General features: G+C 39.0%; 12 protein-coding genes and 1 non-coding gene across 24 annotated transcripts; 10 read left to right on the forward strand and 3 right to left on the reverse strand.

Moving 5' to 3' along the window:
* Positions 1 to 232: 232 nt before the first annotated feature.
* Positions 233 to 9,924, forward strand: gne (glucosamine (UDP-N-acetyl)-2-epimerase/N-acetylmannosamine kinase). Of its 3 annotated transcripts, none has more exons than XM_055230932.1 (14): positions 233 to 251; positions 5,452 to 5,523; positions 5,607 to 5,755; positions 6,464 to 6,710; positions 6,855 to 7,062; positions 7,141 to 7,293; positions 7,369 to 7,581; positions 7,665 to 7,752; positions 7,827 to 8,037; positions 8,110 to 8,239; positions 8,315 to 8,536; positions 8,610 to 8,792; positions 8,903 to 9,013; positions 9,158 to 9,549. In XM_055230932.1, the coding sequence occupies exons 2-14, from the start codon at positions 5,470 to 5,472 to the stop codon at positions 9,391 to 9,393; spliced, it is 2,205 nt and encodes a 734-aa protein (XP_055086907.1). In that variant the 5' UTR covers positions 233 to 251; positions 5,452 to 5,469; the 3' UTR covers positions 9,394 to 9,549. The 3 variants fall into 3 exon arrangements, with proteins under 3 accessions (XP_055086907.1, XP_033823311.1, XP_033823312.1); XM_033967420.2 differs by lacking the exon at positions 233 to 251 and adding an exon at positions 3,771 to 3,948 and having other exon boundaries at positions 9,158 to 9,924; XM_033967421.2 differs by lacking the exon at positions 233 to 251 and adding an exon at positions 5,260 to 5,362.
* Positions 9,925 to 11,209: 1,285 nt separating this feature from the next.
* On the reverse strand, positions 11,210 to 16,878 carry clta (clathrin, light chain A). 2 transcript variants are annotated; one of them, XM_033970172.2, is made up of 7 exons: positions 16,611 to 16,878; positions 15,988 to 16,016; positions 15,348 to 15,465; positions 15,166 to 15,277; positions 14,448 to 14,501; positions 13,323 to 13,358; positions 11,210 to 12,127 (listed from the first exon to the last, which is right to left on the reverse strand). In XM_033970172.2, exons 1-7 carry the CDS (start codon positions 16,786 to 16,788, stop codon positions 11,956 to 11,958), a joined length of 699 nt encoding a protein of 232 aa, XP_033826063.1. In that variant the 5' UTR covers positions 16,789 to 16,878; the 3' UTR covers positions 11,210 to 11,955. The 2 variants fall into 2 exon arrangements, with proteins under 2 accessions (XP_033826063.1, XP_033826071.1); XM_033970180.2 differs by lacking the exons at positions 13,323 to 13,358; positions 14,448 to 14,501.
* A 7,136-nt stretch (positions 16,879 to 24,014) lies between these two features.
* LOC117386926 (sialic acid synthase-like) lies at positions 24,015 to 26,558 on the forward strand. Its single transcript, XM_033984339.2, has 6 exons — positions 24,015 to 24,157; positions 24,268 to 24,483; positions 24,558 to 24,657; positions 25,418 to 25,572; positions 25,924 to 26,190; positions 26,262 to 26,558. The coding sequence occupies exons 1-6, from the start codon at positions 24,026 to 24,028 to the stop codon at positions 26,454 to 26,456; spliced, it is 1,065 nt and encodes a 354-aa protein (XP_033840230.1). The 5' UTR covers positions 24,015 to 24,025; the 3' UTR covers positions 26,457 to 26,558.
* Positions 26,559 to 26,771: 213 nt separating this feature from the next.
* LOC117386709 (sialic acid synthase-like) lies at positions 26,772 to 29,376 on the forward strand. Its single transcript, XM_033984151.2, has 6 exons — positions 26,772 to 26,992; positions 27,247 to 27,462; positions 27,564 to 27,663; positions 28,000 to 28,154; positions 28,254 to 28,520; positions 28,606 to 29,376. Exons 1-6 carry the CDS (start codon positions 26,861 to 26,863, stop codon positions 28,825 to 28,827), a joined length of 1,092 nt encoding a protein of 363 aa, XP_033840042.1. The 5' UTR covers positions 26,772 to 26,860; the 3' UTR covers positions 28,828 to 29,376.
* Positions 29,377 to 32,349: 2,973 nt separating this feature from the next.
* On the forward strand, positions 32,350 to 38,411 carry LOC129457342 (sodium/potassium/calcium exchanger 2-like; the record flags this gene model as incomplete). Its single annotated transcript, XM_055231316.1, has 9 exons — positions 32,350 to 33,195; positions 35,846 to 35,881; positions 35,975 to 36,086; positions 36,161 to 36,259; positions 36,340 to 36,419; positions 36,504 to 36,641; positions 37,001 to 37,090; positions 37,615 to 37,781; positions 37,876 to 38,411. Coding segments are annotated over 9 exons (1,818 nt in total), but the record flags the coding sequence as incomplete, so codon positions are not given.
* A 2,635-nt stretch (positions 38,412 to 41,046) lies between these two features.
* xpa (xeroderma pigmentosum, complementation group A) lies at positions 41,047 to 43,656 on the forward strand. The gene is made up of 5 exons (XM_033984228.2): positions 41,047 to 41,462; positions 41,541 to 41,646; positions 41,903 to 42,068; positions 42,501 to 42,618; positions 42,701 to 43,656. The coding sequence occupies exons 1-5, from the start codon at positions 41,201 to 41,203 to the stop codon at positions 42,853 to 42,855; spliced, it is 807 nt and encodes a 268-aa protein (XP_033840119.1). The 5' UTR covers positions 41,047 to 41,200; the 3' UTR covers positions 42,856 to 43,656.
* A 726-nt stretch (positions 43,657 to 44,382) lies between these two features.
* Positions 44,383 to 47,277, reverse strand: kpna7 (karyopherin alpha 7 (importin alpha 8)). 2 transcript variants are annotated; one of them, XM_055231092.1, is made up of 12 exons: positions 47,181 to 47,277; positions 46,969 to 47,112; positions 46,815 to 46,900; positions 46,575 to 46,743; positions 46,405 to 46,504; positions 46,239 to 46,321; positions 46,090 to 46,176; positions 45,847 to 46,023; positions 45,541 to 45,774; positions 45,298 to 45,480; positions 45,082 to 45,228; positions 44,383 to 45,022 (listed from the first exon to the last, which is right to left on the reverse strand). In XM_055231092.1, exons 1-12 carry the CDS (start codon positions 47,244 to 47,246, stop codon positions 44,936 to 44,938), a joined length of 1,563 nt encoding a protein of 520 aa, XP_055087067.1. In that variant the 5' UTR covers positions 47,247 to 47,277; the 3' UTR covers positions 44,383 to 44,935. The 2 variants fall into 2 exon arrangements, with proteins under 2 accessions (XP_055087067.1, XP_055087095.1); XM_055231120.1 differs by lacking the exon at positions 45,847 to 46,023 and having other exon boundaries at positions 44,921 to 45,022.
* A 12,458-nt stretch (positions 47,278 to 59,735) lies between these two features.
* On the reverse strand, positions 59,736 to 60,952 carry fgf20a (fibroblast growth factor 20a). The gene is made up of 3 exons (XM_033971283.2): positions 60,512 to 60,952; positions 60,069 to 60,172; positions 59,736 to 59,981 (listed from the first exon to the last, which is right to left on the reverse strand). The coding sequence occupies exons 1-3, from the start codon at positions 60,852 to 60,854 to the stop codon at positions 59,736 to 59,738; spliced, it is 693 nt and encodes a 230-aa protein (XP_033827174.1). The 5' UTR covers positions 60,855 to 60,952.
* Positions 60,953 to 64,105: 3,153 nt separating this feature from the next.
* On the forward strand, positions 64,106 to 88,484 carry micu3a (mitochondrial calcium uptake family, member 3a). 7 transcript variants are annotated; one of them, XM_055231155.1, is made up of 16 exons: positions 64,106 to 64,416; positions 68,941 to 69,088; positions 70,198 to 70,229; positions 71,151 to 71,229; positions 75,261 to 75,308; positions 75,895 to 75,977; positions 76,091 to 76,162; positions 77,223 to 77,264; positions 80,644 to 80,739; positions 84,817 to 84,831; positions 85,697 to 85,791; positions 85,982 to 86,153; positions 86,741 to 86,849; positions 87,223 to 87,380; positions 87,466 to 87,530; positions 87,601 to 87,848. In XM_055231155.1, the coding sequence occupies exons 1-16, from the start codon at positions 64,150 to 64,152 to the stop codon at positions 87,602 to 87,604; spliced, it is 1,485 nt and encodes a 494-aa protein (XP_055087130.1). In that variant the 5' UTR covers positions 64,106 to 64,149; the 3' UTR covers positions 87,605 to 87,848. The 7 variants fall into 7 exon arrangements, with proteins under 7 accessions (XP_055087130.1, XP_055087177.1, XP_055087216.1 ...); XM_055231202.1 differs by lacking the exon at positions 84,817 to 84,831 and having other exon boundaries at positions 87,601 to 88,484; XM_055231241.1 differs by lacking the exon at positions 77,223 to 77,264.
* A 1,028-nt stretch (positions 88,485 to 89,512) lies between these two features.
* On the forward strand, positions 89,513 to 89,728 carry LOC117379495 (small nucleolar RNA U3). Its single transcript, XR_004542082.1, has one exon. It is a non-coding gene; the product is annotated as a small nucleolar RNA U3 (small nucleolar RNA).
* Positions 89,729 to 91,228: 1,500 nt separating this feature from the next.
* On the forward strand, positions 91,229 to 96,472 carry vps37a (VPS37A subunit of ESCRT-I). Of its 2 annotated transcripts, none has more exons than XM_033967787.2 (12): positions 91,229 to 91,702; positions 92,200 to 92,274; positions 93,030 to 93,147; positions 93,281 to 93,384; positions 93,481 to 93,703; positions 94,361 to 94,431; positions 94,518 to 94,645; positions 94,715 to 94,773; positions 94,921 to 94,989; positions 95,071 to 95,214; positions 95,284 to 95,371; positions 95,494 to 96,472. In XM_033967787.2, exons 1-11 carry the CDS (start codon positions 91,593 to 91,595, stop codon positions 95,362 to 95,364), a joined length of 1,182 nt encoding a protein of 393 aa, XP_033823678.1. In that variant the 5' UTR covers positions 91,229 to 91,592; the 3' UTR covers positions 95,365 to 95,371; positions 95,494 to 96,472. The 2 variants fall into 2 exon arrangements, with proteins under 2 accessions (XP_033823678.1, XP_033823694.1); XM_033967803.2 differs by having other exon boundaries at positions 91,248 to 91,702; positions 93,484 to 93,703.
* Positions 96,473 to 96,787: 315 nt separating this feature from the next.
* nsmce1 (NSE1 homolog, SMC5-SMC6 complex component) lies at positions 96,788 to 98,989 on the forward strand. Its single transcript, XM_033973895.2, has 8 exons — positions 96,788 to 96,821; positions 97,093 to 97,213; positions 97,314 to 97,435; positions 98,092 to 98,169; positions 98,287 to 98,433; positions 98,531 to 98,647; positions 98,728 to 98,854; positions 98,941 to 98,989. Exons 2-8 carry the CDS (start codon positions 97,096 to 97,098, stop codon positions 98,952 to 98,954), a joined length of 723 nt encoding a protein of 240 aa, XP_033829786.2. The 5' UTR covers positions 96,788 to 96,821; positions 97,093 to 97,095; the 3' UTR covers positions 98,955 to 98,989.
* Positions 98,990 to 99,502: 513 nt separating this feature from the next.
* Positions 99,503 to 103,120, forward strand: caly (calcyon neuron-specific vesicular protein). The gene is made up of 5 exons (XM_033971305.2): positions 99,503 to 99,663; positions 100,675 to 100,826; positions 101,021 to 101,137; positions 101,232 to 101,345; positions 102,443 to 103,120. The coding sequence occupies exons 2-5, from the start codon at positions 100,698 to 100,700 to the stop codon at positions 102,656 to 102,658; spliced, it is 576 nt and encodes a 191-aa protein (XP_033827196.1). The 5' UTR covers positions 99,503 to 99,663; positions 100,675 to 100,697; the 3' UTR covers positions 102,659 to 103,120.
* Positions 103,121 to 123,898: the final 20,778 nt, after the last annotated feature.

Consider the following 123,898-nt stretch of genomic DNA (forward strand, 5'->3'; position numbering starts at 1 on the left):
TGTTAGAGCAGACGATTTTATTTTGAAAGTTGAAACCCTCATTGACGCCCTGTTTGATGCGCACTTTGTTGTTTTATTTTGAAGGTTGAAAGCCTCACTTCCGCCCTGATTGACGCGCGCTTTGCTGTGGGTCAATGGGACAGGAGCCCCACACCGCGCCGAAAACCTGAAGAGGACCTGAAACAAGTTAATTTTAGGCACCAGTACAAGTTGTAAAAGAAGAAGGAGACAGCCTCTTGATACTGTTCAAGGTAATTACTTTTCATCTGCAGACTTCAGTGCGTCAGGAGGCAGTGGATGGGACGCTAGGTTAACTTTATCGCTAGCTATGTTGGCTATAGCCTACATGCGCCCCATTATAAACCTATTCAACGTGTCAGAACAGTGGTGGGCTAGGTTAACTTACTACATTTATGTCCCAAATGACATCTCCTTTCAATTTACATCTTCACCAAGCCGTTTGTATTTACTTGTGTTGTTACTGGGGTTTTGATGCTCACAAAAATCCGAGTCAAACTTTTTCCAGAGGCGCTGAAGCTGAACGTTAAACGGGGATTTCCTGTCAGAACAGTACACGATAAGGATGAAACGCTTTTGTAGCATCGCAGCTGGTTTGTAGTCACGTTTTTACTGCGTTTTAAAGCAGATATTACCGTGCACTAGGGTCAGGTAATGGCATGTTAAGCTTTAAAACTGGCAGTACAGTAGAAAGACTTTGGGTGGCAGAGTGTCATCACCTAATTAACAACTGGATAATAACACACGTGTTCATGTGAGAGAAAGAGAGGAATGCACTCTGGTTTGTTACCTGCCAACATCAGGGCTCTCCTCAGATGACACAGGGACATATTGTGCAGAAATCATTTTGTTTTCAGTAGCTATTACATTGGATAGAAATAACCCCATTGTAACCCCAAGTAGGGCTGGGGAAAAAATAAAAATGAATTAACCATATCAATCGTTCACAATTTTCAATTTTATTTCCTATTAAAATAAAAACAACAAACTTTTACTATTAATTTCCTGAACATAAACAATGCAGAGTGCAGACTTAAAACTATTGTCATTTAAAACAATAATAGCCTTTCTCCATATTATGAACAAATAATAAGACCCATTGCTTCCTGCTAAACAGTTGTTAGTATGTCAGTGGCAACTTTAAAAAGCGAGCTATGGCATGAATCCACCTTAACGTGTGATGCATACAGATGTACACATTTGAAGAAGGTAGTACCTTATGTTTGTTCTGTTACCTCATCATATCAAATCAACCTTGACTACATCCTGAAGCTGTGTTTGAACAATGTTTTGTTTGAGTTCAATAGGACAGTGTAGGTTTTTTTTTAAACTTTCAAAACTTTAGGTCTCTAGATTCCCTTTAACTAACCTACTTTATAAAACTAAAATGTCCCAAGCTGAGACAAAGTGAAATGGCATTGTGTGTAAAATGTGTATCAAATTAACTGCATGGTATGAAGCTGGTGACTGACGGCGGTGAACCCTAAAAGCACAAGAGACAAGATGGCTGTCATGAGCACTACAGCTTTGTTGAAACCTAGTGTAAACAATAGCTACAGGGTGCAAAAATCTACATTTTAACAAGTGGACCGACAACTCAATGGCATCTGACATACAAAGGAGCAAATCACAGGTTTACTTTAAAGCTTTTGTACAGCCTAAAGGCAGCTTTCTGGTTGTAAGCATGAACTGTTAAAATTTTAATTATTTTTCCTTCTTAACATCAGCTATTAAGAAACGAGCTGTATTTCACTAGTGATGCGCCGATCCTATACTGGTACTGGATATCAAAGCCGATACTGAAGAATTTGCTGGATCGGGCATTGGCTTCTAAAGATTGGTTCAGTTGATATTCTGGTTGAACATACACATTGATGTAATAAGACCATTTCCTAGTAGTTGGCCCAGAAAGTCTCATGTTTGAACATTTATTTATACAAATATATTCTGTAGTTGCTTAAGGGATAAATAACAGCTACATAAAACATTTGGACAAGTTTTGTCATATTTTATATTAGTTTAAAGGAAATAAATGCTATTGTCAGTCTGCACTGCTAGCATTTTTTATCGGGTATCGGCAGATACTTAAAGCTATAGTATTGAAATCAGTATTGAAACTGAAAAAAAACTGGATTGGTGCATCGCTAAATGTCACTAGGTTTATTGTAATTAACAGTATATAATAATAGTATTTAATACAATATTGTTTCTACATATAGGGACATGTATATTTCTGGTCCTCTGGTCCCAGAACATCACATCATTTAACATTTAATGTGACAGTTTCTGGCTTGCTTTGAAATGAAAGAATTAAACCGTGAACAGCATTCATGCATAAGTCTTTGTCAGTGCAGTTTGTACATTCCACTTTGGGCGCCGTCAGTTCAATGTTCTTTATTTGGTTTCATTGTTTTTCAAACAGGTTTGACAAGGGTGTGCGTAGACACATGAATTATGCTTTTTTTAACCACATTCATTCACTATTATCCTAATACAGATTGGGAGTTCTTTTTTTCATTTTGTGTCCAAATTTGAAATTCACACTTTAAACCATTAATTACCAAAGCTTAACAAGTATTTTAGTAAACATTTCTTAGAGAAAATTGTAAGTAGATAAATAATTTCTGTTTATAATAGTTACAATTTTTGTTAATTTTGGCAAGAGTATTTTTTATGACACACTTATGCATTTTTAGGCTATCCTTATTCAAATATAAATATTAAAATATTATTCAAATATTTGGATAGGTTAGATGAGTTGATCGCTGTTCTTTATCTTTGAGTGGAGTCTACATATAGGGCTGCTTATCAGTAAACAGGAAAAACGTGTTCCGTTACCTGGTTTTCATTACCAGTACTTGAACAATAGTTTTTAATACCTGTTCTTGTCTTAACATATTTCAATCCACTGGTCACAATTGCAATCACCAAAAATGGTCAACTTTTGACACTCTAAATGTGTTACTGTGTGTGTTTTCAAAGTATTTTCAGTATTTTCTGATATAATAAAGGGTTGTGATGAAATGAGTGCAAAATCACTCATATGACTAGAGATGGTTATGTAAAAGTTACACCTTTAGGAGATGTTGATGCCCAGAATTCTCTGAAAAATAAATTAGTAGTAAAGTAATTTAAATTAAACCCAGAGCAATGATTTGTGGTACACTTCATCTTTAGAGTCCCTAGTAACGATAAATGCATTTGCAATTACTCCACTTTATTTCGGTGTGATTGTAGGATGGAAAATAGAAAGTATGTAAAGTATGAAGAACACCTAAAGTCCTCTGACAGCTATAGAAACAGGTTTGAGGAACATCTAAGGTCCTCTCAGAAATGATTTTACCTCACCTGCCCCTCATATATAATTGAGTCTTTGTCATGTTTAATCTTAATGTTAAAATATAATTAAAAACATTTTCTAGCAAGGGACAAAGGATGAAAATTAGCACTGGCTATAATCCTGCATATTTACAGGTGTGGGATTCGTTCCCCATGCCTCTGTTCTTAATATGCATTGTCCCTTCATTAAATAATAAATTGATAAATGTAAGATTTCAATGTCTGTCTATAAATTCCATATTTACAAATTCATTGGAGAAAGCTGTAGTTATAATTCAAAATAGTGAACCATAATGAACATCCTTTTTTTTTTTTCCCCCTCCTGCAGCCAATCAAAAAGCTTGTGCCATCTGTGAGCTCACCCGGCCCCTCCCCCCTCTCCTACATGGTTCTGTCATCTTTCTCTGCCTCTTACTGTTCCTTTCCTCCTCTGCTTGATGGCTTGATCCGGCCTCTTTTTGTTCCCACGCTTTTAATGGTTCGTTTTAAAAGAAAAATAAGAAAATATACACAGATTGAACTCAAAAGGGTGTGACTCCACTGAAGCGGGCAATGGAAAAGCATGCAAGCATTTTGTCCAAAAACCCTCATGTGAGTCTTTTTTTCTTTTTTTATTTGCTGTTCATGTTTTTCCTCCTCCTTTTTAGCCTTGCCATCAGCCGTTAGCTTTGGTGCCTCTTATTAGTGCCTCTGTTATGTCGATCCACCCTAGCCTTAGTCTTTTTGCATGCATCCCTGCCCCCATACCATAAGGCTGGCTGCTGATGCTGTCTTGTGACGCGGCTGGAGTAGAAGTCATGATGAGGGTATGCTTTGTGTGCTGTGAGCTCACAATAAAACAGACACTTTCCTTTGAATGTTGTGAGAGATTAAAAACACCATGTTTTCTCCAGCATGCGCTCTGCTTTCTGTCGGCAGGCAACATGACAAAAAACAAAGAAATAGCGGTGCACACAATATATTGGAAGCAAGAATTGAAGTTCAGCAGTATTTCTTTAAAAAGGGTTTTTTCTTTCTTTTATTAATGTGTCATTCCAAATAATTAACATTTTGTCACAGTATGTATTTTTGCTAAACTTGTACTACATTCAGTTTTTTAGAAAGACCCTCCAAAGAATCTACAGCTTTCCTTTTTGATCCCGTACTTTGGTGAAGTACACTGGCCTATTGTTGCACTTTGGATCATAGTAGAGCAAACTAATGTGGCCCAAATATTATCATTTTGGTGATACTCTTAAGTATGATGTTTGCCTTAACCTTTAATTAACCACTGAACACTTAACCTTAACAGAGCTTGCAACCGTCTAAACATGTATTCCTTTATCCCCCCCCCCAACCTTGAGCCATGATATCTAGCTGTGACTGTTTGTATTCTCCCAGATAAATGACCCTTCACTCACTTTTTACAAAACTTCCATCGGCCCAAGAATTCTACCTCTGTGAAATATTTGGCATCTTTACAGTTTCATTAAACTGCCACATGTTTAATGAAACATGTCACAATAATTTGAACTAAGAAAGCACAAATGTTAAAACAAGACCAGTTTTGATACCAAATCTAATTTTCACAAAATGAAGAGGCTTAAAATGTTAAAAAAATATTAACAAGGTTATACTTGTACTGATGCCAATGTCAATAGCAAAGTGCACTGGTGACGTGGACTGATCAAACTTGTTCATGACAGTCATGAACTACACATCATTAAATTGGACTTTTATCATTTCATTTGGTAAGTGTCAACTATGGTGAATGGTTTTTTTCTCTGTTCTTTGAGCAAAAATGTGCTCCACCCCTCAACCTCAAATATTTAGATGTTGCCTAATGTACTGCTGCTTGTTTTTTGTGTGACAAGAGAAAATCTTGCCACCCCATTTTTAAATTGATGACCATTTGTTCTGCACAGCATGTACAGAAATTTTACAACCATTTACCAACTTTGTAATCTAAAACTGGTAGAGTAATTGTCCTCATATTCTTAAGCATCTGCCCATTTGGAAAACCCAAGTGAGTAAATCTCGGGAATGTTCTGTATTAAAATTCTAACTGTTAAGAAACTTAGCCGCGTTTTTCTCTTTATTTTTGTATTTCAACAGGAATTATATTATCTGAGAATGCAAAGAAACAGAGAAAAGATGGAGAGAGGAATATTTGAAGATCAACACCCGGTAACAACGCAATTAACATGATATAATTTATGCTTTTATAAATGCCTAAACATACCTCACTGACTTGTGTGTGTTTGTTGTAGTCACAAAGACGGCTAAGAGTGTGCGTGGCTACCTGCAACAGAGCAGATTATTCGAAACTGGCCCCCATCATGTTTGGGATCAAAAATCACCCAGAGGACTTTGATCTGGAAGTGGTGGTTCTTGGCTCACATCTCATTGATGACTATGGGTAAGGAAAATCCAACCAGAAGTACAGCTGCTTGGTCCTAGACAAGATCACAGTGACATTATTTGAGTCTGTAAAAGCAAAAGTTACCCTGTAGAAGAATAGTAGATTTGCAGTAGATAGTGATTTATGTTTTTTTGGCCACTGTACATTTTTGTTGGCTGGAACGATAGTCATGAGAACAAAAGTAATTTATGAAATTTTTCAAGTACACCTTTTTTTTAAATCGATCGGAGCAATAATTGTAATCGGGATCAACATTCAGTTAATTGTAAAGCCCTAAGCAAAAGAGACGTTAACAGACAACAGACAAATGCCATGTGGAATATGTGAATATTTCTGCTTCAATATTATCTATTTTAGTATATACATCATTGGTGCAGCTGACATGAGGAAGTTAGTTTTTAATATTTTTATGTTCATAAGCTAGACTGTCTCAGTAATGGCAGTGCTTAAGGCTTGTATGCAGCATTTCTACTGTAACAGACTCACCAAAATATCACAGAAAAATCACAATATCATTTCCATAAGAATTAGACAGAGCCTTCACACATGTTAATGCCTGGGTCTGACAGGCTGACACAGATCAAATGATTTTAAAAAACACAACATGAATATACTTAAATTTCCATCACAGTCCCATCCCTACTCATTGGACATGAATCATTAGTAAAATTTACCAGGACAAACTTTATTTTGTTTTTTTCTTAGGAACACATTCCGTATGATTGAACAGGATGACTTTGACATCGGCTCCAAGCTTCACACAATAGTGAGAGGGGAAGATGAGGCAGCCATGGTGGAAAGTGTGGGTCTAGCCTTAGTGAAGCTCCCAGATGTCCTACAGCGACTGAATCCAGATATTTTGATAGTCCACGGTGATCGTTTTGATGCACTGGCCCTAGCAACTGCTGCAGCTTTAATGAACATTCGAATACTGCATTTAGAAGGAGGAGAGGTGAGTGTGTGTGTATGCATGTGTATTATCCCAACATCTGTATTCCCATATACCCAAGCACAATGTTCCAATACTCATCCAGTAGTCTTTGTTGGTATGTCTACATTATTTCTCGTTTTAATCACTCTGATGACTTTGTTGTAGGTTAGTGGTACAATCGATGACTCAATCCGTCATGCCATCAGTAAACTGGCCCATTACCATGCTTGTTGCACACGGCGGGCTGAGCAGCACCTCATAGCGATGTGTGAAGACCACTCTCGCATTTTATTGGCTGGGTGCCCTTCCTATGATAAGCTACTAGCAAAACATCACGAAGATGACTATATGGACATCATTAAGAGCTGGCTTGGTATGTATTTGTTCAAGTATATGTGGAAATATAGCTTGAACAGTGTGTATATAAGTGTATACTTGTACTGTTTTCCAGGTGAAAATGTCAAAGATAATGATTATATTGTGGCTTTGCAACATCCAGTCACCACGGATATTCAACACTCTGTCAAAATTTATGGTTTAATGCTGGATGCTCTTCTGTCTTTTAACAAGAAGACACTAATTCTCTTTCCCAATATTGATGCTGGTCAGTAACAAGCTACAATTACCTGTACCAAATGTCAAGATTAATAAAAGAAGTATATGGCATTACATTGAACAGGAAGTAAAGAGATGGTGCGTGTGATGAGGAGGAAGGGCATAGAACAGCACCCCAATTTCCAAGCTGTGAAGCATGTTCCTTTTGAACAGTTCATTCAGCTAGTGTCCCACGCTGGCTGCATGATCGGAAACAGCAGCTGTGGAGTCAGAGAAGCCGGAGCTTTTGGCACTCCTGTCGTGAACCTGGGCACAAGGCAGACTGGCAGAGAGACTGGTACATAGTTTGTTTCTATTGAATGGCCTTAACGTACTTATGGCTTTTGCTATAACAAATATTTCATCCACATTGAAATATAGGTGAAAATGTGCTCCATGTGAGAGATGCTGATACTCAGAGTAAGATCTACCATGCTCTGGAGTTACAGTTCGGGAAACGATACCCCTGGTGAGTCAAACTATCCCCTTCCTTTTATGTGGCATTCGTGATGTAATGTACTACTGAAACTGTGCTGTTCACAGCTCCAAGATTTACGGTGATGGAAATGCAGTGCAACGTATTCTCAAGTTTTTACACTCCATTAACACGAGTGAGCCACTACAGAAGACTTTCTGTTTTCCGATTGTAAAAGACAGTAACTCTCAGGACATTGATCATATTCTGGAGACACAAAGTGCCCTTGCTGTTGATCTGGGAGGAACTAATCTTCGGGTGGCCATTGTCTGCATGAGGGTAAATAAACTATGTTTACATTATATTCATATTTGGGTATTACGTTAAATGTCCAACTTTCTTTCGTATCAGGGAAGGATAGTCAAGAAATACATTCAGCCAAATCCAAAAACCTATGAGGCAAGGATAAACCTCATACTAAAGATGTGTAATGATGCCATGCAGGATGCTGTAGTGATCAATTGTAGGATACTTGGTGTTGGTATGAGAAACTGTTAATTTGTATTTTTTTTATGTGAAATCTATACTGTTTATAAAATAATATTGTATATTACAGGAATCTCATCGGGAGGCCGAGTAAATCCACAGGAGGGCGTTGTTCTGCACTCCACAAAACTGATCCAAGAGTGGTCCGCAGTGGATCTGAGAACACCCATCTCTGACGCCCTGCATCTTCCTGTTTGGGTGGATAACGATGGAAACTGTGCTGCACTGGCTGAGAAGAAGTTTGGTCATGGCAGAGGGGTGGAAAACTTTGCTGCTGTAATCACTGGAACTGGTAAACCATTATCTTAAGTGACTCTCTGTGAGAAAATGCTTCATATTGACTGACAAATGTGTCTGTTCTCTAGGCATTGGTGGAGGCATCATACATAATAATGAATTGATTCATGGGAGCACTTTCTGTGCTGCTGAGCTGGGACATATCATGGTTTCATTAGAAGGACCAGAGTGTTCCTGTGGTAGCCAAGGATGCATAGAGGCATATGCATCTGGCATGGCATTGCAGAGAGAGGCTAAAAAACTTAATGATGGTGAGTTGATTGAGATTATGGTGGCTAAATAGATAAAAAAATTTTGCACACATCATGAACACACCATGACCAAGATTTTGTGGTTTAATGTTAACGGCATCATATTTCAGAGGACATGCTAAAGATGGATGGAATGAAGATAGTGGAGCCGGTTACAGCTGTTCACCTCATCTCTGCAGCAAAAATGGGCAATTTAAAGGCTCAAGCTATTCTCAATAAAGGTATGCCTTCTACTCTAAGGTATCAAATGCTGTCTTAATAATACTCATTACAGATTCAGCTTTTTGTAAATATGTATTGTACAGAAAACTAGTGGTGTTTTTTTTCTTTATTTCATTAATATTTCTGATAATCTTTCTGCCCAGCTTCCACAGCCTTAGGTGTTGGTATTATCAACATCCTCCACACAGTGAACCCATCACTGATCATTCTGTCAGGAGTCTTGGCTTCCTGCTACCAGGCCCCAGTGCAGCACGTCATCTCAGAGAGGGCACTGTCCTCTGCACAGAATATCAAGGTTCTCGTATCAGATCTGGAAGAACCAGCTCTACTTGGAGCTGCTAGTATGGTGTTAGACTATACAACTAGAAGAAAATACTGAAGAACCACCTAGCAGTGAAACAACTTTCTGTGGAGTACATTTGAAGAACTATAGTGAGAAATTGGGGTTAAAAAAAATATGTATTTACATAATTATATTTTACATTTTGAATGGTTGACAATCAAACTGTGGTTATTTTTACATATGCCCTGCAAAATGAATGCATGTTTTTTGTTTTGTTTTTGTTTTTTTGGATTATTGAGCCAAAATGACCCATACAAAACAACCTTTTTCACTTGTTTAGTCTGTTGTGACCAAATTTCAATATTTATTTTTGCGTTTATTGTCTAAAACTATTTTGTTTTTATATACATTTTACATGCCGCGATCATGTTTTTTATTATCAACATAATTATTTAATTTATGACCATGATATGGTCAAAGTCTATTTAACATCAGAGATGACATTTTCAGGAGCTGATACAGAAACTGTATCTAAAATGTGCATTTTGCCTTACGTTCTTTCTAATGCATCATTATCACTTTGAACAAACTGCTTCTACTATAGTGATCATAATAAACTTTTCATTTAAATGTCTTGGCCATTATTGTGTGGGTGTGTGTGTGCGCGCGCGTGTCTGTGTATAGTGTTATCTTCGTGAGCTCTCACATAGCTGCAGGACTCACAGCTCTATCCTTGACTCCGAGCAACACTGTCTCCTATTGTATTTTATTTGTCTGCATTTCACCAGTATTCACGTGTTAACTTTAGCGTTAGATACAAGTTTAAAGTAGTGCGCAAGTGCCTTTGTGATGGGGGTTACGGTGTGGGCTTATAGAAGGAGATGCTGATGTGCACTATGTCTCTTGAGCCACTGTACAGAGCTGACCCCTGAGCACTGCTCCATGAGAGCAGCACAGGAGAGAGCTGTCAGTCAAAGCGCGGGCCTGTCCCGTCTGAGACTCAGCCCACTGCCCGGCTCTGGGCAGAACTGTTCTGCCTACTTACTATCGACAAACTTTATAAACTAACGAAAACGGCGCAATGGGAATAATTTAGTCACGAAAGAAAATAGAGCTGATGACAGAAAGAGCGCGAGGATGTGGGGAAATCCGACACTGCAGCATCAGGACTGCACACAGCGTAAGACACACCTGAGGATAGTGCAACTTTTATAAAGATCAAACCAAACTGTGGAGCAGCGCTCAGCTGGTACAGGGAGGGGGCGAGGGGCTGTGCGGGCAGGGCATCCGGACAGCACACGACCAGGCGAAGTCTTTAGTTTTAAAATAGCCTATACCAATAGTTCAAATACACACAAGTTTTTTATCTGGGATGGCAAGGCAACCCTAAATCCACCCCCTCACGCGACTGTGTCCAGGCCCCTCCCCTGGCACATGGACCAGAGGAGGGCCAAAAACATACGTTGTGCTGTAGTTATTAATATTTTCGTACTTTCAGTCTTGTTATTTAATTTTGTTAGAATGAACTGTACAAACCAACGTGTTGCACTTCATTTTCTTTACCCACAGACACAAATGTTACAAAACGTTAGGCCTATGAAATCACAACCAGAAGTAGCGACAGTTTACACTTGTAAAATATTAGGCACCATACCTGCTTTTAAAATGTTATGCATTTATCATCCTAACACATTTCCAAATAAACGATGACTTTTATGCCTCGAGTATGTTGCACGTTGTTTTTCAGTGCACTAGTTTGACATTTATTTAAACACTGTCCGTCGCAGCTGGACACCCCTCATTTCTTTGGGCACAGGTTTTGTTGCACACAAACTGGCAGCATTAGCAGACTTTGAAGAACTCAACTCGTTTCAACGAAATGGTGAACTTGTACCAATAAAACTGGCAACAATGAGTTTCTGTTTATTTATTGATATTGAAAGTAAAGGACAATGGATGCACATGGTCAAGGAACAGCTAACAAATATCTAGTTTTAACATCACAATCAGTATTCATTGATTTTGTTATATACTTTATTTATATAGACTCTGTATATATGTACATAGGTGTCCACAGAGTACATACACACACGCAGACATAAAAACTATAGTAATAGTAATGACTGGTCTTGTATTACTTCCTGACAGAGAAAATGTCATAATAAATGCATAGATTGGAAAATTGAACATTAGCCAAGAGCTGGCTTCACACACAGTTTAGAGTACACTCAGAACTTTAGTTTTACAGTTTGGTCCTTAAAAAAAACACTTTTAAAAGTTATACATGATGTGAATGGACATGGGGCACATCTCACATGGTTATTAACACTAAGACCTGACAAACAGCATCTATGGAAATGATATAGTTTGAATATTGAACTGCATGTAGTGAGACTTTCAGTGTAAACTCAGACTCAACCCTTCCCTTTTTACGTCACGTGGGATCAGCTAATAAGAGATTTTTAATTTTATCTGGCTATAACTAAAAAAATGTAAAAACCTATATTGGGATTACAGGGAGCTGGTGCTTGGAGGATGGAAAATACATTGAACAGGTATGAACTGAGCTGACCTCCCTTGTGTTTGTTTTGCAGACAGGTAGGCGAGTGGACCAGGGTGCATTGTAGATGATATGGGATGTCCTGAGTGGTATGATGCCTAACGGACCAGAGGAGCCTGCTTGAGGGAGATGAGCACAGAGCGCATGCGGGACACATCTTTGGCCTGTTTGCTGGACTTGGGGTTGAAGTCACAGAGGCGGGCCACACGCTCCCACTCAGTCCCAGGGTTGTTTTCGTCCAGGTCTGAAATCATAGCCTCTTCAGCAGCCCTAAACCAGAGGGGAGGAGAGAGGCACAGGAGAGAGAGAAGGTTTAGCAAAAACAAAGAGGTAAGAGACAGATGTAAAGAGTCCTGAAAACAGGCTTCTGCCCAGCTTTAGGAGCCAAATCTCCTTTTTAGGCCTGTCATGATAATTATTATATCGACTTATCGTTCAGTATATGAATGCTCAAACTATATTTTTTGGGGTCAATATTCGTGTGCACATTTTTTTTGCACTACTGGGAAATGTTGGGTTATTTTTTAGCTATATGATAAGATTTAAACCAACAAAGGTTGAATTACTTACCAAGTACTAAAGTGTTTCATTCTGCCATTTATTTATTGCAGCTCATGATTTAACAATATTGTAGATTTAGAGCAGTTTTTTGTGTTTTTAATCTGCTCTTGGGTTATTGCGTCACTGGCATAAATTAGTTATTATCATTTGTTGTCTATATTTACATCAGCGATATATCAAACTTCATAATTTGTTATCATGACAGGCCTAGTCCTTTTGACAGTGCATCAAGGTGTGACCACGCTTTTGTCAGTTTAATTATTCAGATGAATCAAATTCAGGATGTCACATGAAACGGATGACAACAATGCTTAAACCACTGGTAGGCTCAGTTTATCAATGTGTTACAACTGAAAAGGGAACGGTCAAACAGCCTGAAGCAATTTTAGTTGGTTAAAAATGCACCAATGCATACCTTAAACTTGTCCCTTGGAAATGTAGGAAGATTTGATTTATTCATAAGAAGCAAGTATAAATCAAAGAAAAGGTCTAGTGTAATTGTGTAAATGTAATCCACATACTGGACTTTTAATCTCTGGGACAAGTTTTGTTTTTTTTAACCAACCCCCAAAAAATGAAGCACTATTGGCTCGTTGGCCATGCAAATCAGCTGCAGCTAAAATAGATAGTCTTGGAAGTTTGACGAGCCCCAATACACCCCAACACCCCCTACTGATTTTAAATTCCACTGCCATTTTCAAGTACACCCTCAAACAAAACAAAGAAATACATAACTGTGCATGAAACAACAAGTACAGCAGGGATAGAGAGGACCACAGCACCACGAATGGAATAAAACAAAGACCAAGATCTCAAACGAACTACTCGCTAATGCAGTGGTTTTAACAGCCCCGAAGAAGAATAACATTGATCATACATATTCTGGAGTATGTTTTTACTTAACTGGTCTAGGCGGTAGCAAGGATGGTTAATGTGTGTGCTTTAAAAAAGATGCATAGGAAAAGAAAACAGTTTTACAAGTCAGAATTTAGAAGAAAGAGAGCAGAAAACCAAATCAAAGACAATTCAGCAAGATGTTAAAAGCAGGCATGCAAAGGTTTACAGAGCTTTGTGCAGGCGTTTTAAAGTCCACTGCAATAAAACAACTGCACGCCGTCCCTCATGTCAAATACCAATTATACTAGAACTGTAATAACACTGTACAGAATGGTTCCATCTACAACACATTACATTTGGAGGCACATTGATTTTCACATTCCAAGTATGTAAAAGGGACACAGATAAGTCAGTCAGGGTCAAGGCTGCTAAAGGAGGACAAAAGAGGGAAAGGAAAACCAACGTAGTGAAACAACAGGCCTACTATTCTAAACTCAAGAAATAATTAACTGTAACATCAATATGTATCTGGACAAATAGAAGGAATATGCTCCCAGAAATGACGGCTGCGTATTGTTCTCAAAGGCTACGCAAATAGGAGGTGCTCAGCTTTGAAGTATGAATTTCTTAGAGCTGATATCATCAATGCAGCAGTGGGTAAGTGAGGACACAACAGTTTGAAGCATCATGTGTCAAAACTAGTTGTACAAGTATACATTCTCTGGCAAAATAATGTGCATGACTCACACATTATTTTGTTATATGTGTTATATGTGTGTTGTTATATGTGATCTAACCACCAATTTAACTGATCACACAGCTGCTTCAAAAAGTGGACCAAAGGCTTTATTAAAACATTAAAAATGTTTAAAACTGGGAAAAGCTGATGTAGAAACCAAATTTGATGATATGAAGTGGCTGCTTCGAATGCATGCACAGCCAAGGCAGAGATGTGCAGTCGTATCTGTACATCATGCCGGCATATACTAAAATGCAAATTAACGCAAGCATCAATCAACAAGCAATGACATTCACATGAATAGACAGATCTTAATTACTAATGAACAAATGTGGTCTGGGTCGTATTAAAGACATCACTACACATGGAGACTATTTAGGGATTAGATGCCAGGAGGAGGGATCAGTGAAGGCAAACCAAAATGGAGAGATGGTGTTAGTTGAAGCCACATACACATAACCAATGAGATCAGAGAACGGCTGTTTGTAGAAGTCTTCATCCAGAACCCTGGGCAAACGTCCGCCAAAGACAGCATTGAGAGAGAGAGAGAGTGGTAAAGAGAGGGTTGAGACAGCGAGAGAGCCCAGTAGTAAAAAGAGTTCCAACATACCAACATATTTATATATAGAGAAAGAACAAGAAGTGCAATAGGAGTGGCAAAGTAATGCATGTTAATTGAACTAAAATGAAAGTTTAATTACATTAATTTGCTCCCTCATTGTTGCTTGTAACTGGCTCTTATGATGACAGATGAAAGCTATTCGGGTTGGCCTGGAATTTTCCAATGTTCTGTAGTAGTATGGTAAAATATCTAACTTGTTTTGGAACTTGCACACAACTTTTATTTTTGTCACAGGATGCACAGTGCAACTTCTGGAGCACAAATCAAAGCTGTACTGCTCTCCACTGCTCAACGCTCACAAACATCAGCTACTGAGTGATCTGTTGGTGACCAGTGGATCAGCTCTTTCCCCCTAAGCATCTTGGTTCTTCAGTCAGTAAGTCTCCCATCCTAATTTACGTTAATGTTTGATCAAAATAAACTGTGATTAATACTTAATGATTAATGCAACAATGTGTTCTGAATAATCAGTGTTAATTCATTTGACAGCTCTATCTAAAATACAGTTATTTTGCCTTGTCTCCCTTTTCTTTGGTCCTGCCAAAGTACCTGTTGTTGGTCTTGGTTTTTTCCAGCTGCTCATTCTGCCTGGCGTGCCAATCTTCCAGTTCTGCCTTAGCTTTCTCCTTCCATTCTGACTCCTGCTTGCGAGAATTTGCATCTGCAAAGATAAACAAACTGTATGACTGTGCTTAATACAAAAAAAGCAAAATGACATCGTCTGTCATTACCTAGCACCTCCAGTCTCTCACTTTGCTCCTCTCTCCACTTGCGTAGACTTTCGGGCTCAGCCTGAAGACGATCAGCATTGGAAATAGCTGCATAGGCATCTGAAGGACCATTGCTTTCCTGAAATATCATTTTTTGTATTAACTTCATAAACTGCAAAGAAACTGCTAGGAAGGAAATGTTACTTTACATTGTGCTCAGCTGTACATTTATCAGAAGAGATAGTTAAAAATCCTTGCCATGGCAAAATAAGGATATGTTGCAAGCACAGCAGAGGAAAGGGCTGTTGTGACATTTCTGAGGATGACAGTACAATCACTGCTCCAGTGTTTTCAGGTTTTATCTTTAACACGTTGTTCTTGTTTAAAGATAAAAATACTTAATGAACATTTCAAATGAAAGAAGAATGTGGTTTTGTCAGCATGCATTTCGGGTCATTTACTCCATTGAACTCAAAGTAAGTATGGGTTTTAAAACATGCTGCTTTAGTTATTACTAATATGTTAAAAAAAACATTTTTTTGAGTAGTTTATAAACATCTGCCATAAAGGCAGCCCTCTGTTTTGCCTTGGTAAGATGCAGCCTGGCTCAAATCTCTGCACACATGTGCCTCCAACTATGATTAAAACATCAAAATGTTACCCCATGAAAGTCTCCGTTGATGGCACCATCTAAAATTAAACAGGAAAATTCACAATTACAAGTTGGTAGGAGACAACAATGTAACAAAGTGCAGCATGTAAAAGGGTATATTCTGTCAATCTATTTCGCATATTTGTATGAAAATTGATTTTAATGATGAGCTTCATTAACAGGAAATAAGTGACTCGGTTAAAGGTCGTTCCCCTCCTCCAGGCGTGCTCTTTTAAAGGGCTGGGGTGTTTCTGCGCTGTTACGTGTAGCATTACGATCACCTACGTCCCAGTGTCAGGTTGAATGAACCGATGACTAACGTTACTCCTCCAACACTCCAGTCAGTGCCAATAAAGGCCTATTGAATGTATTATTAAATGTTTAAATAACAGACAAATACCATCCCACATTTCAATATGCTGTGGTGCTTGAAGATCTGATTAAAACAAGTAAACCTCAACGTAATCGATACCAATGAATCGCTTAACAGGCTAAAGCTAGCAAAAAACAGGAGCGCAAGGACTTAACACAAATACAACCAAATATTGCTCGTGCCATTCGTCGCGACATAAAACACAAGATAATGTAATGTTATGTTAGCCAAAGAATGGTACAGATAATATAAGACTGACCATTAGAGTCTCCCATGGACAAGGGTACCTCTCCACTGTCCAGGATGCTGAAGCCCTCGTCGTTTTCAATGCCCGCTATTTCGCTCTCCTGTTGGGCCAGAAAAGCGGCAGCTGGGTCCTCCTCGGAACCCACGCCATTGCCTGCGTTTGGGGCATTTAACATATCAAAATCATCCATTGTAAGTAATTTTTGGTTTGGGGTAAAAACAGGCAGGTGTAGCGGTTGACCAGAAGCGGTTAGCAAGGAGAAGTGTATAAAAAAAACTGCCAGTCTAGCGAAGCGGAAACAGATCATCAACCAATAGGAAAGCAGGTCACATAATTGACAGGAACATCGACCAATCAAAAGGTAGAACTTTTCATCTCGGACCAATAGAATCCACGCATTCCGTCACGTATAGTCCCGTGACAGATCTCAAGGGGGTATTGGGGAGGGGAATATGAGTAGTTCAAGAAAGGAATTGTTTCAGATTCAGAATAATTATAGTTTTCTTAATAAATATATAGTAGAATAATGAGGCAAAACAGCTATTGTGTTGTGCTGTTTATTTAAAGCAGAATATTTTGCGTTGAAAACCCCAAAAGGAAACGCACAGCTGAAGTCTGCAGCCTGCTTTTAAAATGTGAATTATTTACTGGGATTAGTCTCAAGCCTCTACCTGATAGGGTTAGGTCATAGACTGTATAAAGAAAGGCTGGTTATTTGCTGCAATGTATTTCGCTGCGCTTAAAAAACAAAAAAACAAACAAACAAAAAACCAACAACAACAACATTGTAGTCGTTAAGCTGTGTAAATGTGAGTATAGTGTTATGTTGTTGTTGTTGTTGTTTTTTTTGTTTTTTTTTGTTTTTGTTTTTTTTTTCTATCAAGAGTTTTGCGTTTAAATCCGAATCTGTGAATTTGGTGCTAACTTTACCTAACTCCTGACAGGTGTGTGTATAGGTGTGTCTAAAATGGATTGTATTTAAGCAGAGGGCTTAAATCAGCTTGGACACTCCTCGAGGTCCAGAAAAGTCATTCTTCTGTTTCCCCACACACCACAGACTGACATCACATCACCAGAGCAAAAAATCCAGAGCTCACTATAAAGTTCACACGCTTAGGCCCTGCTTGTGGTGATAATGACTTTTAGCTCGTCAAGACTGTATAATAAACATGTTGTCTGTATCGTACAACGCATCCAATCAGCTCCCAGGCCGCTGTCAGACACACGTGACGACAAAACTTCATTTCCCATCGTGCATTTTGGCTTTGTAGTGCATGAGGGCGGGTGAAGGGAGCTGCAGTTGCTTTTTTTCGCCTTTATCTTAAGGATCAGACTTTGCTTATTGTTGATATCTGGCAGAGTATAATTCAGACAGCGATAACTGTGCTGCCCAATGATAAACCCAAATGTTATCTTATGATTGACACCTAATTTGACAATTATCATTGGTTTTGCAGATCACTGAAGCCTCAGATCACAGAATGTTTATGCTCGCTCTCACGGTTGTAGTATCAACCAGTCACTACGCATTACGCATTACTGGTGTTTTCCACAAACAGCTAACGAGCAGCTGAACGAGACGGTGTATATTTTGACATTCTTTACTGCTTTACAGGTAGAGTACAGTGTCCAGACCAGCTCCACTTCGTGCGTAAATCCTGTATCATTGTGCGTTCTTTATTGTTTTTTTTGTTTTTGTTTTTTTTTGTGATGAATATGGATATGTATATGATATAATATTACTTCAACCCTCTCAATTGTACTTTCTTGTTACTAATGTGTTTGTGTTTTTCCTTAGGCACATGGGTGACGGTGACCTCTCAGATGCGCTCATCGGCTATTACCAGGTTTTGCAGAAATGGTACAAGACATTTTTTCATCATTTTGTGGACATTGCATTTGTGAAGGCCTTAATTCTCTATAAAGGACACTGTAGATCAAAGGGTAAAATCCCTATATGCACGAAAAGGCCTTTAGAAAAACTCTTGTCTTGGAGCTGGCAGAGGCAGGAGCCATCAGAAGACAGCAGGAAGAAGGAAGCAGAAATAAGCCATAATCATGTACAGGATGTTTTCAGTTTGCAGTGTGTGTTTGTTTACTGCTTGCACTGTGTGGAGTTTATAAATATATATTTATTTTGACCCATACCACTTGTTTTGACTATATTTTATATACAAATATACAGTTTATATTGTGTTTTGATATGCTATATAAATGTACATCAGTAATAGAGCAGCTGGTGTGTGCAGATGCAGATTCCTCTCAGTGTGAGCTTTCAGTAGAGCCTTCATAGATGTTGAAGTGTTTAAAAGTTATTGCATTTTTTTCCCAAATGTTCTACAAATGTCTTCATGATAGGTTTGGAGACAACAAAAGTCCCTCCATAAAACGCCTGGATTTATTAATGATAAAATTATTGTAAAAAAAAACCTATATATATAGATATTTAATTTAAAATGCGAGAGATCAGCAATATTTTCAGTTGAAATATAGTGTATTTCTGCCCCCAGGTCTCTACTGCAGCTTTCTGCACTTTAATTTTAACCAAAAAAATTAGGCAAGGATGAGGAAAATATTTTTTTTATGTGTGCTCCAAAGTGTATAAATGCTTACCTGACATACTTAAAGTGATTCTGACACATGTGGGTACATCAACTGTTACTCTTTACAAAGATCTCCGTGCATTTAGAAGTTATGGCTTGGGTGGAGTTTTCTGGACGCTCCCTGCCATGTTGGTCCAGTGCTGCTGTGTCTGGAGCTGTTGTTTTCCATGGTGCCGGTCCAGGATGCAGAGCTGTAACATGCTGGTTGCTTTTACACTTGTATTTTATGTTTGTGTTACAGTCTTTTGCCCTGTGGCTGGCAGAGGAACAGCATTTGTAACAAATCATTTGCTTTTCTCTCATCTAGAGTTTTGGCTCTGAAACCACGACACCATGCAAAGGGAGTGTGGTTTGTTGTGGAGTGGGCATTGGTTGTCTGGGTTTTGTTACCAGGGAGGTCACGACTGCTGTCTGGAGCAGTCATGTCAATTTTGCAGACAGACACTGCAGGTTTGAAGTTTGACTTGTTCGGCTTCTCTGGCTCAGAAACATTTTGACCACTGGTAAAGAGTAGGGGGGCAAAGTTTAGGTCATTGAGTGTTTTGGCTCTGTCGCACACAAACTTTACAAAGACTGGGAATGAAGGATAAGTAGCATTGTATTGCTCTTTGTAGTGGGATGCTGCAGTGTTCCACTTTTCCTGGAGGTGATATGGGAGTTTTTGAACAATAGGGGTAATGCCATGGGATGTGTCAAGATAACTGAGACTAGGTAAGAACCCATCTAGGTGGGCTGCGTCAAGTTCAGTGAGGAGGTCACCTCTCTTAGTTTGTGATTCTCTCTGTGATTTTAGGAAAATCTTTGAGCTTTTTCAGCAAAGCATTCTCTATTGCTTCAGGGGACCCATAGCCGTCCTCCAGCCTTTGCCACAATGCTCTGACACCAGCTGTGGCTATTGGCGTGAGACTGACTTCTTCAGTGGCATTATGAAAAGATGCTTTCCAGGCCCAGTAGTTTGAGTAGTAGTCTGAGCTAACTAATTCCCTGCGAATCAGGTATTTAGCTAAGTCTGAGGCAGCAGAAGGGCTGGACTCATTGGCACTGGGGACAGGTGATTTCCTGGGCTGTATTTTCGTGGATGACTGTCTGTTATAGAGTGGATGAAATCTTCTGTCATAAGTAACAGTCTGTATAATATGGCAGTGGCATGAATCTGGCATTTTCGATGACCTTCAGATGTGGGAGTAGTTTACTACATTGTTGGGGTTATATTCACTGATCTCACTGAATAGTGTGTTGTATTCTTTTGCTTCATTCTGAGCAAACTCACCACTGTCTTTTTTTTTTTTTTTTTGCTGGTGGGCTGGTGGAGCTTGCTTAGCTTACCAGGTGTTGCATGGCTTTCTGGCTTAGAAAACAGATGTCACCAGTTTTTGGCCTCTGTTTTTATAAATTTCATTGCAACAACATTGTAGCTCCTTCACTGCTTCACTTCACTCCTCCACTGCAAAATGGACTATGTAAAAACATAACTGAACTACTACTATGACAAAAGAAACATGGACTGATTTACTTTTGTTAGACATAAGAAAGTGACGGTAGAGTTTTTTAAAATGAGTGAGAGAGTTTTTAAAGTGGGTGAGAGAGTTTTGAGAGAGAGAGTTGCAGGTCATAGGTTTGTCAGAGCAAGATATTTCTTATAATTCTACCTAAAACAGTGAACACTGTAACTGTCAGTGCTGCTTGTGACTCCACTAGAGCTGCATTTCAGGAGATTTGTAAATATCTCTGGCAAAAAAACAAAAAAAAAAAGAAAAAAAAGAAATAAATATAGGAGCATAACACATAAACAGTCATGGTTATAAAATATAATCTAAACCCATTTTCAAATTTGCCAAACAGACTTCCTTTACGAAAAATTACATAAATTATTTAAATATTTTTCTCAAACATTTATGAGTATGTGATCAATTTCTGATGAAGGCAACTTACCAAATAATCATCCACTCAGAATAATTCAAGTTTAGCTTACTGTTGAACCAAACCTAAATTATGCAAGATTAAGGTTTATGGTGTTAAGTGTCACAGTCTGATTATGTTTTGTTCAATACAAAGAAAGATCAATATTTTTTAAACTCACCTGACAGTGATGATTTTATTGTAGCATTATTTAAATAAGCTTGTTTAGTTGATTTTATGATTAATTAGATTGTGCTGAAATTCATATAAACAATTCAAACATTATATTTTTAATTATTTAATTTTCCTTACTTTTAATTTAGGATTTACAGATACAGATTTTTTTATGCAAAACTATTTATACATTTTGAGGTGAAAATGAAAAACTTGTCCATGCAAATTTGGAATAGATATTTTAATAGGTTTTAGGTTTGACTGAAGCGGATTTGAGAGAGGTCCATGTCCTGTTGTGTCTGAGGGGGTGTGATCTGAGTGCAGTGGCGCTCCATGTACCTCTCTCTGGACTGAACGGTCACATGACCAGGACTGCCTCTGCTTCTGCTGTTGCCTAAAGACATAAGTCCTACTGGGTCTGAAACTGCTCTGTGGACTGGGCTCTTCCTCCACTGGTCCCATGACATGAATGAATTGTATCAAAACACCTATCCAAAAGTCTGGGTTATTGAATCAATTGTGCACAATCGTCAAAGAGCTGTTGTCCCTAATAGTGTCGTCTCGCCCTCAGCTGACAAATGAAAATACATACAGTGTAAGTCAGAAGGTAAAAGAAGGGCAGTACCGCTCAAGAATGTCAGTACTGTAACAAATGGGTTTTTAGATCTTGTACTGAATAGATCCACATGCTTCAGTTTAATAGTTATGATTTTTGTGCTTGCCTGGCGCGGTTTATAAAGTTTTTAAATTACAACAGATAATTTGTTCATGGTGTGCTTAGTCTACTCATGGATGTGTATTAGCTTTTATCATCTTATTTTGGTTTTATATCATATAGATGGTTTTAGGGCTTATATATATATATATATATATATATATATATATATATATATATATATATATATATATATATATATATATATATATATATATATATATATATATATATATATATATATATATATATATATATATATATATATACGAAACAACCAGTGAAAAGAAACAACGATATCAAACAACCAAAAAAAAATATATATATATATATATATATATATATATATATATATATATATATATATATATATATATTACTATTTTTTGGTTGTTTGATATCGTTGTTTCTTTTCACTGGTTGTTTCACACCATAAAGTATCAAGATTTAGCAGGGTGCACTACTTTAAACTCGTATCTCGAAGTACTAACGTTTAAGTTAATAACACGTGAATATTGATGAAATGCAGACACAATAAGATACAATAGGAGACATGGTTGCTTTGAGTCAAGGACAGAGCTGTGAGTCCTGCGGCCCTGTAGCTGTGTGGGAGCTTATGAAGATAACACTATGCGGACACACACATGTAAACCTGCACATCTCAGAGCTCTCATCCTATCCTTTCGGTTGAGTCTGTTGCTTCACTGTTCACTTTACCTGTGTGAAACTCATTAAACCTTTCTGACTTTGTTCTAGACTCTCGGTCGTCTTTGATGCTTACACCAGAAACAAACATTCTTACAGTAACCACATAGATAGATTAGTGATCAAAATAAGACAACAATAAATAGATGATATCTAAGGCCCCATTGATGTTCACAATCCTTCCTGTCAGTTCCTGTTCAAGAACTGAGAACCTTAGACTTCATCTATCTCCCATGTATAACTCCATTCTCAGACCCAAACCAAAATAAAGAAAACGATAGGGCGAGCCAGGATGCTTAGTGTAGCTCAATAAACCTAGTCTACAAACAGAAACTGTAAATAATAGGTGTTTTTAGTTTTGGTGTAGTTAGCACCTCCCTTCAAATAGATATAAGGCAGTATCTGCCAGTAACCTGACGGAACTGAACTGAAGAAGCCGCTTGGATGAGCAGCGAAATGTCTTCACGCCTACAACTTCTCTTTCACCATTGCTGTCAGTGCATTTGGTGATTTGCAAAACAAATAAGGTTGAGTGCAACTCGTTTTCACCTCTCTTAATGATTCATTTTCAGGAGAAGTAGAGGGTAACTATAACTAATTACTTCTTTGAAGTATCTTGCCCAACACTGGTGCTGCGTACATTTTGTTCATTCAAAATGCATGACACTGCGCACATTTTGCTTATTATGGGAGTACTGGTAAGTACCAGCAAGAAGGGCACATTTTGCACTAATCAAACCAACTACAAGTTGGTTATTAAAGTAATATTAGTAATTGTGTTAATGACTATCCATCTATCCATTTTCTTCCACTTATCCGAAACCGGATCACAGGGGCAGCGGTCTAAGCAGGGAGTCCCAGATGTCCCTCACCCCAGATACATCCTCCAGCTCCTCCAGTGGGACCCCAAGGCGTTCCCAGGCCAGTCGAGAGACATAGTCTCCTCCCTAGGGAGTGTCCAGGAGGCATCTTGAGCAGATGCCCGAGCCACCTCAGCTGGCTACTCTCGACGTGTAGGAGCAGCGGGTCTTTACTGAGTTCCTCCCAAAATTCCTACCAAATGACACGATTTAGAAAAAAAAAAAAGCTTCAAATTTGAAATGATCCCAGACTTCCTTGTCGTTTTTGTAGTGAAACCATAATTTTATTGAGTGAAATGTGAAGTTCTGGCATTGAAAACCTGGTGCCTGTATCTCTACTAGCGTTTGGAGGCGGGACATTGACAGTATAACACTCCACTCAGACCATTTACAGTTATCTTATCCCACAGTCCCATAGCCTGTGCACACCTGAGTTTTTTTAACCTAGCTCATTCTCATCCTTTATGGAAAATGCCTTTGCAGTTTGAGCTGTGTCCTGGTAGAATGATTGGGGGATCCCACCCGTGCTTTATTATTGCTGAAATTGGACAAAACCATCAAGGAGACATTGAGATTGCTAAGAAAATGATCAAGATGGCAAAGGTAAATATGCTCAAATAATGTGTGGTGTGTTAAAAAGGTATTCAGAAATGACAGTGTCTTTGCTCCTTGTTTCATCCTGTTGGTTGGTGGCATTAACCGTTTTATCCCAGGACTGTGGAGCTGATTGTGCCAAATTCCAAAAAAGTGAGTTGGAGGGTAAATTTAACAAGCGTGCTCTGGAGCGTCCCTACAATTCCAAACACTCTTGGGGGAAAACCTATGGGGAGCACAAACGTTATCTGGAGTTCAGCCATGATCAGTACAGGGAACTGAAAAAGTATGCCCAAGAGATAGGCATTTTCCTCACTGCCTCAGGAATGGATGAGGTAACCTGTCAGTTAATTTCTTCCAGAAATGAATGTGTGCCACTCTTTTTCAGTCACTCTCACTCTGTCCTCAGATGGCTATGGACTTCCTTCATGAATTAGGTGTGCCTTTTTTCAAAGTTGCTTCGTGTGATGCTAATAATTTTCCCTGTTTGGAGAAAACTGCCAAAAAAGGTAAAGTTGATGTGTGTGCTGCAGAAATACATTTGTGTAACGGCTACAAACCTCTTGTCAGGCCATATACGAAGGACAGGGTGGAGTCACTCAGCTTTATGCCTGTGATAGGCATGTAAATATTAATATGTCCTCACACGAGGCACACTGTCTCCCCTCTGCAGTCTACAACATGCTACTGAGAGGGGGAGCTTACAGTTACATATTGGCTGTGTTACCACGTTGTTACACAGGATTTACAAATCATGATGACTCACAATTATATAAATTAACAATAAAATAATTTTACATTTACAGTGGTAGATTGCAGTAATTGTTTGGAGACACAAATGCATTATTTAAAACATTTGACATAAATAAAAATAAAATCAAATATACCTGTGACAGACATATAAATACTAATTAATATGTCTTCAGAGAGGCAAACTGGCTCCCTGTAACATGAGAACAGCACCGTGAGATGGCTGCCCATTTTCACGTCTAGATGCTGACTTCCCTCTTTTGTAACTGACAGAGGGAAATAGGCACACTGTGTTTTTTAACCAAACCTTAGTACTGATATAGTCAGGCAGGATTATGAAAATATACTGTGTGCAAGGTCTTGGCACATGATCATTCCATGAAGCATGTGTTCAGACATTTCAAAGAAGCATGTATCCAAACATTTGGTACTGATACAGGACATACAACTCATCATTTCATTAAAATCCCTATGAGATAGAAATGACAGGTGTAATGTCATGTAATATACCCCAATTAGGACGTCCCATGGTAATCTCCAGTGGGATGCAGTCTATGGAGACAATGCGTCGAGTTTATCAGACGGTGAAGCAGCACAACGAGAACTTCACGATCCTGCAGTGTACCTCTGCGTATCCTCTGGATGCCAAAGATGTCCATCTGAGTGTGATCAAGGTAATAGACATGTTAGTAATGGGAACTCACAATGCATTGTGAGCAAGCTGGATGGTTTCCAATTTTATAACATGTGATTATGTCCTTCTGGTGCCAGTATTTTTGTACTCTGGGTAAATTTTTGGGTCTATTTGGTATTCTTCAATTATCAATAATCACCCATCTGTTACACAGCTGTTGTATTCACAACAGAATCTCGACATAGCATATACCAAAATATTAAATATTTAATTTCTACCTGTGTCATAGTCTCAGATTTTTTTATTTTAACATTACAGTCAATAGTTCACAACCTCACATCCTTGGGCATTGTCATTACTGCTTAGTGACTGAGTATTCCCTCTATTGCAGGAATATCATAAAGAATTCCCAAATATTCCTATTGGATATTCGGGACATGAACAGGGAATTTATATTTCAGTGGCTGCCGTGGCGATGGGGGCCAAAGTAGTGGAGCGCCATGTGACACTGGACAAAACCTGGAAAGGCAATGACCATGAGGCCTCACTGGATTGCTCTGAGCTGGCCGAGCTGGTCAGGGCCATTCGGCTGGTCGAGACGGCACTGGGATCTCCCACTAAGATGCTGCTTCCCTGTGAAAAAAACTGTCATGATAAGGTTGGTGCCATTCAAAATCCACAACTACAAAGTTAAATGTAATCAGTATAAAACAACCTTTTTCATTTCAGCTTGGGAAGTCGGTCATTGCCAAGATGGACATTGCCAAGGGCACAGTGCTGAGTGTTGACATGTTTGCAGTGAAAGTGGGTGAACCTAAAGGAATCACTCCAGAGAAAATGCAGCAGCTTGTGGGCAAGAAGCTTAAAGTAGATGTGGCCTTTGACGACAGCATCCTGCCCAGCATGATAGAGGGAGAGATCTAATATATGCACATCCACAACATGAAGTTGCCTTGCATACATACAGACCTCATTTGAAGTTGTTTTGTAATGAAAGAAACAATCATTGAATTGAAGTTGCATGTTTGTTGCCTATTGATATTATTAAACACGTTATGTATAGTAATTACATAAGAATTTCTGAATTATCATAAATAAATACATGCTACTGACTTGCTGTCTGTTCACTCATGTCATTTGAATCCATCCCTGCTTCAAACAAATATTTGTTTTATTTTGTTTTCTACCCGGAAATAGCAATTTGATCGGAAGTACGTAATCACATCCTGGTTCCGGGTTGGTTTTAGACTGGCATTTCATTCAGAGCCATCTCGCTCCTGTCTGTCAGCCTCAGGGTTTTGTCTTTTGGACTCGTTTCATTTAGTAAGATGCCTTTGACATTTGAGATATGTCCGGGGAGAAAGGTCGGAGATTCTGAACCATGCTTTATTATTGCCGAGATAGGACAAAATCACCAAGGAGATATTGAAATAGCCAAGAAGATGATCAAAATGGCAAAGGTAAAACATTCAGATCTGCGAACTTATTTGTGTACACCAACTAAAGATTTACATGTTTCGTCCTTCTGAACTGTTAGTAACTGCCTTTTTCTCTAAACACAAAAAGCTCCATGTTTATTAACAGTAGTGTTGCTTGAGTAGTTGCAGCCCACAATGATATGTAATAACTTGATCTGACCACTACCACGTGAGGGCGCTGTATCACAGACTCATTGACGCCTCTCTTTCTAAATTGCGGTTTAATTTTGTCACAGGATTGCGGAGCTGATTGTGCCAAATTTCAGAAGAGTGAACTGGAGCACAAGTTCAACAAGAAGGCACTGGAGCGGCCTTACACGACCAAAAATTCATGGGGAAAAACTTATGGAGAGCACAAGCGCCATCTAGAGTTCAGTCATGAGCAATACAAGGAATTGCAGAAATATGCCGAGGAGGTGGGGATCTTCTTCACTGCGTCAGGAATGGATGAGGTGAGCAAGAGTTAATATCTAAAGTCATATTGCAAAAAAAAAAAAAATGACAACATGTCATTTAAAAAAAAAATTTAAAAAATGCGTTACTTGTTTTGTAGATGGCTGTAGAGTTTCTTCATGAGCTCAATGTGCCTTTCTTCAAAGTGGGGTCTGGAGATACAAACAACTTCCCTTATCTGACGAAAACCGCAAAAAAAGGTGAGAGAACCTGTTCAGTCTATTTATGAAGTTCCAGGGGGATTTTTTTCTATAATTCTTTCCCCAAATATAAATCAACAAGTTTTAAGCTATATGGTTTTTAATGATCGCATCATCACTACTGATCACTACATAAGTGAATGTTCCTTCTGTAAATGAAATGTGAGTGTGTGCGTTCCATTGTCAATTTGTGAATAAAAGAGATGGTCTTTTCCCCAACAGTTTTTAATGTGCTGCATAAATATTAAATCAGTTTGTTGTCTTATTTTTCTTTAGTAATAAATATGTGTACAGGTACTAGGAACAAAGTGTAATGCTTTGGGTTGTTGATGTCAGGTCGTCCCATGGTGGTGTCCAGTGGGATGCAGTCCATGGAGACTATGCGGCGAGTATATCAGACAGTGAAGAAGCACAACGAGAACTTTGCCATTCTGCAGTGCACCAGTGCCTATCCTCTGGAAGCAGAGGATGTCAACCTCAGAGTCATTACGGTAATAAATCATAAAATTGGGTTTTGTCCTCAGTTAAAGAGTTTAGTTTTTTTTGTCTTCACTACCCCTACTGAAGTACTTCCCTTTTGTTATCTGCAGGAATACCAGAAAGAGTTTCCAGATATACCCATTGGTTACTCCGGCCATGAGTCTGGCATCACTATTTCAGTGGCAGCTGTGGCTTTAGGGGCGAAGATTGTGGAGAGACATGTCACTTTGGACAAGACGTGGAAGGGCAGTGACCATGAAGCGTCTCTGGTGCCCTCTGAGCTGGCGGAGCTCGTCCGTTCTATTCGTTTGGTGGAGAGAGCACTGGGCAGTGGCATAAAGCAGATGTTACCCTGTGAGAAGCCATGTCATGACAAGGTTCGGTGCTTAGCCTCAAAGCTACACAAATATCTGAATGAAACTTTCTTCTTAGATGTGTCCTTATCCACCTTATTTTATACAGCTTGGAAAATCAGTGGTAGCCAAAGTGAAGATCCCCAAAGGCACTGTCCTAACTCTGGACATGTTGACAGTGAAGGTGGCTGAGCCGATGGGCGTCGCTGCAGAGGACATTTTCCATCTGGTCGGGAAGTCTGTGTCAGAGGATGTGGAAGAGGATGAGAGCGTCACATCTGAAGTGGTAGAGTGTTATGGCAAGAGAGTTAAATCCAACAATAGCATTTGAAATTATTTTCAGTACTTATCCAAGTTAGTTTCCAAATCAGAAAATGTGTCTTAATTTCCTCAAAAATTTGAGGGAGGTGCCAACAATTTTTATCAGATTTGATAAAATCTACCCGACCTGTCAAAAGTGTGGACACACTTTTTCATTTATGCTTCTTTCCATGATTATTTCCATTGTAGATTCTCACCAAAGGCATCAAAACAATGAATATGAACGAATTTGGAATGTAGTAAACAAAACAAAAAAAAACCTCAGAATAACGCAATTTGTTTTATATTAACAAAATAAATAAAATTATCCATCCTTTGCTTTGAATCCTGATTTGCACTTTTGGCATTTCTTGATCCTGACGTGGCACAGCTGTGAGGTGAAAACCATTTCAGGAAACCTCATCGAGAAGCTCATTAAGAGAAGACCAAGGGTTTGCAGCGTTGTTGACAAAGCAAAAGGTGGCTACTCAGAGAGATTGTCAGGGTGTGTGCAAACTTTTGACTGGTAGCGTACTTTGTACTTTGTACTATACTTGAATTTAAAAATAAAATTGATCTGAAAAAATAGTTTCAATCTTGGGTTCTTTGTGGTGTATCAATGTAATGACAAATCCATTACATTTCTCAGCAGCAGATTAAAAATATAACCATTGCAATATTCTATACGCCTTTAATATTTAATACAATTGGTAAAATGATGATTTTTGTTGTAATACAGTGAGCTCTTGAGTTCTAGGGACTAGTTTGTGGAAATTACCAGGTTTTTTTCATTTACCATTTGAATATGTCATGGCAAAGCAGAGTGTAATGGTCAGGCTCTGTCTCTTACCCCCTTTATCACAGACTTAATACACCTAATGGCAAAATACATATTTACTATATATGTTACTATATATAACAGTCTAATATTAGGCTCATTGTATTGATTTTATGGATTAGGATGCCTTGCCAAGCAAGCTACCACAATAAACTCAGCTACAGCTTTAGCATGTAAGCTCCTTACATAGCTTCAAAGAAGATTTCACTCACTTCTTGCTGCCCACCTTTGAAATCAATGATTATGATGTTTGGTTTCATGCCTTTAAAACCTGATAACACACGTGTTTATTGTTTTATTTTAATTAATTTAACATAATTTTACGTTTTCCTCACAATCACACTTTTTAGTATAATAATTACGTAAAAATTACCTTTTTGATCGTTTTTAGAGTTTCAGAGGTCTTCTATGAATTTTACACAAAAGTTCTATTTGGGGTAGTGTCGTGTAGGAGATGTACTTACCTAGTGGGCACTTCAGGTGAGCTTACTGTTGCGTAACCTCTTCTCAGGCTTTTTCAGTGCTTAATATAGAAACCAAAAGACACACAGCAACACTTGGCTCAAAGGACTTTTCTCACATTCATAAATGCAGGTTATGAAAGCAAAACCAAAACATTTGCACCATGCAAGATGCAACTACAAAATGTTTCCAATGAGAGAAGTAAGTCCTGCCTGACTTTACATTTTTTGGGGACTTCTACTGTAGAATTGAGCAAATCAGGCAAATTATTCCATAGAAAAGGATGTATAATTTCTATATGCATTGTATTATAGCTAGGTGTTACAAGGATTTAAATCAAATTGTAATTCATTATTCTAGGAGTGTTAAAAGCAGTATAAATAAACGTAATATATGTATACATCCATACCACTGGGAGCAGTAACATGGCCCCTGTCAGTCACACAGGTCACATAGTTTGCACAGTTAGCTAATGGAGCTTAGTTCTCACGTGTAAACCCAAACCTGGATTCAAACATTCACATGCTCCCAGGCAAAGCCATCCTCAGTGCAACCTTCAGAATAACTTTTAATTAAATGTGGTGAAATATTATACTGTGTCCGTTTTGGTATAATAAAGATTTAAAGCGCTATTTTTGAAAGTTGCATAAGTGCTTTGGATCATTTTCAGCAGTGCTTTATGATCGAATGAAGCCTCTCTTGAGACTGAGGGATGAGTATATATAGGTCTAATCATTGTCAGGTGAAGTTTTATGGGGAATAAATGGGCAGCGTCAGATAAATGCACTAATCTGTGCCCTCAGACGATGCTGTGGAGATGAGAGTAAATGACAAGGAGGCGTGGTTATGGAGTAGGCGGAGTCATGAATCCTGGCTCCTGACCTGGTGCATGAGATCTCCAGTTGGGCTCTGCATCTGAAATCTCAAGGGATTTACGGGTGGAGGAGGACTCTCACAAGGACGATATTTCATTTACATTTAAAATTCTGGATTTGGACCTGTATGGAGACACACAACAGCCAATGGGATATTTTCTTGTGAGGTACAAAATATACTAAAGATTGTGTAGTCATTTGAATTGAGTTAATATGTCTAATGTTCTAATGTCTTGTGTAATGTAATGTGCTATTTTGTTTTTTAAGCAATGTCCTGATGCAATGGTGAACAAACTAAGGATATATTTAGGTTATGTCTTTCTTTTGAATGTAATGCTTTTCACCAGTGAAACACATTACATTAGGGTTAGGGTTTGGACAAGTTTGTTCTTTTACGTGAAAAGAGCTAAAAGAAAAGTACTATATAGTTGTGTATTTATTTGGTAATGGTTTGTTAAGTTTAAGTCTACTTTTGACTTTGTGCCGTGGCATCAGTGAACAAGTACTCAGGCTAATCTAAGTATATCTTCTCAGGGATTAAATAGCATCCTAATGAGCTTTGTCCAATGTCAGAGCTCCTTTTCAGGTGCAGGTTCTCAGCACAATGTCAAGCAGGCCATTTAACCAATCAAACACCTACTATTATTGCCCAGTGTTAATTTAAAGATGCACCATGTAACTTTTTCTGGTAGTGGGCACCACCTGCTTATCTTCATGCCGATGCTATTCTGTTTGGCTGAAAAGTTCCACAATACGGCATCAAATGTATAAATCTCTATGGAAATAAACCGGTGATGCCGCCAGGTCAAATTATAGGTCAGATCTGTGGAGAGGTGACCAAGCTCACTATAAGAATGCATGTTTTTTGAAGGTATTTTTGAGCAATAAATAGGTATTTTGAGCAATAAATAATAATGGAATAAATGCTAGATAAACATATTTAACGCTATACTGTGGAACATTCAATAATCTCTATGTCTAACAAACTCTATGTAATAAACAGGTGGCAAACCATCCACTAGAAATGTTGCATAGTGCTCCAATAAAACACTATGCTCTGATGTTGTTTGACAAAATATAAAAAAAATCTAACATTAAGTTGTTTGTGTTTTTGTATAGTTCTATATATTATAATTATACCCATCATTTGAATAATTATGATTTCACTTTGTGTGCCGCAGGAAATATGAGGAAGCCTTTGAATGGGTAGGACAAAGAAATCAGTGCTTCCACTGTGTTTAGACCACGGAGCAGCATGCAGACAAATCGGTGAACCGCTGCGTCCCGTCAAGCCCCCACCCTCATAGTTGACCCTGGGCTGTTTACACTAAACAACATGGAGTTCATGGTGCCCCAACACTGTCAGGACATGTATCCCTTGAACACCCCCAGTGGCGGCTCCCGGCTGCACTGCTATGGAGTCAGGAGGAAGCTGCGGCCCGGGAGGGTCTTCGGATTCATCCTGAGTCTGGCGGTGGTCTGCACAGTCTGTTCATGGAGTGCCTTGTCCCTGACCAACACAGCTGGACTGAGTCTACAATCAGAGGCTGAGGGCTCAGAGGCAGCAGTGCCCCGGAGAACTCTTATGCAGCATCCAAACGTCACAGAGGACACACCAGTGGCCATGAAGTCATCAGAGATTGAGATGAACCACGGGGACTACCCAACGGACTACTTTAGTGTGGAAGAGAGGCGTCAGGGCTTTGTGGCACTTCATATGTTTGGCATGTTGTACATGTTCATAGCCTTAGCAATAGTCTGTGATGAGTTCTTTGTCCCAGCGCTCACTGTTATCACTGAGAAGTTGGAGATCTCAGATGATGTGGCAGGAGCCACCTTCATGGCAGCAGGAGGGTCAGCTCCAGAGCTCTTCACTTCAGTGATAGGAGTCTTTGTATCACACAGTAATGTAGGCATCGGTACCATCGTGGGCTCTGCTGTCTTCAACATCCTGTTTGTGATAGGCATGTGTGCCCTGTTCTCCAAAGAGGTGCTGAACCTCACCTGGTGGCCTCTGTTCAGAGATGTCTCATTCTACATTGTTGGGCTCCTCTTGTTGATCTATTTCTTTTTGGACAATCAAATCACTGTGGGGGAGAGTGTGAGCCTGCTGCTGTGCTACACCAGCTACGTCACATTCATGAAGTACAATGCCAAAGTAGAATTATTCATTAAGACCACCATAGGCAGCAACCAGGTGGATGAACTACAGAGTGCACCCAAGGTGAGCTAAAGTCCTGTACCCGTCTGAGCTCTCTTTAACCTTTTCAGTTACACTTTGTTTTAGGGGTTATTGGTCCAGTTATAACCACTAAATCTAAATCTATTGCATGTATTCTCTGAACACAAACACAGACAGGGTGAATTCCTCTTTACTAATGTCCTGTGGCTTTTTTCCAAGAAGCAGAGGCAGACCTCTGTGCTGACTAACAGCCTAATCCTCCACTACTTATAAAAACAAGGTCCAGACCAGAATACTCTCAAGCTCTTAGAACAGCGTGATGTAACAGGGCAGGAAATGCACCCAGCGCAACTTGATTTAACAGACTATTATAACCAATATTTAGACAAGTATGTCATAATAGATGACTCCTTTATTTCTCTAGTTGGTAGCGTGTTCAGTGGCTGACCTCTATTATACAATCACCACTCTTCTCTTGATTCAAGTGTCTGGGAAGTGTCGTTTTGAAATGAACTGCCCAGAATGGACCTGCTTGAAGAGTCAAGGGCCCTGCTCCTTGGTTGTAATTGTTTGAGTGGCAGGTCTGATCTTCAAACGGTGTCTCTGATTGTGTATTTCTTGTTTGAATGTGCAGTTGGAGTCAGATCTGTTGCTCTCTGATGTTGTAATGTCATACAACACACAGGTGATAAACATTAACAATACATAAGCAGTTTACCCATAGCATAGATTCAATCACCTCCCCAAGTCTTCAGGGGCGTATACAGTACATTCAAATACCTTTGGTGAAACAGACATAGTTTATACTTTACTGTGATCAGTTTGTGCAAGCATATTCTTGGTATTAATTCTTCTCAAAATGTATTTTAAACTTGAAATCTGAAAGACTTGATGTCCATCTGAGAATTCTTGATGTTCCTCTGGGATGATATCCTCCCTGAGCTCACTGTTTTTATTGTCAGGTCTCTCACCTCAGATGAAACTTTCTCTTGTGGCTCTAAACCACATGTCCATCTGCTTTGGCCTCATATTTTGGTGGCTGCTCAATAATCCTCAGGTTAATGCCCTCCAATCCCATTAGAGTGGTTAATAATAGTCTGACACTCACTGGAGAACAGGAATCAGCAAATCTCACACAACAGAAACTTTTTCTTACATTTCCTCCAGTGAAATCATAATCGTTGACTTGAGTTAGAGTTTTATTCCCACTGTCAACTGTGTCCATAGAAGATGTAGAAAATCAGCAGATGCTTTTGCTGAATTCACTAAAGACTTCAATCCTTTCTGATCCCCTAATCAACTGCTTACTGCAGTGACGACAACAAGCACAGTCAAACATATTGTCAGAGCTCCTGTCTAAATCGCTGGTCAACCAAACACATTTTGAAAGCAGTTTTTGAACAGAATTTAAGATAATCATGCATACTAAGACTAAACCCTCATGATTTGTGTTTTAAAATTAGTGTGTGTTGTCCTCGAAACTGATGTTGTTTAAAATTTGCTGTACAAAAGCAACCTCAAGTTATAGAATAAATACATGAGATAGGTGTGATTCTACTCCCGGGGAGGCAGCTTCTTGGAGAGAAGAGAGTAAATTAAGAGCTCTGCAGTGACCTATGAAGGGTGCCGAGCTTTCGCACGGAGGTTCAGAAAAGACCACTTTAAAAGTGTCAGCCAATTAATCCTGCCTAAACCTGCCTGTCACACAACTGAACGCAAAGAGGAACCATTGACCTTAGCCCCCTTCTATACAGCTTAGTCTCAGCTATGAGGGACTCAGGACTGAAGGTGCTGGATGTAATGTACAAAATGTCTTCAATTAAAAATAATCACAATATTATTCATATGAAATCATATTTTGAGACTAAAGTTGGTTCTCAGTTTGATGCACTATTCACTGATAAACAATGTCAGTGCCACTTGGTGGTGGGAGCCACTGGGGTTGGGACTAACTCAGTGATGGCCAATAAGCTCTAACCTCTCTGACCGCCACACATGATCACACTTTCACAACAACCTTTTTGGTTATAGGGTGACTGCTCAGCCACTAGAGCAGCTGCTTGTTAGACTGGCACTGGAAAATGTAAGCAAACAAATTGACAAAATCTAACATCTGACCATTTTGCTGAGTGGACACACATCTAAACATGTTTGTGATGGTGATGAGTAACACAATATATTGTATATTGTACCTTTTTATAAAATGCTGTATAACTACTGTCTTTGCTTGTAACAACAGTGATGTCGCTTTCCACAAACATTTCTCTGAAATGTTTCTAAATCCTAAGTCCCGCCTTTTCCCTTCTGCTGATCGTCTCTTGACAAACAGCCCCTGCACAGAGTGTGTTTGTCTGTGCTGTATATGTCTCTGAACCGTGTTCATGTGAGGCCCCTCCCCTCTCCAAATCTCCAAAGGACCTCAACAGTGACACCCATGTTTCAGTGCAAACTAGACCTTGTGCTAGTTTCTATCTATATTATAAGACATAGACCTTTACTTTGGCTCTATTTGTGTTTATTTGATAATATAGATTAAATCACATCCCAATGTCCCGTCCCTCTCTACAGTTCTTAACCAAATGCTGTTGTTTGGTGACAGTTGTCATTCATTTCACCACAATGAACAACATAACTGATCAATGTTTTGGAGGGATTTTGAAGTGTGGAATTTACTTTTGTTTTGTTTCTAAAGGTCACGGCCCCAAGTGAAAATGAGAACAAGCTCATGGTGAGTGGTACCAGTATATTTGGCTTACTTTATTGTAATCTTTCTATAAAAAAAATTTGCTACTGACTGAAATATCACATTTGTGTCAAACAGGCGAAACCCAGACTGCAAAGAGAAGGAAGCTGCGCCTCTCTACACAACACTCTGATGAGGAACAGTATCTTCCAGCTCATGATCCACACCTTGGACCCTCTCAGTGGTGATGGTACAATTAAGCATTCAAGCATTTAGAATGACTTTACAAATCTGACAGAACACATTTGAACTCCTTTGTTTCAGGACAATTCAAAGAAAAAGCATCAATCCTCCACAAAATGGCCAAGCACCAATGTAAAGAGGAAACCATTAATGCCAATGGTGTGGGTGAGCAGAGGAAAGGTGTGTAAAGACCTCCAAGTCAAAGCTGTTTATTTTGAACTGCTGTTTCATTGTTTGTTATGTGTCATTTTTCTCACCAGCTGATAAAAACATCCCCAATAACACCAACGTTGCAGTTGAAGTCACACCACCAATGAATGGTGTCGCTGGTGGTAGTGAGGTACTAGTCACCATATTATCTCTATACTGTACATACTGTACAACAGTGCACTGCAGATTTATTTTGAATATGGTTCTATCTTAGGGCCCAGAGGAAGAGGAAGATGAAGATCAGCCTCTGAGCCTGGCTTGGCCGGATACTGCCAGGAAACAAATCACCTACCTCATTGTTCTGCCCATTGTCCTTCCTCTTTGGATCACACTGCCTGATGTCAGGAGAGAGGTGAGCCCACTCAACCTGTAGAGAAATAGTTCATATAATACAGGCTTAATGCTCGGACTGCCTGCCCCATAATGTTATATGCTGAGACTCCATCATGTAACATTTGGAGGTGCAGACACATGCAAACTAAACGGGATCTATTGACAAAAATGCATTATTTTTGTGGTATTGCAGTGGATTGACATATAATATCAATATGTACTATATATATATAGTGATATACATCCACTGGAATACCACAAAGTATAGTAAGTAAGAGCACTGACCCAAATAGTTCACCTCTGCCATTTTATAAAAATAGGGCCTTATTTTGGAATTATTTAATTGAAAATATGGTATGTTCTTGGTTTTCTTTTCAGACTTCAACAAGGTTTTTTCCAGTCACTTTTCTTGGTGCTATCTGCTGGATTGCATTCTTCTCATACCTGATGGTGTGGTGGGCTCATCAGGTACATTGCACTCTGACAGCACATTTCTTATGTAACTGGTAGCAAGCCCCACATTAGCCTGTGGTAGAGAGCACCCATCAGGGTGCTGGATGTGTGACTGTGGCAGCTAATACCAGTTAATCTGTCCTGATCCCCTGCCAGGGGACAATTTTAGCCGCACAAGGCCTCTGGAGCTTGTACTGTGAGGCACAAGGTGACTAAAGAGTCCTTAGGACACTTTTAAATCAAATTAAACAAAAGAAAAATAAGATAACCTTCTCCACAAATATACAATATATCTGAACTGCTGCAATGCAAGCAACAAATGCATGACTTCTGTTTATTTCAATATGGACCCGAAAATTGGCCAGTGTGTACTGTGGGTCTTGGGGCCATTTCTTGTGTGTGTTTGAATGGGGTGTGTGACTGTGGGATTGCTGGTCAGAATAGCAGAGATGGCTCCGTCAGTCGTTAATGAATAATGCACAAAAAATTATGAAATATTATGAAAGATTTTTTATTGTTATTGTGGGAATATTGTTTAGGTTGGAGAAACCTTCTGGATCACAGAGGAGATCATGGGACTGACCATCTTAGCAGCCGGCACCTCTATCCCTGACTTGATCACTAGTGTGATTGTGGCGAGAAAAGGCCTCGGGGACATGGCAGTCTCCAGCTCTGTGGGCTCAAACATCTTTGACATCACAGTGGGGTGAGTGCAGCAAATCACTTGCCCACAAAGTGGTCCATGATGTCCATGATGTTATGTCTAAAACCACTGAACTTCCTTGTGTTCCTCCACACAGCCTGCCTTTCCCCTGGCTCCTGTACAATATCATAAACGACTTCAAGCCAGTGGAGGTGAGCAGCAATGGACTGTTCTGTGCCATCGTGCTGCTCTTCATCATGCTGCTCTTCGTCATCATCTCCATCGCGGCATGCAAGTGGAGAATGAGCAAGTTCCTGGGCTTCCTCATGTTTATGTTGTACTTTGTGTTCCTGGTCGTCAGTGTGATGCTGGAGGACAGAATTATCACGTGCCCTGTGACAGTTTGAGAGGACAGCCTATGGAAGGACTGAAGACAAAAGACACTTGAATATATCATCACACCCGGGAGGTGGAAAAACAAGTTCGCACAAAAACTGTATGAATTTTATCAATAGAAAAGACATTAACATGCATCTGATTGAAAATAAACTGCTACCATCAACATTTGTGGCAGAAAATAACCTCACCCATTTGTGACCTGGGACTAAACAAAACTAGAGACAACATCTAGTGATATTTGGCTTTGTGTGGCTGTTTGAAAAGTTTGTTGAAGAAGGACATTAACAAAAATGTCGGTTATGGTCCAAGGTTTGTGTGTAGCATTATGTAAAGATTACGAGCATTATCAACTGTATCAGTGGCAATACAAGTTAGATGCTCCCTTTATTCTAATACTAGTTGCCATACAACTATGGCTCCCCCTTCATTACATGGTTAAAGAACAGTGAAGTTAGATATGCACAGATGACTCCTTTTAAGACCACACTTTGTAAGAATCAAGTCATGACTAGATTTGGCAATGTCAGCATAATTTTGTTGATAATAAAGTAGCCAACTGTCACATAAAGAGGCCAAACAAAGTGCATGTTATGGTAAATACTTCTTCTGCTGTATCTTCTTTCACAAGATGTGTTTCAGACCTCATGAGGTGATGCACACACACTTGGTCGGCCTTCTACATGCACTTAATAGAGATTACAGGTACTGCATTAAGCTCAGGAACAAATTACAGATGGTACTGAATTCATTATTAAGTTTATTGTATTGCAATTTTCTTTTTTGGCAAATTTATGAAAGGTTGAGGTGTGTTTAGGGTCTGTGGGTTTATGATTGAATGTAAATGATGTGTAAGAGACTTTATAGAGCAGACACTGGTCTTGGATTCATGGACTTCCAACAAACACGTTTGTCATCCAATAAAGGTACAACTGTGGAAACAATGGAAATCACAAATGTTGATCATTCTAGAGTGTGGACACACCTCTGTGGCTCATCAGAAATTGTAAAAACATAGATTTTCTATGTATCAAATGATAACCTAACTCTCTGTAACTCAATGCCAAACAACAACATATTAAACATGTCATGCATTGGCAGTTAGAACAAAATATCATATGATAGATTTTGAGAACAATCTTATTTGTGGAGAAATGAGACAATAATTGTGAATGCTAAAATGGCAATGAGGGCAATGCACAAGGTGAAATGTGTATAATTGTCATGTTTCTGTAATTGTGTGCTACTTGAAATATGTCTTATACTGTAAAATACTTGCCTGGCAAATCAGAATGATATCATTGTATGTTTTATACAGATTGATATCAGTCTGGTCTCCACATCCTCAGTTGCATTTCAAGCCCAGTCAAATGTGATCGTCCAACAAGATCTGTTTTTTTTCAGTGACACAGGAAACAAAGAAGCTCATTGGCTACCTATGATTGACCAATGACATCAAATTTATCTCACCTCAGATTAATAATCTACCTGTCAATCACTCCTATCTGAAAAACGACAGATTGACTGGTGACCAGACTCACACCTTCCTAATACTGAAGTGTGTATTCTGGATTGAAGGCAAGTAAATACATTCATATACAATTTATACATCACCCTACCTCTGATCCCTCTCTGTCTACCCGCCTTCTAACCTCTTAACAACATTTGCTCTCCCAAACCCAAAGTCCAAACTCTCTGTTCAATAACAGCTTGTGGTCAGTCACATCATTTTCCAACACGGTCTTGTTTCATTGTTTTTAAACCTGTTTATACTCTGTACTACGTCATTGGGTGTTCTGAAAGGCACCGATAAATAAAGTGTATTATTATAATGCATTTGTTCTGGAGTTTAACACCAAACAATGTAGAACATCTGATAACATGGATACAGTGAGTGTATATCAGATCCATCAAGACACAGGCTGCACTGTCATTTGTCAGTGATCTTCTTAACGTCCACACAAGCCTCTTACAGCAGGCTCCATGCCCTCATTCTGTGATGCAACAGTAAGGACACACTCATCTGTCCTGTCCCTTACCTCAGCCATCACCTGGGCCAATTCTCAGGCCACATTTAACCAAGATCAAATGTGAAACTACTGTTGGATACAGTCAAAAAGAGGCATTAGGCTACTCAGCTAAATATTTGAGTGGAGTGTAACTGTACATTTAGCTTACTTATGCAGATTGCTAACATAACTCGTATCTAATTTATTTTTATCCATGTTACCATATTACTAGTCTATTAGGTCACTACCACCTGAGTGACCATCCTCGAGTAGACTTGTAAACCTTTTGTGTAAAATGCATTGTAGGAAGAAGATGTTTCGCTGCTCACTCAAGCCGCTTATTCAGTTCTGGTCAGATCACTGGTGGACACTGTCTTATATCTATCTGAAGGGAGGAGCTAACTACACTGAAAATGGAAACAGCTATTGTTTACAATTTCTGTATGTAGGCCATACATATTCATTCAGTTCTTACTGCTTCCACACCTACTGGCATCCTGGCTAGCTTTATTGTTCTCTTTGTTTCCAGTGTTTGCTTTGGGTCATAGGATGGAGTTATAGATGGGAGAAAGATGATGTCTAAGGCCCCATTCCTGTTCAAGAAAGGATTGTCTTTCCTAACAAAAACTGCTTCTTTAACTCCCCTTTCAAAACATTTATTTTCTCTGCCTAAGATCTGTACCTCACTGTCTTCAAAGGAGTGATTAGTGGCTTTGAGATGATGTACGACCAGAACTGAAGAAGCGACTTGGATGAGCAGCGAAACGTCTTCACTCCTCCAACTTTTTGTCCAGTTGACAGATTTTACTTTTGCCTTTTACTATGAATCACACCTGGACGACTGAGAGATTACACAGATTTTCTTTTTCTTCAGTCTGAGCGAACTGCATTTTACACTTCAAAGCAGCAGGGGGCGGTAGAACAAAAAAAAGCTTCACAAGAAATAGCAGAAAGAGACAAGGCGGAAGTAGGAAAAACGTCAACATGTTTTTTTATCAGTCTCTGCGGTGACTTACAGAGATGCCTTGCACAAAGTAGGTTCCTTTTTATGAGTTAACCTTTGTGTGTAGTAAAAACATGGAGCTGCCGGTGGATCCAGACCCAGAGCCGGCTCCTAAAGTCGAGTTATCTGCAGCGATGCGGGCCAAGATTGAACGGAACAGACAGCGGGCTTTGATGCTCAGACAAGCCCGACTGGCGAACCGTCCTTTGTCCGCAGTAGAAGGTGCAACATCCGCGAAAGTGTCTAAAACTATTGACTCAGGGGCTGGGTTTTTCATTGAGGAAGAGGAGGACGCAGAGGAACAGCAGAGGAGCCGAAAGGTGGTCCAGCAGCCAGGTGTGTATCACGTGACCTGCTGTTTACATCATCACAGTGTGGGTTTTGTCTAAACTTTTAAAACTGTGCTTTTTGCAGCTCCTGTGATTGAGCCAGACTATTTAGTGTGTGATGACTGTGAAAAACCTTTTATGGATTCCTACCTCAGCAATAGCTTTGACTTGTCTGTCTGCGATAAGTGCAGGTAGATACTGAGACACCTTGAAGTTCACTTATTTTTCAAGCGTTAAAACCTGAACTTCCTATCTTACATCATACATCTGTGCATCTAATTTAAAAGCTATTATATGTAGGCTGTATTTCTCCTCATACAGATGTTTACTATTACTTATTTACTGATAACAATTATGGTTTATTGATTTTGTATTGCAGCTTCTAAACTAGTTTGAGTGCATTTTAGCTCTATTGCCTTTAAAGATGTGTTCTCTCTTTTGTTGCAGGGACAATGAAGAAAAGCACAAACTCATTTCTAGAACAGAGGCCAAACAGCGTTACTTGTTGAAAGACTGCGACCTGGATAAGAGAGAACCTCCTCTTCGATTTATATTGAAGAAAAATCCACATAACTCTCGCTGGGGAGATATGAAACTGTATCTGAAAATGCAGGTAACAATGACAGGTGTGAGTGAGCCACCCTTTGTACGATATACACAATATTAAAGCAGACAAAATTTACTTTTATGAGCTCATAAACATGTTATCGTTTAGTATATAACAAAATGACAAAATATACAGTAAAAATTCTAAGCACAGTTAAGAAAATACTTTTTGTTACCAGGACACCCCTGATGCAATTCTTAGTTCATGAATGAGACCCATGTAGCATTTGTAAATACAGATAATACATGTTAATGTTACCTACCTCTCCAATTCATTTTTAAAACACCTGGCCTATTACTACAAGAGAAATCAAATGTTTACATCTTCAGCAATGGACTGGAAGTTAATGGACCACTTTCTGTTTTTAAATTGTTTAAATCAATATTGCACTGTCTTCTTTACATCGGTATAAATGCTTTGTTTGGTTATAAATATCAGGTTGAGAAGAGGTGCATGGAGGTCTGGGGGTCAGAGGAGGCTCTTGAAGAGGCCAGGGAGACAAGGGAGGAGAACAAAGAAGTACAGAAACAAAAACGATTCAACAAGAAAGTAAAAGGTTGGTTACATATACATGGACTTCATTTTTAAAAGTTTTGAATGTAAAAGAAGTGATGTATTTGTGTATGTTCCCATTGTAGAGCTGCGTAGGGCAGTGAGGAGCAGTATGTGGACCAAAGACACTAGTGCTCACCAACACGATTACGGCTCGGAGGAGGTGGTAGATCCAGACGAAGACCTGTACAAGAAAACCTGCACCACCTGTGGACATGAACTTACATACGAGAAGATGTAGGGAACAGCGCACCGAACATTAAGGTTACTTCTATGACTTCCTCAAGCTGGACTAGACTCTTAATGCACAGGAGAGTTTAATACTGTCAACAAATATTGCACCTACAGTCCCTTTCTCTCCATGGCAGAATTTCCTGTTTTTGAGGTTTTGCAGGTGCAGTAAAAGTCGCAAAATATGACCCATTCTTACAAATGGTTTTGTACATCGGTTATTTTTGGACTTAAACTTTAAGGTTTTTATCTTAAGACCTTAAAATACCATTTTAATTATCAGGTATAAAAGTAGAGGAACCATTGATACATTGAGGCGGCAATCTTGTAACTGCAAGAAGTGCAAAATTTAAATAGAAAATATAAAAAAACTGCGTCAGAAATGTCATTGATTAAAGACACGTTTTTACTCAATTATGAAACTGAATAGTCACCCCAATAACACTGCCGCTGTACATTTAATAGAGTTAGAGTATGTTTGCATTTCAATGTATGGGCACAACTGGTGTTTTTTGTATTTACCGTTACATTTTTCAAGACGTTTTCACATTCGACTGAATATGGACTCTGGATAAAGCTCAAGAACAAAAAATAACAAAAAAAAAAAAAAAAAAGAACGTGTAAGAACAAAAAAAGCTATAAGAAGAGCTTTCCCTGTTAGACTGCATGAGCTGGAACTAGATTTCTGTTACTATGTGTTACCAGGATGATATGGACACAAATGAAATGACTCAAATACTAAAGCTAAACATTTTCAGTTGTACATTTTCATTCCAGTGATACATGAATAAAATGTTTTTAAAGTGTTATGTAAAAGATTCTCATATCTGCCAATGGCATAGCATGAGTCTACGTTCTATAACAGCTGGGCTGAAAAGCAAGTTTCACCGTTGCCACTAATGCAGCTACACATCTCATCAGTGCCTTGATTCCCAAAGTGAGTTTACTTTTACATGGACCCAACACACCTGAAAGTACCACTGTTAGAGGTGAATTGTGCCTCAGTGATGCAGTACTTTGGAGGTTTACTTTTAATAGTTCTATCACATGACTACGGTCAAGTGGTTCACACTACGTGGGCTCTCAGGTCAGTAAGACTTCCTCATTGCATGTAGCATTTAACTTCACTCCCAAGTGAAGTTACAGGGAGGAGGAAAAAAAGGAAAAAAAAAACACACTCTGGTGCAGAGCTTAATTCACTGCAGAAATCATAAGTATTACTTTTTTCATCTATTAAAAATAAAACTACACAGAAAAATGTCAAAGATCAACTACTGAAATTAAGAGTCACTCTGATCTTAGAACAGCTATAAATATCCTTTAAAGCACAGATCTCACTAATTTTTGAAGCCAATATTTTACAACCAATGTATATTTTATAGATTTTTATTAGATAACTTAAAAGGTAAATTCTTAATGTTATTTGATCAAAACTTTGAATATATAAAAAGTTTTCTTTGACTATAGCCAGTATGGTGTAGAGATTAAACTGTACATTCAGGTAAACATCCATTAAGATGGCTTAAGAGACAATAAGCGTACAAATGTACTGGAACTTTATTTGGTCTCGGTTCTGCTTTACAATATTTCAACACAAGTGACACGTTCAAGTGTAAATTGAGAAAGGGCTGTAGTAACGGTCGCATCACATTTTAATGCAAATTTAGATAATTCAGTTAACATTCGTAAAACACTGGAGGCAGCTCAAATGTGTTGTCCAATAGCATTGCCCTATTAAATAGTATTTATATAATCCTGCACCATTTAAAGTATTATGGAAATTTGAAGGCCTTTAAGACCCAGAGCCAAGAAAATCAAACGAGATCTGACCAGTGCTTGACCACTGTATATTGGATCTTTATTGCGGCTCCCATAGTTTCACATCATTTTTCTATTCCCCCTTATCCACTCTTTGCAAATTTGGTTAAAATGAGCCAAGCATTAAGCGCCACAAAACTTAAGGTGTAGAATAAAAGGGAACACATATTAGCAATACCCATTTTGAAGCACCACGTCATGTTAATTGGAATTTTGTAAAAATGCAGATGGGATGATATAAAGCGTTACATTTTATTTATTTTGACACAATGTTAAAAATCAAAAGCTTTCTGAACATTAGGACTCTGAAATACAAATGTTTCCTTTGTAGTTTCTACTGCAAGAGTCTCAAGGTCCTCCTGTTCATGAAGACGAATATTAGCACAAGGCCATTACATTTGCAAAGTACACAACTTACATCTGAAAAGTGCTTCTCTATGAGGCTATGAGCAGCCTGGTACACCATCTCATTGTCATGATTCTGTAGAGCTTCTACACGATCCAATCCTCCCAACTCCTCAAAGAGCAAGCACAACTTTTCTGTCTCACCAAGCTTCTCTGCTGCCTGAAGTATTACAAGAGCAGAGGTTAGACTGAAGGTAAGGCCTGCGTGCATTTAATTTATAAAACTTACAACGAAGATGTTGTTTATGGCGTCCAGAATGACCAGGATAATTTTGGCATCTTTGACCTGCAGCAAGTTGATGATCGCTTCTAGGGCGCCACTTTGCACCAGCTGCACCACCTGCTCCACAGTCCCTCCACTGGTGAAGTTTGTCACTGTCCACACAGCCTCCCGCTGAGTCTTAAAGTCTCCCTGAAAGATAAAAAGCCTCACCAAAAATTGTATGCTTTTAAAACTAATCATCCAACTTACATTTCTCAGTTGTTCCACCAGAGGGGGCAGTAATCCACAAGTGATGAGCTGCTGGATTTGCTTAGATGGGCCAGCAGCGATATTGGACAGTGCCCATGTGGCCTCCTTCTGTACACTGGGCTTTGGGTGCCTCATGAGTTGGGGCAGAACATTTAACACCCCGGCGTCGATGACAGCTTGAGTCTGTGTGTCTGATCCACTCACAATGTTCCCAATGGAGCGCAGAGATGGGGTCTGGAGGGACAGGGAAGTTAATACACACTTTACTCACAAAAAAACATTCATTTGACAAAGTTAAAAATGTACCATAACACTGAGCTCGCTGTGGCCCATAAGCTCAACCAACCGAGGGACTACGCCAGTTTTTACAACTACATCTATGCGGTCATTGTCTCCATCCGACAAGTATGACATGGCCCAACAGGCATCAGACAAGATGTCCTTATCACTGAGATGAAGCAGCTGGATGAGTGAGGGAAGCATCTGGAGGACAGAACAGATCTGAGCATGAAGCACTAACAATATGATTGAAACAGACTGGCCAGTCACCTGCTGCACAGCAGACATGGGTGGAGAGGGGTTTTTATTTCGACACAAGTTGGACAGGGTCCAAGTCAAATTACGCAAATAGCCAACCTGTGGATGAAAACATGCAAATTCAAGCCCATTTTGACAGTATATTTGCTACATAAACTTACTGGCGTGTCTGGAGAGATGCGGGAAAGCAGAGCAGGAATCACATTACAGTCTATGAGAACATCACGGTAACGTGGACCATCACCTGCCAGCAACAGATAACCTCAAGTCCTGCCTCCACCTTACAATAACCATAGACAATCAAAACTGTCATAAGGTTTCCATTACCTGCAATATTGCCAAGTGCCCAGACCGCCTGCTCACTGATGTGCAGCAGAGGTGAAGCCAAGAGAGCAATGAAAACCGGCACAGCCCCGTGTTCCACCACCTGCACACAGGAGATTATATGGATATGAACACACCTAGTGCAGCGCATCCCGGCGCAAGGGCCCTCATACCTGTTGGGTGTGCCATGAAGTCCCAGAGGCGATGTTTGTGAGGGCCCAGGCAGCTTCAAACTGAAGAGTGGGCTCATCGTCCATACTCAAGAAGGACACAAAACGAGAGAGCAGCCCAGCATCTATGATCTCTTTCAGAGGAGGGTTTCGCTCTTGAGAAAGGAGTTTCCTGTTATAAAAACATACTCAACATGTCACATTGCAAAGTGCAGTTGACTTGGGGCATGATGTTGACGTCACCTGGCCGCCTGACAGCCCCGAGTCTGACTCTCCCTGCTGTTACTTTTTACATCTTTGATTATATCTTCAATGGAGTAAGGGGTGACCTACATCATTGGAAAACATCATTTAGATACAGTACAATGAAACCACGCCCAGTTTCGATGTGCACAACCTTGTCACCGCTGACACACTCCGGAGACAGGGCCTCTTCATCAGGCAGAGACGAGAGAGTGATGTGTCTCCTTTTCATAAAGTTCTCATCTTTGTGAGCTTTACGTAACTCCACGTTCACAGTTATTCTCTTCTCCCTTAGTTTCTGAGAAGAAAAAATACCTTAGTATTGACGTTCCTCACATAAAGCAGCGCTGAAAAGTGCGCACTTACTGCGGGATCTTTGCCTTTGTTTTTGAACTTGGCCAGTCGCTCATCGGTGACATTCTTGGTGGGCATGGTGCACACGTGTGAGTGGATGTGACTGCGCCGCGCTCACTGCTCTGACCATCAGGCTCCTGTGCGCAGTTATAACGACACACAGCAGCGCACAGGTGCAGGTATTTACTTTGATTGATACAACGCCCTCTTCTGGTTTTCAAGTATCTTACTTTACATGATTGGTACAGACAACAACGAGGTTAGGGTACGTTTTTTCTACGTTAAATAAATACTAGGGAAATAGTTTATAGTTTAACTATAGTTTGTGTGTAAACCTAGGCCTATGTGGTCTCACCCAGACCAGGGATATTACTGAATAATAGGTTATTGTGTTATGAAATATTTGTCGCAGTAGATGGCAGCAGATTCCTATAGTCTTAGTGTTGCGGGATGCGGATCCATGTAGGCTCTCCTCTACTTGAGAGGGGCAACAAGTGCAGAGTGGTAATTAACATGTAATCTCACGACCAGCCGCTACTTTGAATAGTCATAAACCCCTCCATATGAAAACAGGCTCCAGACTAACACAATTATTATGCAAGTTACAAAGGCACATCTTTTCACTCACAGATTTGTATTTATGATACAGGCTATTTCATGTAACATACCCATAACCAGCATTAGTCCAAGTAATCGGCTACTATCAGTGCAAATGCTAAAAATAGAGGATCTTTTTAGGACATGCTTCTTTATTTCTGACTGTTTTTCTGTGTTTTGGTATTATCAGCCATGCAGTGGGGTCCTTACTGGCAGTTATATTTGATTTGAAGTGTTGTGAAATAGCTACCTTGAAAGTAAATTAAAGTAAAATTTAGATATACAAGCCAACTCAGACAAGCAGAATCTATTCAAATCAAGATATTTATTCTGACTTCTCGTGCAGATATTTAGTTAAAAAGGCACTGCATTTCACAGCAGCCACAGTGACATTTGTAAGATTTGTCACTTGTGGCTCTCTGTCTCCCTCCCTGTTCCCAGATCAGCTTGAGGTGTCTATGGGAAATCATTAGGGTATAGATTGTACTGCAGTGCTGTATCAATACTCCTCCTCGACCCACACCGTGCGACATGCTCGGGCTGCAGGTGCTCAGTTTCTATTAAAGCATGTATGGCTCTATCTATAGGATTTGAGTGCGTTTACAATGAATTTTACATCTACTTACGGCGTTTGGCAAGCACAATGTTGATCTATGGAGCGTTGATGCAGAAATAGTGAGAAAACAATAGCTCACATGGCCTTCAGAGCCTGCTCCTCAGTTCTTTACTTATTCCTTTCTTTTCAAATTGGTGCCATTAATATTTCATGGGGCTGCTGCATTACCTGCCCTTCAATAGCACAGACAGGAGCCACCTCTGGTCCAATCCATCATCTCACTCTGACTCGGCTGAAAAATCGTCCCTCTGTTGGGAGTTTTTGCTGACAAAGCTCTTGGTGGTAGACGCCATAATGCTGAGATGTTGAGGTTAAAATGAAAATGGGTCATAAATCATTTCTGGACACAGGAGTGATAAAAATAGAACATACTTGAGGAAGAGGATGACCAGTAAGTAATGTGAGACAGTTATTTTTAAAAGTGTCCAGGTTAATACAACATTGAGAGTCCAAAGGTTTTATAGACGACTTCAAGTGAAAGTGACAGTTTAGTCTTTGCAAACCAAGAAGTGTTTGATGGTTACAACTGTGGTAAAGAAGCCGCAAAAAGGTTTTGTGCTATTGTCCAGACCCCAGCCCAGTTAAACACCAATTAACGTCCAAGTGTTAGTCTTTGTATAATTTCCTCTACAGCAGCTCTTTCAGCAGTCCCAGCACTTTGGTGACATGCAGTAAATAGTTTTTTTAAGTAGTGGGACTCTCAAACACAAATAAAACACAATAAAATATAAGTGCTCCAAAAAACTGAAGTGACTTTTAATTGGAAGCAAGGTGTTTTATATGGACAAAATGAGTTCTTATCATGAAGCCAAAATCCTAATATAACAAACGCTCAGTATAATGTGTTAGCAATAGAATAAATACAAGATGTTGGAGTACTTCAGAGTCAGATCTCTCTCAGGGTTGCGTTATTACATGGAGGTGCTACTGCTTTCAGTGTTTCGCAGTATAGCATTGGACATACATATTGTTTTATTACAGATATCTTTTATTGCCCAAAACTTTGAGAAACATCCATCCTTTTTGTACGTGGGCTCACCTTTCCACCGACCTGACCTGTAACCTCGCATGGTGGAGCCAACTGTCTGTCTTCATAGAGATAGATACGGTTAATGCCATCCTGTGGAACATTAAAGGAAAAACAATAGCATTTTCATGGAGACAATCAGGCACTGGACCCTCCAGAAACGTAAAATGTAAATGGAAGTGAGTCTGCCAATGAAGTTTGAATTACAGAACTTGGTCCGAGTGGAAATGGTTCTTTGACCTTTAGGTTGAACCACTGTCCCATAAGTTACATAGTTAAGATGGTTTGCACAATAACAACAAAATGAAAAGCTCTAAGCAGGTGCAGACACACAAATGCTCTGGATTTAAAAGGGCCCAAAGAGTGTGCGTGTGGACTCTGGGATTTGAAAGGGCCCAGTGGTGTGAGTGCAGACTCCGAGGCCATGGATCAGGTGCAGAGGGCCCCTTACTTGGGCAGGCTGAGGTTCACCTGATGCCCGCTGCTGGGACAAAGAGCTGGGACACACACTGTGTAACTTTAGAAGGACTTAATGGCACCAAGATGAAGGGGCCGCTCACACAAAGATTACAACATGGGAAAAGATTGGGATAAAGACTTGATTTAGACTAGATTTTCTCAGAGCATACATCACAGCACAATTGGACTAAAACATAGTATGCTCCAATTACATGTTTCACAAATGTTACAAGAAACAAGGTTAGAATCTTGTGTTATAAAATGTTGTTGTGTTGTTTTTTTAAATTCCTTTTGGCTCTTGTCTGTCTGTTTATCTTTTACTGCATATTGCGTTCAATGGTAATATTCTCATATGCACCTGACGGCTTGGGACTGGCACAAAATGTAATATATTTTAAAGTAGATTTTAAAGTGGATACTTTTTATTTTTATTTGACTACATCTGAGTGCAGACATCTATACTTTCTGCTCCACTACATTTTTGAAATGGACTGAAAAGTGTGTTTTATTATTGTCTGAGACCTGCTGAAACATCAAAGGATTTATTTTTAATGCGCTCGCAGTTTGAACAAACAAAAATATACAAATAAAACAACTAGGGGAAAAAAATCTATTCATTTGTTTCTGTTGGACAAAATTTTGTACAAAACAAAGCTATGAAGCTTTATAAGACCACAAATGCTGTACAAAATACTTTTACTTTTACCTCTTTAAGAGCATTTTTAAACAGGTACTTAAATACTTTCACTTAAGTAGATTTATTCATGTGATACTTTTCCTTGAGTTTTGTTTTTTGATTTTAGTTGCCCCAGTATTTGTACTTCTTCCACCAGTGGTTATACAGAATATTCAGATTTTAAGTACTTTGATTATAAAAGAGTATTTTCATAACTGCCATTTTTCACTGATAAACACTTACCCAAAATGTAGGCTACCAACATGTGCGCTCTTATCTGTCAAAACTAAAACCTGAGTGTTCTACAAATTTTAAATCAATCTGCCTTTGAAGTTAGATTCCTTGCCGTATTTTACAATGAATCTCTCTATGATTTACACAGTCTAAGTACAGTTATTTAAAAATCTGAAATTATCACGTAACAGTGGTCATAATAACTGAAGGCAGTGAGCTGGGAAATTATTTACAGCGTGTGTGTGTTTCTGCGGGCTGGATGCAAGTGCTGGGTAGGATGGAAAAAGTGGAGACACATCAAAGCGAGAGGAGAGAGGAACAGCTGGTCAGAGCAAGTGTGTATGAAAACACACCTTCAAAGAGCAGCGGGATGTGCCAGCCTCAGCCACCTCTGTAGGACACATACATACACATATACACACACATATATACACACACATATACAGCCTCAGCCACCTCTGTAGGACACATACATACACATATACACACACACACACACACACACACACACACACACACACACACACACACACACACACACACACACACACACACACACATATATACACACACATATACAGCCTCAGCCACCTCTGTAGGACACACACATACACATATACACACACATATATACACACACATATACAGCCTCAGCCACCTCTGTAGGACACATACATACACACATATACACACATACACACACACACACCCACACATATACAGCCTCAGCCACCTCTGTAGGAAACACACACACACACATGCACAAAGAGCATTACACTTAGGCTACACACACAGAGACGCATTGAGACACAGAGCCACTGAACTCTGCACTGCCTCCACGCACATACGTTTCATGTCCGGACAAGTCCGGCTCCGCACTCCGCAACTGAGAGCGACAAACGGCCTACATATGACGAGGTCCAGGCTGAAGAAAACCAAGAGCAAATATAAGCCTAATATACTCTGCCTGTGATTAGGTACACCAGATGCCCATCCTGACAAGGCGCTGGGCAAGAAGCAGGATTGGATTGATTTGACAATTATTTTACATTTTGTTCATTGTAAAAAATGGCATATGTGTTTGAAACCACTTGTATGACCTGGAGTATGACTATTTGAATAATTGTAAGTAAGTACAGAGCAGTGGGAGGGGATAGGGGATGTAGGTAAAGAAAGATTTTTTCTGACCACTCTTTGAATGCCGGACAAGTGTGCACACATCAATCAAAATACAACTTTGTGACGAAACACTGCTATAGCAAGGTTAAAAGTTCATAAAAAGCCTTTAATGTCAGTTAGTGCTAGCAAGCGCTCATATTTGAGAATAACTAAACAGTTTCTACCACTGATCATCATGATTTTTTTTTACTACTTTGAGTTACTTTTACTGATATTGTGTTTGTTTTAAAGCATGTGTTACCTACTTCACCAACATTTTAAACATGTCACTCCAAACTACTAACCTCACAGCTCAGTCAACAAAACACAGAGTCTAAAAACACCAAGCAGCAAGATCAGGTCCAGGGGATGGCAAAGACTTTGAATTTGAATCATCACTATACATTACTTAATACTCAATAGTGCGTGTAAAAATACATATATATTTTCTAGAAAAAGTTGCAGCTGCAATGTGTGAGACAAGAGAGGAAAGTCAGTAAAATGATAACATCATGGTTTCTATCATAGCAGAAGAGCACTGTAACCTCTACATTGTCTTTTTCACCTTTTATCTTGTATAAGTGCTAAGCACTTTATGTTTGTTCAGAAAGGTTTTCATGGTGACATAATCATCAATGACTCCATGATCAAATAAAAGAGCATCTGCATCTAACAAACACATTGAATCAGTGTTTTTATAGTCCTACACTGCTCGTTGAATGAAATTCCAGACCTCCTGTCAAATATTGTCTTCCAGACATATTTTAAGATGAAGTCCTGCTGATGCAGTGTGTACCTGTGGATGGATTAATCCCTCCTGATTACAAGTTGTATCAAGCCATCGGAGCTCTGAGAGAGACTGTCATTGAAATCATGCTGTTTTCTGAACTGATTTGCTGTCTGCAGACTGACCGCTGTCCACACCTCTGCAGCTGAGAACACACAATACACACACAGCCCCAGCACACACACTGCTCTTGAAAAAAGCTTTAATAAAACTTTTGTGTCAGTCTTTCATGTGTGAGGCTCAGGAGCTGTCGCAGCCTTTGATAGTGACTCTACACTGAGCTCAGATCTACACTCTGCAAGCACAGACGTGCTGGTGATGGCTTTTTACCAAACAGCACAGAATCAATAAGCTTCTAAAACATTTAAGTACAAATACCTCAACAATGTTTGTCCGGGACTCAGTGGGAGTTGCTTCAAAAATGCCGATGTCTTAACTTACGTTGCACGTACAACATCTTGTAACTGTCATATAGAATGGCAGCCACATGTAGTCAACCTGCCCCAGGGCAGCTGTGTTCACAGATAATAATGATGCACTGTTAAAATACTGTGCAATGTGCCAAATGAATATGCAAATCTAGAGGTATTTTCTGTGGCAGAAAAATAGAAAAAGTTGCTTAACTCATGTTACTGTTTTATTGAAACTCTAGTACAATGTATGTATCCACCTCCATATATCGCCACTGTGTGAGTCATCCCAAACCACATACAACACATCTCACATTTAGTGGGATGTTTAGAGATTTCAGCAAACAGAAAGTGTGGAGGAGCAGCGGGCTCGTAGGCTCAGTCCCAGTGTGAGGACAGAGCCTGTGGATGCTAACACACTTAGCATTGATCCCAAATCACAGCTAATCAATTCAACTTCAATAAAATTCACATCAAGTCGGGGGAATAGGCATTTCAACAGAGCTGCAGTGACTGTCCCTTCCTCCTCCATTGAACACACATTTGTCATGTGGAGAATCCTGGCCTCAATTCAATACAAATCTATACACCCCCCATGTATTCGTTATTATCAAGTTGTGTTTTGGATGTCATGTTTTTGACCACCAAAGTCTCTGTCCAGTCATTCAGCAAACTTGATTGTTCCTGCAAGATCAGTTAGCACATTTTTAAAGAAAATGTACGGACAAGGCCAGATGGTATGCCAATGACAGGTTGAAGTAGTGGAATATTCAATATAAGAATAGTCTTCTCTCTTGGTGTTTTATTGTTCTTTTCTTATGTATCGTGTTATCTGTGTATTTGTTTTTTGTTGACTTTTATGTTAAGCACTCTGGTGAGCTGAAGTTGTTTTACATGTGCTATATAAATACATTTAAGTAAGATTGAAGAAACTTACAATAGTGTATTTTTAAGTGTTTTTTAATTTGTTTGTTTTTTATGAAAATGATTTTGCACAAACACAACACAATGATAAACACTGAACCTGATATTGTATTCATAATTTAAAAATCATATTAAAACTATATTATTATCTCTCAATCTCTATTAAATATCATTGCCCTGTAGAATATTGTGACCTAAAAATCCAGCAGTTGAACATTTGAGTATTTTGAGCAGCAGATGCACTTTGCCTTGCTCATCTGCTCCCCTCGCCCTTGCCTCCTCGTGTCCAGCAGCAGGTCAATAGCGTTGGCTGAGTGATCTATCGACAGAGCAGCGCCGTGTGAGAGATGAGTTCAATATACTTCAATTTGGCCGCACTTGCATTAATTACTTCCAGGACGTGCTCAGACCCTGGTGTTGCAGTACAGCTGTGAAATGACTGGATTCAAGGTGTGTTAACTAAGTATGGAGTCTTTATTAAAGGTCTTATTTATTCAAGTGGGCTTTTTTTTGTGTTATAATATTGTTACCTCCTCAAAAACATACCTATAATTGTGTATTGTTTCATTCACAACCTTTATTATTACTCTATCTACATCTCCAAAGCTCAAAATGCTCTATTTTGTGATATCATGAAGTGCTAGTTTTCAAGTTAACAGCTCCTTTTTCTTTAGTTCACTAGAGATTAGCAAATCCAAGGCTGAAATTATCAAATGATTCTTGTGACGGTGTACGCAGTTTAAAAACACAGTGGAGCACTTCCTGTGTTACCACATGACATCACAAGGTGGAACAGATTGTTTTCAGTTTCAAGAGAAGAACTCAGCCTAAATATGCAGGGTGTTAAACATGTGTGAATTGAACAAAACACAACTCTGGGTATGTTTATAATGAGGAAAACACATTATAACAGATCAGAAAAAGAGTGTAATATGGCCCCTTTAAGGATGTGTCCATGATTGTGCTTTCAATGTTAGTAAATCAGTGCATTTTATAACACTTGCACCCACCTGCTTTGTATGTTTGTTTGTTTGTTTGCTTTACCTGGAACGTTCCGATGTTTGTACCAGTAGTAAGTGTAAGCAAGTGGTGCCGCCAGGCCAAGCTGCAGGTCAGATCTGTGGAGAGAGGTGCTGTCAAAAAGTTTCGCAATAGTTGGTGGAGTTGGCCAGTGCTGAGGCGGGTAGGGAGAGCCATCTGCTGTAATTAGGAATGGGGTGACAATAATGACTAAGCGCGCACCTGTGGGCCCAAAAACCTCATTACCTTGATGGATGCGTAAAGTGTGGAGCAGTAACTCCTTCATAGGTGGCTGCTTCACTTCCTGGGCTGTGGGAATAGAGGTGCGGGCATTTCACTCACACTGGTCGAAAGGGTAAATGAAGTAAACTCCCTCAGTGTCTCAGGCTACAGAGTCTGTGCATGAACGGCTTAGGAGGTTATTCAGCTTCAACTCATTTGAAAGAGTGTTTCCTGAACAGGTGTCCCATCTGCTGCCGCTGTTTACCCCGCTCACTGCAGGTTCAACTGAGTTCCTATATCACTAAACCAACCGAAATTAAAGTTTGCCTTAACTAATTACATCCAAGGTTTAATCAGAAACAGATGATGTGAGCTAGGGTGGTGCAGTTCATTAAATTCTAAACAAGATTGAGATTCAGTTCACTCATACTTGGGTCTTTTTAATAGAAACTGCTACAGCCAATCCTCTGTCTGTAAAAATGTGCAATTTGGAGAAAACTTTAGACTTGTTAAGCCATTTTAATGTGTTTCAAAAGAACAAAAAAAAAGATGTTTTTGTCATATTCACCAGCCATGTGAACAGTGATGGAGCAATAAACTATCATATTGTTAATAATAATTTGTGAGACATTTTATATAATCATGATGATCGGCAACAAAGATAATCGTCATTGTGTCAACAGAATGTCACGAAAAAATCTACTTATCTTTAGGGGAGTCGACAAGGGCCCCAGAATTGACGCTCTTCCTGTTAATTTGTATTAGAGGGGGTCCCATGTGAGGCTTCTTGCCCCTGGGTCCCCACATTTCTGTAGATGGGCCTGCTCATCCATAACTGTCAGCAACTTTTATAATTATTGTGAAATAATCGTTGAAAATCGTGACCCAGATTTCAATATCGCCCCATAGTGAACACCATCATTTGAGTGTATTCAAGCCAACACCTCAGACTGAACAAGAATTTCACAGGCCAACATGTGATACTCTATAAAAGCTTAAGTGTGACCAAAACTGTAGAGAAATAAACTGAACAGGGCAGTTTCTCAGTTGGACACATGTTGCAAGTAATTTGTGGTTTCCAGATTGTGGATATGAGCTAAAGACAGTGGTTAGATGGGTATTTGCCTTCCGCCCAAAAACATGTTGTACAGCCGCTCCACAACTGTCCATGATAACAGGGTTGAAAATATGTGCACGGCCTGGATCTTTCATCTGCAATATGTCACCAACACTCTTTCATTTAAGCACACTAAAACAGGATACGCACAGCAGTTTTATTGTGAAAAATATATCAACTCAAGTGTTATGTTCTGTGTTATGGTGAAAAAAATATTTATTTATATCACGCTATTTTGTGATCTCTGTTATAATGTTGTTTCTTTGGCAAAAACTTACCTGGAGTTGTGTTTTGTTTCATTCACACACACGTTTAAACCCTGCATATTTAGGATGAGTTCTTCCCTCAAACAGAAAACACTCTGTTCCACCTTGTGATGTCATGAAGTTAATACAGGAAGTGCTCCATTGTGTTTTTAAACTTCATACACCTTCACTAGAATCATTTGGATGATTTCAGATAGATGTTTCGATTTCTACTAAACTAAAGGTAAAGGGAGCTGTTAACTTGAAAACTACCACTACTATGACATCACAAGGAAGAATTTTGAGCTTTGAAGATGTAGACAGATTAATAATAAAGGGTTAACATGTGTCAAACATATGTGAATGAAACAAAACACAACTACAGGTATGTTTTTGATGTGCTAACAACATTAAGAGTCGATTTTGCATAATGTAAGACCTTTAAAGGAACCATATTAACAACATATGTGATTGTTTTAAAGAGTTTTAAAAATGTTCCCTTGTGGAAATCTGGTGTTTTGTTTCGTTCCTGTTGATAGAGTAGATTTTAATACAATAATAAATGAAACATTGCGTTATACAGGACCTTTAACATTCTGCAGATGATTGTGCACATAACATATGCATTATGCCTCTAAATCAGTTGTAAAATAAATTGTCACTGTCACTGTTGGGCGTGTTTGTTAGAGTGAGTGTGGTGTAATCACACGTTATCCAGCTCATACAATAGTATCAGAGGAGCAGTAGTTTGAATGGGAAAACGTCATTTGTTTTGAAAGCTTTGATGAGTTCATTGATGCTTGATACGTCTAAGAATTTGGTCTTCAGAATGATCTGCTCTCTTTGTTTGTGGAATGGCAGTGGCTGACTCACTCCCACATGAGTCTGTGAGGCGTGTTGACAGGACGTGTGCTGCAGCTGCATGTGACCAGGTCCCACACCAGTGCAGCTTACACCTGCCTCTCCCTCTCACACACAGAGCACGGGGCTTTTATGACACAAGTCTCTGTTATTGTCTCTGTTATTGTCCGTCTGCTTTGCTCCAGCTGTGCGACAGTGGTGCAGGAGGTCTGTCACGAGTGGCTTTGATGGTTTCATTGTTCTGAAGTATTAACTTTATATTGCCTACAGACCCCTTGGGTTTGTTTGGACCATTCACTTATCTCAGTTCGCACAGACCAGTTGAATTGGGAGTCCACCTCATGACTGAAAAACATACTACTTAATACTATTAGGTGCAGTAGTGCAGATGCCTGGTGGAAACCCCCACAGAGGACGTAAGCACGGGTGGAGGTCCACATACATCAGACAGACAGCCCTGTAGTCTGGAGAACCCCTGGCTCACGTTCATACACTCGAGGAATCTGTGCTGACATGAATGCACAAACAGGCCTCCCTTCTGCACACACACACACACGCACACACACACACTTCAAAGGAGGAGAGGAACCTGACAGGCCGGCAACTCTAATAACCCACAAATGTTTTTTTTTTTTTTTCTATGTGTGAAGAACCCACCTGTTTCCTAAAGTTCAGCCTCCTGCCTCTGTGACAGTCGTATGCTGGTACTCAGCTGTCTGATGTCTCATCCTCTCTTTCCTCTGTGTTTACCCCTATCCCAGGATTACCCTGCTGTGCCGTGTCCTGATACACTGTGCCTCTCTTCGGTGCATCTGGGCAGATGAAGCGGCACTGCTCTGTAATCTTATCTGACACAAGTCTCACTCAATGAGCCTGTATGATGGCAACAGCGCACACATCACACAATCTCCTTGAAGTCAGATGCAGCTGGAGATGAGACAAATCCAAGGGCACAACTGACAAGACAATGGTACAAATCAGACTACATCCTCAAAGCATTTCAACTTTTTTTTTTTTTTTTTTTTTACAATGGACTCACATAAATAAAACTAGACTGTTCACATATTTGAAAAGTGTCCCAAATGAATTTTACAGTGATATTACTACACAAACATATATTTTGTTTACGTACCTTATGTGTCTGTCTGAGTCCGTCACATATGACGTCTGACTCATTTGGTCTCAGGTGTTACAGACGAGGGTTAAGTTGAAGAAAATAGGCAGAAGACGGCATGATGTTACCTGCTTAAATAAAGCATATTCTTTAAAAATACACTCTCTCTACATCACAGTGACATTCATCCTATGTGTTGTTCTCTAATATTGCCTTAATATCTTCCTCAATTTGTTGCATTGCATAAAACTGATCTAAAAGACTATGTAACTAACTATGCAACTGTTATTTCTACGACAGCCTTAAAGTAGCAAAGAACAACAATCTCCTTTGATATGTTCTGGATGTTTTTTATTTTCTCATAATTGGAAAAATATATTCTCAAAATAAATAATATATGAAATAAATATACTGTATGTTCTAGGAAACAGAAGCTCATAAATAAGAATACAATTTTCTGTCTTTGTCGGTCCCATACTTCCACAGTCCAAGGGAGAGCCACCCGAGAGTCCTTCACACAGTAATCCACCATCTTGATTCCAAACTCCTCCTCATGGCATTATTTTAGCATCACATTCTCAGAACAGTGCTTGTTTAAGAAGAAATAACGCTTCCTCCGTCATGTTACGAGATCTGTTTCCTCGAACAAACATGATTTTCCAGTGCATGACATTACAGTGTAAACAAGCCACACAAAATCGTGGATGATAATGCATTTTGAAATAGCAGCCACATTTATAAAGAGCAACAAACATCAGTGTGGAACCGACAAAAACAGCCACAGCAGTACAGAGCAAGCAGCTGGTATCAGGTCCAAAGCTTTTTGTCCCCTTGAACATGCAGTTTGGGATTTTACTATTGGAGACTCCATAACATTGTCTGTGTGGCCACCAGGGCCCCTGCATAGGCCAATGAGCGGGACAATGGGTGGCTGTCTGCAGCTCGCTCCCTGGAGAGGCTCTGGTTCCTTCCATCATGTCAGCAGTGGGACGTGTGGATTAGTGCACTTCATACAATCCTGGTGGGCCCGCCTCAGAGCATGGCAGTATTTTAGATGCACTTCAGCTTTTCATGTGAAGCATTTGAAGTCCTCTGCGCTTTCAGCTCTGCCCCAGTATGTCCCTGTACAGCTCTGGTACCCTGTCTGGATCCACCGGTCTGGGTAAGAAGTGAGTGAACCTTTGGTGTCTCCTGGATCTCGCTCCATCTCGTGAAGTCCCGTCTTTATTTAGAGCCACAAAGTAAAAAGCCCCCCTCTCCCCATGCCGGTATATGTTTGATGAATAGGTGTTGTACCAGTTCTCCTCAAACTGCTCTCGGAAAACACATTCTGCAGACAGCTTCTCCTGAAGAAAAAGCAAACAAATGATGAATTTCATGTAAATATAATCCATTAGTCTATATAAATGCAGTTAAAATGGTTTGATACTTACCGAGCCATACAGTTCCCCTTTGCTGTTCATGGCCAAGTAGAGGCCACTGTCCACTCCTCTGATACTGACCAGCCCTACAGCCAGACTGATGAACTCCAGAATACCTGCACACATCACCACAGTTAATATCTTTTATAATTAAGAGTTCATCTAATTTATGTTAAAAAACAAACAAAAAAAAACCAAAAAAACATCTATACTAAATTCTAATCAAATTGCAGGTGTAGCTTGAAGAGTTAAGGTGGTATAAGCGCTATGTGCTGCGAATGTGTTGTATTGTTACATAAAGTGCAAAAGAGGTGGATCTTATAAAGCTGGGGTATTTCTCCTTATCCAATCACATTTTAAAACCACTCAGCTGCGTTTCCATTCACTATACCGTCCGTGTACTACAGTCACTACGTCAACTGCGCATAGTAAAAAACCTATGGATAGTTCCTCACCGAATCTGCTGTGGTCCTTTCTCGTCCCCTGCACGGTGCCATCGGGGTGAATTTCCAGGTGAAAGCCCGTCCTGCAGTATAGTTGCCTCCGCCTCAAAATCCCCTTTAGATGAGTGAGATCCGTTAGGCTCCGGGACAGCCTCTCTGCGGACGCCAGGTGCTCGTGCAGTCCTGCCCCGTGTCCCCCCATCATCATGAGTCCTGTAACCGAGTTGTAGTCCACGGCCCCGGCGGGGGTGAGCAGCAAATGAGAGCCAACGGGAGCCGAAGCAGCGCCAGCGGAGCCAATAAAGCTGTCCACGAAAACGTTGGCGAAGCTCCCAACCTCAGCCGCTGCCCCCATCACAGATAAAGCCACCCGGTGTGTTCTGACGCGTTATCCCAAAGGACGAGCCTAGGTGTGGAAGGGATTGAGAGAGAAAAGTTGCGGGTAAAAGCAATTCCCTCAGTGAGAGCGCGTTTTGGCGCAGTCAGCACTGTTAATTAGACTGCCACAGACTGCCATCTAATTAAGATATACTCCCGCCTTATCTCCCAGAGCAGCCCGGCTCGCTGCTGTAGCCTCCTCTTCTCGTCTTGAGCTATTTATCCCTGTGTCCTCTCCTCTTTCCCCTCTGCTGTTCGGGATACTCCCCTTTGCTCCAGTGCACATCAGGGTTTTCCTCTCTCTCTTTCTCTCCTTCATTCACTGATGCCTTTCCTTCCTGCGCCAGCTCCTCTCTCAGCAGCAGTCAGCAGCACAGTGTGAGAAGGACAGGCTCAGACCCACGTCTATATAACGCAATATAGATATTCACCCCGACTTGCCTTTTTATGCAAATGAGCGGAGATCTCCTTCTTTTATGGCTTATTGCTGTTTGAAACAGAGCCCCTTCATCCCTGTTCTGCATCACCTTTGATGTTCCCAGTTTCAGCTGAGAGTGCATTAGATATTAAAGGCTATTGTAATGCCACTGTTAATAATAAGCCTATCTGTTAACTCAAGGATGGAGTTGGTTTTCCTTGTGTCCTTGTACTGACAAATTACGCATGGGAATTTGCGCAAAGCAACTTTTAACATTAAGCCAGGGTGTCAAAAAGGCTTGAAAGTAATATCACCACGCTCCTAAATGCTTTACAACCTCACGCCCCATATTTCCAAATGACTCAGGTGCAAGAGAAGAGGCAGAAAAGGAAAGCCCCCATTTGCGTAATTTTCGCACTCGCTTGTTGATTTATTGCCCCTTTTTATGTATCCCCGCAGCCTCACTTTTACAGCGCCCGCATAGACACAGAGAGGAAGACTACACATTCTCACGGAGGCACACACACCTGTGTAAACGACATCACTTGACTGTCAATCCGCGCATTGATCTTTTTACCATCCTTTGAACAGTATAAGAACCATAGACCCTTAATTGTGGTCTTTAAAGACAAATCAAAGACACAGGCGCTTCAAAGTGGATAGATCTTGTAAGAGGATCAGGCAATAACAACCCCAAGAGGGGAATAATAACTGTTTGAACTGCAGAGCTCCAAAAATACCCTGACACATGAAACTTACCATAACTCATGATGTAAACAGCCAGGCGTAGTACTCATTGGCAACTGGATAATCAACAACGCCAATATTTACTAAATAAATACATTCAACAAAGAAAAAAATTTAAAAAGGGTCGTGTCAAACCGCCAAATCACACAATTCATTTCATTAGGTCATGGGACCTAATGAAATGTATTGTGTGATTTATAGACCAATCTATAATAATAAAAGAATATCGATCATTCCAAAGTGTAAATACACCATTGAAACTCTAGACTATATCAGTGCTCATAGTTAGTGTACTTGTGGCTCCATTCTGACTATGTGTCTAACTTTGACAAAGCATTTATGTATTTATTTATTTTTGCGTTTCACCCTGAATTGAGTTTAAACAAAATAATATTTTGTTTTGGTTTCTTTACGCCCAGTACAGAGTTTAGTGCAGCTAGGTCTAATTCACTTGTATTTCAGGAGTTACCACTTAAAGTGTTTTGTCCTGGCAGTTGCACAGAGGGACCATGCTGTTGGGGCCCTGCCACAGATGACATTGATTTTGGCCACTACTGACACGCGCTTAGCTTGAGCACAGCACGGCACGCGCTCACAGCTGCCCCCTCCCCTGGGACTCGCGTTGATAAATGACTGAAGGTGCAGAGGTGTGTTGACGTGTTAGTGTGCCATGTGCATTTACGGCAGTCTATGCAACATACAGATTGTTTGTTACGCACTCACCTCCACATAAGCGTAATGTTGGCGTTTTCTGTGTGGTTTAAGTTGGGATAAAGCGCTGAGTGCAGCGCGCGCGTCTGTGGGTGGATCTCCTCAGCTGTCCGTCACTTCATAAATATTAATGACCCTCGAAGAATAACTTTCTAAAGGAGACAGAATCGATTGGAATCGCCTCCAGGCTGATCAGATCCTGATGTATTGGATATCGATCCAACTACAATGAAGATGTCAGTTACAATGCCACATATCCACGCGCCCTTACGTGCGCTGGTCACGTGGTTTTCATTGAAAAATATTTCCCAAGCTTAAGCTAGCTCTGGTTTGTGACATGAAAAAGAGAGGAAGGTCAAGCATGAAGGCACCATATATAGAATTCATGAAGAAGGAGGAGGGGTGAGGAGGCCCCCAGGGTTATACCCACCACCCCCAACCCACACACCCACGCGCCACAAAGAAATTACAACCTAATCGAATATGTAGCCTAGAGGTTATTAATGCAAGTGGTCTTCAAACTGTGGGGCTTGGAGAACAGGGATGCTCTTTTAAACTATTGAAACTATACAACCAAACATTTGTGCCAGTTTTCTGACATTGTCATCTTAGACAATAGAATGAATAGCTTGTGTTATCTTGTGTAACATTTAAAACATTTTGAGACAATAAGATGATGGGTTTATTTCCTATTGATGGCATATCATTTGATCTGTTTGTAGTTTCAGTCCATATAGATTAGAGTGTCTTCATGTGTTAACAGGTGACATCTGCTAGGCTCTCCCCTTTATTCTCTCAGCTTCAAAGTCCCACAGTTCACATAGCCTTATGGACAGACTTATCAGCCATCTTTGATATTTGTTTGATACCTAGTTTCTATTGACTGCTTTGATCTGGAGTAAAGTAAATAACACAATGAGTAACAACCAGACTTCATTATTGAAACTGATCACTTCTATTCAATGCAATCAGTTCACGTGATGTACACACAATTTACTTTATGTTTTATAACAATTAATAACGAAACTATTAATCTGAATGTTAAACCAATTGTTGAAAGAAATGCCATGAAGAATCAGAATAACCTTGTTTGTACAGCCCAAATATGAAATTGCCTAGAAACGATATTTCACAACAGAAAAAGACAAAAACAAAGTAGCTATCCAAACTTTTAAACCTTTGCTTTGACGTATCTAATAATACCAATACATAAATAAATGAATGCCACGTGTTTTGCTCAAACTGCAGTGATTTTTTTCTGATGACTGGTCCAGGGCTTGTGCGCTCTCCTCAGCATCCTCTGGACTCCCTCAGTTCTCGCGATGACAGCGACAACAACCGCGATAGTTTTATGCCTCTAGTTTACAATCCTGGCACCACAACCGCAGCTGCAGCAATGGCCGCCTTTCGCAGAGTGGCAGTCCTGGCCGGGAAGTTCAGCGTCTGGTGTGCGGGGAAAGGCGAGCTCACGGCCGGACAGACGCTCGGAGGCAGAGGTCGGGGGTATTTGACAGCTGGGGTGTGTCTGGCAACCGGAGGTGTCGTGGCGTATTATTTCTACAATGATTTGACACGCGACAGAGAGAGGAACAGGATGGAGAGACGCGGCATCAATGCTCCGGGTTTACTGCCCCTCATCCCGACCGTCGAAGCCAAAGACAAGGTAAAACATCCCGCTGTGTCGTGTTTGCAGGAGGCGCGGACACTGCAGCGTTTGTATGTTCAGTTTGTCTCCCTCTGCTCCACTGCCCTGTAGAACTGGTGCCACAAGTATAAACGAGGTATGTGAACGAAGCTGAGTTTATGACGGGTTTTATTAGGCTTATGGAGTGAAGCTAGCCTACTAAAGAATTGTTGGAAGCCTTTCTTGCGTCATATTGTCTAAATTTAGCACACAGTCTGCTTACATTTGCACAAGTCCTCTTTTGAAGGTGTGGTTGGTTGTTTTTTCTGTCTTGGGCCAGATTAATAGTGTCATTCACTCCCCGCTCCACGCCAAGTGGAAACAGTTTCTCACAGTTTGGCTGCGGACTGCGCAGTTGCAAAACTGGCGCTCTCCACTCGCGCTGGTGCTGAAGTCACTGCGCACATCGAGGCACTGGCCATGCATAGAAACAGAATCAGCACATTCTTAGGGCTTTAGTATGTTCTTTCTTAATTAATGAATATGCGAAAAAATACATATATAGGCTACTTGCTATAAAAGTGTATACAAAAAAAAAAACAAACAAAACAAAAACAGAACTTTTTTGTATAGTGGGGTTTATGTAAGAAATGCCACACTCCCCTGAGGTCATCAAACTACGTTTATAGTGACAGTGGCTCAGTGGTTAGAGCAGTGGTCTCTCAGCCCATGATTCAGATCAAGTTATGTCGTTGTGTCCTTAGGCAAAACACTTCACTGACATTGCCTAGTACGAATCTAGTGTGTGCTGGAGTGAATGGTGGTCAGAAGGGCTGATGGTGCAAATTGACAAACTCACTCCTGTCAGTCTGCAGGCAGCTGTGGCTATGATAGAGAGTACGGAATGAATGAACAATGAGAGGCTTTGACAAGTCTGTAAAGCTCCATAATATTATTATTATTACTTATAATAATCACATTCCATACCACTTAACTCCATTAAGTAAAGACCTGAGGATTCAGAAGGGTCACATATTAAACATTAGGCTACTATACACTTGGTAGTACCTGATAATCCACAACACTGTTTTTCTTCTATCTTTATTGTCAAAGGATTTGGTTTGTGCAAATCTTAATGATATTTGTTTAACATTTGCTAACAACAGTTTGTTCCTCAAACAGATTAATAGCTGAGCTACACAAATATTGACTAAAATGTAGCTTATATGAGGTCAATCATCAAAAAATCAAACTCAAATCTTGAGCGTTATGTGTTTGTTTGCTGGTTGTGACTGTGTGAGTCTGATGTTTGTCTGGTCTATTGTAATGTATGATTTTAGAGTGTATTTTAACCTTGTAATGTAACAGTAATTTTACTTCTTGTAGGTTGACACTGAACATCTGTCTAAGGACTACAGATGAAAAAGAGCTTTCTGGCTATCTATGATATATTTACATTGAAATGTCAATTAATCTGCACTGTCCCTAAAATAAATTAAAAGTAAGTTAAAGTAAAAAAAATCTAATAATCTTACAGACCTGACAAACACAGTACAAACATATATTTGTTTATCAAATGCAAAAGACGATGCATAGATGCGTGTAAATATGGCTCCATCTTAGTGTTATCTTCATTTCATTACTGGTCTAAGCGCCTGTAATTTCACTACACCAAAAAACTTCAGATTTACAATAAACAACTAAGCTTTATGTCTTCAGTTGTGAATTGGAAATTATTTATTTAATTAAGGACAATGCACAAAAAACATGAAACTTATACCTTAAATAGGGGTGTTCCTTCATCAAAAACATGCCTGAAGAGGTTTTAGGTGTCATCTGTGCATGTTTAAGTAATATAGCGTGCACAGATGCTCCCGCTTTAATCTTATAATAAGAAAATGTGCTAGATTTGAGCTAAGATACTTGTTTCCTCCCACAGTCCCTGGACAGAATGATGTCAAAATGTCAAAAGTGTATACTGATTAAGAAGTTCAATACAAACCAATAATACAATCCCTTCTTAAATAAGGCCGGGCTGCCAAACCACACAGTCACACACACACTCAGCACACATATAGCAGTCACACACTTATTCAGTTTATCAATGCACACAGGTTTGCAGTGAAAGGAACTATTGCTTGGTCAGGTGTCGCACATGTTAGTTTGATAGAACTTGGTGCGCTTCCTTGATTAATCTCCTCATACAGCTGATTACAGTTAATACTCATCACAGTGAAGCTAACGCCTCCTCCCTGTGCCCTGAAACGCCTCCACGGTGAAGCAGCATCAAAGCCTTATGAATGAACCTGCACACTCTGCGTGTTCACTGAGCTGTGCAGGAACCTCGTGCACTGGGCCCTGCACTCAACTCACTCAAGGCAGGTTTAAATTTGGAAAGCCTCTCTGTTAATTACCACGCTTCATGCTGCACAATCTGTCCTCTTCTACTGCAGCTAATCAAGTTGAAACCTCTACTCCCTAAGCACTCACACAGACACAGATGCACACACAGACACACCCCCACACACACCGATACACACTGATGCACACACAGATGCACACAAATGCACACACACACACACACACACAGATACGCAGAGATGCACACACACACAGATACACACAGACACATACACAGATACACACAGACACACACACAGATGCTAATCAAGAAGAAAGTATTCGCTTGTGTGAGAGAGTGCGTGTGCCAGTGTTGCACTGTTCTCCCTGCAGATGTTGTGTGTGTAATTATTGAAAGTAAACAGTGAAATGATTATAATAGTTATGTATTTAACGTAACACAATGAAACACTGGCTCCCATTTGTGTTCACTCTGATGAAGTCATAACTCCAGATGAAGGGCAGGAGTCTATGTAACACTGTATAAGACTCACTGTTTTTGGAATAAATAAAAGCATATAAGATACACAGATGATAAATGTTATTATTTGTTAGGGATTGGCTCTTCAAACTTGCCATCTTAACCTTATGGTCTATATCTTGCAGAGCAACGATAGACAAGGCGCAGCTCAAACTGTTGTTTAGGGCATATGACCTGTTAACACACACCAGCAGCAGTGTATAGTGCACAGGCATACAGCTTGCAGGCATACAAAATATACAAAATAGGTCTTTAAAATGCCAGGAACAACTTTGCAGCAATCCCCATGAAGGTCATTCTATAAATCGTTTAGATTCTAATTATGTAAAGTGTTTACGTAGCCAGCCAGAACCACTCACTTTGACAAAACTTTACAAAGACATAGATTCAAACAGAACGTAGAAGGGAATGGCTGGACAAACAAAAGAGTGTGGCAGTCAAGTCCTCTGCACTGTAGAACATGTATGTACAGTCCCAACTGTGCTCCCGGTCTGTTTCTGTTGAAACTGTGGTTTCTACAGTGGTTCTGCCTGTGCACATCTTAAACACTCTATGGAGAGAGTGACAATGTGTGTAATGGGAGCAGTGGCACAGGGTGAATCACGATCCTCTACCACTGGCATAAAACATACTCACCAGGAGCCGCAGCCTTGAAGGTGTTTTTGCATCTCCTCTGTGTGTAAAAGTGTCCAACAGATGAGCCAAAGCAGGCCTCTACACTGACAGCAGCAGGTGCTCAAGGGCACACGCCGTGCTTAAACACACTGTATTCTTTTAGTGAGGTAATCAGCAGTATAGTGGTGAAGTCCAGTAGAGCCCGACGATCCCTTGTGTACGTGAATGAAAGTCAAACCCCATGCACAAAAATTTTCCGGTTGATACACAACGGTCCAGTGAGTGTTTCCGCCTTAGTGAGAGCGACACCAGCAGACACACATTTACTGCAAAATATGAAAGTCATAAAAAAGTTGGCCAGACAAAGATATTCCCGTGTATCGTTCCACTGATTCTTTCAGGTTTTCCTCCACAGGACAGATGCATAAATCCAGGATTCATAGAAGCTCTGGGTTTGCTCTTGTTTGCAGCATCTGACTTATGACTTTAAGTCCTTTTAACTGACAACAATCCCACCTTTGGGGCTGAATTATGGCACCAATTTCTGAACCTAATACATTCAATGTATGCTGATAACATGTTGAACTTTGTGCCAGTTTTTGTTTCATGTGTGTCTGGCATTTAGCACGATACTAACCATAACTGAGGTCAACAAGTCAAATCTACATCTAACTATGTATGTAAACAGCAGATGATATCATAGAATTCTGTCCTGGCCTCCAGCTTTAAACTATAGGGGATCTAGTATATATGTATTGTGATCATTTTAAAAACTTCCCAATGTGTATATTCTCTATGTAATAAAAAATATGATGAAAATATCTACCAAAAACTAATACACACATTTTTTATGTTTACATTTTGAGTGTCAAGAATTTCAATTTCATTATCTCTTACACAGCTTCACATACAACACAGTCTATACACAAGTATACGTAAGTATTGCACACTTTATGCGTCTGATGATTTGTTCACGTTTCATCTTAAAATAGTAGTTATTTTAGCCTAATAACTATGAAATGTTCTGTTTTATACTAATACGTCTGTGTGTGTTGTGATGTCTACAGACTCTTGTGTTTGACTTTGAGACCGGGGATGTGCACATGTCGTCTCATGAATATCGGTTCCGGATGTTCAGCTCTGTTGAATATGAAGGACAGCTCTACATGACGCCTCAAAACTTCATCGAGTCTGTGACCATGAGCGAACCCAGAAGTAAGTACAAACAAAGCCCATATTTTATATTTCATTTATTTATCAACTTGTTAGATATTAGTTGTCTCATTGGCCTCAGTCATACATGTTGTTCAATTACTTCTATGGTGTACTGACATAAATGTAAGAAAAATGTATTCGCATTTTTTCATTATGTATGTGTTATTTCATTTTGTGTTGTTTCAAGATGTGCTTCCTTTCCGCTGAATAGTTTGGATTATCACACTTTCAACCTGAATACAAAATGTTAAAATATTGCTTTTTATGGACAGTTTATAAACATTAGTGTCCAGGCGTGTTGAATATTGCTGTAAATCTTCTGTAGTTATCTGTTATCATGCAGCATATATTGGTCAATTAGCAGTCACAACCATTTTCCTGTTAAACCATGTGTTGGTTTGTCTTTTAACTGAAACAGAAATCCTCCGTAAACTCCACATTTATCTGTTTGAAATCCTGAAGCACATTTCTTTGTTGCTGTCAGTTGTAAAATATTAGTCCCGGGCGGCCGGCCTTAGAGCAGATGGTTTTACAGCTATTGTTTAGTCTGAGTTTAACAAGCAGTTCACTCCGACAAGCCTCCTGTACCCTTTTACACTTCATACATTTGCCTGTTTTTACTAGTTACCACATTGTATCTTGGGTTTTGCTGTTTCCTTTATTAAATCTGAAGAAAACCACAATCTGACTGTGCTGTTCTGGATAGTAGCTCTGTGTCGTTGTATTGCGTGCAAACTGTGCACCTGTCTGCTTGTGTTTACGTCTGCCCCTACTCCCTGACATATGATCCAGCCTCACACAGCCCTCTGCAGCCTACAGCCTCTAATGCGCCCTTTGAAGTCGAATTAGATGAACCTTGTTGTATAAAACAGAACAAAAGTCTTATGCCCTTTTACCGGGACATTCCACACACTACAAAGCCAAGCACGGGGCACTTTAGACACTACAAATGGGGCCGTAATGATGACAAGTGTATACACTGAGGAGCTCTGTGTGTGTGTGTGTTGTGACTGTATGCAGCGCATTAAAACCCATTTCTAGATCATACAGATGCTATCAGAGCAAGCCCACCCAAACGCTCTTCTCCTCTTTCTCTTTCTCTCCGGCAGACAAGAGGCCCTGGAAGTCCCTGACCAAACAGGTGGGAAACACACTAGAAATGCTTCAGCTTTTTTCCCAGTGCTGCAGGAATCTGTTGCATGTTATGTTTTTTCAAGGATAGATTTTGACAGCTAAGACTGCTGTGTTTAATAAATTCCATATTTCTTCTCAACGTGCCACTGCATCACATGATTTTTCTAGCAGTTGTGCATTTTTGTAACAAGAAGAAAATTAACACAAACATTTTAACTAATTATTAACTAAAATTCAAATATCTTTCTGCATGCTTAGTGTCCTTATTTTTCTATGTATCAAGTACTTTATCTCCAAATGTTCTTGTGGTATGTTATAATTCTTAAACTACTAATGTTGGGAGTCCATCACCTGCTTGTCTTCAGTAAGATATTAGTGCTCTGCTTTGCATTTACTAGTTTAAAGGCATTTTTACTGCTTACCTTAAAAAATCCCTTGAAAAACATGTATCTTATTGTGAGTTGGCTTGCCTGTAACTTGGCCTGGTGCGTCGCCTTCTTGTCTCCACGGAGATGGAAATCATACACTGGAACATTCCACTCAAAACTCCATGGAGACAAGGAAATGGCAGGTCCTCCACCACAAAAGTTAACATACATATTGCACTTTTAAAGGTAACATATGTAGCCTGAAATTTATCATTTAAATTTTGTGTGGGGCTGACTCAACTTTCTGATTGGATCATGTTAACCTTTAAGTATTTTCTAAAATGTGACTAAGTGAATATTGCAATTGTCATCTAAAAACCAATATTAGATTTGAACATTTGTACCTTTGGCTAACCTTGGTGTATAGTTTTTTTCAAACCATCAGCCATCCATTGCTATCATTCTCACAGCACATGTGACATTCTCTTTGTCTGCCTGCAGCACACTGGTCAAATTGATCACTATGTCCTTGTGGTAAATTGTGATGATATTTTTTGCAGGAACTAGAGAAGATTCTCACAGACACTCCACCAGTTTGGAGAGGATCATCCAAACTGTTTCGAAATCTCCGAGAACGAGGTATGACATTGGTCTTATGCACACAGCCCCACAAGAGCACCTTCAGCCTCTTATAGTTATCATATGAATATAACGCAACAATCACAAAGTAAACGTCTCTCAAACAATGGTGAGTAATGATTAGTGCCGTCGGACGATTAAAGAAATGTATTAGATTAATCGCATTGTGCACTGATTTTAATGTTGTAATTTCAACTTTCTAGTTTGAAGCATTTTTAAACAGACCCTGTGATTAGTCTACGTTAATTTGTGGATGATGCGTCAATTTGTTTTGATTAATCACATGCATTGAAGCGTTGAAGTTGACAGCCCCAGGATATAAATCATCATATAAAAACCTAAGACACCTACACTTCAAATTAATCTTATTTAACATAAAAGAACTTGTTGGGGACATTACATTTTTTAAAAAACTTTGTAGTTAATAGCAGCAATAAAAAACTTTACTTTCACAAAAAAATGTAACTGGTTTTGTAAATGAGCACAGTGTACCATGCTAATAGGGTGGTAAAAGTGCAATGGAAAAAGGATCCATCTGTCAGTCTGTTCAGGGAAATCTTCTAATACAAAATGAAGGCTGTTAATGACCAGGTAAGTAACAGTAGCAATATGGATGCTAAAGGACATGTTTGTGATCCTAGTTACTCTTATAACAACGACAGGCTGTTACTGAATGTTTTAACACGGCTATAAAGAGCTTTACAACAGTTATAACAATGTACACGAGCAAAACACTGAATAACCTTTTCACATATTTAGCAAATATCCTCAGTCTGTTACAATGGAAAGCTGTATCATTTTCACTGCATTTTCTCTCTTCAAAGTGTAGTACAATACAGCGTTTTGTGCCAGTGTAGTGCATACTGTATACCTGAGTGTGTGCGGGTCCCTGTAGGTGTCTTTAATCTGGGTTTGGAGCCATACTGTCCCTGTTTGGAGCCAAACTACCTGCTGAAAAGGGCTAAAAATACACCTTCTCTCCTTTCGTCTTTTTAGTGAGAACAGAAATACAGCACGGAGCAGGAGAAAGCCCCTCTCATTAATGCATTTGCTTCAGGAGACTGGAGCCTGAGCGTCCCTGTAGTGATAATTAACCACACACTTTGAGTTAAATATAACCCGTCAACACAGCTCCTGTTTTTCCACAATAACACAGCCCTGTCTCTCACCTGCACAATGTTTGTTTCTAATATGACTCAGAATGGAGGGATAAAACACTGAATTAGGCAGAAGTAAATAAAAGATAATAACACAAATTTGAACATTTGTTTCTATAATATGCTGGATCGCCATCTCTTGAACCAATAGTTGCAGGTAAATATGGGTTTCAAAGTGATGACAAATTAGGACCGTTGCCAGTTTAAACAGTTTAAAACTAAATATTATACCTTTTGTATGGGAAAAAAGTTCTCAAAATGTTATGTATGACAGAAAGGTTAAACACAGCTCCAGTTACAAAGCATAGCAAAATAATACAGGGTAATGTTTGAATTAATTTAAGTTTTTTTAAATGATCCGCTCTGAAAATAACTAGAAACCAGCCCCAAGTTTGCTGAAAACTAAAGGGCAGTCATATCAGTTTTGGCAGAATTCAATGCAATTTCCAATAGAGACTGCAGAACCCGAAAAGTGAAATTGTGACAAAACTATAATAGATATCTAAACCATTTTTGCTGTGTAAGTAGAGTGTGGGGACTTGTACGACATACATTTGAAATTTTGGTTTTATCATCTTGCATGCCAAAGTTATAACCATTTTCATTTTTATTGCCTTACAATGACTGAATCTTGTTCCCAAATGCCTAAGTTTGTGATTAACCTTTCAGACGAGAAAATGAGCAGTAAAAGTATAAAAAACAAACTAAAGAATGTTAACAGCGAGTCGATGTTGAATTAAAAGTCAGTAATGGAGGCATTGAGACACAAGAACAAAGAAAAGAGTAAGACTATCCCATTTCGTTTTCAAAGACAGGGACATTGTTGGGTTCAGTTGTTTGTGGCGTCAGGCCAGGACCACACGCAGAAATCACTCTCACAAACATAAAACATTCTGTAATACACAATAGTATTCTCTCTCATAAAAAATATGGGTTTGTTCTTACTTGTATCCTTGGTGTATTTTGTGTGTGCTGGTGTTTAGGCGTACTTTCTCTCTAGGACCTTGGTGAAGGAGGGCAGTGCACATCCTTGGAGGAGCTTTACATTTCTGAGATTAACAAAGCCACACATAGGAACATAGGAATGCACAGTGTTGTCTAACCAGACTCTGCATGCTTATATGCTCCCCTGGCACAGTAGGTCAGGTTCCACCCAACCTTCGCTGGAGAATGTGCCCTAACATCATCGTCAAATACAACACAAATACAACTATTCAAATATGCAAATATCAGTGAGGTTGTCCAGCTGCTTTGGTGCATTTTGTGCTTTTATCGTCACAGACCTCATGGGGTTTCTCATATTCGAATCCAGAGAAGCTGATGAGCTCTAATTTTGAGTTTGATCAATTTACATAATTTCCCCCAAATTATAAATATATGAAATGTCTATAAATTGTGTTATTCCCTATACTACACTGCTCTGCATTAGAAAAGTGTAATTAAGCATCCTCTACATGTAGATTAGAGATTGACCGATATGGGTTTTTTCATGGCTTATTCTGATTGTTTGGACTCCAGAGAGGCCGATGGCTGATAAGCTCTGAAGATATTTTGAGGCTGATATGTAAGGCACATGTGTGTAATTTTCCCCAAATTCTGTCATTTATATGTAGTACTAACTCACTCACAGCCCTGTTTAATCATAAACCTGTAACAGAGCTGTGTAGTCATGTTTTGTGCAGTGACCTTTTTGCACTAGTGTTCAAATGAAATATTATGTGTATTATTTAGGCAGCTGGTTGCCCAAAACTAACTAGCAGTCTGTGCTGGAGATTTAATCCCAATAGTTTCATTCATTAAAAAGTGCAAATATTGGCACGATATATTGGCCGATAGATATATCGGTCTATCTCTAATGTAGATAATATACACAGCTTATGTAGCTGCATTTAGTAGTGTGTCCTGTTCTAATGGACTGATGCAAAACATTGGCTCTATGTGTAATTTATACCCTAAATAATCCTACCTCATTTGGACATGCTGGCCAGCTTTACCAACTCTAGTCACAATAAGATATTAATGAAAATATTAACGTTAGAGTCAAATACTTTATGCACTTTATACATTGGAATACCACATATAGTGAAACACCTGTCAAAGTTATTTGTTCTCAGTGATCCAGCGTTTAGGATAAGAAATCATATTATTACTGATAATGTCACTATTTAATATTATTTACCCTTAGAGTAATTTGCTAATGAAACACCTCTGTGATAATACCCAGAGCCCAGAAGGCAGTGTATTCACTGAATTCACTGAAGGCGAGTGAGTGCAAACATGTTTTGTTTATTTGAGAAACTGGAGTCATCCGTGAGTGTGTGACCCTGGGCTTCTGCGGGCTCGGGCTTCACAGGGAAAAGGGACTTTGGTTCCAGACCAGCTCCTTGGCACAAAGCAGTCAAGCATCAGGAACACACAAGGCGCGCACTGGTTTTTACTGGTGTCATGTTCACCTATACTCACACTGTCACACATGGGAACGCAGTCTCCCGTAACACTCAAGCCACTCACCCCGAACTATCTGCTCCATCAGACAGAAAGCGAAAAAAGCAGGCCAATGGAGATGAGATGGGGCTACAAAGATTCCTAAATGGGCCCTAGGCAAGAAAGGATCACCTTCTAAAACATTTTTCACTTGCTTATCCAAACACACACAAACCCAAACCAATCTCTCTCTTTACTTTGGACACTCAGGGTGTAGAAAAAGAAGCGGTGTGTGGTCAAATGGCTGTTGGCGACTTGAGAGGACACATTTTAAGATGCTATCTTCATGAAAAGAAGGATTATGTGTGTGTCTTGGGAAATCTGTGTCCTTTGAACATCTGTAAACACTGTGTATGAGCGGTGTCTGACCTCTGTCTCTGCTGTTCCCAGGTATCATCTCCTACACAGAGTACCTTTTCCTGCTCTGTATCCTCACAAGTGAGTCCACATATGCACTTCTATTCAAATACTGCCTTTATATTATAGAGCGCATTGTGAAGCCTGGTTATTCATATGCTACAGAACTTAAAGCTGTTACTATATAGGTTACTGTAGTATGTGAACAGCTTTTTGAAACTTTCTGAATGATAAAGTAAAGTTTAAGTAACATAAACAGCCACATGAAGAAGCATTATTCATTTAGGGGAGTTGAAATGCCTTGATTTTGAACATATCATACTACCTGAACATATAAATATACTGGATATAAAACAGAGGTCTGCGCATAAGAAACTATTGTAAAATCACAATTATTGATTAACCAGATAATACATTATAAGCATTTGAACACACTTAATAAAATATAACTGCAGCTTGTTACTTGTTTGTTTACATGAAGTGGTCAAAAGGTTAAGTCAAAGTCAGGCCATAATTGTTTCTGTAATGAAAGGCTCAGAAGTTTCACATTTAGTGCAGAGTTGAACCTGTGCTGTGCATCGACCAAAAATCTGTGTTTTTAAGGAGCTTTTGCTCATATGCACGCCCCAGGCACTCACCTTGTGTGCTTTCTGCTCCTGTCCTCCAGAACCTCATGCTGGCTTCAAGATTGCTTTCAATATGTTTGATGCAGACGGTAACCAGATGGTGGACAAGAGGGAGTTCTTAGTGGTGAGTACCTGACACCTACAGTACATAATGTTGTTAGTAGATTACAGTACATTACAGATACTGGGATTATAGTCGATATGGGCATTGTAAATATACTGTGTATTGTCTTTTAGCTACAGGAAATATTTCGGAAAAAGAATGAGAAGAGAGGACGAAAAGGTGATGCAGAAAAATCAGCTCAGTTGGTAAGAAAAAAATATTCACTATTCATTATTTTAAAATAAGGCAGTAAAGCTCAATGAATGATGATATTTTTGTGATGTCAGCAAAATGATAATTCTACTAAATAATGACAGTAAAAATATCTTCCCACAGTTTAATGCATCCACTGGAACATACATTGAATAAATCTTTGTAGTTTTAAAAGTCAGACTTTAATGTGGATGTATTAAAATGTCTCTACATCGTCCAAACTAAATAAAACTCATGTTTGTCTTAATGCATGCAGCTCCTACTGTTAACTACGTGTGGTGTATTCACTGTGACAGTGTATACTGGATACACTACAGGGACTACACTGGTCTCAATGTCAGAGCCCTATGTTATTTCATTTGTAGTATATTTCAGGGAGTAATACATATATAATACAAATACAGTATTTTTATTTATACATACAGTAACTTCACTTATAAAGACATAGTACCCTCACTTCATATTCTGTATTGAGGCCTTTAGGTACGTTTGTTTACAATAGTTAGACGCTTAATAGTTCAGCCTTTAATGTTAAAGATACACTGTGTAACTTTTCTGGTGCATGGTTTGCTGCCTGGAGACGGTATTACTTTGCCTGCAATATTCCACAGTATGACATTAAGCCTGACTATCTCCATGTTGACAAGGAGACCAAGTTCCAGGTAAACTCCATGGAGAGGGGACACCACTCATAGTAAGAATACATGTTTGTTGATTTATTTATTTATTTTTGAGCAATAAAAACACATGCAAAACTAATAAATGCAAAATAGGTCAGGTTAATGCCGTACTCTGGAACAATTCAGACAGCGCAATATCCTCTGCAGACAATTAGGTGGCCGACCCATTGCCAGAAAAGTTCCATTGTGCAGTTTTAAGTGTGGTGTAAAAGTGTGTCCCGGATGTGTTTTGGAGTGACACATCCTTTTACAGAGTGTATCCACAGTTTTCCTCGCATGTACTAACATGTACCTATGCCTTTTCTCCTCCCTGTCCCACTGTGTGAATGCATGCTCTGTCCTTTTTCTCCTCATGTCTCTTTCTCTGTGTTAGACTATGCAGCTGTATGGATATCAGGTTGCCCCCGTGAACAGCGTATGTATCCCAAACCATAGAGTCATTCTGATTTTACATAAGAACTGTCAATATAATGCAGGCATACGGCAGTAACATATCATGGGGAATTTACATTGACGAGGCATGACATGTGAGCTACCGTTTGGAAAGAGTTTGTTTAGCCTCCACTGTCTGACCCTTGAATTTGTTAACCTATCAGTTTTGTATATGTTTCTATAATTATAGGGACTGGGCGTACACTGAATGCAAGTCCAGTGCGAATAAGTGAATAAGACCAGTGTATCCTGTTGACCTCAGTGAAGTGCGGGCATGGGTCCGGTTGAAGTGTGGGTCTATGGAAAGAATAGAAAGGAGTCTATTTTCTAGGCCTGTCACGATAATTGAAGTACGATGTATTGGATAAGTAAATATAGGCAATAAATGATAATGAATGAAACTAATTTATGCCACTAACACAATAACCCAAGAGCAGATTTAAACCACGAATACTATTCTAAATCTACAATATTGTGAAAAAATCATGAGCTGTGATAAATAAACAGAAGAATGAAACACTTTAGTACTTAGTTTGCATCTGTAACATGTCATAGAAGTTATTTATTCAACTTTCTACTGCCGTAATTTGCTTAAACAATAACCAGTAGTTCAAAAAAAATGTACACACGATAAAAACTGACCCCCAAAAAATATTGTTCCATTTAATTGTATTGAGCGAGAAGTCGATATAGTAATTATCATGACAGGCCTCCTATTTTCCCCAGACACCGCAGTGCTCTGGTACAGTTTTCAGGTCATTAGACGTGCGTTATCGTGTGACACCACATGAAACCAGGTGAAACTCTTTGTTTAAATACACACTGTAGTACGCCGTAGCTGGGGTAACATACAATCTGCAAGTAACCCATTCAAAGTACGCACCCGCCCCGCAGTTAGTGTACACCCGGCCTAAGAATACCAAACATATTTTACTGTGAGGGTTTTATTCACTTCTGTTGTCTTCTGCCTTTTCAGAGCTTAGAGCCCCATATGTTACAAGATTAGAAAATGCACACAAGATAACACACATAAACCATAGACCTCGATAGGTCACGATAACACATTTTGAAGCTGATAAATAGTGCGATAAATGATAATATTGAAACTACTCTCTGGCACTGTTTAAGATTAAATAATGCTAGATAATCATAGTAAGGCATTTTTAAATAAACTGTTTCATTAAAAGACATGAGCTGCAACACATAAATAGCAGAATGTACCAATAATTAGTTATAAAAGGGACTCAAATTTTACCATATTACAACAAAAATACCCCAAAGCTCCACTTTTTAGCTTTCATATATTGAACGATGAGTCGATTTAGTGATTATCATGACAGGTCTGGTAAACAGTATATTTGGGGTTTTTACTGTGTCCTTTGTTTGTATAATTGACCTAAAAATGCATTGAACACTGGTAGCACTTTAAAAGAGCTTTTATGTTCATCAGCCTTTTTGCGTCCTAGGCCAGTCTTTGAACCGAGCTTAACCCTGACCTCTCCCACGTGACCACGGGCCGTCAGCGCTCGGCTCAATGACGAGAACGAAAGAATGAATGAATGAAACACAAAAACTGAATTCAAGAAGCAGACTGCCCATCTGTCAGAGCAGCCCGGGAGGAGAAAGAAGAGAAGGCAGGGTTTGAAAAAACAAGATAGAAATAAACAAAGTCATATATTTGAATACAGACGGTTATTTGCATTGACTGTGGAAAACTCTGAGGTCAATGCGTTTGTAATCTAACTACCTTTGTACTGCAGAGGCATCATAAATTGTATTCAGTTTCAAGCATGATTGTTCTACACAGTTTACTACAGTCTCTGCAGTCTAAGCATTTATTGATTAAAGTATGTTATAGAAGTATATTTTAATTCATCGTTAATTAAAATTATCAATTTAAACATTTCTTCAATAATTGCACTAAATCTAGTTCATACTTCCTCTACATTTATGGAACTTTTACACTCAAATTTATCTAAATGTAGCTGATGATGCTGATTTGATGTCTTTTGTTTATGCTGCTACTGCAAATAAGTCCTATATTAACTTGCCTGTTATTATTACATAGATTACGAAGGCAATACAAGTATAAACCTGATAAATGGACAATAATTTTGCAATGATAGAGTGACCGGAGTGTGCCTTTGTGCCCTGTATTTCCTGGCACAGACGCACAGACGCACAGACGCACTCGTGGTCCTGTCACGTCGGTGATGGATAGCTGCATTGTTACGCTGAAGTTAAGAGCGGAGGTCATGATAGAAATGGTCGCTGCTGCCTTCTCCCTAGAGATGCTCAAAGTGGGTGGTCAGGGCCTCAAGCTCCAACGAAGGCACAATACACCAGACGACACTGCGCACAGATAGTATTATTTATATTACTATTTATTCTGTGATGAAGCCTTATGTGTAGTGTTTGTTGTGTTTAATTCACTAATTGTCATGTTGTAAGTAAAGAGATGATTTTAGGCAATAGCTTTCATTCAGTGGCCCTTTTTATGGCCCAAATTATGTCTTTTCTATAAATTACTTTGACCGTGTCAGTTTTGGTCACATTTTTATATAGCACTTTTTCCACCTTCACGGCTCAAAGCTCTTTACATTCACACATATATTCATACACCGGTGTACGCATACACATTTTCCAGTTTGAATTTCAATCTCATTTATTTTGGTAACACTTTCATAATCTTTCAGAACCACAGCCTCGGCCAAGGTTGTAAGCCCATTCATTTAATTAATCAAGTACAAAAGCTGTTAAATTCTGCTGTTTAAAAAAATAAATAAAATTATTTTAGATTATTTTTCATCACTGTATTTTTACAGTTAAAGGTCCTATATTATGCTAAATTAACTCTTATGAGCTTGTTGTAATGCTGTTACCTCCTCAAAAACATACCTGGAGTTGTGTTTTGTTCCACCTTGTGATGACATGTGGTAGTTTTTAATTTAACAGCTACTTTTTACCTTTAGTTCAGTAAAGATCAGCAAATCCAGGGTGTATGGAGTTTGAAAACACAGTGGAGCACTTCCTGCATTACCATATGACATCACAGGGTGGAACAAAGTGTTTCTGTTTGAGAGAAGACCTAAATATGCAGTAATTGTGTGTTAAACATGTGTGAATGAAACTAAACACAACTCTAGGTCTGTTTGTGATGAAGAAACAACATTATAACATGCATCAGAAAATAACATAATATGGGCCCCTTAAACTGGGACACAACCAGTTCTTACTATGGACAAATATTTAGTCAGTATATATTAGTACTTACACCTACTCCGTGATAGTACTTACACTTACTTCCTTCCTAGTTTGGTTGTAAGTGGACTGACCTTGGCCCTGCTTGACCGCCCCCACAGGTGCAAAAAAGAGAGAGTCAGGAGTTTGTGGCGCGGAGTTACTGGGACGTTCTGAGGCGAGGGGCCAGTCAAGTCCTGTTCTCTGACCTGGCAGAGGTACACAGACCCATGTCCTCTGTCCCACCATATGTGCCCATCCCATTGTTTAACCCAGTGTGCTTACATTTGACCTCAAGCCATCCCTGCAGTATATCATCATCATAGAAGTAGAAGACCAGACAATAATGGAATAAAAGTCAAGCTTATGTACATTCTGAAAGTATGCAGTGTTTTATTTAAATACTTTTCCATTTGAAAATGCATAGGCTCAAATGTGTCCACTGGCTTTTATTCTGGTGTCTGGCTCTGATGAACTCTAACCTTTGCTCTCTCTCTCTCTCTCTCTCTCTCTCTCTCTCTCTCTCTCTCTATCTCTCTCTTTCTCTCTCTAAATACTTTTTCTTTTTGTTTATCAGTCTTTTTTTTCCATCATGTCCCAAAAATTTACTATAGGCCTATTTGGGTTTAGATATTTTTGATAATGCTCCTTTTCTCATCTTATTGAAATGTAATTGACATTTTTCTTACTTGTTAGTTTACATTTAACTTAATTAAAATTATCAGAGCGTATTCAAATGTACTTCAATTACTCTGTCAATGGTAAATATGGTGTTTATATAAAAAAATGTAAACTTCATCAGTGCATTGTTATAGTGAGTGTTTAACTTTTTCATGGCGTATCCTTTCATCTGTTCATTATGCTTCTCTTTGTGAAACCATATTGTGGTTTGGTGCTTTTGTGTGGCAAGTGTGGCTGTGTGTAGACCTGTCATAGTACCATAGTATTGATTTTAATTATTTCCCCTGCAAATAGCATTGGTTTATTTTACCTGGATAGAGTAACCCTTCAGTCCGGGGGCTATCTGTCCAGGCTACTGTCGGTTCAATGAGAGGTCAAAAGGAGCCTGTAATGATTAATAATGGCTAACACAGAGATAGCACGTTAGCCCGTGTGCTATGTGCTTAATGATAGGCTGTGTGGTTTAGTGTCAGCGGAAACATAGGTGGAGTTAATGACAGTGGAGTGTAATGAGGCTGACCTTGTAGTTACTCTGTGCTGCCTTTCAAGTTCTGCAGACGGACAACAGACAAATTAGACAGGGGAGGCTTCGAGTTTGAATGAAGCTGTGGGATAGTGTAGTGTAGTGTAGTGTAGTGTAGTGTGGAGTTTGAATGACGCTGTGGGATAGTGTAGTGTAGTGTAGTGTAGTGTAGTGTGGAGTTTGAATGACGCTGTGGGATAGTGTAGTGTAGTGTGGAGTTTGAATGACGCTGTGGGATAGTGTAGTGTAGTGTGGAGTTTGAATGAAGCTGTGGGATAGTGTAGTGTAGTGTGGAGTTTGAATGAAGCTGTGGGATAGTGTAGTGTAGTGTGGAGTTTGAATGACACTGTGGGATAGTGTAGTGTAGTGTGGATTTTGATTGAAGCTGTGGGATAGTGTAGTGTAGTGTGGAGTTTGAATGACGCTGTGGGATAGTGTAGTGTAGTGTAGTGTAGTGTAGTGTGGAGTTTGAATGAAGCTGTGGGGTAGTGTAGTGTAGTGTGGAGTTTGAATGAAGCTGTGGGGTAGTGTAGTGTAGTATGTTCTTGTACGAGGCGTCCACTCGTGCCTTCGGATCATTCTTTTTATAAGCTCAGTAAGGGATTGTAAGCAGTGGTGGAAGAAGTACTCAATATTGTTACTTAAGTAAAAGTGCAGATACTGAAGCAAAAAAATACTCTAGTAAAAGTAATCACATGGAAAAGTCTATTTAAGTAAAAGTATTAAAGTATACGTTTAAAAATGTACTTAAAAAGTAAAAGTATTTCACACATATTTTGAGATCTAATAAAGTTTCAGTAGTGATTTTGATAAAGATTTGGGATGAATTTTGTTGAACAGAAACAACTGAATAGATTTTTCTAGCTGTTTTTATTTGTATATTTGTGTTCGCTCAAATTATGAACATGTTAATAAACCCTCAGCCTTTTCAGCAGCTGTCAAACAATCATAAAAAATACTTTTACTTCTCAAATAGATAATGTGCATTCAGCTTTACTTTAGGACCCAACAAAAAACCCAAACAGATCTTACTGGAAAGCAGATGAATTATTGGGCCACTGCCTTCTCTACAGTAACTGTCTAGACAAATATTTAAGTAGACTTACATGTAATAGTCCGAGCTGCTAGTAGATCGAATTCCACCACAGAAACAAAATTATTACAAATAATTTTGCAAATAATGCCTTTTTATGTTTCATTTCAATTCAGGTTTATTTCTATAGCACATTTAAAACAACTTCAGCTGACCAAAGTGCATCACATAAAAAAAAAAAAAAAAAAAAAAATACAGATCACACAATACATAGAAAAAGAACAATGAAACACTAAGATATCCTGTATAGCAAGTACCAAATGCCAGGGAGGAGAGGTGCGCTTTCAGTCCAGTCTTAGCATTAAAGACTCAGAGGATGTGACAGGCGGAGGGCGCTGTTCGATAATCTGGGCGGTGCCACAGAAAAGGCTCTGTCACCTCTGGTATTGAGCCTGGCTTTGACCTGCTAGTTTGATTAATACAAGTCAAGTTGCCTAAACATGTTGCCTATAACTCAGACTCGATTTGTTGATGCTACAAAATTGTTAATGGCTGGTAATGTCAGGGAGCATCAGGGGTAAAAATCTGCTAAATAACACGATTCCACATGTAAAAATAGGGAATTAGGTCTGCAAATATATTCAATTCAAAATCAAAATCAGAATGAAATGGTTTATTCCTATTGTCAGTAATTAGAGCTTCCCAAATACCAGCAAAGTGTAGAGAAGGAGGTTTGGAGAGAGCTTTTAGGGGAAACGAGTGAAGCCGCAGCAGGCTGTATTTAGAGCACCAAGTGTTTACTCTAGAGATTAGTCACCATTACCATAGTCTGCAGAAGGAGGGGCTGAGTGACAGCTACTCACCTGTGTGTTTGTCAGGTAAAGGGGCTACTGATGGCTCAAAACGACAGCGTCACAAAGCAGAAAAGAACTCAGGGTAATTTGAACCAGCCCATGAAGAAAGGGAATGGAAGCAGTGAGAAGAGCTGAAAAAATAGTTGGTTGATAGGGGGTATACAGAGAGAGAGAGAGTGGGCCGTGGGAAGATTAAAAAAAAGTTGTTTTTAATCCCTGGAAGGTGTGACTGACTGACAGTGTGACCTATTACTCAAAGAGGAGGACGAGAAAGGCCATTAAGTGCTTGCATCTGTAATTACTATTTTCCGTCATGATCAAAGTAGCTTGAAGCTCATAGACAGTGGCGTACAGGGACTCAGGCGTAGACCAGGTGTCGGCTCGTGCCTCGTGGGCGTGAGAAACATGACGTAACCTTTAGCAGTCGTCAGGTGAGGTCACGCCAACATTGCCACACTTCCAGGAATGATAAAAGTTGTTAAGGGTGGTAGACTTAACACATAGGATTTTAGGATGAGGATTAGGAAGAAGGGAGGGATATTTTGGAAAAAAAACACATCTGGATGCTGTTTACTTTGGATGATCAGTTAATGTGTCACTTAGATTAAAAAAAAGGTTTATATCTGTAATTAGAGCATCCATAAAAACTCAAAGACTCGTTAAGTCACTTGTCTGCTCCATTATGACGCACATTACATGATTTTCAAGTAGTAGAAGGTTTCATTATCTTTTCCTCTTTAAAGTACAGATAAATACAAACAAAAAAACAAACTGAATAACTGCATCAGTCCATTTAAAACATTAAAAACAGGAGCAGGTGTGAGTATAAATGTTCATTACCAGATTATTAAAGGGCATTTGTGGCACCAAAGTATCCAGTTTTGCATGTCTTTGAAATATTTTCCTTGAAACCAAAGACAAATTTGCTTGGGGACGCAGTGCACTTTTATTCTTCAATGTTTGATTAAAAAAAAAAAACAACATTGAGCAATCCACGCACTTTTTTCTTGTAATTTTAAATGTATATTCTACTTTGAGGATATACAGAACACTACATACATTCTTCAGTCATTCTGAGCGCATTGTGACCGCAGACAATGCTGCTTTAACATATGTCAGTGATGTTGATGTCTAGTTTGAGTTCAGTTCACAAAATGCTGACATCCTGTTTGACATTTTCTTCTTGTCCCACATTGGACTGTAGGATTTTGTCCTTGAGGTAGAGCCACGAATGGCATCGTGGTGACATCAAAACTCGCAGCAGTCTGGACATGTTTATGGAAATGGCATAACTGCTCTTGTACTCTTTAGAGGGCCCTGTCAACCCAACAAGTGTTTCTGTTGGCACGGCTGATATGAACAGGGCTGTGGCTGGTGGCAGGAGAGAGAAATTGGATTGGCACTTATTTCTATATTTTAAATTTTCAAAATACCTTTTTCTGTCATTATAAACATTCATATGATTAACTTGTCAAAGTGAGGTCAAAGTTTACGTTAGTGTACAATTAGAATTTTGATGTATTCATTTGACAGAAAAGGGTGAACCTGCTGCTTTCGTCTGTGTGTTTGTGTGCTTGTATCGTACATAATATCATGATGTGTGTATATAAGCGTGACATTAGTGAAGACATGCATGCCATGTCCATGTGTGACACTTTGAGTATCTGTATTCACCTCCTCTTTGTGCTGTTTTTCTCCTTTCTGCTCACTGTGTACATGTGTTGCCTTTGTGCTTTTGTAACCTGTAAGTCGTGTTTTGCTTTGCTTCATGTTGCAATATTTGATGCCAGTATAGGCTGCTAATGACAGTGAATTAAAAAAATTATTTCTCTATACATTCAGCTTATCAAATGAACGCCTGCTGCCTAGACTGGCCTGCTGAAACGTTAAGCCTTGCGTGTACTGTATGCATATGTTTGTTATTTAGCTGTTTTGTTATATAATAAGTGTAATTAGAATATGCTTCCTGCTCGCCTGGCACAGCGGTTCTGTTTTAGATTGATGGACCTGCCCACTGCTTGTGTCTAACTCATATGTTTTACTCAAGAGTTTTACTCATTAGTTTCTTCTCTGGTGATCCATAGCGCGCAGATGAAAACATGACCATTGACACAACACTACTGGTCCATTTCTTTGGGAAGAAAGGAAAGGCAGAGCTGACGTTTGATGATTTTTACAGGTAATGTTAATAATTATGTGGTGGCTTAATCGAAATAAACCACAGGTCTTAGGTCTAATTAGGGAATCAATATTTATTTTGGAATTTGAAGCATCTCATTGCATTTAATTACTGCCTCTGATAATATTACTGCTGTATAATGACCTTTCATTTGATGCAATTTCATGTTGTCATTGCTGTTTCTGTTCAGATTCATGGACAACCTCCAAACAGAGGTGCTGGAGATTGAGTTTCTGACTTACTCAAAAGGGATGACCACCATCAGTGAGGAGGACTTTGCCAAGATTCTGCTGCGCTTCACCAATGTTGAGAATATCAATGCTTATCTGGAGAACGTCCGGCAGTCTATCCCAGATGAGAAGGTGCCTATGAAAGGTCACAGTCTGCTGGTGGTTGTAACTTTAAGACAACCCATAGTTTTGTCAAACCCAATACTGCAGGTTTATTTTCCTGTACACTGTGTCTGTGTAAATCTCATGTGTGTTTGTGTTCCCTGTTCTTTCTGCTCGTGCTGTGGAAGTAGCAGGTTTGTCTCTGTCTTGTAATGCATTGCCTGTGGGTGTCACTGCACATTTATTTATTTATTTATTTATTTTTAAATTGAAAAGTGCTTTTTCTCTTTCTGTTTACACACATTTAGACAATGAAACAATAATTTGTGGTTTCTGTTAATTTAACATTCTTTGAATTCAGTTTGGAATAAGGCACAAGTAGCGTTTCTATCACTGCAGACAAATACCGGTACTTAAACCATATAGTTTAGACCTGAAGCCTAGATACTACATCTCATTTTTTAGGAACAGTGCACTTGACATTGCAACTGGGTATATTTATCAAAGCAACTTGTGTCATTGTGTGGCATTAAGGCTGCTGACAATTTCAAAATAGCCCTCTCACAAGGACACAAAAATGAACTCTTTTTTAAAAAGATACTTTTGTGTTTTTTCAGGGAATCACATTTGATGAGTTCAGATCATTCTTCCAGTTTCTCAACAACCTAGAGGACTTTGCTATAGCCATGCAGATGTACACCTTTGCAGCACGTTCTATTGGACAAGGTATAATAAATGCAAAGCACACAGAATATAACTGTAGTATTACAACATGAGTAATGAAATGTTACTATGTGCTATATTTTCTATTTATACCTGTTCCTTTTACTGTAAGTTATAGGCTGAAAAAGCTCACTCAGCTGGTGTATTTTATAAAAAATCTTTAGCCCTGATGAGACTTTTAGGGTGATGTCCCTTGTTTGTTTGTTTTTTGGTTGTTGTTTTTTTTGTTTTGTTATTTTTAAACATGTTGTAGTGTCTTCTGTAAGATCTTGGCATCATTATAATTTACATAAAGGGCAGGGTGTGTACTTTTTTATTGATTATATTCTTGTCTTAAATCCATTTTTAACAAATATTTGTTTTTATCTTTTTCAAGATGAATTTGCAAGAGCTGTGTATGTTGCCACGGGTCTGAAGCTGACACGTCATCTCGTCAACACAATTTTTAAGATCTTTGATGTTGATCATGATGATCAGCTGTCACACAAAGAGTTCATTGGCATCATGAAGGACAGACTACACAGGGGGGCACGGGTAAGACATTTGCTTTAGTAAAAAAAAACTTTAAAGCACAATGGTGTATTTACATTATAGGCCCTGAACCATTTTTTCTTATTAGGGGTACAAATCTGTGGAGCGTGCCACTTCATTTCGCTCGTGTCTGAAGAAAGAATTGGCTAACAGGTAGTATTTCAATATTCAGCTTGAAGTTTCAGCTAACTTCATGACTTTTGTCCTGCTCTCTCTGCACTAGGTAAACATTTCGTCTCTCTATGACAAGGTCAACCAGCTCCATGAAAAGAAAGATGACAATGATGGGATACCGGAGACCAAAAATATATGCACAGAATATGCATAGATCTTATTTTATTTTCCTGAATGTTCACCTTGATTATGCAGTTTCCAATATGCAAATGTGTATATTTATATTATAGCCTAGAGGCCTATAGGTAAGGCTAGTTTAGAGTTTTTTCAGTTGGTTCAATTTGCAAACAAATGAGTGTTAATGCACTTTCAATCAAAATTGTTCAGTCCAACTGGAAAACTGGAGTTGATTAGACATCAGGCGTTATTTTTTATCATGCTGTAGTTGATCTGCATCAGCATGACCTATTTTTCATAACATATATTTGAATTCATTTTTTTTTATTTTTTAAAAGATTGTAGATATTACTAGGCTACAAAGAAAATACCTTTGCCATAACTTTACGCACCTTTTGTATTCAGAGTAGGCTATAGCCTATTGGTACAAACTTTGAGTTGGTCAATGTGGTGTGCTAATACATTTTTGGTTCATAAGAAAATATTAAATAAATGCTTCAAATGACAAAGCACAACAGTAAACAGGCCAAATTGTTAATGACAGTTCAACACATTCCATTTATTTATGCTAAATATTAATAATAATTCACATGTAACTATTATTTGTGCACCTTTTCTCCTATTTTTCCCATAATATGCAGCAAGATGAAGGCCTCTAGGTCTGTAGGCAAATGTTGACTGAGACTGTACAATATTAATGCTATAGTTACACATTTTGGTTTATTCAGAATGCACTTTTGTAAACACTGAAGTCAAGTGCATCACACGTGTTTTGTGTACAGCCACGTGCATGAAATAAATGTTTCTAATCATTTTAAGGAGCATGCGTGAATCTCATTGGACGGAAGTGAAGGAACTGATGGAATAGAGCAACTTTGCAGGGGAACTTTGCAGCTACTTTGTCAATTAGTAACTTAATATTTCGCCTGTAGACACAAAGCTATATTCTAAAAAAATATGTATACTTAGCAGATATTGAAAAGTGAATGAGCCTCGATGTTAACGTTTGTTAGACAATGTAGTTGCTAAGTGAGTGGATTAGCCTTAGTTTAGTTTTATACACGCGCCGCGACAAAGCAATTTCAAAAAGGACCCGTTACATTCTTCTTTAGGTAAGTCAATTAAAATACGTTAATAAGTAACAGAAATGTGTGATTGGTTAAATGCTAATTATGTTTCTAATTATAAGGTAGTCAGACGCTGCGATTTCTGTGGTCAAATGCTGCCACCTTGTGATCACAAAATCCACGCGCCATCTTGTAAAAAAAACCCCCAAAAAACTATATGTATATTTTATTCATTTTATTGATTGTTTTACTGAAATTAGTCCTGACAGACATATTTGTTTCTATTGTAGTCTAGACATCTGTCAAGATAAAACAATTTCATATGACTAAGGTTTATAAGCGGAACCAGTGTTATGTGTGAGCCGATCCACACGGTCGCATTAAAAAGACGGAATGATGTGTTTGTTTTGTTCATGCTTTGGTTTTTAACATTCATAGCATTAACTACTTCGTGTATTAGATTACATAACTACTGCAGCCTTGTCACAATATCAACATAATTGCCATCAGTTGCCACAGGGTCAAATTTCAATATTTTGTCTTGGGATAGTTTTTGCAATGCATGCTGGGAAATAATATATAGCTTTGCTTTTTATTAGTGTATACATGTGTTAAGCTTCAGTGTTGTTCAATTGAATGGTTGTTGTGTTTTAGTGTTTTAGTGTTTTTTTAGGGGTTTAGTCTTTGGATTCTCGATATTTCGTGATGTAATTGAAAAACCCTGATTGACTTGGGTGTTTCTGTGAATAGTGTCCTGTCAGATGCTCAGAGAAAGTTAAGACTATACTTTCAGGGATCATTTCTATAGTTATTGACTTGTGAAATGTGTTTCTAAAGTGTTTGGTCTCGCTAACCACGATGAAGAGTCGTGATGTTCTTCTCTGAGCGTGAAGCAGGTAGAGAATAATGATTCATTTCATAGGTTCTCTATCATTGATGAACGTTCACTGTTCCCTCGTGGAGCTTTGAGGGGAGGAACATGATCAGAGTGGTTACCGGTATTTGTATAAAGTAAAAATTATTATATTGAAAAGTACGTTAAGCTTGAACTTCTCTCTGCATCTCTCAACTAGTGTGAGAAGTAGTAGTATAACGCAGTATATATATATATATATATATATATATATATATATATATATATATATATATATCTCCCCAGTGTTGGGCAAGTTACTTCAAAAATGTAATTAGTTATAGTTACAAGTTACTAGGCAAAGTAACTACTCTGCGTTACTTTACTCCACGTTACTTATTATGTTAAAACAATAAAAACACAACAGATGTGAACCTTTAACATTTATTTCACTTTAATAGATTGCAATTATATTGCATGTGTTTTCAAGTAAATTATAGAATGTATCAAAAATAAAAAAAACCCATTTCATTTGAAGTGCAAATAAATCAACATGTCACACAATTTCAGACAACTGAACTTCAAGTATTTTCTTCATTAAAATAAACAGTAACAATAAAGTGCTTTCAGTAAAATACTGAAAAGATTCATTACCATGTTTTGCAAAACTAAGGCATTCAAATGTAAATCATGTAAAATAACACAAAACCTTTAACCTTCTCTGGCCACACACTGTAATTCTCTGTCGAGTATTCAAATATTAATCACCTCTGATCTGAGCCTGTTCCTCTTTGGAGAGAACACAGTCACGTTTCTGATCAAAACACAACTCGGACCTAATCTGCTGTGAACGCCCGTGTGGACAGGACATCATTTCCCATCATGCATTACGCGTTTGTAGTCCATACAGGCGGCCGCAGTCGGTGGAGAGCTGCTGCGCTCGCCTCGCTCAAAAACTTCCCGTTACCGGCGCATACGTCAGAGCAAGACGGTGGCATCTTGGACACAAAACTAACCGGCATGCACCGCGCACCGACTGACGGCGTCGTATCTGCGCCCGCCTCATCTCAAACAAGCCATTTATCTCATCCCAGCCTCCTCTTTCACCAAAGAAACACAACAGCAGCTCCTCGGCTGAGAGACTCTGATGAAGAGCAGAGTAAACTCAATTAAAAGTAACGCGCTACATTTTATTGTCAGTAACGGTAACGGCGTTACGACGCTAGGAAAAGTAATTAATTGCATTACTCCGTTACTGAAAAAGTAACGCAGTTAGTAACGCCGTTATAGTTTAACGCGGTTACTCCCAACACTGTATATCTCGCAGATAAATATTTGACAGATTATTTTTGTCATTAGATGTAGATAATAAGACATAAATATGATTTGGGTTTCAGCTTCAGCCTTAAAGGTGATATTTTGACGATAGATAGATTATAGTATATTGTTGTTAATTTTTTTTACACCACTTTGAAATCATAGCAAACATATTTAAACATCGACAGCGCTCTGTTTATTACTACAAACCTCAGACAACAGAGTAGTCACTTTAGCCAGCAGCTAGTTATAAAGCCCACAGAATTTGGACCATAGATCCATGATTTGGACTAGATTTGACACCAGACGGTGGAACCGGAAATGACGTTTTACGTCGGTTTACGTAATGCGTACCTAAGTTGATCAGCCTGCTTCTGCTTACTCACAAGGTTGTTTTTATCGCTTGCTTTTGGTAAAACAGATTTAATTTCGGGTGTCGCTTTGCTCTCAAGTTAGCACTTAGTATAAACAGAGATTCAGGAATATATCATGCGACTTTTTACTGAGGGGAAACCTATAAAGCCAGCAACATTTGGACACCAACACGCTAGGAGTAGCTAACAAAAGTTAGCATCGCAAAGCTCAGTCCGTACAGTAGACGACTGTCTTGTATTCCGTGTTTCGACTTTGGTTGAAGGGATCACAGGTTCTGTACTGTATACCCGCCACTGGTATCGCCAGGAGAGGATGAACTGGCTTTTCCCCCTGTCCAAAGGATCTGGACCTCTCCCACCTCTCAACAGCTTACAGCAACAAAGACAGCGGCAGATCGAATCGCTCAAAGCAGCACACCCCAGGTAAAACACTGGTATCTGTCTGTGATTTAATATGTAGCCCTTGCCTACTTATAGCCGTGTGGTGATCTTGTCTACATTGACAGCTTACTCAATTGCACTGTCTTGAATAGAACTGAATTAAGTTAAATATCTATGTCGACAATTGACACGGCTGTTGCTCTTTTAAAATTATTTACAACTTCTGAAAGGAATCCGACCGATTAAGTTTTACTTCTCTGACTGTCCTGTGAGTTTCGTTTGTCTCACATGTCACTGTAGTCACACACGTGACTGCTGGCTTGGTAAATAGCCAATTGGATACAGAGATTAAAGTATTATCAGTATTTGTTTATTCAGGCCCTGCTGCCTTACTGCTGTGATTGTTTATAGTCATACCAAGTTAGCTAGCATCCATTATTGCTCTATACAGTACTGTGAAATAGACTTGAATACATGAAAGCAGGTTTATGGTTATTATGTGAATGTTTTCAAACATGGCTTGTCTTTTTTACTTCTAGTCTTGCAGAAATTCAGAAGGATGTGGAGTACCGAATACCATTTACAGTTAACAACTCTACCATTAATGTTAACATGTGAGTACACACTGATACATCTTTGATTTGAAATGAAAATGACACACAAAAAATTATTTCCTGACTCAATATTAAAGATAATGTATGTAGTAATTTAAAAAATCTTAATAGAGATCTTAAATACATGAATTATAAACATTACCTAACTGTAGGACTGGACAATGATTACACCCAATAGTGAAAAAAACACAAAGAGGAATAGATTATAGCTATGTACCAGAAGAACTCTTAAAACTTCCTTCATTGTAAGTGTGCTCTGTCTGAATTGTTTGAATAATCAGTATATAGAATAAGTGATGATTCGATTTGTTCCATACTTAAAGCCACAGTATTTTACATTTTAGCCAAAAAATTTACAAAAATAAACTCATGGTTTTTTTTTTTTGTTTTTGTTTTTTTTTTCCATTTTGGTTGTTTTTATTGCACTGACAATTGTAGAAAAACATACCAGTTGTGTGGCTTGGATCAGAGCTCCCTCCTGCTTCTTTCCATGTTTTTTTTGGCTGAATTCCACAGTATGGCATAACTTGTCTATCCTCAAGAAAAATTTCCAAAATATGATTTAAATGTTCTATTTCAATAGAATCCTGTAGGTGAAATGCCACCTCCAGAAAGTTACATACTAGAGCTTTTATTGTGTAGCTGTGTCTCCACTTATAGTAAACATGATCAGCCTGAGTCACTTTCATTAGTACAAGAGAAGCCAAATACAAATGTATTTGTGTTTAATTTTTCTTCATTTCTTCGTTTTGTAGATTGCTTCCCCCTCAGTTCCCTCAAGAAAAGCCAATGGTTAGTGTCTACCCCCCAGTTGGGCACCATTTAGTTGACGGCAATAATGGGACCATTGTCACAAGTCCATTAATAACAAATGTAAGTATTTCCCCCATGTAACCGAAGAAGATGAGTTAATTTTAATTCCATGTTAATCTTATTCTTTTGATATAATGCTAGTTTAACCACTTGTAAAATTTGTTCCTGTAACATTGTTCTTAACATGTTTCAGTTTGGAATGCATTCAGATCTAGGTAAGGTTATACAGAGTTTGTTGGATGAGCTTTGGAAGAGTCCTCCTGCCTTTATATCATCTGGCCCAAGTGGCTTTCCATTGTAAGTTTTCCTGTTTAATTATTAGAATTAATCAAAAATCAACATTGGCATCTTGTGGAATAAGTTTTCATTCTAATATTTAACACTGAACCACAGCAGCATGTACAAGTCATCCGGCATTGCTCCATACCCAGCTCAGGGCTTTCATTATGGTCCTCGCCACATTGGCCCAGGCCAGGCTCCACCTGGCGCTCCTTCACCTACTCCTGCCCCCACGCCCCACGCCGGGTCAGACGCTGTGCATGGAACTCCTCAAACCCCACCTCCAAGTGGATTCATTCCTGACCTACCCATGCCTGTGCCCACAGGAGACCTACAGGTCAGCAGCATTAGGATAGAAATTTACTACTAAATAAACCAATTATTTAAATGTAGATGTTTCTTTCTAAACACCTTAACCTCCTAGGTCCTGGCATCCACATATGTGGACAACACATTTTGGGTTGTCTAGGCCACAATGCAAATTTTTTGAAGAACAGCATACAAGAATAGCAACAATGCAAAACTGTTCAATTTTGAATATTTTTAAGAGTTTAGAATGTTCAGAATATTTATTTATTTATTTTGTAAAGGCACATGTCTTCCTTTACCTGTTAGCAGCATTTCAAATGAGCCACATTGTTCCAAGGGGGACAGTTGTTTTTTCTCATTTTGTTTTTGCACTCAGGACAAATGTTGCTGTGTTCAGGCACTTAATAGTTTTTGCAAATCATTATTCAAATTTTCTATCAAAATGATTAAAACGTAGAACGAATGTCCTCATAGGTGGACACAATTTTTCTCAGAAACTACATAATGTAAAAAAAAATAAATCTGTTTTTACACTCATTAGGCCCCAATCAGCCCAAATAACAAAGAGAAATTAATACAGCATGCAAGAGCTCAGGTCATAGGAGGTTAAGATTTACCCATTGTAATTAGCAAATAATAAAGTATATTTATTTAAAGGATTTTGATATTTCTTTATACATTTTAGGTAGGGCTTAATGGACACCTCTACAAGATGCCAGAGATTCCAGAGGCTTTTCCTGAACTTTGTGACAAAAAGTATGTTTTTAAGCAAATGTATTTAAATTATTAGTCTAACTCAGTTTATTTACAAATATTAATTGCATGTTTCTTTTCAATTTTAGCCTCACCCAGTTGTCAGACATGTCGGAAAACGAAGATGTGCTGATTGAGTTCTTTGTGTCTTTGCCGCAACTCAAACAAGTTGCAAACGATAAAGAAGATCTTATCACAAGTATTGTTAACATGGCCAGTAAGTAGAGCTCTTCTGTGAAAAGTTTTGAAATAAAAGGTTACCTGCCTAACCTTCCATCCTTTACAGAGAAAAACCTTCAAATAGAGCCACAGCTGGAGGGCAAAAGACAAGAAATGCTTTGCAAAGTATGTACCCCCATTTTAGTTGGGGCTTGTATGCATCAACACTATTCCCATTCCTCCTAATCCCATTGACCCTTGAGGATACATAAAGTTTGATTTTTTGATTGAACCAAGTGTAACTATAGCTTACTTTGTGCTTTCGTCTGGCAGTATGAGCAGCTCACTCAGATGAAGTCGACTTTTGAAACAAAGATGCAGAGACAGCATGAACTGAGTGAGGTGAGAAAACAACATGCAAACAGGTCTCTACCAATGTAATGCTAATGTATGGAGTTGTTATGTACAATTTGTTTTTGGCAGAGTTGCAGTTTAAGTACTCTTCAGGCCCGGTTGAAAGTTGCAGCTCATCAGGCAGAGGAAGAGTCAGAGGAGACAGCGGAAAACTTCTTGGAAGGACGTACGGATATAGATGAATTCCTCTCCAGCTTTATGGACAAGAGAACTGTAAGACGCTTAATCCACAGATGGACTTGTGACATTAGTTCTATATTTGACTCCTGTTTTGATTTGCAGCTTTGTCACAGCAGAAGAGCAAAAGAAGAGAAGTTACAGCAGTCCATTAATACACTTGGACAGTTTTCTTCTAGTCACTGAAAACAAGGTAATTCATGGCAAATTCAAGCCAACGCTGTGATACTAGCACATAGCATTGATGTACTTATATATGTGTTCGTATGAGATTTTTTGTGATAGTTTATTCTTCCTCCTATTTGTGATTGACAGGTATTTCTCTCAGCCAAATGCTGCCATCAAAAATATTTTAGAAGAAATGTAAAGCACACTGAGGGACCCAATGAGCTACTTTTACTGAAACACAAATATCAAAGTAAACCTTGCTGAGTGGGTGTCTCGGATCAAATAAGATAGAACACACTATAGACTTTCACCTGCTGCGTGTTGAGATTTATTTTTCAGTATACATCATGTTTTTTGGAATAAGAATTTCTCCACCAACCAAGACACCACCGATATGGCCATATTGTTCTCATAAGGAATAAGTGAGGAAAAAAATGTTGCTTTTTCCACAGAATGCCATTTAGTCGATGAAATTACAATGACCAATTTGAATTATTACAAATGTGAGGGCAGTATGTTATAGTTAGGGTGAACTTAAAGTAAATTGAAGTTAAAATACATTTTTGATGCTGTTGACCTCAAGAGGGTCTTCAACCTCCTCAGTATGTTTACATCTGCACCAAGTACTATATTATACTAAATACACCACCTTATGTGCAATTTTCAGTTATTAACGGGATTGTTTGAAATGGTTTATGTATTGATTTATGTATTTATTGTAAAAGAATATGCTCAAAGTAGTTCTTAACTGACCATTTTGGTCCCAATGCTGTATTTCTAAAATACTAGAGGTAGGTCTGGGTGTGTGGCTGTGAACATTCTGCTGAGGTGATGACGACTAAGGGCCATTTAATGCACCTTCTGAGCTTGAGGCTTTTGGATAGGGAAACAATGAATATTAGACTGAATACAGCAGTAAATATCTTCAACATCAGAAACTGTAGCAAACAACAAAGTTAAATCTGTCAGATTTAACTTCGTTGTTTGCTATGGATCAGACCTGGACGACTGAGGGTCTACACAGACATCGGAAACTGTATTTAAATAATGTTAATAATAAGCTTTATTGTTATCAAAGACTTCGACACCTTGTACCATATTTTATTTGGTAGTGTAATAAAGAATTCAGATAAAAACTTGTTTGTGTGATTTCACATTATGCTTAAAAACCTAAAAGTCATTTTGCAGCTCAGTGTTAACACTTATGACAGTTATGATGACAAAGTGCTGTTCAAACCTCAGCTAAACGCAACATCGCAGCTTATAGGCCACCTGTCTGTAGACCCCCATTTGGCCTATGTTTCAATGAAAAAAGTTTGGACATCCGTGAATTAGGCCTTTGAGGAATTTTATTTTGGTGTCTTCTGCGACAACTGTGGTGTTGAACCGGCAGAGGGCGCTGCGGTCATTGGAGACAGAAGGAAGTCGGACTCGGATGAGGCAAAGAAGCGCGCGCTCAGGACTGAAAACAACAGGTAAATAAATACAGCGAACTCTGTGAGAAATAGCGACTTAAAACCATCAAATAATATGTTTGATGTTTTGAATTTACCAGTAGAGTAGCCTACTAACGTTATTCACTGCTTGATAATACACTATTAACTGTTACAAGAATAGATCCCAACTGAACGTTAGTAACAGAATTGTATGTTAGTGAACCCAACTCTACAAAAATAGACAAGAAACAAAGGTGACGATTTGTGAAAAGAGTATTTTGTCTTGCACACAGTGTTCTTTCTGATCTAGATCATGCCCCCGCACTTAGGAGACAGCCACCGCAGGTTTCTCCAGTCCATGATGTCCAACAGCGTCATGGATGAACAACAGGCACGTGCACTTTACCAGCACTGCTGTGACATTCATAAAGGTAATAATCTTAGTTAATGTGGACTTTATATATACTGAAATGTACCAGTTATATACGTGTGATAGAGTGTCTGATTAGTTGTTGTCTTACTGTTTCGCAGCACAGTGTGTTCCTGACAAGTTGGATGATTTTATTGAAACCATCAACTCAAAACTCCAGCCTATGTTCATGCAGATAAGAAAGGGGATGTCAGAGGACAATGGCCAGCAGTATTACGCTTTAGTAAGTGTGAAACTCTGAGGTCATGTTTTGCATTGAACAAATAATGAAACTTCAACCAAAATCTAAAATCTGACAGCAAAAATGTTGATCCAAAATGCAGTCACAAATGTTTTCATGTCCAAGCTGTCTAATGGAATAGTTAAATAACAAATGTATTAACTGTGTATCACATATGTTTGTGACATTAAAATATTGATTTGACTTAGGGATGGGCGATATGACCAAAAACAAAAAAATGATTTTTAAAATGATTTTATTTATTTTTTTTGCACACTGAATGATTACAGGTTTAATTGATTTTATCAAAGTGATCTAGTATTTCATACTAGGGAAGCTGTTTACATTTACACTATTATCATATAATAGTCTTTAAGAAATTGTAAACAGCCTTAAATTTCATATTTTATTTATGTAGATAATATATTATAATAATTATTATTTTTTACATAAATTGCACAATAACCCTGCTTTGCAAGTATGAAAGTCAGGAGTAAACTTGTTTTATATTAATCCTTTATCCTTACAAATTTGCAGTAGTTTAAAATCTTGATTATTAAAGACACAAATTAATCAAATTCATTTGAGGATTTGCCCAGCCCTAATTCGATAGTAACACACATTAAACTGACTTGCTGATATCTGTAAATTGTGTGTAGGTGAACATGGCTGAAACAGATGTGACTAGAATGTCCTCTGATTATGCTGATAATGAACTGGAGCTTTTTAGGAAAACAGTGAGTAATCCACAGACATATTTGTTACTTGTTTCCGGTCATTTTGAGACCAGTTTCTTTTGTGGTAAATAATGGCATAATGTTGTAAAATGTGTCGCTTCTGCTTTCTGTATGCAGATGGATCTAATTGTGAGCTCTGAAAATGGTAAGGTTTCTTCCACTGATGTCCTAAACGTTGCTGACACTTTGACTATCAAAAAACTCAAGAAAAGTGAAGCAGAGCAGGTTTTGAACCGACTTGTGCAGGATAAATGGCTCAATGAGGTTTATATTCTCTTTTTGTTCACATGCAGCACATTAGAGAATAAAACTTTTTGTAAGTATTGGCTCACGTTTCATTGTTCGTTTTTTTCTCTTTCAGAAAAGGGGGGAATTCTCTTTGTCCATCAAATGTATCATTGAGATGGAGCCATACATAAGAAGAATGTATGAAGACCAGCTCAAAATGTGTCATATATGTCACAACGTTGCTTTCCAGGTGAGTACTCTGCAGTCTGTTTATTTTCTAACTATATTCTCAACCATTAGGATCTTAACCTTTTAGTTTTGGTCTTGTAGTGCCAGATTTGCGACAGTCCCACGTGTGGAATAAAAATACACAATCCATGTGTGGCCAGGTACTTCAAGGGCAGAGTTGAGCCCCGGTGTCCGGCTTGTGATGAATTTTGGCCTTACGAAATCCCTGGTATTTCATTTTACATTTCCATTTACAAATCTACATGAAATTACTGATTAATTGTCAGTGTTAATTGTTATTTTTATTTCTTACAGAAGTCCGGCACTAAGATCTGTCCTGTGAAGATGATCTAGTTTTCTGTTTGTTTTTTTAAATTAATTTCTATCTGTATTTATGTTTTTCAATAGCGTTTTTTCCTGTTAAATAATAAATTGTACATTGTATATATTTACTAATGTGTTTGCCCTTTTCTCTGAGTTTGAGATGACAGAAGTATATCCATCCTCTCAACAACCCACTACAACAACCTCACCTGTAGGATTCACAAATGAACACAAGGTGGCTCTGTAGCTAAACCAATAAGCTATTAAACTTACCTCGTCTATAAACAAATCAAACTCTCAAAATAAGCAAGAAAAACTGTATAATAACAAACGCTGCATTTAATTCTCAAATTACCCTAGACCTCCACGGGATAAGCTTTAATAGAAGAAAACGTACATGTTTGCTTTAGGCTTTGGAGGCTATTTATGTTTAAATGTAAGCAGAGTGTGATGTTATTAGGCTATGGGATGTCTCAGCAGGTCTCTTTACTCAAATAGAAACTCGAAACTCAAACTCAAAAACAACATGGTTCGGTTTTAGGCTATTTCTCCCACTTATGTCACCGATGCGCCGCGGATGCTGATTTGATGCGCAGTGCCGCCGTGAATCACACATCACCACGGCAACCGGTGCGTTCACGGCCAGTCCCACAGCATCCGCTTGTCCCGCATATCCACCGCGACAGGGAGCCGAGAGGAGCACAGCCAGCACATGTAAGTCCTGCTTTGTTCATCTATTCTACTGATTTATCGCGACTGTTTATGGAGGCCGCAGGGTAATTCTATAGGGAACTAGTTGAATTGAGGAAAGGCCAGATTTAAGGGACTAAATATCTGACCAGAGATTGTATCATGGCCAGATATGCATCCCACATCCCCATTGTCAGCAGGAGTTAATTACTAATCGAACTGACTATTTTACAGTAGCACCGTGTACACTGCGTCAGCCTATAGGCCTTGGTAAGTGTGTATGAATACTGCACCAAGTTCAGCCATATCCCTGTACTGCATAAACGCCAAACCAGGGACAGAAAATGGCAAATAAAATAAGGTGTTTAAAAACGTAATATTGACAGTAATTGATTTTATTTTATTAGACCAATAATGCCTTTGGTTTGGTGGACATTCGTCTTTGTTCTCCATCTGTGTGGGATCAGTGTGTGCTGGTGGGTAATCACAGTTTCTTGATGATTCACTGCTTGCACAGTTTGCTCTCTGAATATCAGCACTGATGACCACCCACGCACCTCCAAGACAATTATGTTCAGGCTGATTTACATTCTTATTATATGTGAAATGTAGTTTATAAGTATTAGCTCAATTTCACTTTTGTTGTTGAGCCTAAAACTCTGACTAACAGAGAAGGTTGCTGTTGAGAAAAAACTTAAAAATCAAAATAAAATAAGTCCTTTAGAGTATAAGCAACAATGTGCCTCACTGGAAGTGAGTCAGATAGATTGATAGTGCATGGGGGTGCTTGAGAGGCTGTTATACTTGTACTGTATAATAGCCTTTCCGCTTGTTTACATGACTGTGTTTTTAATTGCACTTTGTTAAAATGCTGCCATCATGAGCTTTACAGGTTCAGAGAAAAATAGATAACATATACAGTATCAGTTATAGCTCTTTACAGCCTAATGTTATTCAAATGTTATGCAGAGTTGACAGTGTCATTATATCAGCATGTACTGCACAGCGGATCACACCTGCGTTCTTTGCTTTTAGAATCAGACGTATCCATAGCAGTCATGGTGAAACTTGGAGCAAACCTGTCTGATAAACTGGACAAGCAGCCCTCAGTGGACGATGGCTTTGATAACGTTCCCCTGATCACTCCTCTGGAGGTCAACCAGCTGCAGCAAACGTTCACTGACAAGGTAAAGTTTGAAAATGGAATTGATACTTTTTTAACATGACAATGTAAAACTAATGCTAAGGCCAAGAATACTGAAGAAACACCTGGAAGAGCATGGTTCAAGATAACAGATCAGTGCAAATGTTTGATGTCAGCAGAGGTGAGTAATTTCCCATTGATATTGTGAGATAATAGCTTCATGTTGTTTTGTTGTAGGTCATTGTGAAGACATCGACACAATTCCAGCTGCAGCAGAAGAAAAGGCGACTGTTTATGCCCAGTGTTAAGAGGCTGAATGTTCATTTTTACAGAGACGTTTCAGACAAAGCCAAGGTACAGCTACCTCATAGTTACATGAACCACTGTCCAAAAGTTTTACAAGCATTTATTTGCAACAAACTTGAGAGTATCTGTGTTTTATTTGCAGATCACATGTCTAATTCTTATGACGTTGGGCTTCTTAATCAGCCTGCTCCTCCTGCTCATGTACAAGGAAATGTGGTACGACCAGCTCACATGCCCAGACGGCTTCATTCTTAAGGTAGGCCTTTCACTACTCAAAGGATGTTATTTATACATGTTCATTTTTAAATCACAGTCATATTTATATATTATTTATTTTTTCCATATATGTACATGGTCAGTTACAGTTGCACTATTTGTTTATTCACAATTGGTCTTTGGGATTTGTTTCTGTATTTTTTCTTAATACAAGTACAATGCAGCTAAACTCTATGCTGTATGTCTTACCATATTTATTATGGTACAGTTTTGCATATGTACAAAGTGGAACAAAAAAATTACATTTACCTTAATCCTTAATGGTCAGTTCTTAAGGGCACAATGTGTGGGTGAATAAGTTGTCAGAATACTACCCAGTATCTCTATCAAGTCTTTAATGTCTCCAGAGCCACATAGAACCGACAAATTGTCGTGAGATTAACTTTGATTTTTGTGCGAATGAGTAGAGGCTTATTTCACAGCGGGACTACCTTTTGTATATGATCCTAGTATTAGTTTCCTCACGGCTACTTTACCTTATACCTATTTGTTTCCCAGCATACTCTCTCATGTGTCATTTGAATAGCATTCTTGAAGCTGAAAAGCCTGGAAACCAAATCTCATTATCTTTAACTCGCACCTTTGGGGCATTGTACGCATGTTAGTTTAAGAGTCTTGCAGTTTAAAATCAGAGGGAGGAGGAGTGAGGAGCATCTTAGCCTGCTTTCTGCTCAGGCAGCGACCGGGATGCTGGCCTGTGAATTCAAGGGGTCTTTAATTAGAGCTGAGCGTGACTAAACTGTGATTAAAGGCTTAACGGTGAAGGGGGGCAGCTGGGGAGAGGGAGGGGGTTCTTCCGAAGAGATGTTTGAAGATTGGACTGGTTAGAACTGCTCTCTTTTTACAGGTTTATTTATATATATTTTTTTTATTTATATTTTTTATCTAAAAAAATGTGCTCATCCGGTGTATTTACTTGAAATTTAATGCATGCCTGTTTTAATGTAATGATTGTGCTTTTATTGATCTGGCTCTTAAATGAATGTTAAATAATAAGATTGATGTTTGTTCAATGTAGTTTTCTTCCGTCTTGTGTCAATCCCAGATCATGTTCTTGACCTTTCTGTACCTCTTCAGGATAAACACTGCAGTCCAGCCGCTTTGGAGATGTACTACTCCGAACAGCAGCAGGAGTCGACTTTGGACCAGAGCAGGGACCAGACCGGACTCCTGTCTGCCCTCAACCAGGTCAAGAGGACCGGGCTCCAGTCTCCATGGAGACCGGTGCTCAGTGCCCTGAAGGAGGCCCATAACAACCAAGCTCTTCAAAACCCCATGGACCAGGACAAGTGAGGGTAAAGAGGCGATGGAAGAGGACAGGCCAAACGGCTTTGTCTGTGAATGTCTCTGAGAATATCATAGACCTGGAGTTACACAGCCTTTGCTGATTGAGGAGAAGGCTTAGGTCTATTGTGATTTGGCATTCAGCAGTTTGTAAATTGTGGATAAAAATGGGTGAGGTCTAAAGGGGTGGTGCCATGAACGTGGTATCAGACCTGGCCTGTAAAAGCATGATTATCTTTCACCATTTGTCATTTGTTCTAGAATGTATTGAAACCAGGTCATGACAGACGGCGCTGTATGACTCCACTGTTGACGGTGCAAGGGGCTAAAGATTTTATTCATAATATATGGAGAGCATTTACTGTAATAGGACATACAGGAGATAAACAAATACATTTGCTGCCATTAACAAGATGAATGTACTTTACATGTTTCATAAACTAAAGGTTTTAAATCTCTGTTTTTATCATTTTGTCTGCTAATCTTTTGACTTTAGTTACAGATTATAGATTTATAATTAGTTTGTTTTTCTTTTTAATGTAGTGAATGACATTGTAGAGACTCAAATGCAGTAGACACTTTATACGATCATATGTGTACAAACCGTGTGCTTTGCCTGTATTTTGTTGCACAAACAGAATTTTAGAGGAAACGATACATGCCTAAATAACTGAATGTATGTAGTTAAAGCAGTTACAGTTTACTGTGTAATTTGATTCATTAATACTTATGAAAAGTATATATATATATATATATATATATTGTAAATATAATACATTTCTCAATCTACAAAAGTAAAACACTGTATGCACCCTTAACTTTTTATATTACTTTGTTTTTCATCTCAACTGAATAACTTGACTATTGCAGTAACTGGTGCTATTGCGTTGCAAAGTGGTAACAGCTTGTCTTCTGTTCCCAAGAGGCATTTTTGTCGACACTGACGTCATCATGAATATAAATATACCAGTGATGCTGAGAGCTTTTGCGTTTACAAGTAAACACTCAAAAAACATACACAGAAGGAACGATCCTCCAGCGCACACTGCTCTGACAGGATACCCCAGAAGCACTGAAAGATGGGCCGAATAGAGGGCAGATTTCCCTATGAGGGCAATGAACCTTAATCCTACTCTAGATACTGTACTTACAAGGATTTCTGAAATTTCTAGACTAGACCAATACAATAAAAACTGGAAGCTTATTTCAGGATATCAATATGGCATAAACGTATATCCTGTTTTTATTTAGCTATTTTAACTTTATCAAAATAAACATACCTCTGCACCTAACGACATTAACTTTGAGATGTGTGTCCCACGTCAACACTAATGTATTCTCAAAATGCATAAAAGTCACACTCTCCGAATTCTACTTGTTCCTCAAAGTTTACTTAAGCAATTCAAAGCCAAGCCACATCCTCTCCCCATCTCTGCCTCCCTTCTGCATCTCATTTACACATGCATATTTCACACCATCGCTCCAAACCCAGAGATGTGGGGAGGAGAATTTAGTGTGTGTGTATGTGTTCACTGTAAAAAGTACATGCATATTCACTATTGGTGCTGTTGTATCAGTATTTTAATAGTTTGCGTGAGTGTGAGAGCCCTAGCCTGTTAATTAAATCTACATTACACCCTGTTTAGCCTGTGGGCTTCTTTAGCTCCCTGCTGTTCCCCTGTGACATACTTTAAATGCTCTTGGCCCAGGGCATGGAACCATATAACGTGCTAAAGAAATTTATAGGGGCATTTACAGATCTTATGCTTGAACAAGGCATAACATACTGTGCCAAAAAGGCTTAGATATGGAGCCAGGGGAAAATCACATAAAATCAACCCGCTCTATTTTCCCCCACTTTATAGCACCATCAGATCTGAACAGTAAAATAGCAGGTTGGAGCTTTAATTTGTCCTGACCGCTTCTAGTCCCCATGCATTCCTCCTGACACTTGCCAAGAATGGTTTAGCCAATAAGATCAACCCAAACTAAATTCCTCTGATGTCACTCAAATGAGGTGGTCTCAGAAGTGTTGCCGTGGACTCTTAGAATAAAGTTAGAAACAAATGTGTGCCGTAATGTTAGATAATAATACTGTCAAAATCTGTTTAACCTACTTTGGAAATGTATTTTTTATTATTATACCAATATTTTAAGACATGAATGTTATGTGCACCTCCTTTCTATTTTATTTATAGAGTGAAGGGGAATACTACAGCTATATTCTGATTTGTAGTTCCTAATTTAACTTTGTGTTACTGTTTTTAAGTCAATATAAATGTTCTATATTGGATAATGATGCAACAAAAAAAAGTATTATGTTTATTAATGTGGTATTAGTGTGCAAATTCCTTCAGGTTGTAATCTAATTCAGAGCCCTTCTTTAGCTGCTTTATGAACTCATATTTGAGATAACATTAGGGGTTGTAGAGGATATGAGAATGTGAATGCTGGAGATGGGACATCCCGATGAGAGGCTCCGGTCCTGGGAACAGTAGTGGGGCGGAGGTGGGGCGTGGAGGCAGCCGCTGACCCCTGTGTCTGTGTGGGTTGTTGTGTGTCTCAGTGGGTTTCCTCTGCCCTGGCGCCAGATGGAAATGCCGGCACTAAGCAGAGGCAGTACAGCCATCATCCTCTATTCAAACTCATACAACAGCCTTTGATGAGGGTAACTTTATACATACACTGACCGCCTGACTGATCCTATCGCTCTGCTGTTTAAAGGGCCTCCACCAAGGATCATCATAACTTATCTGTTCCTCAGCAGCTCCTCAGGCAGCCTGCAAATAAAACACAGCTTTTCAATAGCAATAATGATGCTGTAACTGTGTTTTCAGGAGGCACACTGCCACCTAGGGGTCATCTCCCGGGGTTGCAAACAGGAATGTTGATCCACTTGGAGATGATTACAGCAACAACTCTTAATAAAGACGTAAGTGCAATAAATCTTGAGGAGTTATTTGCATAGAACAATTCCCATTATCCCTTGCAAACAACTTGAAACTTTTTTTTTTTTTTTTTTTTAAATGAGAGGTATTTTTAAAAAATCTTTAAAAAATAAATTCTTATTATGGGCAGGATTACCTCTCCACAGATCTGACCTGTAACTTGGCCTTGTGGTGTCACCTGCTTGTCTCTGTGGAAATAGTTCAGAGTGATGCTATACTTTCTAGGAAAAGCAGTAACATCCCCAAAGACACAAACAGGTGGCAGATCCTCCAAGATAAAAGTTAAATAGCAAACCTTTAACTGATAAAATGTGCCACATGATATATCCCTAAATAACCCAATAACATACCCTTTTGGTACACGATGATGATGATGATGATTTGATCTAATCTTTGGGCTCTAAGTAAATCTTTTTCCAGCCTCGTGTGTCATAATGTAAATGGACAGGGTGTAACCTGCCTAAGGGTTGTAGTTGTGTTGCATATGCTCCAAGATGACTGGTTGAGATGTTATGTCTTTACTAACAATCAAAAAGACACAATAATGTCCTGTCAACAGTTACACTAAATTCATACTTAGACTTAGCAGGTCGTGTTTGCACCTGCACTTTCTCACACATGAAGACAAAGGCTGCCATATGTAACAAACCATCTCTAATGAGGTGCTGAAGCCGCACAGCTCTTCTCCATGTCTTGTTGTTGTACCTGCTGTCAGATTAGTCACAGTTGCTCATTAAAACTAATCCTTATGATGGCCTTGTTAAAATGACTCAACAGCCATGAAATTAGTCATTAGTTTGTTATGCTGCTGTGATGTTGCTCTCATGCAACACAGAGAGCACAAGTAAACAATTATTTAAAGAGGTGAGGTCCGAAGCTGCAGTCCAGACATGCCGTGAGAAATCAAAACAGCCCAAAACAGCCCAAAACAGCCCCCTCCTCCAGCTAACTTTGCCTGCTTTGTTCTGGTCATTACGCACTTGAAATATTGTCATTACTCATTGCCCAAATCATTTTACAACATCCTGTGATTAAACTTTAGGCTAATGGTTTAATGAGACAAATGGAGTTTGAATGCCACGAGTTGGTTTCTATTAGTGAGGGTTATGCAGAAATGCACTGTTGCATGGCCCACACAAAACAAACAGAGGAGCAGCCTGCTTTGATTTAGCTGTTGTGGTGCTGGCGCCTCCGACTGTCCCGGGACCTGAGCCGGTGAACCTCAGAGTAGCCCGACTCGGACGGGTCTGCAAAGACTCAACATGAAACCATGCAAATTGGGTTTAATCTTTGTTTTGCTTTGCCAATTATCGGCCAGCAGAGCTACATGGCAAATGGGGATGAATGAGCCGCTGTGGTTGAGAGAAAGGTCAAAATGTGATTAATGCTTATCATAGAAACCCATGAATCAGCACATACAAAATATCACTGTAAATATGAAGAAACAAGAGTGTGTCTGGAAAAAGACTTAACTGAAAGCAACATCGGAATAAATGACTTTTACTCAAATAACATTTTTGAACTTTTATTATTTTGAGCACAATTTGACTATGATTATCAATCAATATTACTATAATGTAAGAATTCTGAACATTTATGTATGTCCCATTTGCTCCCATGTCTCACTGGGAATTCAGCTCATTGAGCAGTTCAAATCATATCATTATATAAATAATTTTTACTGTGCTTAAGGCAATATGTTCATGATCATTTACATCACAAACATTTATAATGAAATATATGTATATTTTAAAAAAAAGAAAATATGCACAAATAATCAAATGCCATGTAGAAAACTCATGATGTTTTTTTGATCTTTTTCTAATTACATTTGGTGGATTAGCATGAGTGTGTGTGTATATATATATATATATATATATATATATATATATATATATATATATATATATATATATATATATATATAATTATATATATATAATTATATATATAATTATATTATATATATATATATAATTATATTATATATATATATAATTATATTATATATATATATATATAATTATATATATATATATATATAATTATATATATATATATATTTATATATATATATATATATTTATATATATATATATATATATAATTATATTAATATAATTCTACAGTAGTAAACACTGTAGTGTAGTATTTTACAGTGTTTAGTGTTTTATTGAATTACTTTCTCCAGTTGGCCACAATGACACTTTGACGTTCTTTCACAGTATATGGTCACTGGTTACTAATGTAGAAATAACAGGAACACTGTAAAATTGAGGCAGTAAATCTGAATGACAGCAAATAGCTGTCAGCACATAATGACAGTAGCCTTTAAAACACAGGCTCTTCTGCCACAAGTCGCTCGAGAAGAGTCAGGCCAACAATAAATTGGCTGTCTGTAGTCATTTGAATGCAACATTTAGCATTGATTTATGTGAAGCACAAAGGCATTATGAGCAAACTTTTTCCAAGTGCAACAGCTTGCAGTAATTTACATTATATGGGGGGAAAACCACTGAAACAAATATTTGAGTGGCCTCCACAATGAAATGAATATATTTATACACATTCAATTGAGTCAAAGGCTGTGCAACAAACGTGAGCTTTCTCCAAAGAGCATTCCTCTTCTAAACATTTTAGTAATGCTACAGGGGCCTACGACCAAACTTATTAGAGCCATAAGTCGCCCAGTGGGTTGCCAGATACAATGGTAATCCACATTGAGAGGGAGAAGACACGCTGCAGGGAAATTGCTGTGCTGTTTGTCTCTGTTTCAAAAAAACACTCCCAAATGTACAAATTTGATTTCAATTTGAGTCTGTTTAAACAGGCCCAAGCTGCAGTTGGTTTAGCTTTGCTTCGCCTCCAAAACAAAGTGTGCTTCTTGATTTATCCTTCCATCTCCCACTTGGCGCATGGGCACACAAGAAGGAAAGAATTACAGCTCTGGACAGTGCCAACTTAAATAGTGGCAGTTAATATTAATCGGTGCTGGATTTTGTATTTTTGGACAGCACTCGGCAAATAAACACATTCCCCAATAAGTTACATAATATGGCATTAATGCACAACACTTGTCTTCAGTTGAAAGTGCACACATGAACGCATCAAGCCAATGCATATACTACAACAACAAGATAATAAGGAAAGTGAATTAGTTTGTGTCGGGAAATACCGGCTGTGCCTTATTGGCACACAGAGTCTTCTTTTGATTGGGCAGTTTAAATATCAAACATGCATGTCCAATTTACCGACTGAGCTCTATGATGTATTGTAGTGGCATGCGTGGAGCTGTGCACATTAAGTGACTGCTCTGCTGTTGCAGTTGACATGGGAGCATCATGACCTCAGCGCCTCTGAACGCTTGGCTTCAGGCCTGTTTATTAGCAATGGAGGTTAAACGCACTATATGGGCCGCAGTCAAATTTCCAGCATGAGTCATTATAGGCTATTGTTTTAAATCAGAAGCTTAGATAAGTTACAGATGATCCGGTTTAGCATAACTGCACAATACGCTGCTGCTAGCCGTTTAAGCTTAAGACATGAACGCAACAGCTCTAATTAATATGTCACAGCGAAAATATTTTAATGGTTTACAAATGGCGGCGAGTACAGTCTGCCGTGTGCCATTTATTTACAGTGAGTGTGAGGCTTCGTGGCATGAGGCGAATTCTTAGACATCTAAATTAAAGGGGGGCCCTGGTGTCGTGGGTTTTGGGATACATGTGCGTGTCCCACCAACCCCCTCTGCACACTGTCCTTTGCATGTATCCTAATCAGTGCCAAATGGAGGATTTTTGGGGCAGCGAGAGGAAGGAAGTCGTCGTATTGAATGAGAACCTTCCATTTTTATTTTTTACAGCGGCGTCACATACTGTTAGACCCCGCCCCCCTCCCCGCATAGACGCACTTTCATCTGTCCCGGTTAGTGGTCGCACGGCAAAAAGGGCCAATTGCTCATAATTAAGAGGTATTTGTTTGGGAGCTGCAGGGCGCTAAATTCTTCATACACATGGCATCCAATCCCCGCACTGGCAGCTTGTCAAAATATCCTCACTGAAATTTCTGAATAAATTATGTATAAGAGTAAAATGATACACAAAACCGACCCTATTGCTCTTTCTACCCCATTTGCGCCAATGTTGAACGCATTCCACACTTTCTTCGGGCATATGCTAGCAATTATTAATTAAGTAATAAGAGAGAAAGAGCAGTAAAAGCTAAGGCCTCGTACCCATTAAAGTTTATTGTGTGTTTGTTTTTCAGTAGGGTTTTAATGTCGCTGATGTAACCACAGGGAAGAGCTGGGGAAATTATTGCCATGGTTATAAAGACTGGCCAGCACGGGTCTGTCCAACCTTGTAAGCTTTTGATCACTTCTCATTCCCCTAGATTTGCCACGATAACAAAATTTTGAAGTTCAATATATCGCTGAAGTAAATATAGACGTTAAACAGTAATTTAAGCCACTGACACAATAACCCAAGAGCAGATTTAAACCGCAAAAAAAAAATTCCAAATCTACAATATTGTTAAAAACCATGAGCTGCAATAAATAAACAGCAGAATGAAACACTTTAGTACTTAGTTTGCATCTGTAATGAGTCATAGAAGCTATTCATTCAACCTTTGATGGCTTAAATCTTATCATACAGCCAAAAAAGTACAAAAAATTCCCAGTATTGCAAAGAAAATGTGCACATGATAAATAATGACCCCAAAATATATTGCTCCATCTTTCATATACTGAAAGATAACTCCATATAGTGATTATTGTGACAGAGCCTGATAGCAATAGTGTTGAGGTCACTTTTGCTCATGAAAGAAAGAAAAATGAACAGAGGAGAGATTCTAGACTGAAAAGGCCATTTTTAAGTTCAGACCCTTTGTGACTAGAATCATCTTTGCAGAATATGGGATTTGTCAGATCTTCGGTACAATGTGTAAATGACCAGCTCCACAAGTAAGAATTCAAAATGAGTCAAGACTAGGGATGGGACGATAGACAATAATATCATTTATCGTCATAGAAAGAGCTGACAACAATCGTTCCAGGAACATTTCATATAATTGTGATGATCGCTAACAAAAATAATCAACATTATATCACCAGAAAAAGCAGAAAAAACCTACTTATCTATAATGTTCTTTGCTAGATTGTAGTTGTTTTCACTGACAACAAAGTACAACACTATAACAGCTGTTTAAACGTGGAAGTTATTCATAATATTAAAATTATAATTATTCATGTCCATAACATTTTTAAACTGTCAGAAGCTTTAATCATTCTTTTGATATAATCGTTGATCGCAGTTATTTTGGCCATGATAATCGTGACGCTAAATTTCAATATCGTCCTGTGCCTAGACAATATAAATTTGATAAACGATCACACTGAGTGCAGCACTGCAGTGTAGTGGGCTCGGTCGCATACAGCACATACGCCCAGTTAATTTGATTCCCCACTATTTACTGAATGTCTCTCCCCACTCTTCACTCTTAAAACTTGTACATTAAAGTCTGTATTTTTAAAAATATAGTATATAAAGTATAAAATATAGTCAAATATTCTGTCGGCTGGTTTGGCAACATCTTGCGATCCCACTGGAAGAGCTGGAGGAATTGTTTGGGGTGAGGGAAATCTGGGAGTCCCTGCTTTGACCGCTGCCCCCTCGACCCAGTCCTGGATAAGCAGAAGAAAATTAGTGGATATTCTGATGCAACACCAAAATATTATGAATTTCTGTTAGCTGGAACAACCAGGCTTTGAAAACAAGACCCTCCATCTCCAGATCCTCTCCCTACAGTCCCTCAGTGTTTAGAGCGACTGTTAGTGGCACTGCTGCGGGCCTGCTGCTGACATGGCAGAGGTTGTCTGGGTCACAGAGTCAGTTGGCACCAGAGCTAATGGTCCGGCCCGTCCCCCCTGGAACATGGAGCCGCCCGATGACAGGCCGATGGGCAGAGCACAATGCAGTGTAATTTGTGAGGGGCCACGCTGTGAGAGGAATGATGGGTAATTAAGAAGAGGACACAGAGAGACACCGGGGGGGCTCCTGACAGACGACAGGTTATTGGCTGTATGCACTGACAAGTCAACAAACACCATCTATGTTTTTCCTCCGTAATGAATGCATTTACCCTGGTCATTTACTAATAGTGCTCATGCTTTTGGAAACGAACTGCAAAAGAATATGTTTGAAGAATGCTCTCTGCAAAATAAAGAAAAAAACACATACAGTAGTTGTGTTTTGTTCACATGTTTAACACACAAATCCTGCATATTTACGCTGAGTTCTTCTCTCAAACAGAAAATGCTCTGTTCCACCTTGTGATGTCATGTGGTAATACGGGAAGTGCTCCACAGTGTTTTTAAACTCCATACACCTTCACTAGAATCATTTGGACGATATCAGCCTTGGAATTGCCAATCTTTACTGATTTAAATGTAAAATACTTAAAAACTTGGCTTCATAACATCACAAGGTGGAGCAGAGCATTTTGAGCTTTGATGTACACAGACTAATGATACTTAAGGATTACTCAGATATGTGTGAATAAAACAAAGCACAACTCCAGGTATGTTTGAGGAGGTAACAATATTCTAAACATTCTGGCTTAAAGCTCCCAAGAGTCAATTTTGTGTAATATAGGACCTTTAATAACAGTATTATTTTGTTCAAATAAATTATAGTACTACAGTAAGTCATTAGTAAAGTGATGCTCCCCCCCCCTTTCTCTCTCTCGCTCTGTCTCTTTCACTCTCTCTCTCTCTCTCTGTCTCCCTCTCTTTCTCTCACTCGCTCTCTCGCTCTGTCTCTCTCACTCTCTCTGTGTCTCTCTCTCTGTCTCCCTCTCTTTCTCTCTCTCTCTTCTGTTTCGTGCCAAAGCATCTCTATGTGACGATCGTGTCTGGTATCAGGTGGTCTTTGTAAAAGAGCTGTGGTCTCCTGCTGTGACGGTAACATGTGTACAAGTCCAATACCACACAATTACACCACTGTAACCGCACTGATACTGACCACCACCACTATCAGGCTTATACTCTATTTGATGAATAGCTTTCCAACACTGAAATGCTTTTCTATTTGAAATTATGCAAGGCACAGAAGATGAACAACAATAGAAATAGAGATTAATTTAAAGGTGATGTACCTGATTTTTACTGTCTTAAAAACGTGAAAAATCTAGATAATTTTACCTTATGCATTCAGAGGATCCTAATTATTGATCTCAATGAGTGCTTCTCACTACTTTCTCACTACTTTCAGAGACCACAATGATTTGCTGTCACGGTATGTGTACTTCTGATTATCGTAAAAAAATTAAACAATTTATGATTAGATGCAGACAGTACATAGCTCAATTATTCTGGCCCCAAGAGCTGCTTATGCACTATATCTGTACTGGGTCAAGACACATTTTGCCTCAGAAAACTTTATAAATGTATTTTATAACAGTAGCTCAGTTAGTAGAGTGTTTGTCTCTGATCCAAAGGTTGGCTGTTCGAATCCCGCTCTCGACATAAACATCATTGGCTGAGCGGTCAGATCCATGGATCCACAGGTCGGTGGTGCAATTGCAACTTCCACAAATGAAGGCTGTCATTGTGTCCTTGGGCAAGGCACTTTGCCCCAGTGTCTGCATATACACCATATGAATGTGTGCTTTGAAGGTGGAAAAGCGTTAAATAAAAATGTGACCATATTACATAAAATGAATATACTGAGCATATACATCCACATGATATGAAGTACTCATATTTCATTATCTTGTTATTACAGTGTCTGATGGGCCTATGTGTAGCAGAGATAAATAAAAAAAAGTCTATTTTGACACTTAACTCTTTCCCTGTGTTTTTCGTCTTCCTCTCAGAGCCTTTTCATCTTCACCACATTCTACAGCTGGGGCCTAAACCACAAGAGCTGGTCCTGGAGCTACACCCTGTACACTTTTATTTTCCCACAGACCTGTACAAGCATTTCTATCACTGTTCATCTCCTTCACAGCCACTAAATCACCAACGCTCACCCAAAACCCCAATGATCGCAGTCTACATCGGTGCAGTGCAACAAAATGGGAGCTGTCTTGGAATAGTTTAGAAAAAAGAGACAGTAGGACTTTGGGAAGTGGCAGATTAGGTTGTGAGAGAATTTTGGGTCTGAGATTGGACAGTGGCAGAAGAAAATGGCTGAAATGTCCTTACTAACATATTCTTGAACTAATATTGTGTTCAGAAAAAAAAAAGCAAAATGGTTTCACACAAAGCCTAAACAACTGAACTGAATTCATTTCTGAGTCAGTTGCTATGTAACTTTTATCGCTTTGGAGATTGACGCAAAGAACATCCTGGCACATTCATTTATTCTTAAGGATTTTAAACATGGCAGGAGACACTGAACAGTCCCATGTTCTAACACACACGGGACACTAGCCCATACCTACATGTGAGACCAGTTTACTGCAGCCACATTTTCAGATGAGAATAACTGTTGTGTATAAATAAGTGAGTTTGTTTGTCTTGTTGCAGCACACAGAGAGAGACCAAGCAGGACGTCCCGAAGGAGGAGGGTGCTGAGGGCTGGGAGAGACTCTTTGATCTAGAGCTTGTCTGCCATGCTGTTTTCCTTCAAGGCTTCCTGGTATGTTTCAGTAGACACCAGCGAGTCCCGCTCTCAGGGGTCGGCACTAATGGATCAGTTAAAGAGGCCTCTGCTTTACGGCCGGGCTAAGTGTTATCATGTGGGGTTAAAGATACTGACCACGAGCGCTCACTCTGATAGCAGCCTGCTCCCTTGGGATTACAGTAGGCCCTCTGCCAAGGCCACGAGCCAATTGAAAGAAAGTGCCTCTCATTCTGTGTTTTGTTTTGCTTCATTTATCTACCTCCCATCTCCCCTTTCCTCTTCTGGTCATGTTGGCCCCCTGTCCCGCTGTAAAGCTCCCGATGCCGTTTGAAGCCATTAGTCAGCCACGTAGACAGAGAGCTGACGATGGATTCCAGAGGCGGAGGTGAGGCCTTTCATATACAGGGCTTTATCCTGGGAGCTGTCAGGGCAGAGGGCTGCTCTAGGACCAGGTCCAGATAAGGATCACAGAGACTGGCTGCCTCTGTAAGTGAGCGTTCAGACCAGTGTTTTTGTTTAACGAGCCCTGCGCGGCCTGGATTGACAGCTCATAGGCCTGGTCTAATTGAATGTGATAGATCTAGTCATTAAGTTAATTGGCAGCTGGTTTTGATCAGGGCCTGTCACACTCGCTCACAGACGTTATGGCATCATTTCTGTGGTCGATTGAGAAAAGTCAGCGGCCAATAGCGGCTCTGTTAGAAGGTAGTGGACCTCTGAGATGAGAGCTTTCATCACATCAGGCTGAGGCATGCGCCAGCTACATGTACGGATTGGGCTGTAGGTATGTGCACGCTGCAGCACCAGGCCTCTTTTGTGGTCAAACAAAGTGCACTCACTCCATTATTGCTTATAAGAACATAATATTACTAGTGTCTGGTCTTTTATGGTGGACTTGAATAAAAGACATAATGTTGGCGCACAGTTATATAGAGGGCAGTGTATATGCAGAGACCATGATAATTTGTTGAGTACTGCAATAAAAGCACTTGACATTTTTACCAACATACACACACATATAAAAGCAATGATCAAGTCATAGTTTTAGAGCCCCAATGCCAAAAATAGACTAAAATAAAAGCATGTTTTTTTTTCTTTCATTTTGTATGTTTTTATTGCGCACTGAAAAAATGCCCCCTTACTGTAAGTGGGCTTGCATTTCCTCTTACTTGGCCTGGAGGAGGGCCCCCACCTGCTTGTCTCCATGGAAATATTTTTCTTTTGGCTATAATATTCCACAGTATTGACCTTATTCGCCCTGCCTACTTTTGCCTCGAAATGCTTTTAAACCGTGTTTTCTCTGTGGTGACGCTTGCAGTTAATCTCATTCGTTTCAATGGAGAATTTGAAAAATGTTTTGTCTCTAAAATCTTATATAAAGTAGGCTTATTTGTGTAAAACGTTTTATGTTCCAACAAGTCAACACTGCACCGAATCTCTGGAGGCTTTAATTGCAGCTCTGTAGTCCATTTAGCATTGATTTGATGTGAGATCGGCGGCCATATGGAAAATAATGCAACCTAAATGACGATGACAATGGTCAAGGCAACTTTCACAGGTGCTATGCTGAATGGCTGAATGATTATCGATATCTAGGAAGAATGTTCAAAAATATGGTTTTAACATTCTATTTTCTTGGAATCATGCAGGTGATGTACGACCTGCAGAAAGTTATGCAGTGTTGCTTTAAAATTAATCATTACTTAAAATAAAGTAAATAAAAGTAAACACTCACTATTGTATTTTTTTCCAGACCAAGGTTTAATTTGTTTTCATAGCTGATAGTTTGGACTGCTCAGTGTTCACATGATGTTGCTGTGACATGTCCGGTCAGCTGATTTTAAAAGGTTTTTGGCGCTGTCTTCCTACTGGTGGAGGCGGTCCGCAGTCTGACTTTTTCAGGACAGTATCCCAGGTGTGTGAGAGTAAAAAGGCTCCCTCTTCCCGGTTTAAAGTCCCCGTCCACATGCTCACTCTAAGGAAGACCGCTAAAACAAAATAAACCTTGGTCTGAAAACATAATCTATATGAATAAATGATCGGATGAACCAAATGAACCTCATTGGATCACTCAGTATTGTACACGTGGCTTCCTCCTTTCTTTTGTAGGCATATTTATTATGAACATGTCGGCGCCTTAACTTCTCCTTGTAGCACACCTTAACATCCGAGTGTAGTTGGAAGGTGATCGTAAAAGTAGCCTGTAACACGTGTTTCAAATTGACCATTGGTTATAGATTGGTTTACAAGGCTGGCTGCTTATCGGGCCAGTGCCGTTTCCCCGTGTTGATAAAGCACCAGGGAGTTGTGGGTCAATTAGTTTGCCACAGCCCAAATTCCTGCACACAAGCCAATTAAAGCAGTCCCATGTCCCAGAGTCATCTGCAAACAGCTTATCCTAGTCCGATGCCATTACGTTTAAACGCTGAGGCAGATTTCCACAGTTACGACTAAAGTTAAAGCATGTGTTTTCTGTGTTTTAATGACTTTGTGAGGCATATGCCAAAGGTAAACACAATATGTAAAGAAATAAACAAAATCAAAAGGGATTGAGTACAGTTGAAAGCAGCACAAAGAAGCGCTGCGGGCCAGAGCGGTGTCAGATAAAACAAAAGATGATTACACCAAGTTTATTTTCCACTCAGCTCAGTTTGTCTGTGTCACAACTGAGCACTAAACTTTTCCCCTTTGTCTAAATGAAAGTACTTACTGTCATATGCTTTTATTTTGAAGGCTTTTGTTCATGCAAATTGTTGTTTTTTAGAGAAATAAAGCAACGAAGCCGTAATGTTTATTGGATCCATCAGGAAATTATTTAGTTTGTTTTTAAAGTTGCGGATGTGAGGAGCAAGTAAATCTAATATTTTGAGCTTATTGTTTATCAGAATCATAATCACACGGGTTTTAGCCATAATCAATTTTATTATTCAGATTATTCAGAATTACAGTTCAAGAAAATACACAGCCTTAATTCAAACAGTGGAGAATTGTATTGTTCTTTTAAATATTTACAAGATTGAAAATGTCATAAAAATGAATTAATATGATGAATTAATAACTGTACCTAAAATGGATTACCAGAATAGAATCTACAATTGCCATATAGATTCAAATATATACTTTATAATAACACCTTAAGTAGCTTTAATATAGGTAGACTACAATATTCATTATTATTGACTTATCGTTCATTATATGAAAGCTGGAATAATAATTTTTGGGGTTAATATTTATCGTTGCATTATTATTTTGGGTTATTTTTGGGGTATATGATTAGAGTTAAGCCATAAAAGATTGAATTAATAACTTCTATGACTTATTACAGATGCAGACTTTTGATTGCATATGTTTTTCATTCTGCTGTTTATTTATTGCAGCTCACAATATTGTAGATTTAGAATAAGTTTTGTGGTTTAAATCTGTTCTTGGGTTATTTTATCAGTGGCATAAATTAGTTTCAGTATTATTGTCTATATTTATATATTGACAGGCCTAAATATAGGATGGAGAATGACTTAATTCATAAAGAACATATAATTTATTTTTAATGATTCACACTGAGAAACTATTTAATTAGGGGGTTAGGGTAAAGTTACTCCGCCTGAGCTATTCTAAATAAACGACGTATTTGTTATGTAATAAGTCCTCCTTTATACTTTATTAAGGCGTAGTAAATATACAGTCTTACCCAAATCTTTCCTTCAAGCAGTACATTGGCAGGCTTCCCTCTAAAAACTGTTGAGAAGCGGACTCCACTGCACTTTGAAACTCTATCTGCATTTTTCAGTTGATGTGACTCAAATCTATTTTCACACAGTGTCAAACTTCAGACAAAGCATATAATGTGATCAGCTCAGAGTGGAACACCTTGTGCATGCTGTCCACTGCTCTGGGCCCTGTGGCAGACGGGGCTTCCTGGCCATAGCTGCTCTCCCTGCGGCCAGTGTCTCCATACAGAACCACTTAGGCCGGCCGCCACAGGTATGCAGACTCTGTGGCAGTCAGCTGATCCGCTCGGACAGGCACGGGCGGCGGAGGCACCCTGGGACAATCTGCCTTTAAAGCCCAATTACAGTCCCCCATTTCAAAGGCCAACGGTAGAAGAAGATACCAGCCCCGATAAGGGACACATGGGTTCCATCACATATAATTGAAGAAGGGTTTCCTGAAAATGAAAGTAGCCCAAAGCAACGGAGGAAAACAAACACATAGAAGGACATAACAAGCGAGTTTAAAGTAAAAAGAGATTCAGGATACAGTGTGCTTCTCTCTTTTTTACTGGACAATACTGTGTCTTGGAGAGCACCGTGAGTTTCGCAGTCCTTCCAAACCTGATTACTGCTCTTCTAAAACCTCAGACAATGCTGCGGTCAGTGTGCAAACCAAGAGTCTTCTCAGATATGGGCCTTTCATTGTTGTCTTTGTTTTCTCTTTATTTTTCTTATTTAAAAGCATGGAAAATCTGCTGTGTGCAGTTTAATAGGTTTAAGTCTATCTCATATTGCAATACCAAAACATTTAAATTCTCTAATTTGTTGAAATGTCAGTGTGTTTGGATGGCTGCATGATGAAGGGCAGGTCTATATTGGCACAGGCAACTTGTTTACAAAGGGAAATAGCACTAAAAAGCGTACATTAAAAAGAAAGTATTGGGGATTGGGGAAACATGAATAAATATTGGTAATACAGAAGATATTTTTTAGGTTGGAACTGCATATACATTTAATATCTAGCAGTAAACATTAATGTAACTTTAATGTAATTTTTAAGGAGGCAATTAATTACTAGCATAACATGTTTAAGGATACACTGTTTTACATTTAATACAAGGCGGTTTAGCTTTAGCTCATACTGTCCTAAGCCGTAAACACTTTTTAGGCTTGCTTTTTTTTACTTGTTCACCCGCGTTTCAGTTTGCTTTTTTTAACTGCATATTTTTGTGCATCCGGATAGACAGGATTGCATGAGGAAGGACATTTGCCAAGTCACTGCATGCCATAAATCCCATTATAAACTCTGGCTAGACCCAAAGTAAAAAACGAAGAAGTTCATTTTGCATCTGAAAGAGAACTGTATCCCGTGCATGTCAAATAAAGGTTTGCACAGAAGCTCCCTGTTCTTCAGCTCGCTCCCATGAACCAGGATGTATTTAGCATTTACTATTTCTCATTTAGGGGTATATTATTACGTCTCTGGCACTAGGCCCTGCTGTTTGAATCCCCCGGCTTTAATGTTAAATCATGTGGACATTAAAGTCTTTCCTTGACTTACAAGACATGACATTTCTGGAAACATACAACCCGGGTCAAAGATGGAGCTTGTTAGAGGATTGCACACAACCACAAATTCACCAAGAAAATAAAAACGAAAAAAAAAGGCTGAGACGAGGGACAAAGACAGTGCTATGTTTGGGCTCTTTTGTCCAATTTGCTTTATCATGGCAAAAGTTTATGTTTATTATTGACAATGGGTCCTAACAAGCTGTGCCGGCATCAAGGGGCTATGAGAATGAGGAGATAAACCCTGCGGCACAGTGCTTCTCTGATCTTAAATGAGGAACATGTTTTGTTAAAAAGGTCAGATATGATTAAAAGCCGATGTGTGTCGTTTGATCACAGGCCACTTCTCTTGATTGTCTATGGCACCTATACAGTTTCATTCTGCGGTGTTCATCAAAATACTCCCTGGAAAGATAATTATGTTTACAAAGACTATATTCAATCTTAAATCTCTTATTTTACTCGCTGTCAATGTCTTGTTATTTCACTTAGGTAGGGTTTGGAATAAAGAAGTCAAAATAGCATTAGCATAATAACGTTAGCCTTATGGAAGAATTGTAGATTTACATAAGAGCAGTGCTTCTCTTGAAATAATAAGCGATGCTAAAACCAGTCTTTTTATGGTCAAGTTAGTCAATAGCATTTGGTATTTTTCTTTACTTTACCTGTCCTTTTGTGTCCTTGTGCAGGAGCAGTTGGTTTGCAATGGTGCCCGATTAGCTCACTGACATCATCACTACTTCCACACAGTGTCCTCAGGTGAAGTATTAACTCGATTTTGTTGTCAGTGATATCCACACACAATTTGCCTTCTGCTGTATGATCTTTAAGCATTCATTTACGCTGATTCTCTGCAAAAAACATATATAGGAGTGAAGGTAGTGTCCATAACTATTTGAAGGTGTCCTATGTAACTTTTCTCATGGAGGATATGGGACCTCCATGGAAAAGATATTGGCTTTCCCTGGAATATGACACAGTATGGCATTAAACTCTAGCTTTTATGTAATTTCAGCAGCAATAATTCAGCAGTGTTCTTTGTCTCTCCAGATCAGACCTGTAACTTGGCCTGCTAGTCTTGAGAGATATGTGTAACGCAATACTCTAGATTATTCCAGGCATATTCCATAACATATCCATGGAGACAAGCAGGTGGAAAAGTTACAACAGTCACATCTCGACTGACTTTACCCAGACCGATTTGAGTTCTTTGGCACGTTTCGATTTAATGACAGAAATCCGTTTCCATTTTAACATCTCTTTGGTTCGAGTTTAGCTAATGTTAGATGCATTATCCTTTATCTTGATGCAAGTATTGTGCATTGATCAAAAAGAAACAACTGTCGCTAACGTGCGCTAGTTTTGGGTTGGGACCGCTCAAACAGCCCGATACGATTCATTTAGACAGTGGAAACAGTTACCGTACCAATCTGCCACAAAGGAAACCCAGTGAAAAAAGGCTATAGTGCACCTTTAAGTACAAAGCAAAAAGTTAAAATACCGTATCAACTTACAGACTTTGTAGCCTATAGTAAACACTTGGAGCTTTGTGAGTTGTTGTGAGAACCTTCTTAACAAGTGCATCTCTCTTCAGTTTGCACTAAAGGCAGTTAAGTCTTCAGTTGTTGTTGTTACCTTTGTTTTGTTGTTGCGTGCCCATTTCAGAAGACACAAAACAGGTCAGAGACGTGTTTGGTCTTCATAGCCTTAGAGCTCACACGCAGCCAGCCGTGACTCCAGCTCTCTATTTGTCTAATTACGTGCACTTTGTTTGCCATTAAACTGGGCCAGAGAGACACTTAATGATCTCACAGAGGAGCAAATTACAGACTTAATATTGTGATCTTTAATTATACTTTACTAGCTACCTTCCCATTTGGCAAAGTTATTTTAAAGTCTTTTTTCCGAAAAGACAAGGCGAGCCCTCTGTGTGCTGTTTACACATCCCACAAACTGCTAATACATTTGGAGTGCCCCCCCTCCTTCGCCTCAACCCCTCTCTTCCTTAATTGCCCAACATCATGAGGCAATTTGGGTTTTTTAATCACCGTTTTAGCAGTTATAGCGTGGCTGTCCGATTTCCTGCAACTAAAGTGTGTAGTGCCATTAGTGTGAGTTAATTCCACACAGCAGGCCGGCAGTTGTGCGTGTGATGCTCTCGGGACTCAAACAACAAGGATCACAATGGAAAAGCTGAGCTCACGGGCTCAATCAGGACGCTTTGTTGTGGCTGACTTTGCATTCTTTGGAGATTGTTGGTGAGACGTATCCATGCATGGGACATAATGAGATTACTTTTATGTCAGATATCAGGTGTTTTCAATGTTGATGTAGAATCGTAGAATACAACAAATAATCGAATTAAAGGTGCCAAAATCGACTTATGTGAACTTTAAGTCACGTTTAGCAAAAGACGAAGTTTAAATCTGTCAACTGGGCAAATCGTTGGAGGAGTGGAGACGTTTTTCTGCTCATCCAAGCCGCTTCGTCAGTTCTGGTCAGATTGCTGGTGGACACTTTAAGTCATGTTATAATGCTGTTACCTCTTGAAAAAACATACCTGGAATTGTATTTTGCTTCATTCACACATGTTTGAGTAATCATGCATTATTAGTCTGTCTACATCTCCAAAGCTCAAAATGCTCTGTTCCACCTTGCGATGTCACGTAGTGGTAGTTTTCAAGTTAACAGCTACCTTTTTACCATTAAATCAGTCGAGATTGGCAATTCCAGGTCTGATATCATCCAAATGATTCTAGTAAAGCTGTATGGAGTTTACAAACACAATGGAGCACTTCCTGTATTTCTACATGGCATCACAAGAGAAAAACTCAACCTAAATATGTAGATCTTGTGTGTTAAATGTGTGTGAATGAAACATAGATCAGAAAATAGTGTCATATGAGCCCTTTCAATTTTTGCATTTTTGTCATACTCCTCCATATAAAACCATCTTTGATTTATAACCTTTTTTGTGGCGGTATAATATAAAATACAGGATTAGGGATGAATAAAATGTAAATTACCTTTCAAATTATCATCTCAAGTAAAAGTGGATTAAAGTACAGTAACATCAAAGTCAAGAAACCTTTGTGATGTCATGTGGTAATACAGGAAGCGCTCCACTGTGTTTTTAAAGTTTATACACCTTCTCTAGAATCATTTGGATGATTTCAGTCCTGGAATTTGCAATCTCTACTGAACTAAAGGTAAAAGGAGCTGTTAACTTGAAAACTACCAATATGTGACATCACAAGGTGGAACAGAGCATTTTGAGCTTTGGAGATGTGGACAGACTAATAATAAAGGTTTACTCAAACACGTGTAGATGAAACAAAAACAACTCTGGGTATGTTTTTGATGAGGTAATGACACTCTAACGTGGCTTAAAGCTTGCAAGAGTCCATTTTGCATAATATAGGACCTTTAAGTATCAAAAAGTCAACTTTACTGGCCACATTTTTATTAGAGTCTGATCACCATATCATCCATCACACACATTGACACGAGTTATGGTCAGTGAAGACATCAGGGGGTCCTTAAACGGTTGGACCAAAGCCACAGTGGGACAATCCTAAAACTTTGCTACTGTGTACCTCGATTGGGCAGAGGCAAAACCTATGGAAGCAGTTTTACAAGTGTATTTATACATGTCCTTATTCCCATATGCCAGACTACAGACACAGAACCTCACCATTTTGGCTCTGACGCACTTTTCAGCTTTTAAGTCAAACAAGCACTGCAGCCCAGCGGGTCATATATTGAAACTCATGCACTTACAGAGTGAAAAGCAAAACAGAGAGACTTCTTGTCCTATTTTAAACAGTGTCTTATATAAACGTAGCGGGGGCTGGGTGATATCTGATAAAATAGATCAAAATTACATTATTGGCTTTTATAGCCCACTGAAAACATAGCCTGGAGGTATGCTGTTTGGCAGAGAGCGGCTCGTAATATGTCCAAGAATTGTTACCATCTGGCTCCACGGCAGGGAATACTTCTCTCTTAAAAACCTCAAAGTCAAAATGATATAAGTCAAACGCAGCATTCATAACCAGGTTGGCTTTTATGGATGCCTGTCCACTTCGATTCGGCTCCACTCAGTCTTGGAGATAACTCGGACAATTTCGAAAGCTCTTTTCTCTTAAAAAGGGGGTTTGCTGTTACATTCTGGCAGTTCACTGTGGATACAACTTCATATTTCAGGTCATTAGGAGGTAATCTTTTTCATAGGACCAAAGATCAGACAACAAAACAGAAATCTCAAAGTTTTAGTCACATCCTTCACCGACAAAATGCACAATATGCTGGTCTCTGTCTGGACTGGAGAATGCGCTCCCTTGACATTTTAACCCCTTTTTGGGAGCTACACCCCTCTAATCACACTCCTGTACA

The sequence above is a fragment of the Periophthalmus magnuspinnatus genome, chromosome 1, assembly GCF_009829125.3.
Source record: "Periophthalmus magnuspinnatus isolate fPerMag1 chromosome 1, fPerMag1.2.pri, whole genome shotgun sequence".
In the NCBI taxonomy this organism is placed as follows: domain Eukaryota; kingdom Metazoa; phylum Chordata; class Actinopteri; order Gobiiformes; family Gobiidae; genus Periophthalmus; species Periophthalmus magnuspinnatus.

What these genes read in the sequence shown, in the direction of transcription:
- gne (XM_033967420.2), top strand. Translation starts at nt 3,910, where the DNA reads ATGGAAAAGCATGCAAGCATTTTGTCCAAAAACCCTCAT. An exon ending in GGCTAAAAAACTTAATGATG is followed by an intron (nt 8,793 to 8,902) that starts GTGAGTTGATTG and finishes ATCATATTTCAG; the next exon opens with AGGACATGCTAAAGATGGAT. An exon ending in TCAAGCTATTCTCAATAAAG is followed by an intron (nt 9,014 to 9,157) that starts GTATGCCTTCTA and finishes CTTTCTGCCCAG; the next exon opens with CTTCCACAGCCTTAGGTGTT.
- clta (XM_033970172.2), bottom strand. Translation starts at nt 16,788, where the DNA reads ATGGATGATTTTGATATGTTAAATGCCCCAAACGCAGGCAATGGCGTG. An exon ending in TGAGAGACTGGAGGTGCTAG is followed by an intron (nt 15,278 to 15,347) that starts GTAATGACAGAC and finishes TTATCTTTGCAG; the next exon opens with ATGCAAATTCTCGCAAGCAG. An exon ending in TCTGATCTCATTGGTTATGT is followed by an intron (nt 13,359 to 14,447) that starts GTATGTGGCTTC and finishes TCTTTTTTAAAG; the next exon opens with CACACACATTAACCATCCTT.
- LOC117386926 (XM_033984339.2), top strand. Translation starts at nt 24,026, where the DNA reads ATGCCTTTGCAGTTTGAGCTGTGTCCTGGTAGAATGATTGGGGGATCC. An exon ending in AAATGATCAAGATGGCAAAG is followed by an intron (nt 24,158 to 24,267) that starts GTAAATATGCTC and finishes GTTTTATCCCAG; the next exon opens with GACTGTGGAGCTGATTGTGC. An exon ending in AAAAAAACTGTCATGATAAG is followed by an intron (nt 26,191 to 26,261) that starts GTTGGTGCCATT and finishes TTTTCATTTCAG; the next exon opens with CTTGGGAAGTCGGTCATTGC.
- LOC117386709 (XM_033984151.2), top strand. Translation starts at nt 26,861, where the DNA reads ATGCCTTTGACATTTGAGATATGTCCGGGGAGAAAGGTCGGAGATTCT. An exon ending in AGATGATCAAAATGGCAAAG is followed by an intron (nt 26,993 to 27,246) that starts GTAAAACATTCA and finishes ATTTTGTCACAG; the next exon opens with GATTGCGGAGCTGATTGTGC. An exon ending in GACGAAAACCGCAAAAAAAG is followed by an intron (nt 27,664 to 27,999) that starts GTGAGAGAACCT and finishes TGTTGATGTCAG; the next exon opens with GTCGTCCCATGGTGGTGTCC.
- xpa (XM_033984228.2), top strand. Translation starts at nt 41,201, where the DNA reads ATGGAGCTGCCGGTGGATCCAGACCCAGAGCCGGCTCCTAAAGTCGAG. An exon ending in TCTGTCTGCGATAAGTGCAG is followed by an intron (nt 41,647 to 41,902) that starts GTAGATACTGAG and finishes CTTTTGTTGCAG; the next exon opens with GGACAATGAAGAAAAGCACA. An exon ending in ATTCAACAAGAAAGTAAAAG is followed by an intron (nt 42,619 to 42,700) that starts GTTGGTTACATA and finishes TTCCCATTGTAG; the next exon opens with AGCTGCGTAGGGCAGTGAGG.
- kpna7 (XM_055231092.1), bottom strand. Translation starts at nt 47,246, where the DNA reads ATGCCCACCAAGAATGTCACCGATGAGCGACTGGCCAAGTTCAAAAAC. An exon ending in GCATCTCTCCAGACACGCCA is followed by an intron (nt 46,177 to 46,238) that starts GTAAGTTTATGT and finishes TTTCATCCACAG; the next exon opens with GTTGGCTATTTGCGTAATTT. An exon ending in TAGAGAAGCACTTTTCAGAT is followed by an intron (nt 45,023 to 45,081) that starts GTAAGTTGTGTA and finishes CTTCATGAACAG; the next exon opens with GAGGACCTTGAGACTCTTGC.
- fgf20a (XM_033971283.2), bottom strand. Translation starts at nt 60,854, where the DNA reads ATGGGGGCAGCGGCTGAGGTTGGGAGCTTCGCCAACGTTTTCGTGGAC. An exon ending in AAAGGACCACAGCAGATTCG is followed by an intron (nt 60,173 to 60,511) that starts GTGAGGAACTAT and finishes TGATGTGTGCAG; the next exon opens with GTATTCTGGAGTTCATCAGT. An exon ending in AAGGGGAACTGTATGGCTCG is followed by an intron (nt 59,982 to 60,068) that starts GTAAGTATCAAA and finishes CTTTTTCTTCAG; the next exon opens with GAGAAGCTGTCTGCAGAATG.
- micu3a (XM_055231155.1), top strand. Translation starts at nt 64,150, where the DNA reads ATGGCCGCCTTTCGCAGAGTGGCAGTCCTGGCCGGGAAGTTCAGCGTC. An exon ending in ACAAGAGGGAGTTCTTAGTG is followed by an intron (nt 75,978 to 76,090) that starts GTGAGTACCTGA and finishes ATTGTCTTTTAG; the next exon opens with CTACAGGAAATATTTCGGAA. An exon ending in GACTACACAGGGGGGCACGG is followed by an intron (nt 87,381 to 87,465) that starts GTAAGACATTTG and finishes TTTTCTTATTAG; the next exon opens with GGGTACAAATCTGTGGAGCG.
- vps37a (XM_033967787.2), top strand. Translation starts at nt 91,593, where the DNA reads ATGAACTGGCTTTTCCCCCTGTCCAAAGGATCTGGACCTCTCCCACCT. An exon ending in GGCCCAAGTGGCTTTCCATT is followed by an intron (nt 93,385 to 93,480) that starts GTAAGTTTTCCT and finishes ACTGAACCACAG; the next exon opens with CAGCATGTACAAGTCATCCG. An exon ending in CCTGAACTTTGTGACAAAAA is followed by an intron (nt 94,432 to 94,517) that starts GTATGTTTTTAA and finishes TTTCAATTTTAG; the next exon opens with CCTCACCCAGTTGTCAGACA.
- nsmce1 (XM_033973895.2), top strand. Translation starts at nt 97,096, where the DNA reads ATGCCCCCGCACTTAGGAGACAGCCACCGCAGGTTTCTCCAGTCCATG. An exon ending in CTGCTGTGACATTCATAAAG is followed by an intron (nt 97,214 to 97,313) that starts GTAATAATCTTA and finishes ACTGTTTCGCAG; the next exon opens with CACAGTGTGTTCCTGACAAG. An exon ending in AGGATAAATGGCTCAATGAG is followed by an intron (nt 98,434 to 98,530) that starts GTTTATATTCTC and finishes TTTCTCTTTCAG; the next exon opens with AAAAGGGGGGAATTCTCTTT.
- caly (XM_033971305.2), top strand. Translation starts at nt 100,698, where the DNA reads ATGGTGAAACTTGGAGCAAACCTGTCTGATAAACTGGACAAGCAGCCC. An exon ending in AGCAAACGTTCACTGACAAG is followed by an intron (nt 100,827 to 101,020) that starts GTAAAGTTTGAA and finishes GTTTTGTTGTAG; the next exon opens with GTCATTGTGAAGACATCGAC. An exon ending in CAGACGGCTTCATTCTTAAG is followed by an intron (nt 101,346 to 102,442) that starts GTAGGCCTTTCA and finishes GTACCTCTTCAG; the next exon opens with GATAAACACTGCAGTCCAGC.